At 34.5% G+C, this 144179-nt stretch overlaps 2 protein-coding genes and 1 long non-coding RNA gene across 3 annotated transcripts; 1 reads left to right on the top strand and 2 right to left on the bottom strand.

Annotated features, from left to right (window-relative positions):
* Window positions 1–36950: 36950 nt before the first annotated feature.
* Window positions 36951–46362, bottom strand: LOC116422506. The gene is made up of 2 exons (XR_004233203.1): window positions 44270–46362; window positions 36951–37328 (listed from the first exon to the last, which is right to left on the bottom strand). It is a non-coding gene; the product is annotated as an uncharacterized LOC116422506 (long non-coding RNA).
* Window positions 46363–49620: 3258 nt separating this feature from the next.
* Window positions 49621–96138, bottom strand: AASDHPPT (aminoadipate-semialdehyde dehydrogenase-phosphopantetheinyl transferase). Its single transcript, XM_003764265.4, has 6 exons — window positions 95879–96138; window positions 92605–92830; window positions 58759–58880; window positions 58117–58275; window positions 51647–51724; window positions 49621–50500 (listed from the first exon to the last, which is right to left on the bottom strand). The coding sequence occupies exons 1-6, from the start codon at window positions 96059–96061 to the stop codon at window positions 50333–50335; spliced, it is 936 nt and encodes a 311-aa protein (XP_003764313.2). The 5' UTR covers window positions 96062–96138; the 3' UTR covers window positions 49621–50332.
* A 91-nt stretch (window positions 96139–96229) lies between these two features.
* Window positions 96230–111068, top strand: KBTBD3 (kelch repeat and BTB domain containing 3). The gene is made up of 3 exons (XM_003764269.4): window positions 96230–96466; window positions 105069–105313; window positions 109071–111068. Exons 2-3 carry the CDS (start codon window positions 105093–105095, stop codon window positions 110674–110676), a joined length of 1827 nt encoding a protein of 608 aa, XP_003764317.1. The 5' UTR covers window positions 96230–96466; window positions 105069–105092; the 3' UTR covers window positions 110677–111068.
* The last annotated feature ends 33111 nt before the right edge of the window (window positions 111069–144179 follow it).

The following is a 144179-nucleotide window of genomic DNA, read 5'->3' as shown; positions in this document are numbered from 1 at the left end:
GTATTTGATACAGAGATATGAGATGCAGCATTATGCTGATATTCTTTCATGTAATGTAAACTCTTTAAGAGCAGATGGTTAGGATATTGCTCCCATCACATCCTCCAAGTCCTCAGGTTGAGGTCCTCATTCCAGACTTAACTAAAAGAATGGAGGTCACAAAACATGAGTTCCCTCTCCCCTTATCTTCCTCTCGAAATCTCTTGAAATAATCCCTACACTTTCCTTCTTTACTCCAATTTTTTTTACGTGCTAGTCCCTATCCTTAAATAAACATTTTTTTAATTCCCCACATTTTATCTTCCCCTCTAACAATATTTCTGTCTCTATCTTCTTTTTCTCAGTCAATTTCTAGAGAAAAAAGCTATCTATACTTATTGTATTCATTTCCTCTTTATTTCTTTTTCTTGTGAACACTTTAAAATCTGGCTTCTAATTAGATCTCATGGATTTAATTATCACCTCTATTTAACATACTCTCAAATTTGTTTATCTAGCCCTAGTCTTTCTCCTAAACCTTGGTATCTCACCATAAAGTGCCCATAAAACTTTCAAACAGACCATCCTGAATATGCCTAAAAAAATATATTTCTTAAAAAAAAAAAAAAGTTAACTATATTTTCCCCACCCAAACCACTCTTCTGAACTATTTTTGTCAAGAATACCATTATTCCAGTCTCCCATATTCGCAATCTTGACATTATCCTCAAATCTTCATTCTCACTCCACAAATCCAATCAATTGACAAATCTTGGCACTTCTACTTCTATGATATCTCTTGAATCTGTCCCTTTTCTCTGTTCTTTTTGAATTTCTTTACCCTTCTTCCCTTTCCTCTACCCTATCTTCTGCATAGCTGCCAAAGTGATTTTCCTTAAATGTGGGTTTTACTGTGTCACTCCTCTATACAATAAACAACAGCTGGTCTCTATTGCATCTATGATAAAATAGAAATATATTTGTTCAGTTTTTAATGAATTTTAAAACATGATTTCAATTTACTTTTCTAGTCTCATTATATTATTTCTCTTCGTTAATTCTACAGTCTAGACAAGGTGGAAATCTTTCTGTTCCTCACATACAGATGTCCTATTTCTATGCATTTGCCAAGCTCATCCTTAATACTTAATGCTTTCCTTAATATTTCCACCCCATAGAATCCCTTAAAGCTCATAAAAGTCCTCAAGACTAAGCTTAAAACTATTTTCTAAATTAAATTTTACTTAAACCCTCATGATTTCTAGTTCCTTCCCTCCCTAAACTGTTTTACATTTATTCTAAGTCTGGTGATAATAGAGTTTTTTTCATGTACTGGTTGAACTAGATGGCTTCTGAGGACCCATCCAGCCCTCAAGTTATATGATGCTGATTCTATCTCTTTCTGATATGCTTATACACATATATTTATCTATCTATACACACATATAATTATATAGGTATACATATACATATAAAGATATATATATATAGATATATATCTTTATATGTAGAGACACAGAGAGAGAATGAGAGATACCTCTAGACATATGGAAAGAGAGAGAAGAGAGAAAAAGAAAGAAGAAAAAGCAAAAGGGAAAGAGAACAAGAGATAAAATGTGTCATACACAAAATAGAATCAAAATAAATATAAAATTAGTTAACCAAAAAAAAAAAAAAAGGCAATGAGTAGGAAGACACTGGAAACTGGAGGAAATAACAAGGTAATGCTTGAGTGAACCTTGAAAGACATCTAATGAAAAAAAAAAAAAAAGAAAGAAAGACATTTAATGAGTTTGAAGCATTTCAAAGACATGGCCATAGAGAGGGGAAAAAATTTTATATTGAACTTAATACAAAATAAAATTAACATTTTTAGATTATTAGTAGAATTGGCACTGAATTGATGATGATGATCTGGGTCTTTAGAAAAATTTTCTTTGACCTCATTATGGTTCATCACAGTGAGAACACAGTTGTGAATAATAGTGACACGGTGCTTTCCTACTAGTAGCAAGCACATTGTCATGAGCCTGTCATTTTGGTAGGTATACAAGCTTATTAAATAAATTTGGTTTAATTGTGGAGCCTATTCCATGAGACTCTTTCACTGCTGCTATTCTAGAAAAATGTGTATCCAGCTCTGACTTTGGAAGACTAGATTTCATTTGTTGGCCATATTTCACTGAGGGCTGAAATGTGGTACCTTCTGAGTTCTCTCACAAGAACTGTTCAACATTCAGATCTTCTGGATTTTGTATTATCTATGAGCATGCTCATATTGCATGTATCATTGGGGAATGGAATCATTTTTGCAGAAGTTTTTGCACATTTTTGTGTGTGTGTATGTTTTAATTGCAAAGTGGAATCCCTACATGGCAAGGTAAACAGGATAGAGTTAGGTAAACAGATAATTTTAGGCACATTTTCTAGCCCCTTCCTCATACTAGAAGGTCAGCAGTGAGGTTCTATAATGGCTGCTTAGACACCTCAGGGGCTGGCAAATTCCACTGCTGTTTTTAGTGAAATAATGACTTTATTTATGACCTAAGCTGTCTATGTGTATGGCGGTGACTATTGTTCTCAATATATCTGTATCTGTTGCTTCATCACTTGCCTGTCACCACAAGACTTTGAAATAGGTAAAAATGGTAAAGTAGTAAAGTGATATATTTTGATTTGTGGATAAATTGGATTAAAGTGAGACAGAGTTGCACAAAGTCTTTCAACTCACTCTTCCAGAGTCATCATAGTCTGGTGATAGGACAGAGTCAAGATGACTAGTAATGGCTCTAGATGCAGTGGATGACTTTGGTGTCTGATGTCTAATCAACTGCACAGAACCTGCTTCAGCTGCCTCCATGGTTGTTGGAACAAATTGTTCTCATCTACCCATTCCAGCAAGGGCAATCTTCACATGCTTGGGTCAATCAGCTACTTAACTCCCTGAAGGATCTGAGAACCCTCAGTTTCCCTCAACATGGTTGAACCTGTCTGCCAGAAGAGTTCCAGAATGGGCTGCTGTAATGTTCTTTTCTAAAAATATAATGTTCTCTGGGAGCAGGTTTCTTGGGAGGCTTCTGGAGGCAGCCTTCGTTTCCATTCAGAGGAATCACCCCAAATGCAGCCAGGAGTTAAAGTCCAAATCCTTTATTTTCTCTTTCCAAGTCTTATCTCTTTTCCTAGGGCCCGGTTAGCTTTCTTAAAGGCTTCTCTCTCTCGGTTCCAAAAGCTTAAGCTGCCTTCTCTGGCTTCTGAATCTCCCGGAATCTAAAGGTTTCTACTTCAGTCTCCAGCCAGTACAAAGGTAGAAGATGGAATGAATCTGTCTCCTCCTCCAAGACCTTGTAGTGGGCTTCTGTTCTAGTGTGCTTATCCTTTAGTGGACTTGTCCTTTCTGGCCCTGAGACCTCCTCCTTATATATGCTCTCTTAAAGGCATTAATCTTGTGGAATTATAATAAGTACTAAGTACATGTAAATTAGAGAATCATTATCTCATCAATTCTACTGACTTGGCACCTTGTAAGAATCTTAACATCTCCTGCTTTCTTTTGATTTAGAACATGCATGTCCATAAGTCTTAGAAATAGTCCAAAAGGAATCTATTGTCCATTAGTTCATATGCCAGGAATCCAATAATTCCTGCAAGCTTTGAAGTCCTGCAATAGTCTCATCAACAATTTTTCATCTCAAGGATTCCAATATTCCTGCTAGTTTTCAAGTCCTGCAACAGTCTTATCTTGTGTTAGGGAATCCAATGATTCCTGCAGATTTTGTTCTTAGATCTTCTTTGTTTTGAGGTTTTTCTCTTTTTCTGTCTCTCTCCAGATGCTTGGTGCTACTCATCTGATTCCTTCTCCATCTGTAGAAATACAAACAAACCCTTTCTCCCATAAAGAGTGCAAACCTTTTTCAAATCCTTTTCTCCAAATTAAAAGGAGTGTATCTTCTTCTTTTTTGACCTGAAGAGTCAAGCTCTTCAATCACAGGGTATGTATTTATTTTTAAATCATATATATCCTGTTCTTCTCTCTTAGCCTTAACCAATGCCTTTTGTAATCTGGTCATAGGCTGCTTCATAGGTGCTGCTGATTGTGTCACTGTCTCTCCCCCTCCTCCTTCTCCCTCCACCCATGAAGGATTAATTGAGGGAGATAGGTCGGGGATGGGAAATGCTCCTGTTGTGAAGTGTCATACTCAGAATTGTACTTAACTCCATTCTTATCTGATTCTTCATCCTTTTCATGTAGTTTATTTAGATCCTCCTCCTGATCTTTCGTATTTTTCCTTATTCTATAATTTATATAATTTCCTAAAGCCAGTTGTATTAAATTATATGTATTAAGTGTGTCTTTGGAAATTGAATCAGGTCCATTTTCATTGTAGAATTGACATAGTTGCTCTCCTACTAATTTCCACTCCTCTAGATCCAATTCTTTTTCCATAGAGAACCAAGGAGATGTGTACTGTACAGTTTCTAAAAGTTCAGTGATCTGCTCCCAAATTATAATCAAACCTTGGTTTTTCATAAGTCTGACAATGCTCTCTACACATTTTTCTTGAATTGGAAAAGAAGGCTGTTTTCTAAACATCTGTCCCATTTCATCTGAAGCACTAGTTTAGCCCTTTAACAAAGTTTCCTTGTCTGTTTTTGTACTCACCCTAATTTCTGGGTTGAGGATACTTTTCCACTGAAATCAGGATCAGAGGCTTTTCCACTGAAATAAGATCGTGTCTGCCCCACATTGGGCACCAAAATGTAATGTTCTTCTCTGAAATGTATTGTTCTCTGGGAGCAGGTTTCTTGGGGGCTTCTGGAGGCAGCCTTTGTTTCAGTTCAGTGTAATAATCACCCCAAATGCTAAGTGAAATGAGCAGAACTAGGAGATCATTATATACTTCAACAACAATACTGTATGAAGATGTATTCTGATGGAAGTGGATTTCTTTGACAAAGAGATCTAACTCAGTTCCAACTGATCAATGATGGACAGAAGCAGCTACACCCAAAGAAAGAACACTGGGAAATGAATGTAAACTGTTTGCATTTTTGTTTTTCTTCCTGGGTTATTTCTACCTTCTGAATCCAATTCTCCCTGTGCAACAAGAGACCTGTTTGATTCTGCACACATATATTGTATCTAGGATATACTGCAACATATTCAACATATATAGGACTGCTTGCCATCTAGGGGACGGGGTGGAGGGAGAGAGGGGAAAAATCGGAACAGAAGTGAGTGCAAGGGATAAAGTTGTAAAAAAGTTACCCTGACATGGGTTCTGTCAATAAAAAGTTATCATAATGAAAAAAATAATTATAATAAAAAAAAACCACTAAAAAAATAAATAAATAAACTCCTTATTCCATAAAAATTACTGGGCAAACTAAAAAAAACAGTTTGGCAGAAAGTAGGTTTAAATCAACACCTTAAAATATATTATATAATCCATTTGAAATGGATAGTTGAACTTAATATTAAAGATTATGTTTAAAAATAGAAGAGAACTAGATTATATACCTTTTACGATTATGAACAAGAGATATGAACCAAACAATAGATAGACAATTACAAAAGATAAAATAACTTTGATTACTTGAAACTGAAAATATTTTGCCTAGACAAAACTTTTACATCAAATTTCCCTATTTATGGTTTGTTATTAAAGATTAATTATACACATATATGTGTCTATGCACATCATACACATACACATATATACACATTTGAATAATAACCATTTCTCAGTAGATGTCATAAAAGAATATACTTTTCAAAAGAAAAATTGAAAAATATTTACAGCCACATGAAAGAATGCTCTGCATCAATAACAATAATGATAATGATAATAAGAGAAATAAAAACTCAAAACAATCCCAAAGTTTCATCTCACAACTTGCAAATTGGCAAAAATTAGATGATAAAAAGTGGCAATAGGCAATAGTACAATCATTTTGGAAAGCAATTTGGAGTTATGCAAATAAAGTGTTGCAATTTTCCCTACCCTTTGAACCAGAGACTTCATTACCAGACTTTTACCCCAGGGAAATCATTGATGAGAAAAAAGTAGTCCCTCTATACACCAAAATATTTATAGCTGCACTTTTTGTGATAGCCAAGAATTGGAAACAAAACAGATGTCCATCATTTAGGGAATGACTAAACAAATTATGGTACATTAACATAATGAAATATAATTATGCTCCAAAAAATGATGTGTGATGAATATAGAGAAGTATGTGGAAATCTATATGAAATGACACAGAGCAAAGTAAGCAGAGCCAAGAAAATAATGCAAATGGAAAAAATAACAACCAAAAAACAAAAAGTAAATATAACAAAACTATAAAGATGAAGCAGGCCTCCATTAAAGAAATGTGAGAGAAATGTTACACATTGCACCTTTTCAGACTTTTCCAATGTATTAATCATTGCTGACTTTTCACCTCAAAAAAATTTCTATTTATTGTACGAGATAGCTCTCTTGAAGGGAACAGATGAAGAATACTTGGAATATTTATAAACATATAAGATTCAGAAGATACTAATAAAAACATTTTTAAAAATACTATGTTTATATACCTGTTTGTTGGAAGACTGGCAATTTCTGTTTTTTTTTTTTTGTCTTTTTTGTCACTCTGATGGGTAAAAGATAGAACCTCAGAACTGCTTTAAATTGTATGTCTCATTAATATTTTAGAATATTTTTATATGTTTGTGGATTGCTTGATTTTTTTTCCTTTGAACATTTACTCATATCCTTTGACTAATTATCAGATGGAGAATAATGGATTTTAAGAGATTAACAGGAGAAGAAAGTGCATTGTATAGACACATAAAAACATAGACTTTGGAAACAGAAAGCAAAATATGAGTAACAGCAAAAAAAAAAAAAAAATCAAACTGGTTGGACTGCTGAATGTGAAAAAAATGTAATACTTTAAGTGTTGGTGAAACTATAATTTGTTTCTATTGTTATAGAAAGCAATTTGGAACTATGCCCAAAAAGCTATTTAACTGTGCTTTTGACTCAGTGACATCACTGCCACGTTTACATCCCAGAGATCAAAGAAAGAAAAAAGAAATGATCTATTTGTTTATTTATTGTAATTCTTTTTGTGATAGCAAAGATTTGAAAACTGGGGCAATGTTCATCAATTCAGAAATGGATGAACAAATTATAATATATTAATGCAATGGAATAATAGTATGCCATGAGAGAATTGAGATGATTAGAACAACAAATAGTTAATTGTAAAGTGCTTAGCAAAGTACTTGGAACATAGTAAGCCCTATGTAAATGTTAGCTGTTATTATTGCTCTTATTTATTAGCTAGTTAGTAAAGGGGGAGCACAATAACAACGGAAGATCATCTCAAATTAGTATACACTCCTTCAGAAGATCTTATTTTTTCCCTCACTTGAGGTCTTCTAGTAGAAAATATTTACTACTATACAATACTCAAATTTGTATTGGACTGAATGGAATTTGATATCCCTTAAAACACTTTGATTCTGTGAATATCTCTCAATAAAAGATAGAGGACCATTTTCTTGTATTTAGCATTGAAATGCTTGAATCTGTCACTACGATATCCATAATTTGAGCAAAGGCTTTTCTACTTTTCTTTAAAATAGATTTTACTGGCATGTCTTATTTTGAAATTATTTACATTTTCCCCTGTCTTCCTCCTTCTCCCCTCATCCCCCCAAAGCTCTCTCTTATGGCAAAACCCAAAAGAGAGAAAGAGAGAAAATAAGCAAAATCAATCAAAACATTGTAAAAATATATTATGTACATTGTTATGTAGCTGTGGAAGAACCTTGTCTCTATCTCTACAAAGGAATGTTATCTCTTTGTTGGGGTCGATCTTGTTTTACATAATTTTGCAACATTCAACATTATTGTTTTGTGGTTATTCTTTCCATTATATTGCAGTCATTTTGCATATTGTCTTTTTGGGTCTGCTTATGTCATTTTGTTGAACTTTGCTTTCAGTTCTTTGCTATCATAAAGATTACCATAAATGGAACTTTTCTTTCTGTTACTTCCTTGTGATAGATATCTAGCAGTGAGATGACCTTTCTACTCTTAAGTGGCAGCCAAGTACATAAATTTCTTCTTTCTAACCCCTAAGGGTTCTGCCTTGAAGGCCATTTCTTCAATATGTTTATTGAATATAATCAGTATGGTCCCCCCAAAAAATTGATTTGTAGGACCATTTTAGAAGTGTAGGCTAAAGAATAATATCACTTTTTTCATTGTCTTTGCCCCAATAATGAAGAGTTTTTGAATACTTGACAGAATAGGGCACAGTAAGACAGTCTAAGAAACATCCAGGAATAATATTAACCTTCTCATAAGGACAAATCTCTTTAGCCCATTTATCTCCATCCTCAACTTTACCTCCTTGGGCCTCAGCAAAAGGACGTACCATTTACCAGCCTGGTAATCATAGGTCCCAAGTTTCTTGTACATGAAGCACTGTGCTAGACACTAGACAAGAAGTTATATTAGTATATCTTCCTCCCTCCCTTATACATATATGCTATCTAATTAAAAGAAGAATTGGTATAATAGTGCTTGTACAACCTATTTTGTGCTATCAGTTTTAGAGCTAGAAGAGAACTTCAAGTGTTCCTAGTCCCAAATTACTCTTTTTTGTGACTATGAAAAATGGAGGCCTATATTGGTAAAGTGATTTGCCCAAGATTACATGATATTGAGCAAATTAAGATTCAAAATCAGGTTTTCTCATTGCAAAGCTGGTGTTGGTCCTATGGCACAACACTGCCTCCTCATAAAATTGTTATAAAGAAAAGGTGTTATAAACTGTAAAATATTCCCACAAAGTGAACTGTGATGTCTAATATTTCTTATGGCCCCATAGTTATTTGATTTCATAATTCAAAGTTATATAAAAATTATTTAGTTGATCATAGTGAAAAGTTATAAAAGGAAAGAAATAATCTTAGGACCTAAGAAAGTTACATATATTAAGTGTAGAATTTTTCAATTTCAGATAATATAGTTATTTCTCAGGAGTGCAGCTTACTAAAAAGATTTTGAAAATTATATCAGGTGTCATCTTAGAAGGATGGAATCTATAACCTTTCAAAATCATACTCAACTTGCTATGGCTCATTCAGTAATAAAATAAATGCAAAACTTTTAATTTAACTGTAAATCTCACTCTATAGTATAAACCTTAATATTTTCAGAGGTATTTTTCATTATCTTATATAAGGAAAAGCAGGTTCTTAGACACTAATGATCAATACCTGAATTATAGGGATAACATAGGACAGAGTTTAGCAGCTTGGGAGAGCCCCCAATCAAAAAGGAAATAATAACATCTCAAAGTTTCAGCAAAAAGCAACTTAATTCATAGAAAATACAAATTATCTCCCAATATTACCCCAATTTCTCTGTATAAATATTCATGCTTTACTGTTTTGACAATTGTTTAAAGATAACACATTTATTTTCTACCTTCATTCCCTTATCAAACCTTCCAACTCATTCCCCAGCACAGTACTTAGAAGAGTCATTTTGTAATAGTGAATATCCAATTCATTCACTCATTCATCTAACATTTATTCATTCAGCAATTATTCTTTAAAAATATCTACTACCCACCATGTACTGTTTTGATGACAAAATGTGAATCAAAGAAAAATAAAATTCACTAAATATCTTTAAGGAGTTTCTACTTTAGTATGATAAGGTAAATATACTGACAAGTATAATTCAAAATAGTACTTTAGATTTCAGGAGTTGAGATCACTGTCCATGTCAACTGATTCAGATTGGTAACTTGTCTGTAATTCTCTTAAAAAATCTGAGTTCCCCCTACCCCCAAGTTAAGTGGTTTATCCATAGTCATTCAGTTAGTATATGTCACAGGAAGAACCTAAAACTACATCTTCTTGACTCAAAACCCTCTAGTGAATAAAATTGTATGAATTATCATGTATTTAGATGACAGAGGAATCATTTTTGAAGTGTAATTGAGGGAAGGGATGTTACATAATAAAGGGAAAGCATTGAATTTGGAGTCAGGAGAAAAGTAGAATATTACAATCTTCTTGAAGTCTAGGATAGTTGTCCTTATATGCTCTGCATCTGACCTGTTGTCTTATAAATAATAATCATTTAATAAATGTTGGTTAATTTGAATTGAAGATGAGTCCCAACTTTAAGTTGAATTTAACTTTAACTAAAGTCACTTCATCCCTCAGAGTTGGTTCCCTAATTTACATACCGAAGGTTTAAATTAAATAACTTCTTAAGTTCTATCCAGCTCTAATGTGATATGGAAAGATAGTAGTATCAAAATTGAGTTAGATATCAAAGAATGAGTAGGATGGAAACTACTAGATAGCCAATTAGCAGTAGGGAGAAGACATTCCAAATTTCAAAAAGATGAGAATAAGCAATGATAGAATCATTAAAAATGGCGATTAATCAGTTTTGTTTAGAAAATAAACATGGAAGGAAATAGTGTGAGATAAGTCTGGAAGGACTTTCAGCTGAAGAACTATTTTTTCAATCAAAGAATTATATTGGCAGCACCAGAGTGTTCCCTAACCCACCAGAAAAAAAATCCCACAAAGTCCCTCTGCATCTAGAGAGAGAACTATGGAGATTGAATATGGATCAAAGCAGAGCATTTTCACTTGTTTGTTTGGTTGCATGTTTTTTCTTTCTCAGTTTTTTTTTTCCTTTTGATCAGACTTTTCTTGCACAGCGTAATGAATCTGGAAATATGTTTAGAAAAATTGAACATGCTAAATCTATATTGGATTATTTGCTGTCTTGGTGAGAAGGTAAGAGGAGAGAGAGAAATTTGGAACACAAGGTTTTGCAAAGGTAAATGTTGGAAATTATCTTTGCATGTATTTAGAAAAATAAAATACTACTAAAAATTAAAAATAGATAAATAAATGTGGACCTGTTAAGGACCATGTCTAGGTGAAGAGGCAGGTCAATTCTCCAAGAGCCTCCACAGCTGTGAATCATAACATCTGAAGGAGTTGCAAAGTAGTCTTTAGTGACACAGGTATTGCTTGTGGACTAGGAATGAAATAAATTGGAGGCAGGGGAAGAGGAGGGAGGTCAGACAATGCAACTGCCTCTCAGTCTCCTTGTAACACGTCATCATCCTCTCGCATGAAGAGATCCATTCTACAGGTCTGAGTTAGACCTCCAGCAGCCACTGGCAGGTGGCTCCCATAAAACAACATGTACCTCCCCCAAAAGAAATCCCACAAGAACAGCAAAAAAGTGTAGAAAGGCAGACTTTTTTGTTGCTGTTGTTCAACTCAGTAAGGTTGTATATTTACATAATCAAGAGGACCTCTCTCTGACCTTTGAACTATCACTCTAAGCCCTATATCCTGTGGATAACATCTCCAGGTCCATTTTCCTAAAGCAAAGTGAGGGAACAGGTTCTGAATATATTGTTTCAATTGGCCTCATTAGCATTCTACTTCAATTATCCAACAATCAGACCTTTTCTTGAGAGTCATATCCTTTCTAAATATATCCTTTGGAACTTTGCTCATTTCCCTCCTACTTCCATTTTTGTTTATCTACCCAACCCTGCCTTCCTCCTGCACAGATAAAAATGTATTATTTGAAATGTTATTTTTTTTCTTGAAACAATATAAATGGAAATATTTTTCAACAACACTATTGGTTTTCAACATGGCTAGATTCACCACATGCTTTTCCACTTAACTGGAAGAGAGCTTTGAACAAAATAATAACAAAAATGTAAACCAACCCCATTTATAAAGTAGCTGGATTAGACAAGTGGTTTGTTATAGCAAAAGGGAAAAAATGTATTTTGTTCATGTGTAAGGTCTATCCATTTGTTATTTTCTGGAAACTTTTTGGTTTCTTTGATCAGGAAAATTATAGTGCTAAAAAGTTATGTTTCAAAGCACTTCATCCTTCAAACTGTAATGATGATATTTTCCTCTTCTTCAAAAATTCTAGTGTGAAACATAGAATCAGAAACAATACAGATAGAAAAGTCCTATCCAATCATCTAACCAAACTCATTCTTCTTTTTAAATTTCTATTTCCCTCATTCTTTTCTCTTCTGTCCATTTTTATGCCCTTGCAAAGTCTTCTTTTATTTCTTTCTGCATCACCACTTGACTAGCTTTTAAATTGCTTTTGCCTAGAAATACTTCATCCTTTGCAGGGCCAGTCAGCCTATATCCCATGGCTCTTATTGATTCACTTGAAGGATTTTGACAGTGATCAAGTTTAGTAGTGACTGGCTTCTCTTTTGTTCTGGCTGGAGTTGGGTTTTTTTGGTTTGTTTGTTTTTTTGTTTTGTTTTTAATCTAAGAGAAATATACACTTTGAATAAACATCTCAGAGTTTGCAGAATAATTTGTCTTGAATTTTCAGGACCTCCAATTTGCATAGTTCTTGATCACTAGACAGTTGTCACTAGACTTTGCAACGTCTCTTAGTTATGATAATATGTATATCACTGTTTATAGCAAGCACCTATCTTAATTCAGTAAATATGAAAACATTCTAGTATCTTTTCTCCCTATAGAAAATTACAGCATTTTTAGACAGTTAACGTCAATAAAAATAAGACTTTAGAATTGAAAGGGAAATCCTTTAGTATTTATCTAGTTCAATACCCTAATTTAACAGAGGAGGAAACTTGGGATCTGAGTTAAATCACGTGATCATAGATTTAAAGATGAAAGGCACTTCAGAGGTAATCTAGTTCAATAATATTCCTCACCATCCATTTTAGAGTAGAGAGAAGTACTTTTTGGTGACCAAAATATTCAACAAAACAATCAGGCTTTGCTGTGAACAGACACACACAATGAAGACCACAATGTAGATCACTTGAGTGAAGAAAAATGACTCTTTAGTTTACCTAAATTAGTTATTGAAGTTTTTGATCAAAAAGACAAGGAAAACATCTCATTTCAGCCCTAAGTACCCTATCTAATTTTAGATGAACAAGATAGCTATTACTAGAAATGACCAGCAGGATGAATACAGAGAGGCTTGGAGAGACCTACATGAACTGATGCTAAGTGAAATGAGCAGAACCAGGAGACCATTATATACTTCAACAACGATACTATATGAAGATGTATTCTGATGGAAGTGGATTTCTTTGACAAAGAGACCTAATTCAGTTTCAAATGATCAATGATGGATAGAAGCAGCTACACCCAAAGAAAGAATACTGGGAAATGAATGTAAACTGTTTGCATTTTTGTTTTTCTTCCCAGGTTATTTTTACCTTCTGAATCCAATTCTCCTTGAGCAACAAGAGAACTGTTTAGTTCTGCACACATATATTGTATCTAGGATATACTGCGACATATTCAACATGTATAGGACTGCTTGCCATCTAGGGGAGAGGGTGGAGAGAGAGGGGGAAAATCGAAACAGAAGTGAGTGCAAGGGATAATGTTATAAAAAATTATCCTAGCATGGGCTCTGTCAATAAAAAGTTATTATAATAAAAAATAAAAATAAAAAAAGATAGCTATTACTAAAGAGTGAGACTAAGAGAGGTTCTGATTTTTGTCACTATAACCTAGCTGAATGAAGCTAAGATAGTTTTGATGACCTAAAAAAAGGAACCTAGAACAATTCTGCAGAAATTACTCATGTACTAACTATAGCACTTTCAGTTTAACCTATAGTACCAGCAAAGTGACAAGTCCAAGATAGCACAACCTTCTAAGTGAAGTCTGATCTGATTGCTTCAATGACTAGAATATTTCCTCTCAAACTATATTCCAACTAGTTTCCATCTATTCTAGTCATATTTATTGTATATTTTTGTCCTCATTGTTGCTATTTAGAATGTCAGTTCCATGAGAAAAGGCAAGATTTCATTTATGGTGTTTTTAATCCCAGTTTCTGACACATAGAAGCTGTTTAATAAATGTTTGTTGATTAATTGCCTAATAATTCCAAAAAAAATCAATTGTCCTGCAACATTAAAGATGTGAGTATTCCTTCTACATATATTCCCAAAACATTCCCAAAATTTTGGGCCCATCATGCTCATTGTTCTAAGTAATAATGTGTATATTTGTAGAAACCTTCCCCACATTGATAGAGAGAGAGTTTTATTGTAAAAATTGTTTCTGTGTTATAACTTGAAATGTCTCTGTTTTGAGCTAATTATGTTCTCTGGATGCCTAGAGAAAAAATAAATACCATAATAGATATAAGAGGGTCATAAACAATGCTTTTGCCTGTATATAGACCTACAAAATATCTTAAATCTGGGTAACTATGCTAGTGGCTCCATATATGAGAGGAAGGTGCTTTAGGCTCTCTATATTGATGAGGAACTGAGACCTATAGAGATTAAGTGACTTGACCAAAATCACATAATTGATAAATATCAGTGGCAGAATTTGAAAAATGATTCTCTGTTCTAGAATCAATGGTCTCTCTATCATATCACATTGTCTTTCTTGCCTACATTAGAGATTGTTTCATGTCTAAGAAGACTGATATATATATGCCAGTTCAATACTTTGATCAGTCATTTAATCAATGACAGCCAGGATAGGACCTTAGGACCTAAGACCCAGAGCTCAAAGAGCTCTCAAGAATTTAAGATGACCTCATTTCATAGTTGAGGAAACTGAGGGCTGGAAAGCTAAAGTGACTTTAAGTCCCAACTAATACTCTCACCTTCTACATGAAACTTTCCCAATTCTCAATTCCAATGTTTTCCCTCCATTAATTATTTCCTATTAATCCACCATATAACTTGTTTGTACACGTTTGTTAGATTGTGAACTCCTTAAGGGCAAGGACTGTCTTTTGATTTTTTTTGTATCCCCAGCTCCTTATACATAGTAGTTCCTTTTTAAAAAGTTTTACTGACTGATAATATTTAAAGTGCTTTGAAAATTTTAGTCATGTCATTGGAGGAGTCTATGAAAAAAAGGCTGCATTCAAATGTTATAGAATTAAATAAGGTTCCTAATAGAATGATAACAAGCATCTCTCTGTTGCCCACAACCTAAGTGAATAATAGGGTATGACAAGCTTTATTTATTTTCAACCAACACAACTCATTTTAGAGATTAATGAATCTCTCTTGCACTCTCTCCATCATCTCCTATCTTCTATCCATATCTCTCTATTGCCACCTTCTGGATCTTTTCCTCTCTTGTTGATATTAATCTTTCTGCACTCCCCAAACATATATTTTGTTTTCCTTTTCTTTCTCTCAGTTATTCCACCTTCTATTATGACTTTTTTCATATTTTTCATGACTTTTTCATTTTAACTATACATCATTTATCTTTCATCATTTAATATATTTCTTAGATGCATTTTATGTTTCCTATTCTTTAAAAAATATATCAAATTGAATATTTTATATGTCTTTTTAAAAAAATAAAAATACTTTTTACCTGTATATGTATATGTATACTTCCCACTCCCCCGTTTGTAGTCACTGGCCATTATTGTAAGAAAACTGGTTCTTTACTGCTAGAATATGTATGGAATCTCTACCCTTCACTGGAAGCTGCTATCATTAGAATGACTTATTAAAGTGAATATACTCTATCAGGTCAAGAATTCCATAATAAATACCATAAAATAATGAATTGGATGGGATCTTGAGAGATCCCATACAGTCTTCTGCCTGAAAAAAAAAATAAAATTAATGAATAAAGGAAGCATTTATTAAACACCATTTAGTAAAGCACAGGATGAATAAAAATGATAGCTAACATTTATATAATGCTTCTTCTGTGCCAGACACCTGCTAAGCAATTTAACATTATTATATCATTTGATCCTTACAACAACCTTGCAAAGTCAGAATTATTATTTCCATTTTTAAGTTGAGGAAATTGATATAAACAAGTTAAGTGACTTGCCCAGGGCCACACAGCTAGTAAGCATCTGAAACTGTTTTTGAACTCGGGAATTCCTGAATCTATCCACTGTGCCAATCTAGTTGTCAAGTGCTGGAACTACAAATAGGAAAGTAAGGTAGTCTTTCCACTCAAAGTGTTCACAACTAAAGGGGATAGAACACATATAAAATGTTTTAGCTGCAAATGTAACTGCAAGATGGAAAAAGCATATAGTGACAAAGGTCATTTCCACTGAAAATGGTATCAGTTCCTGATGCTGAAGTATTTAACAATACCGAAGTCTTTGGTAACAAGACATTTCTTTTCCATTTTTAAGAAGCCTTCACTATATCATCTGTAGGAGAAATTGTCAAGCTACCTCTCCGTAGGGGTGACTTTCCAAGATGATAGTGTTAAAAGTATTACTTTCCCAAAGGCTTTGTAGCTCAGGGTCTTGAGATGGCTCTGTCAGTGAGGAATTGTGATGACTGCGTATTTTAAAATCAGCTGGAGTCAGGAATTCAGGTTAGGGGAAAATCGTCAATCTTTATTCTCAGTGAAGAAAGATCGGAGGTGGAAAAGAATGGGCAACAGCAATGTGTGTATCTGAGTCAAGAAGCTAGCTAGACCAGAAGCCACAGGACCAGCAGCTACCAGCATAGAACCCAGGCCCAATCTCTCCCAGCCTCTCTTCCTGTCTCTCTGCCTCTACCCACCAAAATCTTCATTTCCTATACAACACATCAGGACTTGCACAGAGAGTGGGCGGGGGCCATTCTTTATCCAAGCATGTATATTAATAGAGTATAGTCCAATTACTATTTAGCCTCACGTGCTTGGGACCTCAGTGCATCAACTAAAGCCTCAGACCATTACAAGGAATGATAGTGATCAAGGTGGTTATTTGACTTGTGTAGTACATGCTACCATTTGTCTTCCCCTAGAAGTGCGCTGATATTTCATGCCTATCTAACCTGTGTGTAGTACTTGGTTAGCAGCATGATGTTGGCTTAGAGGGCTGGGCTGGAAAGACTAACCATTCAGAGAGTTAAGGCCACACCCAGAACTCCTTTGCCAATCTACTTGATAGTCAACAGTCGGTGAAGAGCAATGTGGACCTTTATTCATGATTATTTCATCTCTCAATGGTGGCTGCAGAGGCTGGAGTAGAAGCAGAACTGTTGGTTTAAGGGAATATTAATATTACTCTGGCTCTTCAAGATCCTAAGTTGTTTCTATCAAGATCTAATGGGAATTAGTGGTGGTTTGATTTTGCTGGAGCAGGCTTGGATGAAAGGAAAGGGAGAGGATTTGAGTTGAGCTCTTAGTTTCAGATGTGATGCACCTACCAGGTGCTATCTCTGACCAGCCTTCAGCCACTAATCATTTTATTCAATGGCTTTTGACATTTCACTCCTCCTAAATTGATCAAGGACATATTTGTCCCATTTATACCTTTGGTTGATTTATGGATTCTGTAACTCAATAAAATGCAAGTTCTCTGTGAAGATCGCGTATTTTAAAATCAGCAGGAGTCAGGAATTCAGGTTAGGGGAAAATCGTCAGTCTTTATTCTCAGTGAAGAAAGATCGGAGGTGGCAGAGAATCGGCGATAGCAATGTGTGCAGCTGAGTCAAAAAGCTAGCTGGATCAGCAGCCACACGACCAGCAGCTAGGAGAATCGAACCCAGGTCCAATCTCCCCCAGCTTCTCTTCCTGTCCCTCTCTCTGCCTCCACCCACCAAAATCGTCATTTCCTATACAACACATCAGGACTTGCAGGGAGAGTGGGCAGGGATCATTCTTTATCCAATCATGTATATTAATAGAGTATAGCCCAATTACTATTTAGCCTCACGTACTTGGGATCTCAGTGCATCAACTCAAACCTCAGCCCATTACATCTCCCGCTTTCTTTTATTTTAGAACACAGGTGGTCATGCCATCCCTGACTCCTCAGGGAGGTCAGAGCCCCAAGGGAGGTGATCACAGCCTCCCTAACTTCTCAGGAAGGAGGTGAAAGCACCAAAAGGAGGTGATCACAGCCTCCCTGACTTCTCAGGAAAGGCGGTGAAAGCACTAAAAAGGAGGTGATCACGCCCTCCCTGACATCTCAGGAAGGGAGATAAAAAGCACCAAAGGGAAGTGGGGGTTGCTAGCGGGTTTCTGGGCTGAAGGGTCTTATTATGCACAAACCGATCAGCATGGGAGGTATTACACAAGCATACTAATACTTGCAGAGGCTATTAGGGATGACTCTCCCCACAGTCAGTGCAGGCTCAATGTGGTATAACAAACATGAATTGTACATGCAAGTAGCAGAATAGCAAACAATATAAATCAACATGGTGTTGGAAAAGATCATCAGAAGTCCTAGAAGGAGGGTATGTAAACAACAGTCACACATACACCTTCTTACAACCTTATTCTCCCCAGTTGTAATTGCTTTCTCCCATCAGGTTGCTTCCTGGCTGATTGATTGTGTAATCCCTTTCTGCCATCATATGGCTTCCTGGCTGATTGGTCATATTGGGGTATTGGCCGTCTAGGCACTCTCTGGGTACACCATTGGCTGCCATCATGCCCCAAGTGTTTTTTGCCTGGGGCCCTGGGGCTGGGCCCCTCATCCCGTTTCCCTGAACCTGTCTACATTCTGAGGCCCAATGGAAGCCTCTGTTGCATTTTGGACATGGGGTGCTGGGACTTGTTCTCCAACCCTATTTTCTCATTCTGTCTGTATGCCAACATTGAGCTTTCAGATGCCCTACTTTACCACACTGAAAGCATTGACGTGTCTCTCTAGAAGTCCCTTGCCAGAAGGGACCCTGTCTACCCATGTTGGGATCTTGGGAAGTCTGCATCATAGTCTGGCTATGAAAGGCATTTGTGCCCACTGTGGCACAGCGTCTTATGAACTCCTCTAAAGGAGCATCCTTGACTCATGATCCTAGTATAATCCTTCTGCACACCTCATTAGCATTTTCCTTAGCAAGTTGCCTTATTAAACATCTGTTGATGAATTTTCCCCATTAGTTCTTGTGATAGCAGTCTGCAAACGTCCCAAAAAGTCAGCAAAGGGTTCATCTGGTCCTTGTGTTATTTTTGTGTGAAGGCCTCACCTTTGTCATTTTTATTGTGAATCGAAGCCCACGCTTTGATAGCATTAGCAGCAATTTGCTCATATGCTGCTACTGAATAATTAATCTGTGCTGTGACGTCTGCATATGGACCTATACCTTGTAGTAGGTCATAGGTGATCACAGCATGAACAGCATTTTGACTATAGCTTGTATCCTACAGAACTCACTATATTCAGAAAGCCACATGTAATTTTGTCCAGGTTCTAGGCAAACCCTTGCTATAGATTTCCAGTCATCAGAAGTCAAGATTTCAAAAGCCAAATTCTATAATAGCATCTTAACATAAGCTGATGTAGCCCCATAAAGAGTGCAAGCCTTTTTCAGATCTTTAATGATTTCTACATTAAAAGGGGCGTATCTTCGACTTTGTTGACCAGAGGCATTAAACTTGGAAATTACAGGAAACATAAGTGGCTGAAGCTCCCGGATGTCCACACCCTTTTCTTTGGCCTTCATTAAGCCCTCTTGCAGTCTACTCATAATTGGTGCTGTCACTGCCCCCCCCCCCACTGCCCCTCCCTCCATCCGGGAGGGTGGAGTTGGTGGAGGAGAGTCAATCACTTGCTCCTGAGGTGGGGCTGAAGCTGCCTCCTGAGGTGAAAAGTCACCACACCCTTGCTCACTTAAGTCTCCATGCCCTGTGGGGATATGGTCATTAATTTCTTCATTGTCTTCCTCCTTAATATCATGGCTACTTTGAGAAGGAGCAGAAGGAGCCACGGGTTTTTTCTTTCTTCTAGGGATAGGGTTTCTTAGTGCTAACTGAATTATATTGTATAAATAAAATGCCTCGATGGAAATTGAATGAGGACCATTTTCACTGTAATACGTGGACATCTCTTGTTCAACCAGGGACCAGTTATCTCAAGAGATCTGCTCCTCCTCTACGAGCCAAGGGGAGATGCAGTTTAATGTACCTACAAGTCTAGCTACCTGTTCCCAAGTTATAAGTAGCCCTTGTCTTTCTATCAGCTTAAGCATGCTTTCTATAGCACCACTCTTGGGTGGGGTTGGGGGTGGGGATGGAGAGTCTTTAGCTAGCATTTGTCCCATTTTAGCCAAAAAAAGATTACTGGTTTAGTTTTTAAGAAAATAAGTTCCTTGTTTGTTTATTAACAATACTCACCCAAGTTCCTGGTCACCGGAGACTTCTTCAGTCCTTGGTTCCCACCGTTGGGCGCCAAATGTGAAGATCGTGTATTTTAAAATCAGCAGGAGTCAGGAATTCAGGTTAGGGGAAAATCGTCATTCTTTATTCTCAGTGAAGAAAGATTGGAGGTGGAAGAGAATCGGCGATAGCAATGTGTGCAGCTGAGTCAAGAAGCTAGCTAGACCAGCAGCCACACGACCAGCAGCCAGGAGTATCGAACCCAGTTTCCATGGATGAACTGAATGGATGTCCATCAGTTGGAGAATGGCTGAATAAATTGTGGTATATGAATATTATGGAATATTACTGTTCTGTAAGAAATGACCAACAGGATGATTTCAGAAAGGCCTGGAGAAACTTACACGAACTAATGCTGAGTGAAACGAGCAGGACCAGGAGATCATTATATACTTCAACAACAATACTATATGATGACCAGTTCTGATGGATCTGGCCATCCTCAGCAATGAGATCAACCAAATCATTTCCAATGGAGCAGTAATGAACTGAACCAGCTATGCCCAGAGAAAGAACTCTGGGAGATGACTAAAAGCCATTACATTGAATTCCCAATCCCTATATTTATGCCCACCTGCATTTTTGATTTCCTTCACAAGCTAATTGTACAATATTTCAGAGTCTGATTCTTTTTGTACAGCAAAATAACGTTTTGGTCATGTATACTTATTGTGTATCTAATTTATATTTTAATGTACTTAACATCTACTGGTCATCCTGCCATCTGGGGTAGAGGGTGGGGGGGTAAGAGGTGAAAAATTGGAACAAGAGGTTTGGCAATTGTTAATGATGTAAAGTTACCCATGAATATATCCTGTAAATAAAAGGCTATTAAATAAAAAAAAAATAAAAAATAAAATAAAATAAGATGGTCTTAGGGGCAGAGCCAAGATGGCGGAGCCAAGACGGTGGAGAAGGGACACACGACTTTCTGATCTCTCTCATACTCTCACTACTAATTATTAAATTTAGCCTCAAAAATAGTGCGTGACTGGTAAAATCCACCAAGATTGGAAGTGTAACAATTTAGCAGCCAAAAATAATCGGGAGGATCACCAAAAAAGGTTTGTCCTGAGCAGCAGGAGTACACCAGCCCAAACAGGGATAGAACCAAAGGCTAGCATCCAGAGCGGACTGGGGGTGGGGGTAGTCTCTGGGTTGGAAAATTTACAGGGATGACTCTACTATAGGTTGACTGCTCTGCTTTTGTTGCAAAGCAGTAGACCAGCAGAGAAATTAAAGCCAAAGGTAGAGTGTACTCTAAAAAACACCAGAACTTAACAGGATCTGGCTATACTCACCCAAAACTGGAAGTGAATGAACCTGCACAGGCTTGATAAGGGCAGTTACAAATCTGCACAGCAGGGAGGGTGCAGCCCAGGGCAGCCTCTAATCTGCACAGTGTGGGGGCTAAGTCTGGGGAATAGAACTTCCCCAACAAGACTGTGCTTCCCTGGACAGAGACACTTCTGGTGCTGTGAGGGGTAGGGCAACTGCAAAAAACCCACAGCAGGCTTTTGGCTGTTGTGACACTTTCACTGCTCAGCCTCTAGCCTCAGGGCACTCGTTAATCCACACAGTGGGACTCTTAGCAGGGCACTTTTGCAGCTCATCCGTGCAGGCCTGGGTCACTTCCAGTGTGGAGCTTTTCCCAGAGCACTCCCGCAGCCCACTGCTCATTGCAGCCTATTGGCAGGATAGCTACTGTACATATACTTATCCCTGCTCTGCAGAGGAAGCTGGTAACCTCTTTGCCCTGAAGGCAGACCCTACAGGCTTTTTTTTAAATGAGTAAAAAAATCAAAAGGATGATCAATAGCTTCTATACAGAAAAAGGACAGGTTTTCAATCTCGAGAAGACTAATAGCAAACAGTCTCCAGACAAAACCCGCAAAGGGAGATGTAACCTGATCCCAATCGCACAAGGCTCTCCTAGAAGAAACTGTAAAAAATCTTAAAAGAGAGCTAGAAGAAAAATGGGGAAAGGAAAGAGAAGCTATGCAAGAGAGTAACAACTTCCTGAAATGTGAATTGGAAAAGGTAAAGAACTCCCAGGAAGTACAAGGAAACAGAATTAGTGAGTTGGAAAAGGTAAAGAATTCCCAGGAAAGTAGGATTTGTAAATTGGAAAAAGAAAATAACTCAGTAAAAAAAAAAAAAAATTAGGGAAATGGAAAAAAAAAATTCCATACAGCAAAACAACTCATTTAAAAACTCAATTGGACATGTACAAAAAGAAGTAAAAAAGCTAATGAAGAAAACAACTCATTAAAAATCAGAACTGAACAAATAGAAATGAATGACTCATTGAGATATCAAGAATCAGTCAATCAAAACCAAAACAAATGAAAAATTAGAAAAAATGTTAAATATCTACTTGGAAACACAACAGACCTGGAAAATAGATCTAGGAGAGATAATCTGAGAATTATTGGACTTCCTGAAAATTATGAGGAAAAAAAGAGCCTAGATATTCTTTTATGGAAATCATCAAAGAGAACTGTCCAAATGTAATAGAATCAGAAGGTAAAATAGGCATTGAAAAAATTCATTGAACACCTTCTGAAAAAGACCCTAAAATAAAAACTCCAAGGAATATTGTGACTAAATTTCAGAACTATTAGGCTAAGGAAAACATTACAAACAGCCAGAAAAAAAAACCAATTCAAATATTGAGGTGCCACAATAAGGATCTAGCTGTTTCCACATTAAAGGATTGAAGGGCCTGGAATTTGATATTCCGAAAGGCAAAAGAACTTGGAATGCAGCCAAGAATAAACTACCCAGCTAAGCTAAGAATTTTCTTTCATGGAAGAAGATGGGCATTTGATGAAACAGGGGAATTCCATTTGTTTCTAAGGAAAAAACCAGAACTAAACAAAAAATTTGATCTCCAACCATAGGACTCAAGAGAAGTAGAAAAAAGGTAAAAAAGAACTCTTGAGAACTGTATTTCTGTTGTGGATATACATAAAGAGTACATATATAATTTGATTTTACTGATATAACATAAAAGGAAAGGGAAATAGAAAGGGAAAGGGGATAATGTCAGGAAAAAGGGAAAAGGGAAGATAAAAAGAGGGAAACTACATCCCACGAAGAGGCAAAGCAAATCTATCCTACCTAAGGGAATTGAGAGAAGGGGAGGAGCATTGTATGAATCTTACTCTCATCAGAGTTGGTTCAGAGAGAAAATTATTGACATATTTGGTTTACAGAGAAACTTCTCTCACCTCATTAAAAAGTGGGAGAGGAAAAGGGAAAAGGAAAAGTGTAATAAGGGAATGGTACAAGAAAGGGGAAGGGATTCAAAGGGGGTGGGAAGGATCCTAAAGAGGGAGAGCTGTGTGACGTTTAATACTGAAAAAGGGGGTAAGGGGTAGGGAGAGGCAAGAAAAAGAAAAGCATAATCTGGCGATAACATGGCAGGAAATACAGCATTAGTCATTTGAACCATAAATGTGAATGGGATGAACCCTCCCATAAAGCAGAGGAGGATATCAGATTGGATCAAAAGTCAGAATCCTACAATATGTATTCTTTTCAGACCATGATGCAATAAAAACTACATTCAACAAAAAGTTAGGGGTAATTAGACCAAAAAGTAATTGGAAACTAAATAATCTCATCTTAAAGAATGATTGGGTGAAACAGCAAATTATAGACATAATTAATAATTTCACTCAAGATAATGACAACGATGAGACATCATGCCAAAATTTGTGGGATGCAGCCAAAGTGGTAATAAGGGGAAATTTTATATCTTTAGAGGCTTACTTGAATAAAATAGAGAAAGATAAGATCAATGAATTGGGCTTGCAACTTAAAAAGCTAGAAAAAGAGCAAATTAAAACCCCCCAATTAAATACTAAACTTGAAATTCAAATTTTTTTTTTATTTTAATAGCCTTTTATTTAAGCTACGCCCAGTGAAAGAACTCTGGGAGATGACTAAGAACTGTTACATTGAATTCCCAATCCCTATATTTTTGCCCACCTGCATTTTTTATTTCCTTCACAGGCTAATTGTACAATATTTCAGTCTGATTCTTTTTGTACAGCAAAATAGCAGTTTGGTCATGTATACTTATTGTGTATCTAATTTATATTTTAATATATTTAACATCTACTGGTCATCCTGCCATCTGAGGGAGGGGGTGGGGGGAAGGAGGGGAAAAATTGGAACAAGAGATTTAGCAATTGTCAATGCTGTAAAGTTACCGATACATATAACCTGTATTTACACTACAAAGAGGGCTGCCACAAACATTCGTACACATACAGATCCCTTTCCCTTCTTTATGATCTCTTTGGGATATAAACCCAGTAGTAGCACTGCTGGATCAAAGGGTATGCACAGTTTGATAACTTTTTAAGCATAGTTACAAATTACTCTCCAGAATGGTTGAATGTATTCACAATTCCACCAACAATGTATTAATGTCCCTGTTTTCCCACATCCCCTCCAACATTCCACATTGTCTTTGAAATTCTAAAATTAAAAGGAGAAAAAAAAATTATTGAAAGTAAAAAAAAAAAAGTATTGAATATCAAATTGAAAAGTTTTTGTACAAACAAAACTAATGCAAACAATATTAGAAGGGAAGCAATAAATTGGGAGAACACTTTTACAGTCAAAGGTTCTGATAAAGGCCTCATTTCCAAAATATAGAGAGAATATAATTTATAAGAAACCAAGCCATTCTCCAATTGATAAATGGTCAAAGGATATGAACAGACAATTCTCAGAAGAAGAAATTAAAACTATTTCTAGCCATATGAAAAGATGCTCCAATTTCATTATTAATCAAAGAAATGCAAATTAAGACAACTCTGAGATACCACTATATACCTGTCAGATTGGCTAGAATGACAGGGAAAGATCATGCAGAATGTTGGAGGGGATGTGGGAAAACAGGGACACTGAGACATACATTGTTGGTGGAATTGGGTATACATCCAGCCATTCTGGAGAGCAATTTGGAACGCTGCTCAAAAAGTTATCAAACTGTGCATACCCTTTGATCCAGCAGTATTTCTACTGGGCTTATACCCCAAATAGATACTAAAGAAGGGAAAGGGACCTTTATGTGAAGCATGTTTGTGGGAGCCCTGTTTGTAGTGGCCAGAAACTGGAAACTGAGTGGATATCCATCAACTGGAGAATGGCTGAATAAATTGTGGCAAATGAATATTATGGAATATTATTGTTCTGTAAGAAATGACCAGCAGAATGATTTCAGAAAGGCCTGGAGAAACTTACATGAACTGATGCTGAATGAAATGAGAAGGACCAGGAGACCATTATATACTTCAACAACAATACTATGTGATGATCAATTCTGATGGACGTGGCCCTCTTCAACAATGAGATGAACCAAATCAGTTCCAATAGAGCAGTAATGAATAGAACCAGCTACACCAGCGAATGAACTCTGGGAAATGACTATGAGCCACTATATAGAATTCCCAATCCCTCTATTTTTGTCCACATGCATTTTTTATTTTCTTCACAGGTTAATTATACACTATTTCAAAATCCTATTCTTTTTGTGCAGCAAAATAACTGTATGGACATGTATACATATATTGTATTTAACTTATACTTTAACATATTTAACATGTATTGGGTCAACCTGCCATCTGGGGGAGGGGGTGGGGAGGAGGAGAAAAGTTGGAAAAAAAGATTTTGCATTTGTCAATGCTGAAAAATTAGCCATGCGTATATCTTGTAAATAAAAAGCTATAATTTAAAAAAAAAAGATAAGATGGTCTCTTTCTCTCAAACCCATTATTTCCATTTCAGTAAATCAACATTTATTAAATACCTAAGATGAACCAATCAATCAATAAAGTTTTATTATAGACCTACTATATGCTTGGTAATGTGCTAAGTGGCATGGATATAAAAAGAGATAAAAAAGTCTCTGCCCTGACAGAATTTACTATCTAATGGAGGAAGCAAGATGTAAACAAATATATAAAAAGCAAGTTATTTATAGAGCAAATAAGAAATAATTAACAGTACTGGAATTAAGAGGTTGAGAAAAGCTTTCTGTAGAAGATGAAATTTTAACTGGAATTTTTTTAAAAAGTCAAAAAGGTCATTAGTCAGAGTTGGGGGAGAATGTTCCAGACATTAGGAACAGCCAAAGAACATGTCTCAAGCTGGGGCAGCTAGATGGAACAATGGATGTAGCACCAGCCCTGAAGTCAGGAGGACCTGAGTTCAAATCTAATCTCAGACATTTCACTTCCCAGCTGTGTGACCCTGGGCAAGTCACTTAACCCCATTGCCCACTTAACCCCAACCAAAAAAAGTCTCAAGCTGAGAAATAGAGTGTCTTGTTCATGGAACGACCAGGAAGCCAGTGTCTCTAGATTGAAAAGCACACATTGAAGAGAACTGAAAGATAGGAAGGAGATAGGTTATGAAGGATTTTGAATGTCAAATAGCATTTTATATTTGCTGTTACATATGATGAATGAAACAATCTCTGCTTTCAATAAACGTACATTCTAGTGGATAAGGATATATATAAATATACAATAAATATAATATTTATTTTATAATATAAATAATAAATACATTTATAAAATTTATTTATTATAAATAAATAATAAATAAATTATAAATAAATATATTTTTATTTATAAATAAATATAAACACATGTAAAGTACTTAACTACAAGGAAGTTTGGGGGAGAGGACACTAGCATGTGGGCAAGATCAGGAATGTTTTCATGAAGAAGGGAATACTTGAACTGCATCTGAAAGAAAAAGTGAGATGATTTTATGAGGTGGGATTAAGGAAGAAGTGCAGAGGTGGGACTAGGAAATAAGTGCACTCTTAAGTGCTAAAGAAGGCCAGTAAAAAATGGTACATAGATGGGAGATGGAGTGTTAAGTATGAGGCAAATTTTGTAGAATCAAGAATGGGAGTGATGTCCTGTAAAGCTGGAGAGATAAATTAAAGCTAGCTTGTGAAGGACTTTTAAATTTTTGTTCAAACTTCTTGTTTGTTGGTTTACTCATTTTTGTCCAGACTATTTCTTGAATTTTAATGTCTGTTTATTTGTTTGTTTTTTGGTAAAAGTGGGCTCTGCTTACCTGATGAGAGGAGCAAAACACTGTCCCAAGCTTCAGACTTTTTATGCTGCTGCTTTAAAAATTGGGTTCTGGTGTTCTGTAAGTTTTTAATACTGCCAATTTAAGTGAACCAAGGAGAGGTGTGAACACTGCTCTCTTGATCTGCTTTCGGCACCTAACTCAAAAAGAACTGTTGATACCTTGCAGATGCGAGCATTAACATTGTTCTCAGCCTTGGAAATGAGACTAGGGCCCGTACTGTAAGTGACCACAAGGATTCAGCTTTATCTTGCCCCTGGGACCTGGAACTGAGTATGGGCAATAAAGTTGACAAACATTACCAGGCATTACACCCAAATGTCAGCAAATATCCCTTATAATCGCTTTCTGACCAGTTATCTTTATCATCTCTGGGATGAGAATTTTATTTTTTTATTTTTTTATTTATTTTTTTATTTAATAGCCTTTTATTTACAGGATATATACATGGGTAACTTTACAGGATTAACAATTGCCAAACCTCTTGTTCCAATTTTTCACCTCTTACCCCTCCCCACCCCCTCCCCTAGATGGCAGGATGACCAGTAGATGTTAAATATATTAAAATATAACTTAGATACACAATAAGTATACATGACCAAAACATTATTTTGCTGTACAAAAAGAATCAGACACTGAATTATTGTACAATTAGCTTGTGAAGGAAATCAAAAATGCATGTGTGCATAAATATAGGGATTGGGAATTTAATGTAATGGTTTTTAGTCATCTCCCAGAGTTATTTTTCTGGGCATAGCTAGTTCAGTTCATTACTGCCATTAGAAATGATTTGGTTGATCTCGTTGCTGAGGATGGCCTGATCCATCAGAACTGGTCATCATCTAGTATTGTTGTTGAAGTATATAATGATCTCCTGGTCCTGCTCATTTCACTCAGCATCAGTTCGTGTAAAGTCTCTCCAGGCCTTTCTGAAATCATCCTGTTGGTCATTTCTTACAGAACAGTAATATTCCATAATTTTCATATACCACAATTTATTCAGCCATTCTCCAACTGATGGACATCCATTCAGTTAGGGATGAGAATTTTAAAGCTGCTCTGTTGTTGCATCCATCTCCAAGATGTACCACTGATGTTGTCATAGAGCGTTCTAAGCTGGTCTCTATCTTGATATCACAGACCTTTCCTTCCAACTTAAGTTATCTTAGCCTAGAAAAATGTCTCCCCTTGATCTTTTAAAATTTTTTGACTCTGATGCTCTAGAATTTGATTTAAGGCAATATTTTAAAGTTGTATGGAGTGAAATATTGGAAGAGTTGAATTGAGTTGTTGTCTCTACTATGCCAACTTCCTTTTTATTCCTACTGAAACTAAAGGATTTTTTGCTTCTGTATCCACAATCATTCCTTAGCATTTATTCAATTGCATTTCTGGAATTTAAAAAAAATAACTAAAAGAGAAAATTATAGACTAACTCAAGTAGTTATACAGTAACTCCCCTTATCCTGTCAATCAATTTAAAATCTAAATCCAAACTATTAGCTAAATAAGGAGATCAATAAAATTGCTACTGTGCAAGGGAAACAAAAAACAAAAACAAAAACAAAACAAGATTTTTTAAAAATATATATTCATTTTAGCTATAATAGGACACAAAGATATCAAATAGGGAAATCTATTTTTTTTGCAGGAGACTAAAGTCCCCTTCTGTTGTGAGCTTTCTGAAAGGATGGATCATTTTATTTTAAATTGACTCTTTACTCCATTAAATAAAAACTCTGTAGCCCATAGTAAGGTATAATTTAACCTGGGTTCTCATTAAACTGTCTCATAACATTTTAAATTGAAAAATTACTCTAGGAGAAATTAGAAAAAGTACACTTGGAAGAAAGATAGTGAAAAGAAAATGAAAACAGTCCCTATACTTTTTTTCAATAAGTCTGAAGAGTTATTCTAGTCCAAGACAGTGCATGAGAAAGGAACTTTCAAAGACCTTCAACATTCCCCTGCAAACAACTAGAAAAGCACCTCAGAACTGATCTACAAACAAGGAAACAACTTGCTCTGCCAGTAAGAAAGATTTGTCTCACTAGAGTAGGAGGGGAGCAAGAAAAGCAACAGCTTTACAGCAGGGGTCTGCAGCAAGATCTCAAGTTTGGGGCAATCTATCAACAAGCCCCCATCCTCTTGCAAACCAGCACCCCCCTGTGTAAGGGAGCAGTCTCTGCAGCTCAGCAATGTTCTACCACAGTGACAACACCCTTAGAGCAAGTCACCAGCCAGGCTTGGACCTATTACTGACCAATACTGAAGGCCCTCCTTAAGGCTGGTCAATCAATAGTGAGACCCCACACCTGGGGCCTTCCAGCAAAGAAATGTTGTTTCCATAGCAACCCAGAAGCAGGGCCACACCCATTGGGTAGATCAGCAGCAAAATCATTCCCTCAGGGTATACAAGTAGACTGGCTTTGTTTCCATAGCAACCCACTAGCTTCAGGTCAACTCCAGTCATTCTGATCTATATGTTGACACTGAATCCAGATAGCTTTGGAGAAAAAAAAATGGGACTGGCACAGACCCTCCCTCACTTAAATCCAATTCACTTGAATGTTATGGCATTACCTCTCTGATATCATGGTCCTTATCAAGAAAAAAGGAAAAACAACAATAAATCACAATAATGCAGAAACAGGGCCTCACTCCCCAGGCAGATGATCAATAAGAGCCCTCCTCCAGGGTAAGCCACCAAAAAACTCTGTAACAATAGCAACCTAGCAAAAAGGCCCCCAAACCTGAAGCAGACCAGCAGTTATACTTCACATACAGAGGAGATCAACTGGGAATCCCCAGTATAAGCTATAAAAGGAAGTTTACCTTCCAGAGAAAGAAAACAGCTCAGCCCTCACATCCAGTGAAAGTCATTAGTAAGACCCAGAATCCCCATAAAAAGAAGCTTCAGACACTGTAAGACCAGTGTCCAAGTCTCACATAAAAATACCAAGTCACCAAAAGTACCAAGTCATCAAAAAAAAAAAAAAAAAAAAAAAGGCAGGAAAATGAGCAAAAAACAAAAAACAACAACAAAAAAAGTTAGTTTGGTGATAGAGAGGGTCAAGCCATAAACTTAAAAGAGGACAATACTGTCAAAATGGCTATATGTGAAGCTTACCAAAAAAAGATTAATAATGTAATTTGGCATTATGTTCAAAAAGAATTTCTAGAATAGCTTAAAAGAATTTTTAAAAAGCAAATTAAGGAATAGAAGAAAAAGTGGGAAAAGAAATAAGAGCATTGCAAGAGAATCATGTAGAAAGAGTCAATAGATCCCTAAAAAATAGAATTAGCCAAATGAAAAAGGAAATATAAAAGCTCAATGAAAAAAAAAATGATTTCTTAATGACAATTGAACAAATGGAAACCAATAACTTTATAAGACATCGAAATACGATAAAACTAAATCAAAAAAGTAACAGCATTTTTCTTTATGATTCTGTATCTCCTTTTCTAGTTGGTTAAGTTTTTTTTTCATAATGTTATTTTTCTTGGATGGTTTTTTGTTGTTGTTGTTCTTTTTGTTCTTCCTCTGGGTCTCTCATTTGATTTTTTCATTCTTTTTTTTTTTAAGTTCTATAAATTCTCTCTAATCAGGGAGCCATTTAATGTTACTTTTGGGGGTAGAAACAAATATTAGTGTAAGCACCTCTAATCTTGGGGTTGGAGAATGGTGCCTCTTGCTTCACTTCAGCTGTTCCCTCTGATATGGAATCCCAAACCAAAACTCTACCCTCCTATAAATGTGGTCCCCATTGCTTCTGCCTTTACAGGGTATGATGGGCACTCAAAGAACCCATCTCTACAGCACAACTGGGCTTGGCATTCCTAAACAGCAGAAGTTCTCTCCATCTTTCCAGACTCAGATTCCAAGACAGTCTGTGAGGTGAAATTTTCTGTGCTTCTTCCTGGCTGAGGCTCCACCTAGCCCCTGGGCTCTCCACTTAATGTTTCTATGGAGCTAGCCTGGAAGTGTTTGTACTTCACACTGATTAATGCCAGACTCAGGTCTTCTTATGATCTTTTTTGGTTGTACCAGGAGGACCCCAGTTTGTCCCAAATTTTCTTGATTTCTCACCAGTCTATATTTGCCTTGGTGTAAATTTGCTCAGTTTGTGGGGGGAATCTAGAGAGCTTGAAATTTATTGACTTACTCTGCCATATTCCCAGAATTATTCCCCTTGTATTCTTACACATTTGATTTACTTCTATATATATTTTAGAAATGAGGCCTTTATCAGAAACACTGGATATAAAAATTACTTCCTAACTTTTCTTTCCTTCTAATCTTGGTTGCATTTGTTTTTTTTTTGTGCAAAATCTTTTAAATTTAATGTAATCAGAATTATTCTTTTTGCATTTCATAATGTTCTCTAGTTCTTCTTTGATCATAAATTCCTCCATTCTCCAAAGATCTAATAAGTAGACTATCCCTTGCTCTTCTAATTTGCTTATACTAGGACCTTTTATGTCTAAATTATGAAATCATTTCAACCTTATCTTGGTATAGGGTGTGAGATACTAATCTATGCCTAGTTTCTGCCATAGTATTTTCCAGTTTTCCCAACAATTTTTGTCAAATAGTGGGTTCTTAGCCCAGAAGCTAGTATCAACAGTAAATTGTTATAATCATTAATTACTGCATCTTATGTAGGTACACAATTTATTCCATCGATCTATCATTCTATTTCTTAGCCAGTATCATATAGTTTTGATGACTGTCACTTTATAGTATATAGTTTTGGTCTGATATGGCTAGGCCACTTTACTTTGCATTTCTTCCCCTTAGTTTCCTTGATATTCTTGACCTTGTGTTTTTCCAGCTGAGTTTTTTTCCTAGATCTATAAAATAATTTTTAGCAGTTTGAATGGTATGACACTGAAAAAGTAGATTAATTTACGTGGAACTGTCATTTTTATAATGTTAGCTTGGCCTACCCATGAACAATTGATATTGTTTTAATTGTTTAGATTTGATTTTGTGTTTTGTAATTGTGTTCATATAGTTCCTAATTTTTCTTGGCAAATAGACTCCCAAATATTTTATGTTGTCTTCATTTATTTTAAGTGGAATTTCTCTTTCTATCTCTTGTTGTAGGCTTTGTTGGTTATATATAAAAATGCTGATGTTATTTGTAGATTTGTTTTATATCCTGCAACTTTGCTAAAGTTGTTAATTGTTTCTAGTAGTTTTTAGTTAATGGTCTTGGATTCTCTAAATGTACTGTCATATCACCTGCAAAGAGTATTAGTTTTGCTTCCTCATTATCTACTCTAATTCCTTTGATTTTTCTTCTCTTATTGCTAAAGCTAAAATTTCTATTGCAATATTGAATAATAGTGGTGATAATGAATGAGCTTCCTTGTTTCATCCTCATCTTACTGAGAGTATTTCAAGGTTATTCCCATTACATACAATGCTTGCTGGTGGCTTTAGATAGATGCTACTTATCATTTTAAGGAAAACTCCATTTATTCCTATGCCCTCTTTTTAATATGAATAGGTGCTGTATTTTATCAAAGGCTTTTTCTACATCTACTGAAATAACGATATGATTGTTGTTAGTTTGGTTATTTTTATGATCAATTATTCTGATAGTTTTCCTGGTATTGAACCAGGCCTGCATTCATAATATAAAACCATAATATAAATCATAATAAAAACTTGGTCATAGCATATATACTGGTGATTAATTGCTATAATTTCTTTGCTAATGTTTTATTTAAGATTTTTGCATCAATATTCATTAGGAAATTTGTCTATAATTTTCTTTCTCTGTCTTGGCTCATCCTGGTTTAGGTATCAGCACCATATTTGTGTCATAAAAGGAATTTAGTAGGAGTCCTTCACTATTTTTACAAATTGTTTGTATAATATTATTATTAATTGTTCTATAAAGGTGTGAAAGAATTCACTTGTAAATCCATCTGCCCCTGAATATTTTTTTTGTTAGAGAGTTAATTAATGGCTTGTTCAGGTTCTTTTTTCTAAAAGGAGATTATTCAAGTATTATTTCTCTTCTATTATTCTGGGCAATTTATATTTTTATAAATATTCATTTCAATTAGATTGTCATATTTATTGGCATTCAGTTGAGCAAGATAGGTGTAATAATTTAGATCTGACTTTTATTTGTGTGAAAAGTCTTTTGTAATTGTGTTCATATAGTTCCTGGTTTGTCTTGGCAGATAAACTTCCAAATATTGTCTATTGTACTCATTGGTGGTAAGTTCACCTTTTTTATTTTTGATCCTGGTATTTTAGTTTTCTTCTTTTTTCTAATAAAAAACAGCCAAAGGTTCATCTATTTTGTTGTTGTTGTTTTTTTATAAAATCAACTCAGTTTTATTTATTAGTTTAGTACTTTTCTTACTTTCAGTTTTACTAATATCTTCTTTGATTTTCAGAATTTTAAATTTGGTTTTAAATTGGGAGAATGTTAATTTATTCTTTCTGTAGTTTTTGTAGTTGTTGCATAACCAATTCATTGATCTCTTCTCTATTTCATTCATATAAGTACTTAAAGATATAAAATATCCTATAAGAACTGCTTTGGCTGCATCTTCAAAGTTTTGGTATTTTGCCTCATTATTTTCATTCTCTTAGAGGAAATTATTGTTTCTATGATTTATTGTTTGACCCACGCCATTTTTCAGGATTAGAGAATTTAGTTTCCAATTAATTTTTAGTCTATTTTTCCATGGTCCTTTATTATACATAATTTTATTGCATTATGATCTGAAAAGAATACATTTAATATTTTTACCCTTCTGTATTTAATTTTAAGATGTTTATGCCCTAAAATATTGTCAATTTTTGTTCACTCAAGATTTCTGAACTCCTTGCTTCTCGACATGGGGAGATATATAAGACAACCTATCTAGATTTCTAATCCAGTATTTTCCAAACTCTGTTTTCCACAGTGCAGACAGGAATTCTGTTAAGAAATGCCACTGCTTAATATTTTACTTTAAAAGACTAATATACACAATATTTTTCTGTACAAAGATAAATTTAATTCTGTTTTAAGATTCCTCCACTAATTTTTATTATAAGGGTATTGCATGTCCTCAGTCTCTCTAGATCAGTATTTATAGGTTCCAGCAACATAATTCAAGAGTGGGTCATGGGCAATCTATTTTGAAGGATGGCATTCTGAATAATTCTATATACTCACTATGGTATTATAAAAGAATACAAAGACACAGAAAACGAGATGCTCAAGTTATCATTAGAGAAAGGGCATGAGCACAACAAAACAATCTATAATGCCTATGTATTCTTTAATTGATGGGGGTTATTGACTCTACAGAAGAGTTATAAATCAGTTTTCCTTGCTACTTTTTATCATTACAATATATACATTATTCTATATTCTTGAATGAACTGGAGAAAAACAAAGAACCAACAAGCAAACAAAAACTTTAAATGCTTACCAGTGCTAAGCACTGTGATAAGAACGGGCATAAAAATAAAAAATTAGATAGTCCCTGTCCTCTAGTAGTTTATATTTTAATGTGAAGAGGGCCAAAATACTTACAGGTGAATGATGGTAAAGAAATAGTATTTTGTTTTGAAAAGTTGTTGTGATAGACAAGGTAAACAAAAGATCTTTCTTGATTTCAGTTATAGGAGAGATTATTGTTTGACTCTAGGCAGCAGAATTATATGCACAGTTTCTCCTCTGAGTAGTGAAATGCCAAGAACCTAGCCATAAAGAGAAATTAATTCCTATATCTTTAACTATCCAAAGACTCTCTAGGCCTCATACTTAAGAGTTGTCTTTAAAAAAAAAAAAAATGGCTACTTAAATTAGGCTTTCTTAAACCCCTATATAAATTATCAGTGACGCTGGGAAATCCCTATAAAATGGCCATTTTTCAAGGTCTTTACCAAAGCTTCTCCTTGCTGCTGAACACAAGAGGTCCTCATTCATAAACACTATTTTTGCTTCTATATATTGATTCTCATTTTCCTGGTGCTACCAGGATTCATCCCAGGCCTTCTGTAGGCTACAGATAGTAAGTGGAACAATAGGGTAGTCCATTGACACACTGTTGCCAGAAACAAAGGACATTATTCCAGTTCTAAGACCAAGATATAGAAAAGGGAGTAAAGGACATGTGAGGGGCGAAATGGAAAATAGCCAGGGTGCAGAAATATCCTAGGGAGATCAAAGCTGAGTGGCTTAATGTTTCCTAGGTATGGTCTCTGAGGTTCATTTTTGGAGGGTAAACTAGCAGCACCAAGATGGAAAATGGCTGGAGCAAAGATGAGTATTCTTGGTTCCAGAGAGTTCAAAGTTGAATAGGTTAGTTTCTCTTGACTCTAGGTTTTCATTCATATCTTAACCTTAATTCTCTCCCAACTCTAATTTCAAATAAACAGCAAGTTTATTTTTCCCCAATTATATCACTAACTAGCTTTTCTTTCTCACCATTCCACAGGAAAAAAAAATTCCTAAAATAAGTCCTGAACCTGATCATCCATAATAATTTATCTGCTACTTCTGCTCCTGCCTTATTGTTTTACTGAAAATTCTAGGAAGTCTGAAAGACAATTTTGGTGAGATTAAGGCTCTCACAAAATAAATATGAGCAATGTATTACTTTCTTGAAATGTGATTACCCTACTCCTAAGCTCCACCTCTATCACACAAGTGAGAGAAATATCCATGACTCCATTGTTTCTTCATCCATTAGAAATCATAGGGCTGTTAAATCTTGAAGATAATAAGGAACTTTAGGAGTTAATGACTAGCTAGGGGATGAGGCTTAATTATTTTAAATGTACTGCCGCTGTAGTTATAAAACTAGCTATAAAGTTGGGAATACTGTAGATAGTGGATGCTACCTGTACCTTGGATAGTGTAGCTGACAAACTAATGTCAAGCTCTGATTTCTATATATTGATCTGGTCATGTCTTACTTTCAAGGTCCCTTGGAATCAGCTTTAGGATTTGATGGTGCCTGGCACATAGTACTTAATAAATACATGTTTATTAACTAGAATTGAAGCAATACCATATGATCAAAGAATGTTACAGAGAAAGAACTGAGTAGTCATCTATTTCAACCCCATCATTTTATGAACAACAAAACTAAAGTGCAGAGCAGTCAATAACTCACCCAAGCAAAATTATACAACTAGTAAGTAGTAGAGAGTTCAACCCAAATTTTCTGACTCTCAAATCAAATGTATTTTCCATTATAACATGATAGTTTCTCAAACCACCACCATCAGCATAATGTCTCCATGTCTCTTGTATGTATATATATATATATATACACACATCATGTTGCATAAATTGAATGCCTTTTAACTTTGCAAAAATATAGCTGGAGAAAGACCCAGTTATATTTGAATTTGTAAGAGAAGAACCAAGCATAGAAGGAAAGGCTTTTGAATTGTCCCTTTGTGAAGCTGTTGTATTTAAAGATAGGGAATGCTATTTTAGATTTAACATACCATCCTTAACCCCTTAAAAAGTTTTTTTTTTAAAAAGAGGCCAATATAATATGAAACAGACTAAATAATAATGCATGTACAAATACCTAATTTAATATTCTCCATTCTCCATCCACCAAGGTTTTATAGATAAAAAATTTGAGCACTAAAGAAAGTTACAAATAATTTCGCTTTTATTCTTTGCTTCTTCAAGTACATAAAGCACAAATCCAATCAGCATGCATTGTCTAGGTTCAGAATTATTCTTTGGGGCATAGTAAATGTTCCTACACATTTTATTTAAATTCTCCTGCACTCTGGAATTGACCTCATTAGTATTTATGAGATTTAATACTTCTATAAATTCTTATATTTCACAAACTGTCTTTCAGAACATCAAATCCTAGGATTCAAAGAGTAGACAACAAGGAAGTTACTTTGTCTTATTTCAGTGATACTTGAGAAAGAGAGAGTTGAACACTGAAATTCATTACTGGATGGCTGTCCAGCTCCCTGAATGTCACCTCTAATCAGCTTGCCAGGATGAGAGTGACAAATCTGTTGGATGAACAAAAACAGTGATATTTAAAGTCTCATTAAACCTTCTGTTTTAACCAGTATAAGACTGATGGAGAACATGAGAAAAGATAATTTGTATAACAGTGACAGGGGCCTTTCTGTATTTTCCCCTCTAAATTTATTCATCTGTTTAGATAATATGGGAAGCAAGATGTAACTATACTGAATTATTAGAAGCAACAGCTGTTAGGTGCCTCACAGGTGCTATTTATTATTCCTTTTTACAGATGAGAAAACTAACAAAGATAGTGGTTAAATACCTTGCCTAGGGTCACCCAGTTAGTTAGTATCTGAAGCTGAAACTGGATATAAGACTTCCTGACTAAAATCTGAAAGATCCCCTTAGTGAACAACTTAACTAACTAAGAGATACAGTCTTGGCTTTTGAATCAGAAGATCTGGGTTCATATTTGGCCTCAACTCATATTCTAGTTGGTCTTCATATGTCAAGTCTCTGCTGCACTTTGCTGCCAAAGTGATATTCCTGATACTCATGTCTGGCCATGTCACATACGTCCCCTTCAAATTTCAATGGCTCTCTTCCAGCCCTGAATTCAGGAGGACCTGAATTACTCAGACACTTAATATCTCTTAGCTGTGTGACTTTGAGCCCCCATTGCCTCAGCAAAAAAAAAAAAAAAAGAAAAAGAAATTAAACTTTCTTTTCACTAAGAATAAAGGAATCAGAGGAACACGGTGATTATTTGATGGATAAGCATAACTCTCCTGAATCGTTTGATGGCATAATAAGTAAAAGCAAAAGATTTTCTTAGAGAAATAAGTTATTTATCAATTTATCTTATTTTCTAAGTAAAATAGTATTTTACAAGTTCATAATTATAAAATAATTATGCTGATTTTATCAATAGCTAAGGATGTTGGACAAGGAATTTCACCTCTCTGGCTTTGTCTCCTAATTTGTAAAGGAAAAAAGGTTATACTAACAGGTCTTTAAGGTCTCTTTTAACCCTCTGAGTCAATTATAGATCTTTTTTTAAAATGTAATTTCCATGCAAGTGCATTTTCAGAAACAGCTCTTAGACGAATAACAAACAACCAAGTCAAGCTCATCTCTAATATAATGGGAATATCTTTAACCTCTGCTGCTGGGCACATATACAGCATAAATGAGGAATAAAGAATATGAAAGGCATGGGATTATTTTTAATATGAGAGGAAGGGAAGCAAATATTTTATATGACAGTTGAATTCAGCAAATATAGAATGTCCCAAAAGTTTTAGGTTATAAGCTATGATGAAAATTTAAGATTTTTGCCATATTTTGTATTATTTATTAAACAACTGCTATGTATAAAGCACCATCAATTTTTAAAAAGAGACTATTCTGTAAAAGAGTTGTAATCTATTAGTAGGAAGAGTCAGTACATCAGAAGTATGACTTCATTGAAGGGGGGAAGGGGAGTATAAAACAGAGGCCCAGGAAAAAATGCAATTAAAATTTTGAAAAAAGAGAGAAAATTTTTTAAAGGAAGTAGCCTCTGAGTTGGGTTCTGAAGGGAGAGAGAGATTCAGAGGGAATAGAATTCTAAGAATAGGGGATAGACAAAAAAAAAATGAGAACCAGGGGATAGGGACATTCATTTTGGCTGTAACATAGAGTACGTGAAAGTAATATAAGGCTGATATGATACAATAGAGTCAGGATCAGAAACAGGAGCTTATCCTTTGGGGGGGGTGTAAATGGGAAGTCAATGAAGATATAGAGGACTGATAGGATCTCAGCTATGTTTTAGTAAGGTTTTTCCTCACACAGCACTATGAAAGATGTATGAAAGGACAGGATAGAGAAATAGAGACTAGTTAGGAAGTTATAGTTTAGATGAGAAGAGATGATGGCCTGAACAATTGTGGTTGCCATGGGAAATAGGAGGTAATGGATGTGAAAACTATTGCAGAGGGAGAATCAAAAGAACTTTACAACTATCTTTATATCTGTTTCAAGTGATATTAAAGACATCGTAGACTATGAAAGCCTTAGTCTACTGACCATTTTTTTGTTTTATTTCAGAGGAGTACACACTGAAAATTGGTGAATAACATTTGGTTAAATAACATCATTCTGGAGATGAGAAAAATAAGATCCAAAATGTAAAATTCTTGTCCAAGGGAACACAAAAAAGGAAGTGGCAGGTTCAAGGATTTGAGCCAGGATCTTTTAACTTTTAATATGGTATGCTCTTTTCTTTGTATCTAAACTGCTATTGTGCTATTCTTTAATTGTTTTTAATTTGAAAGTTAACCTGGCAGCAGAAGGGAAGTATATAGGTCTAAGATTCAGAACATTCTTACATAGTTTTGCCAAATCCTGATCATGAGATTCTAAGCAAATGATTTAACTTACTTGAGCTTATATTTTCTAATTAGTAAAGTAAAATTAATGATGTTTATCGTACATGGTGAGTGTGAAGATCAAATAAATTATATGAAAACACTTGGAAAACTTAAATCAAATATCAATTTGTTTATAAGTATTTATTAAGTATTACATACCCACTTAGTTGGTTTTTTTTCCAACTAGACTTGTAATTTCATCAGAGTTCCAAGTAAATATTTCCTCTACCAATACAGGCTGGTACCTTCTCAGCATCTCAAAAGTCTTAAAGGGGTGCCAAAGCAGTGAGTAAAGTGTAAGAAAATAGGAAAGGTAAGAGGTGAGTTAAGAAGATATTTGAATACCAAATAGAGTATTTTGTACTTATTCTTGGAGGCAATAGGAAGCTATTGGTGGTGGGAAGAAGGGGAAAAGGCAGTTTCCAGTTTAACATGATCAGACCTAGACCTGCATTTTAGAAAGAACACTTTAGTGTACAAATGGAGAAAGGATTGAAGTGGGGAGAAGTTTGAGACAGGACAACCTACTAGCAGACTATTACAAAAAGCCAAGGCATGAGGTGGTGAAGGCCTGCACTAGGGTAATGCTAATGTCAAAGGAGAGAAGGTATTTGAGATTTTGAGAGATGTTGCAAAGACAAATCAACAAGCCTTAAATGTATATGGGGAGTGAGAGATAATGAGGAATCAAGAATAACTCCTGGATTAATCTGAGGGATTGGGAAGAAGATGCTGCCCTATACAATAATAGGGAACACAAAAGGTGGGGAGAGGAAAAGGTAATGAGTTCTCTTCTGAACATGATAAATTTAAGATGTCTATTGTATATCCACTCTGAGATGTCTAAAGGCAATTGGAGAAGCAAGACTGGATTTCAAGAGAGAAATTGGGGCCTGTAGATTTGAGAATCATCAACATGAAGATGGTAATTAAAGTTGTTTGTAAAATTGTTTTTCCTTCATTCTAAGAGAGGACTATAATATCAGGGAGATAATCCCTTGATATGCGAGTGATCTGGAATTAAGGGAGGGAGGGCTGTGCAAAGTCAGAAGCCTCACACTAAATAAAGTATGGGAGAAGGAAAAGGGAACAGAACCATAAAGAAGCTAGAAACTTTCAGACACCCTGAAGAAGTGGATGCAATAATAGAAAATAACTAACATTCATATAGTTCCTTCAAGTTTATGAAGTGCTTTTTATCTCCCTTGAATGTGTCCTTTGAGGTCAGGACTACAAGTTTTATAGAAGAGAAACCTGAACTGAGAGAGGTTAAGCAACATGTACAGGATCAGACACCAAGTATCTGAATATGGGTTTTCCTGACTCTAGGCCCATCATTCTATTCAATGTGTTATGCTGTCATAAATCTTCAACACAAGGAGGCTTCAGGCAAACCTGACATAGTACCAGTGGCTACAGCTATTTTTCCACCTTCTCCTGATGGATATTAAAACTGAATTTTCTAGTGCAATGTAAACTTAACATAATTATCTGTGACTTTGTGTGATTTTCAAGTCTTATTATTGCAAAGCATACTTCCTTGAAGCTAGTTTCGAAAATTTCAAAATGATTGATAGTCCCGGATTTTACTGATTTATGTGATTAAGAACCAAAGTCATAATGAGTATTCATAAACCTCTGTTAGGATTTGCAAAAGCAGAAACCAATGTGCTCTAAGGCAGAGTTCTATAGACTTGATTCTCAGTAAGTATAATGTAGCTATATCATCAAAGGAAGCATTTTGGCCTTGAAGTCTTATCACCTTGATCCAAGACCCAGTTCTGACCTTTACTGTGTGAGCCGGATCCACCTTATTTACCTATCTTTAAAAATGAAATGATATTTATATTACCCATTTTTCACAGTGTTATACAAAAAAAAGTGTCAGAAATCTTAAAGTGTTATATAAATTTAAGCTATTATTCTTAATAATTTTGATTTGATCATGTGTATCAGTAAAATATTTTATAAACCTAAATGCAAATACTAAATATTTGAAATGTTACCAGATAGAATAGAATATTTTAAAACTAATTAAATTTTAACTGAAGAAAATCTCTTAGGCAAACATTTTTATAGATTTAAAATAACACGAGGATAGTTATGGCCAAAAAACAAATGAATTAGTTTCTAGCCTAGAACTATTCTCCCATTGTCTGGCCCATCATGTCAATCAATCTGTAAGCATTTATCAAGTATCTATTGTGCATTAGATACTAGGGATACAACGATAGTAAACGAAAGTCTCTTCTCTCAAGAATCTTACATAATATCAGGAGAGACAAGAATATACAAGTTTATAAAAAATAAGCACAAAACAGATACAAGATAGTTATTATTAACAATAGCTAACATTTTATGTTGCACTTTTTAAAGCTTGAAAAGTGCTTACATACTTCATATCTGAAATATGAGATGGTTAGGGAAGAAAGGTACTTGAATTAATAGAATTAGGAAAGATTTTATATAGATGGTGTCGCTCAATGACCTAAAGGAAGCAAAGAATTCCATGAAACTAGATGAAGAGGGAATACAATCCAGATGTGTGGATAACTAATATAAAACCTAGAGATAGAGTGATAGGTATGAGAAACAGGAAGAAGGTTGGCTGGGCTGAATTGCAGAATATTTTAAACAGACTAATAGATGACCATTTAAAATTGTAAAATTTGTGAAACAGGAGAGTTTGGAGCCAAGATGACAAAGGACATTGCCTAAGCTCTCTCCAAGCTTCCCTACAATCAACATTAGGTCAAGTCTCTGAATGGATTTTGGAATGATAGAACCCTTGAAATTAATCTTTGATATTGGCTGTTACATTTTTTCTATCAAATTCACATGTAGTTCAAAGTCCTGAAAATCTGCAAATTGACTGAATGTCCATTTTTTTTTTGTTCAACATTATGCTTAATTTTACTGGAGTTAATATTTTTGGTCACAGGCCTTGTTCTTTTGATTACCAATATATATTATTCCAAGACCTGTGGTTTTTTACTGCAGCTGATTTCTGTACAATTCTAACAGTAGCTCCAGCATATGTTTTTTTTTTTCTTCTTGCAAAATTTTCTCTTTGATCTGGAAGTTTCAAAAATTGGCAATAATAGTCCTATGTGTTTTCCATATAGGTTCTCTTTGAAGTGGTGATTGGTAGATTTTTCTGTATTTCTATTTTCCTCTTATAATTTATCACTTCAGGACGATTTTCTTGTATTATTTTTTGCTTTTTTGTGTCAAAGTTTTTTGGGCTTTTTTTTTTAGTCACAGCTTTGGTCACAGTCCAATTATTCTTATATTTTCTTTTCTTGATCTGTTCTTCAGATCTATTGCTATTCTTGTCTTTCACATTCTCTTCTATTATTTCATTTTTTTATATTTAGTTTTGTTATTTCTTGATCTCATAGCTTCTCTGACTTCCCTTCGTCCAATTCTAATTTTCAAAGAATTATTTTCTTCTTTAATATTCTGTAATTGGTTTTGTTTTTTCATAATCTTGTTTTTCTTGGATTTTTAAAAATTGTTCCCTAATATCTCTTATTTGATTTTTGAAGTCTTCTTCAATTTCTTCTATAAATTCTTTCCAGGTAGTAGCCATTTAAGCCATTCTTTGGTGTAGAAGAGGCTTTTAATAAGGAATTAAAAATTGAGTGGATGTCCATCATTTGAGGAATGCATGAATAATTTATGGCTTATCAATATAATGAAATATAATTTTCCTTTAAGAAATGATGAGCAGGTTGATTTCAGAAAATTCTGGAAAAGATTTATATGAACTGATGCTGAGTGAAGTAAACAGAATCAGGAAAACATTGTACATAGTAGCACCAAGATTATGCAATGATCGACTATGATAGACACCTCAGCAATGTACTGAAGCAAATTAAACTTGATTAAAGTCATAGTGCTACTAAGTGTTTGAAGCCTCTGCTTTCTTTTGTCTTACATTCTAAGGCTAAAGGGGAAAGAGCATGCAAATTATTATATGTAGGATATATGCAACATAAATTAGAGATTAGGCCCTAAAATTAATGAAAACCAGAAAAGGCTTCTGTAGAAGGTGGGACTTTCTTTGGCTGAGATTTGAAGGAATCCAGGGAAAGTAAGAGACAAAAATAAGGAGGGAACAAGCTCCTAGAATGAAAGATAGCCAGTGAAAATGTCTCAAGTTGGGAGATGGAACATTGTATTCATGAAATAGCAAGGAAGCCAGTGTCTTTATATATCACAGAATATGTAGAATATGTTAGAAGTTTGAAAGATAGGGAGTGACTAGATTTTAAAATAAAAAGAAGAATTTATATTTGATTATGGGATTAATAGGGAGTTACTGAAATTTAATGGATAAGGGAACAGCATAATATTAGACCTAAACTATAGAAAAAATCAGTTTGATAGCTGAGGGAAGATGGACTGGAATGTGGAGATATCAATTAGCAGGCAACTGCAAATTGTCCAGGTATAAGTTGATGAGGTCTGCACTGCATCAGGGTGGAGGTAATGTCAGCGAAGAAAAGGAAAAACGTAAGAGAAATGTTACAAAGATAGTTGTAGAGGGTAAGATAAGGTCCCACCTTTTGCAGGAATTGTTTGGCCATGTTTCCTTTTCACTCAGGCTGTCTAGATGCTGTTTGGACCAGGCCTTCCTAGATTCTGATCAGGGCCTTTCTTCTGCTGTGGCCAAGTGTGCTCCCCATCAAAAGCAGGGGACTTGCTCACTTAAGTTTACCCAACTAGGTATTGTCAGAAGAACCTAAAGCAGATTCAGTTTTTTCTTGTCTTTTTTCCTACAGCTGAATAAAAGGGAGAAGCAGAGAGAATTAATGCTTTTCCTTCTTTTATCTCAGTAGTAAAATATGCTAAGTTTTTATTTTAGAATGTCTCTGCTCTCAAAAATCTCCCACCATAATTTCCTGAGATCTCACTAACTAAAACCACTTATTTTAACAAGCACACACCTGAAAAAAAAATCAAAAAGGAAAGAAAAACAAACAAAGAGGAAGGAAGGGCAGGTTTTTACCCCTCAGAGACTAAACATCACATCAATAAAAAAAAATACCACAGTAATTTTTAAGGTGTTCAAAGGGCAAAAAATACCAAATCTTTCCAATAAGACCTCTAAGTAGCGAAAGCATTTAGTTCACAGATACATTTTGCATGTTAAATACAAATAACTACACAAAAAGGAGTTTCCAAAATGCATCATGAAATAGTGAGAAGCTTATGGTAACAAAAGTAAAATTTATTCTATCATAAGCTATTTTTTTGTGTTAATTTCATCATCTATATGTACAGAGGGGAAAAGGAATACAGATTTTTTTCAAACTAAATAAGTTATGAGTCTTCTGTACTGATTGTTATTTAGGGGATAAAGACTGGATCTGTGATTTTATCATTCTGGGAACTACACCTTGAGAGTTGCTTAGAGACTAAGCTCTCTACTACTTAGAGAGGGCCTAAGCTCTCTACTACTTAGAGAGGGCCTAAGCTCTCTACTACTTAGAGAGGGCCTAAGCTCTCTACTACTTAGAGAGGGCCTAAGCTCTCTACTACTTAGAGAGGGCCTAAGCTCTCCACTTGAGTTTGAAAAAACTCAAGTAGAGATGGGGCAAAAAAGAAACATAAACAACTAAAACCCATACGTAAAAATTCTTATAGGTGCTACAGATTTAGAAAACCACATGTTAATATTATCTGTGTTTTAGTGTATTCTTATTTATTTTGTTAAATATTTCCCAATTACATTTGAAAGTAGTCCAGGATATGGTCCTAGTATGTGAACCACACTGGTGCCCAAGGGTAGGTAGTCTGTTTGAAATCTCTAGGCCAGAGCATGAAGAAGTTAAATCACTTAACTAGGATTACATGACCAACATGTATAAGATTTAAATCTATTCAAAAAGGACTTCCTATGCCTCTTGATTTGCTATTTAAAAAAAATAAAATTAGAAGTATTTGGGGGAAGAGGTGTCATAAGCACTATATATAAAGGAGAGAGATGCCCCATAAAATTTTATAGCAATCCGAAGGTTGTGGTATAGATAGAATTTCAAGTCACAAGAGAATTGGGGGATGTTGTAGGCTGGAAATACCTGTTATATGGGCAGGAGGAACATGAAAGTTTATTTTTTTTTTAATGAATAAGGAAAACTCTTGAACTGGTGATGCAGTTTCTAGGAATCTGACAGAAATATAAATATGCCCAGTTTGAGGGCTCCTGAATCTTCATGGGCCTATCAAAATCTGAAATACATGAGTAATTATGTAATACAAAATACATATGCATATAACACCACTTTGAGGTTTGTCCCAGTGAGGAAAAAAATGCCATGGAAAGGATGGACACTAAATCACAGTTATCAGTATGATTCTTGTCCTGCATTTGACAACTATATCATTAAAAATTAAGTAAATCTCCTTTTACTCGGGTTAGTCATTTACACCACTATACCAGCTGTATTTAAGAGAACTGTCATAAGCCTTTTAAGACAAGAAAGTAAAATTATTATGACTCTGAATGTTAATGGAAGAATTACAGAATGAATTGGAAAACATTCAAACAATTGCAGCATACAAAAACCATACTTGAAACATTAATAGCAATAATAATAAAACAACTTATATAGCATTTATTTACATGTCAGGAACTGTACTAAGTGCTTTATATTTATTATTTCATTTGATCCTCACAACTCTAGGAAGTAGGTGCTATTGCTATCTTCATTTTACAAATGAGGAAAGAGGCAAACAGATTAAGTGACTAATGGAGCAGTAGATCATGTTAGGTCTAGAGTCAAAAGGATCCGAGTTCAAATCCAGCCTCAGATCCTACTGGATTTTGAGACCTGGGCAAGTCATTTAACCTGGTTTACTTCAGTTCCCCATCTGTAAAATAAGCTAAAAGAAATGGCAAAACATTCTAGTATCTTTGTCAAGAAAAACCCAAATTAAGTCATGATGAGTCATACACTGCTGAAATAATTGAACAACAATATAACCAGGGTCACACGATTAATAAATATGTGAGACTGGATTCAAAATCAAGTCTTTCTGATGCTAAGCTTATCATTCTATCCCACCATGATGCTTAACTTCCCACAAAGACACATTCAGTGATCATAAACTGGGGAATGGCTGAATATGTTATGGCACATAAATTCAATAGTATACTATTGTTTTATAACAAATAATGAGCAAGTGAATTTCAGAAAAATCTGGGAAGAGTTACCTTCACTCACTGAACCTGAGTGAAGTGAGCAGAATCAGAATATTGTACACAGTAACAACAACATTGCGGTGATCAACTATGATAGACTTAGCTCCTCTCAGTAATATAGTGATCAAGATAATTCCAATAAACTTGTGATAGAAAATGGCATCCACACCCAGAGAAAGTATTATAAAGACTGAAGATTGAAGCATACTATTTTCACTTTTTTGTTTTTCCTTTCCCACGTTTTTTTTTCCTTTTGTTCTGATTTTTCTTTCACAACATGTCTGATATAGAAATACATTTAAAATGATTGTACATGTATAACCTACACCAGACTCCTTGCTATTTTGGGGAGGGGAGATGGTAGGGAAGGAAGAAGAAAAAACTGGAATTCAAAAATGAATGTTGAAAACTATCTTTACATATAATTAGAAAAAATAAAATATTAAGTGAAAAAAATTCAGAATAAAAATGGGACGTCAAAATAAAGTTTGTTATAATTCTACTAAATAAAAAAGGCAATGGTTAAAAATAATTGTTTCAGAAGGGAAAATAGCAAAAACAAATAGGGAAAATAGACAAAAAGAGAAACTATATTATGATTAAACTCAAGATGACAAAATGCTAGATGATGAAAAATTATACTACAAATATGTTCATCAGTTTTTCTATGACTGTTCATATTTCTAATGAGCTTTTTTCTTCAATTACTGAATAAGGGGAATGAATTCTTATAATTGAAAAGAATTTTATTTTTTAAAAATAAAAGTGCTATATAACGGCTACCAATCAATTTTCTACTAGATGTCTTGGATCTAGATTCCACATATGTATATGTATATTTATATACACATTAATATATATGTATATTTCTTTGCTGAAGCAGAAATTGCTTGTGAATTGGGAATGAAATAAATCGAGGCAAAAGGAGAGAGTCAGGGAATGCAACTGCCTCTCAGTCTCCTTGTATCATTTCCATCCTCTCACATGAAGGGATCTATTCTGCTGGTGAGAATTAGATCCCCAGCAGTCACTAGCATGTGGCTGCCATAATATACCTTCTCATTTCTCTTCTTTGGGTCAAGTGTGGTCATTATATGAAATTACAGTTCCTGAACAACCCATCTAAAATGATCAAAATACTAGATCAAATATACTCTAATACTAGATTGAAAAATAAAAAAAAAAATAGGTTAACATAACCGATTACGAAATATAAACAAATCTAGAAAAAAAATGAATGTAGTAGTCTCACAATTAATGAGCTACTCATTTCTCTTCACACCCCAAGAATAAAGAAGTACTATTCAACAAAAATTGTTAGGACAGCTGGCGATCTTTTAACCAGCACAGTACAATAACACTATAATAAATTATAAATCAGTAAAAGATACTAATATAAAAATAATGTCATATTCTTTTCAATAATGAGATTATTCTAGGTTATTCCAATAAACTTATGATAGAAAGTACCAATCACATCTAGAGAGAAAATTATAGAGACTGAATGTGGATCAAAGTACAGCACTTTCATCTTTTTTTGTTATTGTTTGTTTTTTTTCCCCTTTGGATTTAATTTTGCTTGAGAAGCATGACTAATATGAAAATATGTTTAAAAAAACTGCACATATTTAACATATATCTGATTGCTTCTGTCTTAGGGAGAGAGAAAAAAATTAAAACATATGGTTTTGCAAGGGTGAACATTAAAAACTATCTTTGCATATACTTGGAAAAATAAAAGACTATTAAAATTTTTAAATACCATAAATTTCATACTATAAAAAAGTAAAGAATAAGTTATCTGTCATAAATGTGAGGAAAAAAATCATACATAGAGAGGTGATGAGATAATACAAAATGTGATACTTTTTGCACAAATAGAATCAATGAAAGTATAAAAAACAGTTTGGGAAAGAAAAAAGATTGCATTAAAGATCTCTGATAAAAAATGTGTTATCAAAAGACAATAGACAATTTTTGAAATTAAAAGCCATTGTCTTGAGAAGATAAAGACTGATCTTGTATTATTTTCTTACTGATCAGATTTACAATTTTGTCCTGTAAAAGCTTTTGTCCTGTAACTATTTAAGTCATGATTCTTTGTCTCTAAACTCAGTTCTGAGTTCAGTTGGCTTGCAATGAATTAAGTTTTAAAATCCAGTCTCAAGGAATTTTGGAAACTTGAGGAATGTGTGTGAAAGAAAGGTAATTAGGCCTGATATCTTTACTCCACCAAACTATCCTACCTGCAAGGATGTTTGTTTTGCTGTCCAAAAATATGGGCTGTTATCTTGCATCTGGACTCAAACAATGAGCACTTCTTACATTCATAAGAGAAGGGGAATTACTGCTAATCCTCATTACCAAACTTCCAACTAAATCATGCTATTCCCTGCACCTTCATTCTGTGACCAATTGTGGTGCTCTTAAACCCATGATACCATCTACTCTGCTCTATTCTTTGTTCTGTATTCTCCAAAACTCTATAAAAAGGAAATTGTGCTTTTCCTTTGGGTCTTTGGCATAAATGAAGGACCCAATTATTGACAGATAGCATACCCCTGCTAATAATTGTTACCTTTCTCAGAGATCTACCTCAACTTAAACTTTTATTAAATGCCATTACAATTCCCTATAAGGATATGAACAATTTACAAAAAAAAAATGCAAACTTATCAAAAGTCATCTGAAAAAAATTTCAAAATCATGAAGAATTAGAAAAATACAACTTAAAATAATAAAAACCAGAAAAATGTAGAGTAGCTAACATAAACTAATAATAACTGGCAAGAAAATTATACTTTGAAGTTTTTGAAACTTTACATACAATATTTTATTTAACCTCCTAACAATCTTGTAAGGTTAAGTACTACAGAACGAAAAATACCATGACTAAATGAGCAGATGTATCAAGAAATTCTCTTAGGAATATATGAAAGATTGTCAACACCTCTTTTACTATGAAAATTATTTTGCTATTCTATCTGCTTTGCATGGTAATTAATAAGAGGATGCTTAACAGCAAATGATGACAACATTTACAAAAAGAGTAAATTTTTTATTTGTTCCAGTAGAAAATAGGACTATTTCATTTCCTTCTTTCCATCATTAGCAGAAAGCACTCTGACACATAATAGGTGCTTAATGAATACTTGTTTGCTTGCTTATTGACCAAAGTAACCTATTTTAAACAATTATACAAACTCATTTAGTTGCAGCACTGAACTTAAATTACTGCCCCATTTTGATATTAGTAATATCAAAAATCTATTTCTACATCACAATTACATTCATGGCTCCCTTTATACCTCTGAGAACTTGGTCCAACTGTGTGAAATGCCATTTGAGTTCTTTAATTATCTATTTTCTGGTGATCTTGAGATTTTTAAAAATCTTCATTTTCATTTTTGTTTCTTGAGCATTATCTTAAACTTCTGCTATTTCGAAGTGGCTCCTCTTGTTTGGAGCAAAAATTGTCCCAATAAGAAGGATCTTCCGGTGTCAAAGGAATAACAGATGCTACCAAGTCTTCAAATGTCAAAAAAGTGAACTGTGACATATTTAGCTCAGGATGGTCTTGAGAAAAAACCTAAAAATATGAAGATGTTTATGAAACACTATTTAAGTCCATGCTATCTTAAAATCTATTTTATGATTAAGAAATAACAAGACAAAATCAGAAGCTAAAAACATTAAATTCAACTTCATATACTGAGACTGTAGTAGAACTTCAAGAATTATTATATATCAAATATAAAAAATACAAAATGTGAAGATAAGGCAACAAAATTCATTTAATTACAAAAAGAGAGGAAATGCTTCTTTTAAGAAATTATTTATCCAATTTCCTGAACATTTATCTTAGAAATATCTGAGACACAGACCTAACAAATGGAATTCCAGATGGCCTTACTTTATTATGCAGTGAATATAAAGTCAAAGTTTAAAAATTGAGAGAAACAGGATGCTCAAATTAGGGCACCTTTGGGAGAAAATTTCTCATGTGATAACTTTTATTATGATGACAATGCTATTTTGTTATTGGACATTCCATCTTATCCCACTCTTTCTCCCTCTTCCCTTGTTAAAAAGATTATAAACTTCTTGAAGGAATGAATTGTATCATTTTTCATCATTGTACATGTAGCACTTGAATGCCAAAAGTGCTAAGGACATGTTTGTTTAATTGAGATGGATTGAACAGTATTAAAAAAATTATTAATGGAATGGAAAAGAGTAGCTGGGAAACTTAGTTCCGTAATTGCATTATATCAATACTCCTAAGTCTTCATTGCATTTAATATAGTAGTGTTTGTAATAATTTCAGAACTTGCATTCCCACATTCCCAATAAACATTTTATTATTTCTACTCAATATTAGATTTGCCCACTCTCCACCCAGTTTCTATTAAATGGCTATTATGATCAAAAGAGCCAAATCACTAGATTAGAATTCACATCTATAGGTATTAAAATGGTAATCACTCTAATAGATTAATTAGCATTTAAACAATAAACTACATATATTCAAATATGAATTACTTGATAAATATTCTACTTAAAATTATTGATTCAAGTTGATCAGAAGCATTAAAAATGAAACTTAATGGAAAAAAATCTATAATTGTATTATATACTCAACTTGATAGAAACCAATTATTTGTTCCTTAACAGAACAAAAATCAATGCTTACTGATGCTATTTAAAGTTGCATAAAAAGAATTTAATATCTTACTTGTGAATTCTGTGGTCTTAATCCATCTGGTTTCTTAAGAGCAACTGCAATATGATGATACTCATCCAATCTGCTTTCCTAGAAAAGGCAAATAAATACATCTTATTGCGGGTTTAAAGTTGTATATGCTTTTTAAAAATAGTATACTATACTATACTAATAATATTATTACTGATCACTGTAACTCATTTAACTATGGTAAAGCATACTACAATATGTAGACAAAATGGAAATTCAAAATCGTGATGTGTTTGGAATTTTTTAAATTTCTACACATTATACTGAAAAACAAAGGGCTTAAATTAAAAGCAGCAGATGTTGAGATTGTAAGAGGAAAAGACTATGAATAACGAAAGAAGATTGCTAAAAATGAAATAGAACTTTCAATTTAGAAAAGCTTTTGCTAAAGCATTCTTCTATAAAACTTTCATTTTAAATATAAAAATATTGTTTTAAAAAATACAAAGACTTTTTATGCTTCATCTTCCTTCTTTTCATTTAATATTTTCTTCTCTTTTACCATCTAATAATATCATGAAATGAGAAACAAAGGGAAAGAGGCTTAATAAGGAAAATTATATGGCTGTATATTTTTAAACAAAATTGAAAATTATCATATACTATGACAATGAAAAGTAAAAGTTCATAAAAGGCTATAAAGTAACTATTTAGTTTTACTGTTTAAAAAGTCAGGATAGACTATACTAAAAATAAAAATTATGTCTATAAATGAAAAGCAATAATTATTCAAATTGAGAGATATGCACAAAGTTGAGTTTTCAGATGCCTAGTTCATATGTAGGCATCAACAAACAAAAAAAGGCAAATGCTTTCAAATGTGGTTATATAATTAGTAATTAATATTAAATTGTCTAAATGTTGTATGACAATTATTGTTGCTAGAATATCTTTTGAACTGAGAATAGATATGAAATATTTCTGAAAAAAATTGGTTTTAGAAAACTTGGAATAAGGCAAGCAATCTTTCAAAAATTTTAACTAAAACAGTGTTTAAAAAAAAAAGTATAATGACAGAAATATTTGTTTTTGCTAGAAATACATGTGTAGAATTATTCAAACCAGCAATTCTTATATATCTACTACATATTTTATATAAAGCAATCGTTTAAAATAATTTCCAGCTTATCTTCACTATGTATACTGAAAATACCTCATCCAATTCATATAGTTTTCTTATCTCCATTGAGAGATAAGACACAATTATATTTTGATGTCCAAAATCAATTTCATCTTGTCAGAGGCATGATGAAATTTTAAAGAGCAAAAGCAGAGAGGATATCATTCAATGACTCTGTTATTAACCCAAGGAGGTCATATTCTACTTTGTTACAAGTTGCAATTTCCTAATGTTAACTGCTACTCCCACTGTCACTGTGCAAAAGGTTGAAATAAAAACATTAAGGCCTACATTTTCAAAGGTCTCTTCTTCCAATCGGGTGATTTTATGCCCATAAAAAGTTGTAGATACTAAAACTGAAACTGAAATTGACCTAAAATAATCTTACTTTGCCAGTTTAAGCTCATTTATTTTATCCAAACACCTCAACTAGTCTTGCAGGCAGCAAGGTTATTTTACTTTTTTGATGATGATGATTAAGATTTGTGTCCAAATAATCTTTTAAAATAATTTCAGATGCAAAAATATAGCTATCTAATATTCATCATTACTAAAAATATGAAACTGTGATGAGGACAAACAATCTTTATTGAACAAAACTAACTTTAATATGAAGATATAACTTTAAAAATAATTTCAGGAGAACAAACATTCCATTTTTATACTTTTCCCTCATAGATGATGTAGTTGATATTCATTTTAAGCCTCCTTTTTAAGATCCCCTTTCCACCTAAAGGCAAATCTTAAAAGTGTTTTTACTATAAATGAAATTCCATCAATAGCCTATGGAAAATGTAGCGGGTTCCTTTAGATATAATATTTCATCTGTTCATAACTCATATTTATACTATACTTTAAGGTTTGCATGGTATTTTCTTATAGAGTGGTGTTTTTAAAGCTCTAAATTCATTTTTCTGGTAAGTAATGGACAATTTCTGGAAATTCAAGAAATAGGAGATGCATATTTAAGATATGCAGGGGACAGAAGAGTAAGAATGTAATGTTTTCTCAAATTAAGCTATTTCAGATCCTAGAGGTGGTCTGGAAAAGAGTTTCATATGATGTAAACATTATAAAAAGGTCCTATGAGAACACTCCAATTCTGAAATATTTTTTCTGTTTAAAGTATTATATAGAATATTATGCACACACACACATTATCCTATTATAAAAAGCTCTTGTCATCCCATCTTCCCCCCCACTACTCTTTTTTTCCCCCTCTACACCTCCCCATAGTAACTCCAGAAATAGAGAAACTCAGACACTTTATAATCACTTGACAGAATAATACACCACTCAGTCCATAGAGTACACTGATGGAATATCATACTCACTTTAACAACCAAAATCAATGTAAACTTCTTTTGAATAAGTTTTCTCTTTTTTTAATCCCCAATGCCTAAAACAGAATCCTTAATAAATCTTTACTACTATTAATTCATCTTATAAAACACTAAACACCAATCATGTAATCCCAAGCACATAATAGTTCTATAACTATTCTGATTCTTATATCTCTTTGTCTTCTGTTCCTTTTGTATCAATTAGCCCTAAAAAAATGAGACATATTCAAAGGTTCAAATTCCTGGAATCCAACATGACAACATAAATTTTTATAGCTTTCTAAATTCTTTTTCTTTTGTTTTTTAAGTATTTCTTGCATTATTTCAAGAATATTCCATTTTTGCTAACCTAAAGATAAAGATGCATCCCCAGCCTTTCCACCGCCTCATTTAGCTTAATACTATTAACAATTTATATAGCACTTTTAGGTTTGTAATACACTTTACAAATATCATCTCCCAATATGAAGACTAATAAGTGTTTTTGTGGACATAGCCATCAATAAAAACACAAAGAGCAAAATATGGCCAAGATTATTATTCCTCTTCAATTCCTAGCTAAACAGACTGTCAATTCTTTAACTCTTAACTGTTGATTCTCATGAATACTTTACCATGGTCAGCAATTTGCTAATAATAAGCCTTTTCACAATACCAGGGACTGTCACAAAGAACTTATAAGCAAATCTCTTTTACACAGTGTGCTTCCTTTCTTTAGTTATTTAGAACTACTTTTTCAAGTGTATTTAGCCTTCAATTGGCATATTTCTATAAATAGCTTAATTAAAATAGCTGAACTTAGCTGTTGCCTGACTATTGTCTTGAATAGAAATCCACTTAAAACATTTTTCTTCTCTTCCTTTCTTTTTTTTTCTTCTCACTGCCAATTATATTTCAGACACTGTCAATGGCATTTTTCTTTTTCACTACACCCAGATTGTGACATTATGCTTTATACAGAATGGGTGATTAATAAATGTGTTCAATTTTATTGGACTAGGTAAAACAAAACAAAGCCTAATTTACTCTTCTCTAACAAGAAGTCTTAAATGCATATACTGAGAACCTAAGATAGTAAGAGAAAATTTGGTTCAATAATTCTTTAATTATACCAAGTCATAAAACAAAGAGATCTAAAGGTGCTCAACACTGTTATGGATAAAATCCTATGCAATCTCCAGTGGAAGGCTGGTCTAAAGATGATGACATATTCGCATTTACAGATGATGGAGTTTTAACTATACTGGTCAACCTCTGGAAAATGATATATCTCATTTTCCTATAACAGATGAACATACACTCAAAAAAGATCAGCCTAGCAATGCATATAGAAAAAAGTAAGCAGTTGAAAAATGCATATTGTGCGAATTATAATATGCAGTTAAAAGGACAATTGATTTAGTTACTCATCTTCAACAGGCTCTGCAGGACACTCTCTTGTGCTCAGAATTTAATAGGAAGAACTGAGTAGTTAAGTCACATTTGAAAAGTCATAGACCCACCCCAAACTTATATTTTATCATTACTGTTCTCCCAATAATGCAATGTGGTTGTAAATTATGAAACTCTAAAATATTAGAAGAATTAAAATTGCAAATTATCCAATTACATGGGTTAAATAAAATCTCTGAAGATTATTTACATAATAACTTCAGATGAGTCTTTTTAATGAGGAGGAAGGGAGAGAATCTAGAAATTTTTAAAACTTTTTCATGTAACTTGGGAAAATAAAAATATTAAATATGAAAAAAACAATTACATACAAGGAGTGATATAAAATCATCAAAGGGACTAGCAATCAAGAAGAAGTAAAATATATGTAAAGAAAGAAAAGCTTAATGACTGATTTCTCATATCTATATACACTTAGAGTAAACCCTCAAGTACAGTATATATATTCTGTTCAGATGATTTATAAAAGAACATGGGTAAGAAATACATCAGATGAGAACTTCTAATATGAGTTGCAATCTGCAATAGTGGAGAAGGAAACTACACTAAAGAGATCTCAGATTCATAAAAATATCTAAATAAGTACTTAGAGAATTACAATAGGAAGAGAAATGTAAACTTTAAAAAGTGTGAACTTCCTCCTTCAAGTGAGTTCCCTGACCTTGAGACACAGAAAACAATATAAGATGAAGCATGGAAAACATTCCTCCTCATGAGATTGTGGCATAAAAACATTTAAAAATTAGTGCCAATGGGGCAGGTAGGTGATGAAGTGCATACAGCACCAGTCCTGAAGTCAAGAGGACCCGAGTTCAAATCTGACCTCATACACTTAACACTTCCTACCTGTGTGACCCTGGACAAGTCACTTTACTCCAATTGTCTCAGCCAAAAAAAAAAAAAAAATTAGTGCCATTGTAAATATATATCTTTTTTTTTTTTTTACTATGGTTTTAGATACCAGAGATGAGATTTTAATCTATGTGTAAAACTCCTTTCTAAGGTCTTTTCTGAAAACTAAATTCTACTTTTATGATGTGAGACAAATGTTCTAAATGAAATTACTAACAATCAGAACCTGAATGTATATTTCTCCAAGAAATAAACTGCCAGTGAGCACATTTTCCCTGATATTTGTTATTCATATTGGTTGAAGATGTAATTGGCTTGACAACAAATTGTTCATTATAGAGTCTTTACTATTTTAACATTTTTGGATAATATATATTTTTGACATCATCTTCAACATCAACCTTTTGCTTCTAAAAATTAGGAAAATCAAATTGATTCTATTTTGTTATTGATTTCATTCTGTATCAATATCAACATTTTCTTAACTGCCTAAAGTCTTGTTTCATTTACCTCAGTGTTAAGGTTTGGAAAATCAACTTTCTTGTAAATCACTCAGTTTCTGAGTTAAGGGCTATTCTACTTTTGCCTCAAAGAAATCTGTTATCCTTGAAGAATTCAGACATATTCAAGGTAGTTTTGTCCACTTTCATTAACTATTCTTGCAGATGGACTCAAACAATGAAAACGCTTCTTACAATCGGATGACAGGATGGATAGAAAGGTTATTACTAGCTCCCATTCGTAATTTCCAGCCAACTGCATTTTTTCTCATACCTATATTGCTACAGACTCTGTAACCAATCATATTATTTTCCCATCTATAATGCTGTCTTTTATTCTGGATGCTCAAGAGAGCTCTCATTTGGCATGTTAGCTTTTCAGAGGTGCCTGAGACCCTGTTTAATAGCAAATCAGTTCTTTGTCAATAAAAGGTTCATGCGTGAAACTCTGGGCTTCAGTTTATCATGATTTATATCATAACAAAATAAACATTTCATTAACAACTAATTTATGAAAGGAACTAACCTCTGGAGGACAAAAAAGATAAAGTTATGACTTCTACACTAATTCAATTTAGTAAGGGAAAAGATAAAACCTATATAGAGATTGAAAATTGTCTTTCAAGGTAATCATACAAAAATATTCAAAAATGATTGAGGGGGAGAGAAATAACAAACCACTATGATCATAAGGAAAGCCTTCACGTAAAAGGTGACATTTGATCTAGATCTTGAAGGATAGTTAGAATTCTGATAAGCAGAGACTGTGAAGTAGGGACTTGCACAGATAAGGGCAATCTAGGCAGATGAAAAACTATAAACTATTTTAGGATTAATATTCAATCAGTAAGTCAAAAATCATAGCACATTCATTCCATGTCCTAGGAACAGTTTAGGGGGGAACAATAGTACAATTTGTTTGGGGAGTCACTGAGGGTGTTGAATTAAAGGAGTATGAGTGATTTAAGTAGAATGAGAAAGCAGAAAAAAACAGACTGAAAAAGATTAAGAATACAGTGATGGCAGTGAAAGTACTTAGTATAAACTTCCAAAAGTTGTAACGTGGTTATTTTTAAAAAGGGAAGTATAATATTCAAAATACATAGGGCAATTTAAATTTATATGTTCGTACTAAGAATGTGAAAGTTAAAAAAAAAATTGAGAAAAATAATCTGATTTCCTTACCTCAAAAGTCCATTCTTCTTCTTCTCCATCAAGTAGCATATTTGTTTCTCTATATACTTTGCCTACTTCCAGATGCAGGGGAGATATATTAAACTCGATTCTCTGTAGTTTAAATCCTATTCCAACCCCAATAGCTTTTAAGAAGCTTTCTTTTAGTGCCTAAAATATCAAAAAAATTGAGGTTAAAGCAAGTGGCAGACAAAATGCAATTTCAAACAATTAAAAACCAAACATGTTTGGTTCTAGGACTTCATATGACTATCTCCTAAATACAATATTGCAACAAAGTGTTTTCCAGATCTAATAGAAAGCAGAGAGTTAAATATGTTCTAGACCTCATTCATATGATTCATGAAAAAAAGTTATTTAAAAATGGTAACATACAATATACCATGTTTTATGTCTTTAATAATGCGAAATATTCATTCTTCAACAAAATACAGATCAAATGTTGTGGTACCAAATTCCATTACCATGAAATACTATATAAAATAATAATTTCAAAACTGTAACTGATACCCATTTAAATCAAGTAACGTTCAACTTCTGATAACCTGAAATACTTTTGCTTCCAGTTTTTATCTGAAATAATGAGTCTCTACTACATAAATTTTGATTATCAAATTCAGAATAAAAACATACCCAATGCCTATAAAATGTATCCAGCTGGGTCCATTCATCTTCAAAGGCTTTGATTGTCTTCCATTCTCTCTCTGTAAACTGTCTATTCATAATTCGAAAGAATTCTGGAATTGAGCTTCGGCCTGCCAATTGAGAAAATACAATATTACAGTTAACTGTTTTAACATTTGGGAAACATTTTCCAATATGACATCTAAACATATTAACATTGTGTCATATACTATTGTTCCCTATAATTTTATTACACAATAGCCTTTTTTTTTTTGAAATAGGTTCCTTTTTGCCTTTTTTCCACTACTCAAATATTCAAATGAAATAATGGAAGAAGACTGAAAAAAGGACCTTAATACATAAGTAAGACATTCTAAAATGATAAAATATACCAAAGACTAAAAGTTTATTTCCATCACAAAGATAATTATTATTAACTTAAGTCGCTGCTAGAATGACATTCCACTGAGGGGTTCTTAGAAGAGAAAACAATAAGACAAATGACAATACCTAAAATGCTTTCAATATTACTCAAAGGAAAAAGATAAAAGCTCTGGTAGCTAAAGAGTATTAGAGTGGCCATAAGGACATGAACCAAGAAGAATAATGTTATCTTCTCATTGCTTGTTTTTGGATATAATGGAGAACCCACAAAGGCTAGTTAAATATCAACACAACCATACACTTCCAATGACTCTTGTTATAAATATCCCAAACTTCTGGACAAGAAATGCCTTTAACGGGAACAGATGCTGTTTTGAACACTATTAACAACTGAAGGAAGAGGGCTCAGAAAAAAAAGATTTGAACAGTGAATATCTGATAGTGAAAAATAAAGCAAATGAGATGCAGGAAAAAAGGATATTAATGAATAAGTCCATTAATTCACAAAAGAAAATATGCAGAAAGAATTGTAATAACAGCTTCACCTATGTCTAGATATAAATATACAAATTAAAAGTATTAAATTAGATTATCAAAAAGCTTAATTCAAGGAGTTAAATGTCTAAGATTTGGTATGATATAATGTAGAACTAAAACATCTTAACATAAGAGTATACATAATTCAAAAAACATTAAGGTGAAATAGAGTTATAGAGTAAAAACATATATTTTGGAAGAGAGTATCTTAAGAATTCAGAGAAAATATGATTAGGTTAACAAAGTGTAAAATTATATAGAGGAATTGGACTCAGAAGGGTTCCAAATTTGTCATGAATTGATTTAGACATAAGGAATGATACTAGGAGAAAATTAGGAAAGCAAAGTATGGTTTGTCAGTTTAGAAGAAGGAAGGAATTTACGATCAAACAAGAAAGAACATTATGAAACGAAAATGGATAATTCTGATTATATTAAATTAAAAACTGTTTGCACAAACAAAACCAATTCAGCCAAAATTAGAAAGGAAACAGAAAGGTGAGAAATAATTTTAATAGCCTATTTAATAAAGGCCTCATTACTAAAATAAAGAATTAAACCAAATTTATAAGAATACAAATCATTCTCCAATTGATAAATGGTCAAAGAGCATGAACAGACAATTTTTAGATGAAGAAATTTAAGCCATCTATAGTAAAATGAAAAAATGTTCCAAATCACTACTGATTAAAGAAATACAAATTAAAATAACTCTGAGGGATAACCTTACACCTATAAGATTGGCTAAGATCACAGGAAAAGATAATGAAAAATGTTGGAAGGAATATGGGAAAACAGGAACATTAATGCATAGTTGGTAGAGTTATAAAATGATCCAGCCATTCTGCAGAGCAATTTGAAACTATATCCAAAGGACTGCATACCCTTTGATCCAACAGTGTCTCTACTGGGTCTATATCCCAAAGAAATCATAAAAAAGGGAAAAAGACCTATGTGAAAAATGTTTGTAGCTGTTTTTTTTGTGGTAACAAGGATCTGGAAATTGGATGTATGTCTGTCAATTGGGGAATGGCTGAATAAGTTATGGTATATGAATGTAATGGAATATTATTGTTCTATAATAAATGAACAGGTTGATTTCAGAATAGCTTGGAAAAACTTACATTCACTGATGCTGAGTGAAGTGAGCAGAACTAAGAAAACATTACACACCATAGCACCAAGATTATTTGATGATCAAGTATGATAGACTTAGCTTTTCTCAGCAATATAGTGATCCAAGATAATTCCAAAAGACGTGGGAAAGGAAATGCCTTCCACATCCAGAGAGCAAACTATGAAGACTGAATGTGGATCAAAACATACTATTTTCACCTTTTTTTTTGTTTGCTGTTTTCCTCATTTTCCCCTTCCTTTTGATTTTTCTTTCACAACACAACTAAGATAGGAATGTTTTAAATCATTGTACATGTGTAACCTATAAAACACTGCTTGCTATCTTGGGGAAGGGGGGAGATAAGGAGAGAGGGAAAAAATAATTAGAACTCAAAATCTTACAAAAATGAATGTCTATCATTACATGTAAACATGGGAAAATATAATCATATTGAAATTAAAAAAAAAACCTTGTGAATTATTGAAAAACAAAAGATTCCAAGGAAGAAGAAAATATAGAGTATCTAAAGAGCCCAATATGAATTGTGAATACATGAGTAACTATGGTTAAAGAGGAGAAAAGTAGAATGAAGAATAGGTAATAGGATGAATTCAAAGCTTTAGCATTCTATGGAGTAATACCATAAGAGTAGTATCAGGAATAATGAAGTGTTGCTTGAAGCCAAAATTCTATTATGGACATTAAAAAATCTTTATAAAATCTTCCCTCAGGTCATACTGTCCCATTTCAGTCATTCTCAACATTCACCAATCACTATTCATACCACTTTCCTCACCCTACACTGTCTGATTGTATTCCCCTTAAGATCTCCCCTTGCTCTAGACCCTTAATTTCCTACTCCACTTTAACATTCCATTATGGACTCTGGAATGCCTGGTCCATGGACAACAAAATTAATTTTCGTCTTAAATTTTTTCCTTGTTCACTGTCTTTTGACTCCCACAAATACATAGCTTCCTGGCTACCCTTTTTAGTAATGCCTGTTCTTTCATTCATTCCCTTCCATTTGATCTCCACTGCCAGTTTCCAATCCCCCCTATCTTCGGGATTCAGTAACCTTTACTCTTTAGAGGTTCACTCAATTCATATCTGCCAGTCAATCAACATTTTGGTAACTACTGCCCTTTCTTCCTCAATGAGTTCAACGCCAAGCTCAGTCTTTCTCTTTTTTGACTTCTACTCTCCCACTAGGGAACTTCAATATATATACTCCCTCAAACACTAACTTTACAATTCCTCAAATTACTAATGTCTCATGTTCTATTCCTTCACCTCAACTCAGCCACAAACAATAATAATGATGATGGTCATACCTTTAATCTTGCCTTCAACAAAAAGCACTCCACACTTCAATGTCTTCAAACTTTGAATGCTTTTATCTTGTCACAATCAAGTCATGACACCTCTCCCTCTGCCTCACAACTCCAAATTCAGTTGTTATTTCATATTAACATCTCCAATCTTTCAATCTCTCAAATCTCTCCCAGATTACTGCTGGGCACTAGCTACATACACTCTCATCTCTATTCGTCATCTTGACCCCTCATGAAAGCAGTTCCTCTCTCTACTAACTGCCTTCCTCTCTTGAGTTCCTTATTCCCTTGTCATATTGCTGATCTTGCCTGGTTGAGCTTCAGCCTTGAATCACTCACTCAAACCATATGATGTCTTTGTTCCTACAAATGTGTGCATGTGGAAAAAAATCATGTAACTGCCAGACTATGTTACATAAATTCAAGTGGGACCTCATTGCTGCAAGGCAATCCTTCTACAAACTCTAATTAAGTTATTATTCCATTTATCACATTGGTCCATTCAAACTTTTTCATTCTGTAAATTTCCCACAGCTCCTCCTTCACAACTAACTCAGCAGAGAATTTTGCTTCATATTTTACTGAAAAAATTGAAGTCATTTGTCAGGAACTCTTCCTCCTCATCTCACACTGCACAGATGCCTTCTGTCACTATCTCCTCCTTCATCTTTATCTCGTATGAAAAGGTGGTCCTTTTCTTTGCTAAATCTAAACCTCTCAACTTATTCCATTCCATTCTGTCTTCAGCAAATTGGTCCCTCAATTATCACTACTTTCTCACTTATCTTCAAGCTCTCTGTTAACTAAGTGCATTCTTCCTGATTCCAAACATAGCCATTTCTCCTCTAACTTCAAAAAATTTTAATCTTCAAAAAAAGCTCTGATTTCTAAAATATATAAAGAAATTTATAAGAATACAAGTCACTCCCCAACTGATAAATGGTCAAAGGATATGAACAGACAATCTACAGATGATGACATTAAATCCATCAACAGTCATATGGAAAAATGCTCTAAAGCATTATTGATTAAGAGAGATGCAAATTAAAACAACTTTGAGGTACCACACCACACCTCTCAAAGTAGCTAAGATGACAGAAAAAGATAATGATAAATGTTGGAGGGGATATGGGAAAACTGAGATACTAATGCATTGTTGGTGGAGTTGTAAAATGATCCAACCATTCTGAAGTCAATCTGGTACTATGCCTAAAGAGATATAAAACTGTACATACCTTTTGACCCAGCAGTGCTACTAATGGGTCTGTATCCCAAGGAAATCATAAAGAAGGGGAAAGAATTAACATGTGCAAAAATGTTTATAGCAGCTCTCTTCTTGGTAGCAAAAAGTTGGAAAATGAGTAGATGTCCATCAATTGGGGAATGGCTGAATAAGTTGTGGTATATGAAAATAATGGAATATTATTGTTCTATAAAAAATGACGAACAAGCTGATTTTAGAAAGGCCTGAAAAGATTTACATGAACTGATGGTGAGTGAAACAAGCAGAGCCAGGAATATATTGTACATAACAGTAAGAATGTGTGATGGTTAACTATGAAAGGCTTGGTTCTTCTCAGTGGTTCAGAGATCCAAAACAATCCAAATAGACTGGATAGAAAATACCATCTGCATCCAGAAAAAAGAACTACAGAGATTGAATGTAAACCAACACATGCTATGGTAATTTCTTTTTTCTGTGGTTTTTTCTTTTACTCTGCTTTTTCTCTCTCAACATGATTTATAAAGCAATGTGTATTAAAAAGGAATGTTTTTCATGGATAACATATATTGGATTGCTTACCATTTAAGGGAGGAGGTGGGGACAAAGAAGGGAAAATTTGAAACACAAGGCTATGCAAGGGTCAATGTTAAAAAAATTATCAGTGCATATGTTGTGAAAATAAAAAGCTTTAAAATAAATAAATAAATAAATTTTTGAATTGTTTTTTTAAAAAGAAAAAAAACCCTGCTTTCATCCATCTATTCCCCACTATCTTCTCTTATCTCTCCTACCTTTTGATACTAACCTCCTTAAGATAAGTGAAAAATTCATTTTCTTTCTTTCTATTCTTTTATTAATTTTCTACAGTCTGGTTACCAACCTCATCATTTAATCAAAACTGCTCTTCACAAGACCAATCTAAGGGATTTTTCTCAATCCTCATCCTTTTTGACCTCTCCGCATGCTCTGACACTGGCAATTGCCATCTCCTCAGTGATATATATTCTCTCAGTTCCTTCTATGTGGAATAGTAGAGACCACTAAAACACAGTCAGAGGATGAGTGTAGGAAAAAATGTATTTCTCTCTCATGGGAAAGAGAGCACCGTCTCTGACACATGAAGAGTGGTTTTGGAGAGAGACATATCTAAGCAAAGAACATTTTCTCCCCTCCTTAACCCCTGGGGCTCCTTTCCCCATTGGGTGGGGTTTCTAAAAATGAAGGTAAGAAAGCCTAAAGCAATCAAATAGTTAACAGAGTTGGGTGTTTCCCACTCAATCTAGCCTTTCTGCCCCCACAGAAGCTTCCATTCTAGAAAAGGAAGATAATAGTCGAAAGTTAGGGACAAAGAATAAAAGATTCTTTTCAAACCTCACATCAGTCCCTGTGTCTAAGAAGCTTACATTATTACATTCTTTTGGGCCCTTTTTACATTCTTTTCTACCCCTGACCTCCAGGAGGATTTCAATTTTCTAATTTGTTTCCTTTCTCCAATTTAATTTTTATAACTATGGGAATAAAACAAATGCATTTCTTACACTTCTACCTATTAGGTCACTCTGCAGGCCAGTCTTTTCTTCTCTATCTATACTATTTCACATGGTGATATGATCAACTCACATGTATTCAATTCATCTCTATGCTGAAGAATCTCAAATTTATTTATCTACCCCTAACATTTCTGCTGACCTCCTTACAGAGCAAAGAATAGGCTTATTTACACTAAGAAAATAAATTTCTTAGCCAGCAAACTCCTGATAGGAATTAGCAAAGGTCCATTTACATGCCTTCAGTTTTATTGGGTTTGTCCTGGCCCCAAGCTAAGGAGCAGTTTGGCTGAGATTTTCAATTGAATGAGCTTACTTTCGGGAGTTTCCCTTAAGAATGGATGTGGCCCGTCCCAGAGGCCAGGGAGGGTTTGAGACTCAGGACAACCCTTCCCCCAGGGTTTATATCAGGGCCTTTCTAACTCTTTCCCTGCAGATTAAAGGGGACACAATTTACATCAGAATCATTGACAGATTATTAGAACAGAAGCACTCTAAAGTTAAGGGACCTTAAAATTATTGCTGTATTTTTTGCCTGTATACATTTTGTGAATTCTTTCATAAAGTCTGCCACTGGCCAAAGGGATCCTACTGCTGTTAGGGGAATCTCTCAACCCTCAATTCTCACACCTCAACAATGCTAGCTTTAAAATCAGTGATCATAAGGTCAGTCCTGAGCAAAAGAATTCCAAACCTAGTGAATTAAAAAAACTCATTCAATTCTATTCAAATTCCAGCTCAAGCTGAAACTCAGCTTGTAGATGACCCAACTTGGAACTCCACCTACTAGCCCCCTTCAGCTTACAGCCAAAGCTCCTATTATAAAAGAGCCAATCTAAAATCCTCTCTTTGCAGAGGTTCTAGCTATGCCATGCTATGTCAAGGAAGCCTCAGCCAGCTAGAATAATATTCTCTTCCAGTGCTACCCTCTCTTTATCTTCACCCTAATGAGACTTTATGCCTCTCTGTTAGGATTTCTAACCTACACACCAAGTACAAACCAATCATTATATCACTGGGAAACCATTATTTGTTGTAGGAGTAAATCAATGCTAAATTAGATTTATCCACTGTCTCCTCAATTCCATTTAGTATCTTGCTTCAAGTCCTGGCCCATAATATCTCCTTGTAGGATTTATTTTTTTTTTAATTTAATAGCCTTTTATTTACAGGATATATGCATGGGTAACTTTACAGCATTAACAATTGCCAAACCTCTTGTTCCAATTTTTCACCTCTTACCCCCCCACCCCCTCCCCTAGATGGCAGGATGATCAGTAGATGTTAAATATATTAAAATATAAATTAGATACACAATAAGTACTCCTTATAGGATTTAAATAAATCATACTGAACCATACTAAATTAGATAACTATTGTCTCTATCAATTCCACTGACTTAGTACCTTGTAAGAATCCTTTGTTTCAAGTTCAAAGTTCTGTCCCATAACATCTCTCACTTTATTTTGTTTTAGAACATAGGTGGTCATGACCTCCCTGACTTCTCAGGGAAGTGAGAACCCCAAAAAAGGAGTTGATCACACCTTCCCTGACTCCTCAAAAAAGGGGTGAAAGCACCATAAAAGGAGGTGATCATGCCCTTCCTGACGTCTCAGGAAGGGAGATGAAAACACCAAAGGAAATGGGAAATCAAATCAGATTAGCAGGTTTCTGAAGGGTCTCACTCTTAAAACAGATATACATAAATCCATCAATATGGGAGATATTACACATAATTACATAAATTACATAAGCACATAGTACCACATAAGCACCATAGTATCTAGTAGTGATATAACAAATAATACTGGACCATGCTAAATTAAATAACTATTGTCTCTATCAATTCCACTGACTTAGTACCTTGTAAGAATCCTTTGTTTCAAGTTTAGAGTTCTGGCCCAACACATTCTGAGGAATGAAATGGAGAAGATCCTTTAAAATCATTTGGGATGCTTTCCTAAAAGAGCAGAAGGGGACTCTGGGCAAGATAGGAGGAGTCAAGGAAGGATTAGCAAAAAGTTGCTATTTACGTAGTTTGTTTTTTTCTTTTACTTTTCTTTAAAAATGGGGTAAATTCCTGGAATTTTCTCCAATGTTTCAGGAATTTTTCTTGCCATATTAAAGCAACTATTGCCTTTCTAAACTATTATAATAAACAGATATTTTATCTGCGTAAGAGTTGGGAAGATAACCTTAGCCTCTGTTTAAGTTGGGATCCTTCTGACTCAGTTTCCCAGTTCTGTTTCTTTGTTTCTCACCTGACTATTCCTTAGTCTGGCTATGAAGTAGAATTGTTACTGCATGATTGGTTGTTAAACAAAACTAAGGATGCTTTATCAGGCTGAAGCCTGAAGAACCTGTTTTGACACTATCATAATCATGTTCCTGCTTTATCCCCTTTTAGCACATTTCTATAATCAGAACAAATGGTCAGTAGAAGTCATGAACCCAGTACAAGTATCCCAGGGGACAATGATTTTCTACCTTAGATCTTAAAGATGCTTTCTTTTGCATACCTTTGTATAAAGATTCACAATTTCTTTTTGCCTTGAAGGGGCAAATTCAGGGATATGTAATCCCCACCAATTAACATGGGCAGTCTTGTCTATAACATGAAGGTGACTCAGGGCTTCTGTGACAATCCCCACATATTTGGACAGGCCCTGGCTATCCAGTATACAGATGAGATCTTAATCTGCAGCCCTACCTGAGAGGCTTCTCTGGCTGCAGCTATAAAACCCCTAACTTCCAGCTCCCCTTCCCCACTCAGGGCTATGAAGTTTCTTTGTTTAAAGGCTCACATTGTCAATCAGTCTGTTAAGTGTTTGGGTCATAAATTAACTCCCACCCCATTTGCTCACAACTGAAAAGCAACCTTATCAGCTCCGGAACCTTCCTCAAAGAAATAACTGTGTACTTTCCTGGGCACAGCTGGATTTTATACTTAACTTTAGTTATTGCCAACCCCCTATAGGATTCTATTCAAGGCCCTGGCACAATTCCCCTCAAATGGGAGCCCTAATCAAGGGTTTTAGACCCTGATAATCTCTGGCGCAGCCTTAGCCCTACTTAAAGCCTGTGCATTGATGGAAGGTGGGGCCAGATTCTAAGGATCCCAACTCAGTCCCTGGGACCCTATTCCTTACTTCATAAAGAAACTTGGTGTCTTTAGGGTGACCCTCCTGCCTTAGAACTAGCTGCCACAGCTCTTCTAATGGGGGAAGCCTCTAAGCTCACCCTAGACCAACCATTGGAGGTTCTAACACCTCACCAGGTTCAGAGCATTTTGCCCCCAGAGTTTTAGAACTGGGCAAAGGAATGAGAGTGAACATCTATACTGACTCCAAATTATGTCTTTTATGTTATAAAACACAACATATGGAAATTATATGGAAAGAAATGGGACTTTTGACAGCAAAAATAAATAATTCTCCACTAAGTATGCAGGGGAAATTCTACAATTATTGCAAGCTGTCCATGAACCTAGAGAGGTTTCTGTTATGTTTTGTAAAGACACCAGAAAGGGGATTTACTTCAGGCCAAGGTTAACAGGCCTGCAGATTCAGCTGCCCATGCTGCTGCCTGTTTGCCCCTGACCATGGCACCTTTAATTCCCCAACTCCTACATTCTCATGTAGCTTCCAGGAACAAGCCCTTTCTAAAGGGGCTATACCCTCTCTCTTTCTGAGTTGTTTCAAACCCCCTCAGACCAACTTCTAATCCTAGAGGCCTGTCAGTGGAAACTTTTCTTTGGCCTACACCAAGCCACTCGCTTGGGAAAAAATGTTCTCCAGTCCCTTGTGATTTTCACAAGCTAGGAGAAACAATTAAACAGATCTGTCAGATCTGCCTAGTTTGTGTCCAAGTAAATCCTGAAAGGGCTGTTAACCCCCCTCTCCTGAAGACCATCTGGAGGAGGGGTATATACCCAGGGTAGGACTGACAGACTTTACACATACACCCACTCTGAGGGGCTTGAAACTGCTTTTGGTTTTTGTTGAAACCTGTACTAATTGGGTAAAAATGTAGTGTTTCTCTTTTCTATAATATAATCGTTCTCTGGGAGGAGGTTTCTTGGGGGGGCTTCTGGAGGCAGCCTTTGTTTCAGTTCAAAGTAATAATCACCCCAAATGCAGCCAGCTGTTAAAGTAGTTCTTTATTGTCTCTTCCAAAATAGCCCAGTTAGCTTTCTTTGGTTCCAAGAGCTCTCGTTGCTAGTCTTTTGCCTCTGTCAGCTTCTGCCTCTAGCCCAACTCCGACTCCTGGCTTCTCAATCCCCTCAACTAACTTCTCACTCTGTCAGTCTCCCGTATTGACTCCACTGACTCAGCTCCTTTTTATGCTCTTTTAGAGGTATAAACTCAAAGGTTGACTCCTCCTCCGAGAGTGGGATTATAGGAGGTATAACTTGTGAATTTCTTGGACTTGTGAACTCTAATGTGTGAGCTGTAATGTGTAAACTCTCTTAAAGCTGTGAGCTCTAATATGTGAACCAATTACCTAAGCATTGTTTCTATCAACTCTAGTGAGTTAACTAAAATTTAATGTTCTTCTCTTCTCTAAAATATGATCATTCTCTGGGTACAGATTTCTTGGGGAGCTTCTGGAGGCAGCCTTTGTTTCAGTTCAGAGTAATAGTCACTTTAAATGCATCCAGGAATTAAAATTCAGTACTTTATTGTCTCTTCCAAAATAGCCCAGTTAGTTTTCCTTGGTTCCGTGAGATCTTATTGCTGGTCCTTTGCCTCTCCCTCTGCCAGCTTGAGACTCTCCTCTTCCGAATCCCCAGTTCTGCCCAACTGCAGTCTCTAGCTTCTCAATCTCCTCAACTGACCCCTGCTTTCTCCATATCCTGAAGTCTCCTCCTCTTCCTGGAGGCTTCTAGTTTATATAAGCTCTCTAAAGGTGTGAACTCTAATGTGTGAACCAATTACCTAAGCATTGTTTCTATCAACTCTAGTGAGTTAACACCTTGTTTCAAGTTCTGGCTCATAACATAAAAGCCTTCCCTTGTAAGACTGAAAAGGCTCAGAGGTTTTTGCTAAAGAAGATCAAACTCATTTAAGATTAACTACTATCTCCATTTTGCATGTTATCCTCTCTGCCCAATGTTTAACGCCTTTTAAACATTATGGTATTTGTACCCTAGGCCACCTGAGCACTCCTTTCACTGTGTATAATGCCATTATTCTATCCATTATCCCTTCTCCTTAAGGAGACAAAAGCAGGGATTTGGGGGAAATGTTCTTTGGTATTTACCCTAGGAAAAGCTGTGTGTAAGTGAGACATTCCTGATAGTCTCATCCATCCCCCAAGTCTTCCCCTGGTTGGGGTTCCTGGTTACTGTCCCTAGTAACCCCCAAATAAATTCCAATTTTAATTATCTTTTTTTGTTCATATTTGGCCCCTGTGGTTTTATAACCTTCTTGTGAGATTTATTACCTCCAGGATCCAAGTGAGGAACTGCCAACTACTTGTTCACCTTTATTATCATTGGCAAACTGATTCCTACACTTAGCAGCCCACTGAATGCTGCTGCCTCCATCTTCAAGCCCTGTGCCTTCCCTCCTCAGTTTGGACCCCATTAGGCAAGAACAGTTCTACACCTCTTATTAACATGAAGCAGCTCCAGAAGATGAGATCTTTGTCCCTTTGTCCCAAATGAATTTGAGGTTCAAATTGAGTAGAGAAAAATGAAGTATAACTTCTAGGGGAAACAGCAGTAAGGAGGTCCTCCCAAACTTAAAGTGCTTCTATTCTAACAATCTGTCATTGATAAAGTCTTCTGGGTTTAGAATTGGTGATCCCGAGATCCCCCGATCTTAGAGTGCTTTTATTCTAACAATCTGTCTGTCAATGATTGTAAAAGTCTTTTAGGCCTAGGAATATAATAATAATTCTTCCCTTAGACTTTAGGGAAAATATATTAGTGCTCCTGAGACCCTCTAACTTTTGAGTGCTATTGTTCTGAGAATCTTGTCTGTCAAAGATTCTAAAGTTTTCTGGCCTTAGGATAGCACTGGATCTGCTGGTCAGTAATAACCAAATTCCTGAGACCACTCCTCAGTTCTACCTATAGGCCACAAATTAGTATATCAGTGACATGAAGTACTGGGTAAATCTGTCTCCCTTCTCTTGGTTTTTTTGCTAAATTCTTTTGGAACTTAGCCTACTTCAATTGGTATTACAATTACAATTAACTTTTCCCCTTGACATGGATATGAGTTCAAGACTACAATTCTTTTGAAACACCTCACAACACAGGTCTATCTATGACCCCAAACTTTTGGGGTCCCTTTCCAACCTCAACAGCTTCTTTTTACTATTGCATTGTAGTCATACTATTTCATAAAACAGCTTCTAATAAAACATGATTTGTAAAGATTAAGTGTCAAGTACAGGAATTTCTGTACTTTTATTTTTACTATATAATACAAGAAAAAAACTTATGGGTATAAACTGTTAAAAAAAAAAAAGAAAGAAAGAAAGAAAGAAAATTTTGCCTTTGCTATAGCTAAGTTTCCTAAACAATATAAGAGACTTAGAATTTAACTTTATTGTTCTAAATACATTTCCTTATGTGAACTCTTCTCTAGGTAGTAATTTTAAAAATTATTAATCAAATCACAAATACACTAAAGGCATACCCAAATAATTTGCAAACATCTTCATTATAAATTTCCTTTCCCTAAAGCTTAAAACAAATTTCCTATAAGCTTTTGTAGTGTTAAACAATTCTCCAAATGTTTAAACTGGGATGAGATCACTAAGGTGAGTCCCTAAATATTGTTTGCTAGACCTCCTCTCTATATTAGAGGAGTAGTATAGTTTGTCTTTAGAAACCCAATGAAACCAACTTTAGCTACTCATATTTGCCTTTCTAAAAAGAACATATATGTCACACTTCAATTTAGCTTAAATTTTTATAACTATAAGAATGTAAGTTTCTAAAGGGAAAAAACATTTATTTTGTGCCAGTGTCCCAGCACATAACCCAGTGCCTGACATATAGCAAACATTTAAAAGTTTATTGATTGCATGATATAATCTCCACTTAATGAGGGAGTGTCAATATGAATGTTTAACTCATTTCTTCAGTAGTAAATCAATTGTTTGTTGTATAGGACTAAAGGAAAGATGAAGGGAAGAGGAAAGGATGCCCATCAATTGAGGAATGGCTAAATAAGTTGTGGTATATGATTGTGATTGAATACTAATGTACTATAAGAAATGAAAAATAAAATGCTTTTAGGAAAACCTGGAAAGACTTGTATGAAGTGATGCAAAATGAAGTAAGCAGAATCAGAACACTGTACATAGTAACAGGAGCATTGTATGAAGATCAACTGTGAAAGGTTTAGCCATTCTAAGTAATACTTCTAAGACAATTCTGAATGATGATATCATGATGATAAAAGCTATCTACCGCCAGAGAAAGAACAGAGAGGGTCAGAATGCAGAACAAGGCAAATCCATTTTTACTTTATTTCTCTTCTTTTTGTTGCTGTTTTGGTCTGTATTTTCTTTCACAATATAACTAATATGGAAATATAATTTGCATGACTACATACATATCACCCATACAAAACTGTTTTCCCTTACAATGAGGGGGAAGGATAAAAATGAGATAATTGGAATTCAAAATTTTTAAAAATGAGTATTAAAAAATTTTACATGTAATTGGAAAAAATAAAGTACTTTTTAAAAAAGGTGTTACAAAAGTGAAATCAACAAGCTTTGCCAGGAGATTGGATATGGCAGATATATTACCTTTTAAGATGTCTTCTGGAAATTCAATTCAAGATTCTGAAAAGCAGTTAGAGTTGTGAGTTTAAGGGTTAGCAGAGAGTCTAGGGCAGGTAAGATACATTTGAGAATCATCAACATACAGATGGTAATTAAATCCAAGAGAGCTGATGAAATCATCAAGTGAAGTAATACAGAGAGAGAGGAGAAAAGAGCTCAAGATAGAATCCCAAGGGACACTTCTGAAAGACCAAATAAAGAAGAACAGAAGGAATTATCAGACAGGTAGGAAAAGAATTAGGAGTGAGTGATGTCCCAAAATAATAGAAGAGAATATCAAGGAAGAAAGAGTAATCAAGAGTATAAAAGTTTACAGAAAAATTAAAAGAATGAGGACTGAGAAAAGATCAGCTACCCTCACTCACTTAAATCCAGTTCGGTTACATCTCGTGTAATCATCTCCCTGATGTTATGTTCCTCTTCCAAAATGAAGGACAAACAACAACCTCTGAATAGAGCTGCCCCAGTAGGGACCCAATCAGTTGGCAACATAGCTTTTTCTTTCTTTCTCTCTTCCTCCTTCCCTTAACAGGGTTTCCTACCCTTATCTGCTGGTGCTCTGCCCAAAGGAATGTTTAAAAAAAAAAAAAAAAGTGATTGCTGAAACTTCCCTAGATACAGGTTAAATTTCCTTCTTAAGGACCCAGCCTAAAATCCAAATCACTTTGATTCTCATTGACTAGCCAACAATAATCCCAGGCCAAGCCCTAATTGGTCATAGTTTGGGCCCTTACAGACCCATCACAAATGTGAATAGCAATTGTTTCTGTTGTAACCAGAAATCCTGAGGATATTCCCCTCTAAGTCTGATTTTTTATTTTAATTTTTATTAGATAAAAGAGGCCATTCTTTGCCTCATTTCTTTATCTTAATCACTAAATGGGCATTGCCTCAGTCAAATTGAAACTTGGTAAAAAATCAGGCCTTTAATTTAAAAAAAAAAAAAACCTGCTTAAAAGACCCAGGTCTCCCACATCTTTGAGAGCCATCTCCAGGTATCTGTGTATCTCATCACTGGACACAGGTGGTTCTGGAGGAGAAAGTAAGGCTGGTGACTTTGTACAATTACCACCTTTACTTAATTCCAAAGCACATGTCATGGCATCACCTCCCTGTGATATCAAAATCTCCTTCAAGAATGAAGAACAGGGGCAGCTAGGTAGTATAGTGGATAGAGCACCAGCCCTGGTCAGGAAGACCTGAGTTCAAATCTGTCTTCAGACACTTCCTAGTTGTGTGACCCTGGACAAGTCACTTAACTCCAGCCTCAGGGGGAAAAAAAAATGAAGGATAAACAAGTAACTTTGGAGAAAGCAGTTTTGATAGAATTATAAATTCAAAAACAATATTTAAAGAGGTAGAAAATGAAAGGAGAAAAAGAGAGCTAATATTGTAAACAGCCTCTTTGAGAAGCTACAAAGGGTACAAGAGATAAAGGACCATAGTTAGAAGGGAAAGGATTAAGTGATGGGTTTCAGAAAGGGTTAAACATGAACAGGCTTTTAAGCACCAGAGAATGAGCCAATAGGAAGAGATTAAAAATAAGTGAAAGAATGGGGATAACAAAAGGGTAGGCTCTTAAGAGAAGATGGGACAGAATGGAATCATTTGCACAAGTAGAATAGTTAGCTTTGGTAATATATGTGATAAACTGAAGACCTCTCATAAGAATGTGACTTCTACCTATACCCTAATTGTGACTTGAGACTTTGCAATAATAAGTTGAGATATATCTAAAAAGCTGCAGGTGTTTGATTGTCATGGATGAACATTCCCCTCCTGTTTCCCACCACCTCTTAATTAGCATTTATTTAAAATTTTCTTTTAAAGGCAATTTTTTTGTTTGTTTCTTTTGTTTCTGGGATAGATTTAAATGTTTAGAATGTAAGCCCTAAATCCCAGAGACCATGAAAGAAAAGGTTAAATGTGAGGGCTTCTGGTCAATATAATCTTGTGTTTTGCCGTTTGCATTTTTCACTCCTTTACTGACATCTTGTCTGTTGGGAGTTGCCCTTTCTCACCAGATCATAATAAACCCTCTTTTGCTTTTCTTACTCTGAGAGTTTCTGATTTTAATTTGGGTTCACTTATCCACATAGTTAGGTATAAAGCTACTCCATTCTGTGAGACAGGAATGGAGGAGATGGTGACAGAAGGCATGTGAGAGGATGAAAAAGAATAGGTGAGAAGACGATGTTCCCAACTTTGCTGACCACAAATGAAGAAAGGAAGAAAATACTGGAACATGTATGAGGCCTACAGGGTTTAAAAGAAAGCACTCTGCAAGCATGAATCATAAAACAAAACTACCCCCTACAGTTCCATAATGATAAAATGTGAAAAAGCATGGGATGGAAGTCAAGAAAACTAGATTATAGTCCTAGCTCAGTTATTAAGTAGTCATGTAATCTTGGGTAAGTCATAAAAGTTTCCTAGATCATATTTTCTAAATCTCTAAAATAAAATACTAGTAATAAGATTATCATCTCAGATCTCTTGTTAACCTAATAAATACTATGATTGTGATTCAAGAGTCCTTAGGAAGTTCTAAAAAAAATGAAAATTTGAAAATATAATCATAAATGACGCTAATGAAAAAGGAAGGGGGGTCTAATTTCTAATTTGTAAAATGAAGACGTTAAACTGGATCATAACATCATAGATCTAGTTTGTTAAGAAGAATTCAGATCTAATCAAATCATCTAATTTTACTGTAGCCCAGAGAGGCTAAATGATTATTGAACCTAAAGCTAATGCTCTTTCCATAATAAATCCCTTTCAGCCCTGTCATTTGATTATGACCAAGAGATAAAAATCTGTAGCTATATTATAATTTAAGTGGGGAAAACAAAGCCTTATTTTTTCAATGTGGCCCAACAAATCAAATAATCATAGCTCAAAAACTGGGAGGGGCCTAAAAAGCTACATAATTAAATACTATCATGTTACAGATCATTAAGCGATGCACAGATAGTGTGCGTCTTTGGGACAATTAGAACACATATTCTCTATTTCCAGAGATAGGGCTTTTTCCCCTGTGTCACTTGATATATCAATGTAGTGAAATTATTATGCAATATTAAAAATAAGAAATAAAAAGAAACAAGGTAGTTTTTATGTGAATTACATAAAATTCAAAAGAACTGTAATATATCCATTGATTATAATATAAAAACAGAAAAGAATATGAGAGAACACTACAATGAAATTATTTTATCAATATTTATATTATGTCTAAAGTAAAATAGTATACTTTGTGACTATTAGGTTCTAATATAGCTTTGTATTTAGCTTACAAAATATTTATATATACATGTGTGAATGTAACTATCTGCACACATAAACATACATAAATGCATATATATATATGTATTCATGCTTGTGTATATGTGTGTACAAAAGTATGTGGACACAAATATCTGTAGCACATACGCATACATAAATATAAATGCACAAATATATAAATGCACATATATATGTATATAATATATGCATACATATACATAAACAAATGTGTACACATGCACAAAAACATAACTAAATTGCATCAATATGAGAAATGCAAAGATTATTCAACATTGGGGGAATGGTTTAATAATATTTTTTGAAACCTAAAACCACCTTTTATGAATAAATTTTAAAAACTTTACTAAGTAAAACATTTAGTTATGCTCAAAACTTATAATGCATATGCATTTAATAGTATCTTTCTAAAACCAAAAGCAAGCATCATATTCTGAGAGCAAATATTTTCACAAAAATATGGGAATAAAACAAGAATACCTAACCTCCCAAATATTAGTTGATATAATACTGGAAATGCTTTTAATAGAAATGAGAGAAATTAAAAATATAAAGACATAAAAAAATAAAAGTATCACTATCTACTGACAGTATAATGCTATACTGAGAAAATCCTAGGGAATCAGAAAAGATACCAAGTCAACTAATAGCTTCAGCAAAGTTTCAGGATTAAAAAAATAATAATAATAAACCTTCAAAAATCAACTGAATTTCCATATTATAACAATAAGAAAATCCAAGAGTCAACAATAAAAAGGCAAATTCCATTCCAAATAATTACACAATGCATAAACTATCTGGGGACCAATCTAGTAAAACATACAAAAGACTTGCATGAATTCAATTGCAAAGTGCTCCTTTAAGAAATAATTAAGTTACAACTTAAATGGCTAGAGAAATATTTTGTATTAATTGCTGGGCCATGCTAATAAAATAAAAATGATAATACTATCAAAGTCAATTCACATAATAATTTAATAATGAATAATAATTCATATAATAATCAAATTATACAAGGGAAATTATGATAAAATAACAAAACTCATTTGGAATAATAGATCTAGACTATCAAGGGCAATAATGAAAAGATGTAAGGACAATGTAATGACTTCCAAATCTCATATTATTTTATTAAGTACCAGTCATCACAACTATTTGTTACTAACTAAAGAAAAAGTGAAAAAGGTAGATCAATGGACTAACTAGTTCAGGCAAAGGAGAATCAGAAGCAATGGAACTCATTAACACAATATACACTAAACTAAAAACAAATTTCCTATCTAATAAAGCAGAATAATAATTTGAAAAACAAATTTGGAATTATGCAAATAAAGTTAGTAAAATGCCCATATTCTTTGAGTTAGAGATTCCACTGGTAAGACATATACCCTACAGAAGCAAATGACAATGAGAAAGTATCCTTATCAAAATATTTATAGCAGAAGTTTTTGTGATAGCAAAGAACTTGAAAAAAACAGATGCTCATTGAGTGGGATGTCATTATGCCAGAAGAAATGATGAATGTGATGAATAAAGAGAAGTATAGAAAGAAGATACATGAGATGATGTATAGTGAAGTAAATACAATCAGAAAAATAATATACACAATGAAGAAAACAATGTAAATAAAAAAAAAACTATACACACATACAAAATCAAAAGTCAGTACAGCAAAACTACATAGAACAAACATGGTTCAAAAGAAGAGACATAAGAATACATTCTCATCTTTTTCCTTCATAAAGTTGAGAAGTCTATAAGAGTATTAAATGTGAGGAAATGAAAAGAGGCTGATAGGTAAAAAGGAGGAAAAGAAAAGAAGAGGAGAAAGGAAAAAGGGAAAGGGAGAATAAGAGAGGGAGAAAAAAACGGGGCAAAAGACTTGTAGATTACACTGAAGTCTCACACCTAAATATCATTAACATTTTCTTTGAAAAAAGATTCAGTAGAGGGCTTATATCCCAAAGAGATTTTAAAGAAGGGAAAGGGACCTATATGTGCTAGAATGTTTGTGGCAGCCCTTTTTGTAGTGGCCAGAAACTGGAAATTGAGTAGATGTCCATTAATTGGAGAATGGCTGAATAAATTGTGGTATATGAATATTATTGTTCTATAAGAAATGACCAGCAGGATGATTTCAGAAAGGCCTGGAGAGACTTACATGAACTGATGCTGAGTGAAATGAGCAGGATCAGGAGATGATTATATACTTCAACAACAATACTATATGATGATCAATTCTGATGGACGTGGCCCTCCCTCTTTAACAATGAGATGAACCAAATCAGTTCCAATAGAGCAGTAATGAATTGAACCAGCTACACCCAGTAAAAGAAGTCTGGAAGATGACTATGAACCACTAATAGAATTCCCAATCCCTCTATTTTTGTCCGCCTGCATTTTTTATTTCCTTCACAGGCTAATTGTACAATATTTCAAAGTCCAATTCTTTCTGTACAGCAAAATAACTGTTTGGATATGTATGCATATATTGTATTTAACTTATACTTTAACATATTTAACATATATTGGTCAACCTGCCATCTGGGGGAAGGGGTGGAGGGAAGGGGGGGAAAAGTTGGAACAAAAGCTTTTGCAACTGTCAATGCTGAAAAATTACCCATGCATATATCTTATAAATAAAAAAGAAAAGAAAAGAAAAGAAAAAAACTCAGTAGATACTGTATTTAGAGAGAAGAAAATAACAATATAAAAATTAAAATAAATTCCCAGTTTTAAAAGACGGGAAGAAATTTGTTATTAATGTACAAGTTATATCTGAGTTGGCTGTCTACATGAAGTCAGACCATCAATTAATTATCTAAGTATGATAAGGATCAATAAAATAATAATAATAATAAATCAGAAAAAATAGAATGTGCTGTTAAAGCAATCCATCCTGAATTATTTAAGCAATTGAAAAATCAAAAAAGGGTGGGGAGGATTTAAAGTCAAAGAAGTTAGTTTGCCATTCACTACTTGGGTGACTTTGGACTAGCTTCTCTAAGTCAAATCTGTAAAGTGAGTACACTGGATTGATCAGCCTTCTAAAGTCCCTTTCAACTCGAAATTCTATGATACTAAAGTTTTTAACCTGAATGTCTGGGGAAAAAAAAATAGTGCTATCCCTTGCACAAATAGGAAGACAAGAGAACCTTGCTTTTTATTTCAGTAACTGGTAATGACAAACTCAGTTTAAGACATGCTGAATTTCATATGCTAGAAATACAGAGCTGGGATTTACATAAGAGGCATAAAGAGGCTCAAACAAAAGTCAAGAATATTGTTAGCTATATTATCATTTTTATTTGTTAGAATTTTCAAATTATTACTTCATATACTTCAAGAAACCATTTGATTTACTCTAAAAACAACTGGGGAAATCAAAGCAAATTTTTCAAAATATATGCATATTAATAAAAACTGACATCATAGCACAATCATTAGAAAGCCCTCAAATAATTATATATCAATTAAATTATTACAGCATCTTCACATACTTTGTACTTACTCAATAACATAAAAGATTAAACAATTACATGCAATAATAAAAGTAATAAAACAGGAGGGTTTTTGGTTGTTTTTTTTTTTTCTAAAGGGGCTAGCTTTGCAGGTAAACTTAAAGAGCAACAGCACCACACTGTGGAAGATCCGGTGGGGAAAAAAAAATCCTTGTAGGAGTGAAAAAAACATGAGCAATAGCAATGATATAATTTCAACACTATAAAAAAAGGAATTAAGTCATCTGAAAGAATAGTAAGTACAACTTCTTATTTACTTGATTCTACCACTTTTTTCTTCACAAAACAAAAAAACAAAAAATACCCACTAAAATACAGAAATTCTGTATCTCCAAATTTTTATTTACTGACTTTTCCAATTTGTCCCTTAAATATTGTACTAATCACCGCTATCTTAATGAATGTTATATTAATGACTTAATGACTTAATAACAAATAAAAAATTTTGACTGTCATACCAATTTATAGAAATGAAACTTCTATCTTACAATCTTTTAGCATTTCTCTTCTTTTAGAGTTATCTTTTCTCTTTCGAGCTCCAGATACACATCACTAATTGCATTAATGGACATTTTAACCTAGTTAGAAAATTCACAAGTTCAATCTGTCATTGATTTCCTTTGAACAGGGGACTCGGGATAAGAACTGAAGTTGTGATTTCATTAGGACAAGTACTTGATAGAAAAGAAACTTACTATTAATGTAAGACAGCACTCTCTCAGCAACTTATCTTGAGACTGCATGACTCTGAGATTACGTGACTTAACCTAATGTTACACAGACAATATGTTTACGAGGTAGAATTTGAAAGACGGTTCACTAAATACTACTCTCCTTCTCTCTCTCTCTCTCTCTCTATATATATATATACATATATATAGTATTCCAACAGTCTCAGGATTGTCTTACCCTATTAAAGCTTAAAACTGCAATAAAATACAAATTCCTTAAGAGGAACTGTTGCCCTTGTATCTCGAGTACCTGAGACACAGTAGGGACTGTTTGCTACTGCTGAAGCTTTTCCAGCGTATTAGGAGCAAGTAAACTGTGTTTTCCAATGCTTTCTGTAAACAGCTACCAAAATAATTTTACTAAAATATGAGTCTGACCACACCATGAACCATCTCAAAAAGTGCTAGTAATTTCCTACTGCCTCTAGAATAAATTTAAAACCCTTCTCAGTTTGGATCCAGCCTCCCTTTCTAGATTTACTTTACAAAAGACTTCTACCATGCATTGTCTTCTAACCACACACTAGCCTGCTGTTTCCTAAATCCATCATTTTGCCCTGTGGCTCAGCATCATTTTTTCTCAAGCTTAGAATGTATTTAATCCTTTCCTTGCTATTGCCTTTTGGAAACTGATTTTCCCTTCTATGAGCCAAAGAGGATCTTAATTCCCAAATGAGAGAAAGCCAAAAAAAGAACAAAAAAATTTATAGGTCAAAATCACTAATGAATATTAATAAAATAATATTCAACAAATCCTACCAAAATGCTACATTAGGTTAAAAAATTATTCAGATTCATTACATTAAGAAAATGCAGATATAAATTAAAATGGAAAATTTAAATGTAATGAATCACATTAAAAATAAGTATTTGAGTCTCACATGGTTATTTTAACAGATATAGAAAAGAACTTCAACAAGATAGCTAAATGTCATTATTATTATTCAACATTGTATTGGAAATGTTAGCTTTAGTAATAAGAAAAGAAGAAGGAATTGGAGTTAGAGCTAATAAAGAAACAAAACCATCTTCTTTGCAGATATGATGGTATATTTAGAGAATCCTGGAGAATCTATTGAAAAACTACTAGAAACAATTAACAACTTTAGAAAAGTTATAAAATATAAAATGATCTCATATAAATAAATTGGCATGTTAGCAACAAAGTCCCAAAAGCAAGAGAGACAGAGAAATACCACTTAAAATAACTCTAAATAACAATATAAAATATTTGGGAGTCTACTTAACAAGACAAAGCCAGGAACACAATTACAAAACATTTTGCACACAAATAAAATTAGACCTAAGCAACTGGAAGAACATTGATTGCTCATGGGTGTGCTGAGCTAACATAATACAGTATAAATTACAATGCTACCTAAATTAATCTACTTACTCAGTGCCATACCAATCAAATTACCAAAAAATTACTTTATAGAGCTAGAAAAAATAATAAAATGCATCTGGAAGAACAAAATATCAAAAATTTAAAGGTAATTAATGGGAAAAAATGCAAAGGAAGGTAACCTAATCCACACCAAACCTAAAACTGTATCATAAAGCAGTGGTCATCAAAACTATTTGGTACTGACTAAGAAATAGAGTAATGCATCAATGAAATGGGTTAGGTATACAAGACACAATAATCAATGACTATAGTAATCGAGTGTGTGATAAACTCAATGACTCCAGCTTCTGGGATAAGAACTTGCTATATGATAACATTTCTGGGGAAATTGGAAAATGGTATGTCAGAAACTAGGTACTGACTTAACATTTAACATCTTCTACCAAGATAAAGCTGAAATAGGTTAGTGATTTAGACATAAATGGTGACACTACAAGTAAATGAGGAAAGCAAGGGATAGTCTATCTCTAAGAACTGTGGAGAAGTAAGGATTTTATGGCCAAAGAAGAACTAGAAAATATTATGAAACGTAAAATGGATAATTTCAATTACGCTAAATTTAAAAGTTTTTACACAAACAAAGCCAATGCAATCAAGATTAGAAGGGAAGCAGCAATTTGGAGAAAAAAATTTTACAGCCAGAGTTTCTGATAAAGGTCTCATTTCCAGATATATTGGAGTTAAGTGGCTTGCCCAGGGTCAAACAGCTAGGAAGTATTAAGTGTCTGAGATCAAATTTGAACTCAGGTCCTCCTGAATTCAGTGCTGGTGCTCTAATCCACTGTGTCACCTAGCTGTCCCAAAGCCTCATTTCTAAAATCCCTCCATTGATAACTGGTCAAAGGATATTAACAGACAATTTTCAGATGAAGAAATTAAAATTCTAAATATATGAAAAAATACTCTAAATCACTATTGATTAAATAAATGCAAATTAAGACAACTGAGGAACTATCTCACACCTTTCAGATTGCCTAAGATAACAGGGAAAGATAAAAATAAATTTTGGAGGGCATGTGGGAAAACTGAAAAACTAATGCATTGTTGGTGGAGTTGTGAATTGATCTAACCATTCTACAGAGCAATTTGGAACTATGTTCAAAGGGCTATTAAACTGTGCATACAATTTGATTCAGCAGTCTTACTACCAGATCTGTATCACGGATCCATATGTGCAAAAATGTTCTTTCTGTGGTGGCAAATATTTGGAAATTGAGTGGATATTATTAACTGGGGAATGGTTGAATAAGTTATGGTATATGTATGTTATGGAGTATTATTGTTCTATAAGAAATGATGAGTAGGCTAATTTCAGAAAAGCCTGGAAAGCTCAATATGAACTGAGGCTGAGTGAAGTGAAAAGAACCAAAAGAATATATTATTACAATGATGATCAACTGTAATGGACTTGCGTCTTCTAAATAATGCAGTGATTCAAAGCAATTCCAATAGATTTGGGATGGAAAATGCCGATCACATCCAAAAAGAGAACTATGAAAACCGAAATGTGAATGGAAGCAAAGTATTTTAACTTTCTGTTTTTTTTCTTTCCCATGTTTTTTCCCCCTTTTGGTTTGATTTTTCTTGCACAACATCAGAAATATGTAAAAAGCCTACATCAGCTTGCTGTTTTATGGAAGGGTGAGATAAGAGAGGGAAGGGGAAAAAATTTAGAACACAAAGTTTTACAAAAATGAATGTTAAAAACTACATAATGAAGTGGAAGGACACCCCTCAGGAGTGTGAGAAATATAATCTTGAAACTTTGTAGTTAGAAGTTTGTTATTAGCTCTTCACACCCTAATGTAGATGGTATTTTTACACCCCCAGATGTGCTGCCCTAAAAAACCTAAGACCTTGACAACTTGATAAACATAAAGAAATACTATCTTATTACCTGTCTGGAAATGGCACCCTTAGTGTGATAATCTTTGCCTCCTGTCTAGGATGAAATTCCTTTAGTATGACAAATGTATTAGGGAATTTTTATATTTCATTCTATAAATATGTCTCTGAAATTTCTTGATACTGACTCCCTTGTTCTGGTGGGGTTTAGTCACTAGCTAGCAATAAACACTCTTAAATTTACATTATTTTGGGTGTCCTATATTTTCTCTCATCTGGGCACTTCAATAGTAATTGTAAAAGCAAAATACTATTGGGGAAAAAACATAGCTAAATGTATTAAAATATTTAAAACAATAGAAAAAATAAAATATTTTCCTGAATATGATAAACAATATCCTTCCAAAATTAATAACCAATCATTATTTTTACCTGAACTCTCCCATAAATTCACCACCAAACAATTATAAGGTAAAGTCTCAAAATTACTTTTTGAGTGGCATAATCAGCAGAGGGATGGGGATGAAACAATTTTCTATGCCAAGGCAATTCAAGTCAGCAGAAAAGCTCTATCTCACTAGGGCAAAAAGATAGTGCATTAAAATACAAGTTACATCCAAGCAAGTCAATAGCAGGCCAGTGGCAAGACCTCATGGCCCTAGCAAGGGTAAAGTTTGAGGACTCACAGCTCTAGAAGAGGCAAGCAGAAGGTACCAAGCCCCCAGCACAAGAAGTTTGTGACAAAATACCTTTCCCAACCTAGAAGCAGAGCATAATTTCAATATAAAATTAAAAATCATGAAAAAAGTGGGGGAAAAGGAAAGTGTAGGATAGAACCTGATCATAGTAAATTACTTTGGTGACAAGGAAGATTAAAACACAAACTCTGAAAAAGACAACAATGTTAAAATGACTCCATGTGAAGTCTCAAAGAAAAATAAGTGGTCTCCAGCCCAAAACTCCTAAAATATCTCAAAAAGGATTTTAAAAATCAAATAAGAGAGGTAAAAAGAAAATTAGGGGAAAAAAGGATAAATCATGAAAAAAGAGGTAACAGCTTAGTAAAAGAAAAACACACACACACATAAAAAGGAAAAATGTACAAAAATTAACTGAATAAAAAGATCTTAAAAAGTAGAAGTGGCCAAATCAAAAAGAAAGCACAACTTGCTGAAAAAAATAATTCCCTATAAATAAGAACTGGACAAATGAAAGCAAATAGTTTCATGAGCTATGAAGACTCAATAAAACACAATGAAAAGAACTAAAAAATTAGAAAAAATGTTAAATAGCTCATTGTAAAAACAACTGATCTAGAAAACAGATTAAAGAAAGAAAATGTAAGAATTATTGGACTATTTGAAATCATGATCAAAAAAAGAACCTAGACATCATGTTTTGAGAATTTGTCAAGGAAAACTGTACTGATATTTGAAAACTAAAGAGTAAAATTTGAATTCAAAAGAATCCACCAATCACCTTCTGAAAGAATCACAAAAAGAAAACTCCCAGAAATATTATACATAAATTACAGAGTTCCTAGATCAAGGAGAAAATAATGCAAGCAAATATCTTGCTCAAATGCCATAAAGAGACATTCAAGATTACACAGGATTTCTATATTAAAGAATTAGAAGTCTTAGAATATGATATTCTAGAAGTCAGGGGAGCTAGGATTACAACCAAAAATCACCAATGAATGATAATGAATAAAATTACAACCAGCAAAACTGATTATGATACTTCAGGGAACAATATGGACATTGAAATTGAGAACTTTCAAGCATTCCAGATGAAAAGACCAGAGGTGACCAGAAAATCTGATTTTTCAAATACAAGACTCAAGAGAAGCCTAAAAAGTTAAACAGGAAAGAGAAATCATAAGGGATTCAATAAGGTTAAATCTAAAGATTATTCTTATAACTCTTAAAAACTTTATCAATATTAGGACAATGAGAATTATACTTAAAGAAGAAATAGATATAAGATAACTTTGTTGGGCCAATATCAAAAAATAGCAATAATAACAGATAAGGAAAGAGACTGTACTGCAAGAAAAGGGAAAGGAGAAATGGAATAGGGTAAATTGTCTCACATGAAGAGGTACAAAAGAGCTATAACACTGAAGATAAAGATGGCATGGGGGTAGTGGACAACAATTGAACCTTAGTCTCATAAGAATTACTTAGAAAAGGATTATATACTCACTGAGATGAATATAGAAATCCATCTTATTGCACAGAGAAATAGGATGGAAGAGGGGACTGAGAGAAGGTAGAGCAGTTTAGGGGAGGCAGTAGTCATCAGAAATACATTGGTGAGGAGGAACAAGGTGAAAGGAAGTCAAGAAAGCAGGATAAAAAGGGGGGAAATAAGATGGAGGGAAGTAAGTGGAAATGTGAATGTGATGGACTCATTCATAAAACTGAAATGGATTACAAAGAGCTTAGAAACCAGAATCCAACAATAAGTTGTCTATGAAAACACATCTAAAGCAGATAGACACACAAAGAATAGAGGTAAGAGGTTGGAGCAGAATATATTATACTTCAGCCAAAATAAAAAAAAAAAAAAAGAAGTCATAAGCATGATCTCAGGCAAAACAAAAGCAAAGAGAAATCTAATTAAAAAAGGAAACTACATCTTACTAAAAGATATCATAGACAATGAAATAATATCAATACTAAACATATATGTATCAAACAGTATAGTATCCAAATTTTAAAATAAGTCATATGAGTTCTAAAAAGGAAGAGTAAAATAATAGAGTGGGGAACCTCAACTTTCTCATTCAGAACTAGATAAAACTAATCAAAAAATAAAGAACAGAGAAGGTAAAAAGGTGAATAGAATTTTATTAAAAAAATAGATATGATAGAGCTCTGGCAAAAAATGAATGAGGATGGAAAGGAATACGCTTTTTTCTTAGCAGTTCCATGGCACCTACACATACACACAATTACAATGTAATAGAACATAAAAGCCTCACAATCAAATGAATAATGGTGGAAATATTAAATACATCCTTTTCAGAACATAATGCAATAAAAATCATATTCAATAAATGGCAAAGAAAAGGTAGATTAAAAATTAATTGGAAATTAAATAATATCATCCTGAAAAATGAGTGAATCAAAGAAAAAAATCATACAAACAGTAATTGCATTAAAGGGAATGACATAAATAAAACTTCATATCAAAATTTATGGATAACACCAAAGCAGGACTTAATGGAAAAAATTCTCTAAACACTTACATCAATAAAATAAGAGAAAGAACAAGTCAACAAACTAGATATGCAAGTAAAACATAGAAAAACCATAAAATAAAAATCCTCAACAAAATACCAAATTGCAGAGCTTGAAAAACAAAATAAAAATTAATTAAACTAATATAACTAGAAGCTGGTATTATGAAAAATACAACAGAAGAGGTTAATTTGATTTTTAAAAGGAAAGAAGAAAACCAAATTATTAATACTGAAATTGAAATTCATGAATTCACCATGAATGAAAAGAAAATGTAAAAAATTATTAGGAGCTACCTTGCCCAATTATGTGACAATAAACTAACAATTTAAACAGAATGCATATTTACAGAAATGTAAACTGATCAGATTAACAGAACCAGAAATAGAATACTTAAAGAACTCCAACTTAGAAAAAGAAATTGAACAAGACAGCAAATGAATACCCTAAGAAAAATCTCCATAGCCAGATGTTTTCACAAGTGAATTCTACCAAACATTTAAAGAATGGTTAATTCCAGTACTATATAAACTATTTGGAAAAATAGGTGAAGAAGGAGTTCTTTTATGACACAAATATGGTTCTGATACCTAAGACAGGAAGAACTAAAACAGAGAAAGTAAACTATGGAGCAATTTCCCTAATCAATATTGATGGAAAACTCTTAAATAAAATATTAGCAAGGAGATTACAACAATATATTACAAGGATTATATACTATGATCATGAGGGATTTATACCAAGAATGCAGGACTGGTTCAATATTAGGAAAAGAGAATCAACATAATTTATCAACATAAAAATAATAAAACCAATAGAAATAACAGAATTATCTCAATAGACGCTATAAAAAGCCATGGGAATAAGTGGAATGTTCCTTAAAATGATTAGTAGCATCTATCTAAAATGATCAGCAGGCATTATTCATGTATGTGGACAAGCTAGAAGCCTTTCCAATAAAATCGAGGTGAAGTAAGAATGCCTATCATCACCATTATTCAATATTGTATTAGAAATGCTAGTTCTAACAATTAGAGAAGAAAAAGAAATTGAAGGAATTAGGATAGGCAATGAGTAAAGAAAACTATTATTCTTTGCAGATGATATTGTATAATTAGGGAATCCTAAAGAATCATTAAAAAATTAAGAACTAAAAAAAAAAAAAAAATTAAGAACTTTAACAAAGTTGCAGGATATAAAATAAATAAATCATCAGCATTTTAATATATTACCAACAAAATCAAGCAACAAGAGATAGAAAAAAAAATTCCATTTAAAATAACTGTGGACAACATAAAATACTAGGGGGTCAATGTGCCAAGACAACTCAGGAACTATATGAATTAAGTTATTTATTCAAACACCCATCAAAATACAAAAAAACAAAAAACAAAAAAAAAAACCTTATACAGCTAGAAAAAGATAATATCAAAATTCATCTAGAAGAACAAAAGATCAAGAATAACAAGGCAATCAATGAAAAATAAATGAAGGAAAGTGGCCTAGCTATCTCAATCAATATGATAAAGCAGTAATCCTCAAAATAATTTGGTATTGGCTAAAAAATAGTGATGGATCAGTGGAATGGATTGAATATAACACATAAAGTTGTAAATGACTGTAATAATCTACTGTTTGATAAACCCAAAGACTCTAGCTTTTGAAACAAGAATTCACTATTTAACAAAAACTATTGGGAAAACTGGAAAATAGTTATTGAAGAATCTAGGTATAAAGAGCTTACAACTGCTTCTTTAACCAAGATAAGGTCAACATAAATAAATGATTTAGAAATAAAAGGTGATATAATAAGCAAATTAGGGGAACAGAGAATAGTTTTACCTGTCAAATAGATCTGTGGATAAAGGAAAAATTTAGACCTAAACACAAGATAGAGTATTATAAAATATAAAATGGATAATTTTACTAAATTAAATTTAAAAATTTTTACACAAATAAAACCAATGACCAAGAATAGAAAGAAAACAGAAAACTTGGGAAGGGGAGGGAGGAGAATGCGTAACAATTAGCTCTGATAAAGATTTCATTTTTCAAATATATAGATAACTGAGTCAAATATATATGAAAGCAAATCATTCCCCAATTGATAAATGGTCAAAGAATATGAACTGGCAATTTTCAGAAGTCATAAAAAAAAAAAATCCCCAAATCACTATTGATTAGAGAACTACACATTAAAACACTGAAGCACTACCTTAAACACCTATCAGATTGCCTAAAAAAAATAAATAAATATTGGAGGGGATGTGGAAAAAAATGGGACTCTACTGCACTGTTAATAGAGTTGTGAAGTAATCACTCTGGAGAATGACTTAGAACTATGCCTAAAGAATACCACTACTAAAACTATCTCAAAGAGATCCAAAAAGAGAAAAGGACTTATTTTTACAAAAATATTTATTGCAGCTCTTTTTGTAATGGCAAAGAACCGGAAATTGAAAGGATATTCAACCATCAATTAGGAACTGGCTGAACAAGTCATGGAATATAATTGTTGTGGCACACTACGGTGCTGTAAGAAATAACAAGCAGCATGATTTTAGAAAAATCTGGAAAGGCAAATTGATACAAAGTAAAATGAGCAAGAAAACAACGTATATAACAATGTATATAAAAATAGCAATATTATATGATAATTAGAATAAGAAAAAAGAAGAAAGAGCAGGAGGGGGAGGATACAGACAAACTAGTTGAAAAGCATAAAGAATTAGACAAGAATGGAGTTAAGTACAATTCTGATGAAATTAAGGAGTGTAGTGCTTCACCGCAGGAGTCAACAGAGCATTCCCCAACCCCTGACCTACCCCCCTCAATTAAACCTTCATGGGTAGAGGGAGAAGGAGGAAGGGAAGGGGCAGTGACACAATCAGCACTACACAGGAAGCAGCCCTATGACAAAATTACAAAAGGCACTGGTTAAGGCTAAAAACGAAGGACAGGATATGTCTGATTTGATAAATGCATACTCTGTGATTGAAGAATTTGAATCTTCAGGTCAACAAAGGAGAAGATACACTCCTTTTCATCTGGAAAAAAATTAAGGATTTGAAAAAGGGTTGGACTCTTTATGGGGCTACATCATCTTATGTTAAGATGCTACTAGAGAATTTGGCTTATGAAATCTTAACCCCTAGTGATTGGAAATCCATAGCAAGGATATGTTTAGAACCTGGACAAAACTTGTTGTGGCTTTTGGAGTATAGTGAACTACATAGGATACAAGCCCAACGCAATAAGCAAACTGGAGTTAATATGCAAATCACCTTTGACCAACTAGAAGGTAAAGGTCAGTATGCAGACACTATAGCACAGAATAGTTTACCCTTTGATAGCACATAAGCAAATTGCTGCTGCTGCTATAAAAGCTTGGGGCTCCCTCCCAGGAAAAGGTGAAGGGGAAGCCTTCACAAAAATAGAGCAAGGTCCCAATGAACCTTTTGCTGATTTTGTGGGACATTTGCAAACAGCTGTCCCGAGAACCATTGGAGAAAATGCAGCTACAAGAATTATGATAAGACAACTGGCTAAGGAAAATGCCAATGAGGTTTGTAGAAGAATTATATGGGGACTACACAAAGATGCTCTTTTAGAGGAGATCATAAGAGGCTGTACCACAGTGGGCACAAATGCTTATTATATCCAGGCTGTGATGCAAAATATGGGAAGACAGGGTCCCTCTTGGCAAGGGACTTCCAGAGAAACTGGTCAATGCTTTCAGTGTGGAAAAATAGGACAACTGAGAGCTCAATGCAAGCATAGAGATAGAGTGAGAAGATAGGGTGAGAGAAGATCCTATGTCCAAAATGCAACAGAGGCTTCCACTAGGCTTCAGAATGTAGATTGACCCAGGGAAATGAGAGGCAGGGCCCAGCTCCAAGGCATCCAGGGCATGATGGCAACCGAGGTTACACCCAGAGAGTCTTTAGAAATTCAATATTAAGACATGATCAATCAGCCAAAAAGCAATCAGATGGCAGAAAGGGATTTACAATTGGAGAGAATATAGGCTTTTTAACCCAACAGAAGAACAGTGTCCAGTGCAAAAAACTCCAATGTAATTGCCAGGTGATAAGGAGAGAAAGTGCTGAATAGAAGGGACTAGACAGGTTAACTGCTTGGGAGAAAGAGTTTGCTTATATCTCTACAGATGGAGAAAGAATCAGATGGGTGCCAACAAGCTGTATTCGCCTTGTCCATGGGAGAGAGACAGAAAAAAGAGAAAAACCTCAAAACAAATGAGAAGACCTAAGAAACATCTGACACTGAAAGAACATGGCTGATAATGAGATTGTCACAGAACTTCAAAACCAACAGGAATCACTGGATTCACTGAGATGAAAAATTATTGACAAGACTATTAACAGGACTTCAAAACTTGCAGGAATCATTGGATTCCCTAAACATAAAGTAATGGACAATAGATTCCTTTGGGACTATTTCTAAGATTTATGGACATGTATAATTCCTCAGGTTGATTCATGTTATTTGTTACATCACTACTAGCCTGTGCTATGTTACTATGTGCTTATGTAATTTATGTAATTATGTGTAATACCTCCCATGTTGATATTATATATATTTGTTTCAAATGAGACCCTTCAGAAATCTGCTAATCTGATTTGATTCCCCATTTCCTTTGGTGTTTTCATCTCCCTTCCTGAGAAGTCAGGGAGGGCGTGATCACCTCTTTTTTCAATGTTTTCACCCCTTTTTTGAGGAGTCAGGGAAGGCGTGATCACCTCCTTTTTGGGGGGGTTCTCACCTCCTTGAGAAATCAGGGAAAGTGACCACCTTATGTTCTAAAACAAAAGAAAGATGGAGATGTTATGGGACAGAACTCTGAACTTGAAACAAGGATGTTTACAAGACACTAAGTGGAATTGATAAAAACAATGGTTATCTAGTTTAGCATGGATAATTGATAGTTCTCTAGTTCAGCATGATTGATTTAATCTTACAATAAATAACAGTTTCCTAGTGATATAATGATTGGTTTATACTCAGAGTAGGGCATATAAGCTAGGAGCCTCAGCTAGATAGATGGAGAGCTAGGGAAGACAAGCGGATGAAGCACAAGCCCTTGGACTCAGACAGAGTCATCCCATCTCACATCCTGTGGTGGCAGGCTTTCCTCCTTAGTTTCTCCACTGAAACCAAGACTCCAGAAGGCCTTTAAGAAAGCTAATAGGGCCCCAGGAAAGGAGACAAGACTTTAAATGAGATAATAAAGGATTTGGATTTTAACACCTGGCTACTCTTGTGGTGATTACTGAAGTGAAAGGAAGGCTGCTGTCAGAGACCCTAAGAAAACCAAACAGAAAACATTACAGAAAAGAAGGTGGGTTGGTAAGAGTCTAAAGGTGAAAAATACTCAGATGTGTTCTACTGGTACTCATAAAATGTCAAAAGAATTAGAAAGAGCTCCAACAAAAAATCTAGAAGATATGTATAAGATATATAAAGCATACTGACACCAATAAGATCACAAATCAAATAAATAAAATAAGTTCTTGTTTAAACTTAGTAAGGGAAAGAAATAAATACTGAAATCAAAGGTCATCAAAGCTAAGGAAGAAATGTGTATCCCTACAAATATACTTTTTCTTCTTTTTACTCTTCAGAGAAACAATAATCACTTTTTCAGAACTGTTCTTCCAGAATTTATTTTCTACTATATCAAAATTTTTAAAGACTGGGAAGCAAAGGAACATTTTTACAGACTTAAAATAACTATCCTAAACTTACTCCAAGATCCCTTAGCTGTTAGAATTAAGGAATCTGAAAGAACTAGATAAGTAAATTATACTACAGAAATAGAATATTACCTGGTAAAGTTGTCTTCATGATATCAATTCCAACTTGTAGCTTAGGCTCAGCAGCAAGAACTGCATAGTCTCCTTGATGTGAGATATTAAAGTTGAAATCTGGATGAATATTAAATGAGTCATTTACAAGTACTGGCTTCCCTTTTGAAGTTCTCTTCAAGTGTATATTATTCCAAGGGATGGTCAATTTTTCTGCAATCAATTTCCTCATCATCAATCGACCCACCTATGAATTTAATGATATTTAAAATAGGTATATAATATTTTAACATATTAAACACGTATGGGACTACCTGCCATCTAGGGGAGGGGGTGGAGGGAAGGAGGGGAAAAGTTGAAACAGAAGTTTTTGCAAGGTTCAGTGTTGAAAAATTACCCATACATATGTTTTGTATATAAAAAGATATAATAAAAAGAAAGGTATATAATAATATTCACTGAAAATTACATCAAATGCCCCCATGTCAAACACTAGACAAAACATTGGGCCTGGAGTCAGGAAGACCTAAGTTCAAAACACTTAATTGCCATGCAATCCTCGGCAAACCATTTACCCTCTGCTTGACTCAGTTTCCTTATCTATAAAATAAGATTAATAATAGCAGCTAATATCACAAATTTGTTATGAGGATAAAATTAGATAATATTTATATAGCATTTTGCCAACTTTAACATGTTAAATAACTGCTATTATAATCATTAGAAAATATCTCACATTACTGACAATAAGCATAATAATGAATTTTGTGAGCTAACTTCCACAATGCTCTTCTTATTTGCTATCCCTGAACTGTTTGTGATAACAAGCTCTTAGTATCTTTTGCTTTCATTTTAGTTACTTATTTTTAAATAACCAAAAATATTTATTCATATATCTGAAATATAAGTAAAAAACTAGGTAATTAAAAGTAACAAAGGAGAATTATTTTGAAGACATTATTATATTAAAATTACCTTATTTTTTACTTTGTCTTAAATTTTTTCAATTTTAAAATAAGTGATTCCCATTAGAAATGTGGTCTCTCTGCAATACAGTTAGGGAAAATATGATATTAAAATTAATTTTAAATTGTCAAACCTAAAAAGAGAAAAATCTTAAAGAAATAAGCCAATCAGGAAAATATACCAATTACCACAACAATATTAACTCAGTTATACTGCACCTACAGAAAGAGCTTTGGGTTTGATGCTACCCTAGGATACAGAACAAGTTGATTTCTTTTTTATGAAACATTGCACTGCTCTATAATAATTTTCATTGATCATTTTCAATACTAAACTGTTTTCTGGATAGATCTCTTTTTAAATTGAAAAATTTTTTGTGACTTTTACAAATTAATTTTATTACAACATACTTTCTGCCAAGAGCTAGCACAAAGAAAGTCATTAAACAATGGAAAATTATTTATCAGTAAACAAAATGTGAAAACCACATTATAGCTGCCATAAAATCAATTAGAACTTTTTTTATACAATAAACATTTTTTTAAATGATACATGAATATACTGCAAAATAAATTTTACAGATTTTAAATCCAAGCATTTCAGTCATCCAGTTAGGACTAATATTTCAAGGGTTAGCCATACACAGGAAGAAAAAAAAAAAGGCCTGGAATAACATCTGCAATAAATAGTAATCATATGATGATTTAATACAATGTTAAAATGCTGAACTTCTTATGAAAACCAATAGAAATACTAACAGAGTAAGATAAAAAACATATTCAATATTACCTTTACATATCCTTTACAAAGTATTATGGATTTAGAAAATGAAAGGGGGATCATTTGGTTAAATAAATTCATTTTACAGATTAAGGAACTGAGACCCAGAGAGTTTTAGAAATTTGTCCAAGGTCACACAGGCAATTAGACAAATGAGACAGAATTCAAATCTAAGTCTTCTGGTTCTAAATATAGCATACTTAGGACAGCACCATGTATAGTTGGAAAAACACTATCTTTAAAAAATTCATTATTAATTTTACTTCACTATAAGGCATCGTCCATTATTTTTCCCTTTCACACATCAGATAGGTTTATTAAGCATCGTTGCTACATATTAAGGATATTCAGACAAAAAGAAAATCATCAATTTTCCCATCATCTACCATCAATTGATTCCCAATGTTTTCAACTTCCACATCATCTCTTTTGTATGTCTTTTCTTTTTCTCAGTCACCATCCTCATTCAAGACCTCATTACCTCTTCTTGGGATTAATTCAACAGCCTTCAAATTGATGTCCCCATCTTGGAATCTGTCCCCTTTGATGATAAAACTCCTGGAGGACAGGAATATCTCTTGCCTCTTACTATATGCCCAACACTTAGCACAGTGCTAAGAGCATAACAGGCTCTTAAAAATTATTTACCGATTGATTTTCCTACCCTCCACGGAGACCTAGTAGGACTAGTTGCTGTGCAAGGCAGAGAGGATAACATTTTAAACACCCTTTTAAGTTACCCGTTTGACTTCCTAGGGACCCTATCTCCTTATCTATTTGCTTTTTCATCTTATATGCATCCTTCTTTCCCCGTCCCCTTAACATAAACTCCAGAAAGAGATCATTTTCTTTCTATCTAAGCAATGCTTAATGAACCCGTGTCTAATTGAATTGAAGCTCAGCCAGTTCTATCCAAGCTGGAAAGCGTTAATTAAAGCCCTTAAAGAAATGAGATCTCCAAGAACTTACAAGTTTTAGGCGTTTAGCCTAGAGACGTATCCATCAAGTGATGTTTTGTTTTGTTTTGTGTTTTTTGTTTTGTCTTGTTTTGGGGGGAGACACAACATTAGACAATGAGACTAAAAACTACAGAACTCGGTGACAGCGGTAACAGGAGGTATGCTACCTTTCCGGGGCACGGGCTGGAACTGTCCGAGCCAATGGACGCTGAAACAACCCGGGCCTTCTTTGAATCAAGAGACAACAGAAAAAAGAGGAGAGGAAAAGCACCGAGTTGATGCTACCCTAGGGTAGTCCCCTGTCCACGACTTCCTTATCTCTGAAAGGGTTCTGCACTGGGCTGGTCTCTACCAGCATTAAATCCAAGGGGCTGGGCAGGCTGCAAGTGTTTAACCAATGGCTTTGGGGTGAAAGACAGGCAGCCTCCCGAGCTGGCTGACTGCAGGGACACTCAGCAGTTTGGCATCCTCCGGACGGCCCCAGGCCCCGTACACCGGAGACAATCCGGGGAGGGAAGAAAGGGGATGCTAGCTTGGGGGACACCGCGCCCGACACCGACTCTAGCTAAAGTGCAAAGATCCGTCGGTACCATGGCTGCCTTGGCGTCCCGGCTAAAGACGAACTGGCCAATGCGATCCTTCTCCTCGGGCTGCACTGCACGAGCCGCCAAGAGCCACTCGGCCCGGCTGGGGCGCCAGGCGGCGCACGGAAAAGCCCAACGCACTCCTTCCATGGGGAGAAAAGACCACCCAGTCCGCGCCCGAGAAACCATAGGCGGCCCGGGACACGCGCGCACCGACGTGCACACGCACGACCCCACAATGACGTAAAGACGGTGCTTATTATGCCCCGCCTCAACCTCTCCCCGGAGGAGCGTAGCCTGCGGGGGCGTGACGTCAACTCGAACGCCTACTCTTGCCCGCCTCCAAAGGAAAACAGCTGTGAGCGGGGGGTGGAGCCACGAGGAAACAGTTGCTGCTCTGCAGTAACTTCGGAGGGTCTGGAGAAGGGCTGTGCTGCAGGGACCGCGGTTCAGTTATGGAGGTGGGATGAAGCCAAGGGAATTGCACCACTCCTGAACTAGGACAGGCAAGATTGACAGCCAGCTATGCCAATAGCAGTGGAGCCTCTAGGAGTTAGGGCGGGCCCAGCTGGAGACCTGAGACTGCAGATGCAGGTGAGTGATGAACCATGGTGCCTGAGAGGGGCAAGAGCGGGCTGGAGGGAAGCCGAGTGGGCCTCGGAGCCCCCACGGGAGGGGGAAGCCGGCTTTGGCCCACGGCCTCTTTGGGAAGGGGACTTTTCGGCCTCTGCGGAGGGGCCTGGCCGCTGCCTCGGGCTACGCCTCCATTCTGCGATGGGCGCCTCCACCCACCCGAGGGCCCCTTTGGCTTTCTAGCAAATCCTTATCGCGTAGAGGCGCCACACCGGCCGAGAGAGTGGTCCTTCCCGCTCGGCGGCGGAGGCGGCCGCCCTGGGGTGCAAGAGATCCCTGGGAAAATGCTGGGATGGAGGGGGCCTTAGCCCCTTCCTCTGAGTTGCTGATATTCCTAAGACCCCTTTTCCTCTGAAGAGGCAAACGTTTAGCCATGAACTTCCCCGCCTGATTTGACGCTGGGGGCCGCTTGACTTTAATTGAGCTTTCCACCCTGACACAGGAGCTGTCAACTTAAGGAGCCTTTCCTTGCATCAGAAGCTGCAGTTTTAAATAGCATTATGCCTTCGACCTTTATGCAAAAGGCCATGCAAGAATCATCCCTTCGAACCTTATATCAGTGTCTTTTCCATAGAATTTCTTTGCGTGAGATAAATTCCTCCTTAAGTTCATAAACTTCCAAAAAAAAAAAAATCTTTTTCTAGAAACTGGTTGTAATTTCTTTTGGCAAACAACGATTGCTATGTGTCATTTTATTTTTTTTTCCTCTTGTCCATTTCCTTCTAAATGACTTTTTTTTTATTTTCTACTTAGTCATGCCTTTTATGTATTTGTTGTAAACTTAAAATTCTTTTGAAAGCTTTTTCAAAGTTTTTGTTTCTTGTAAATTAAAGGGCTGTGAAATGAATTACTGATGTGGTGGTAGACATTTATGCAGATTTTATTATTGTAAAAAACTCTGAAGGCTGTCTTGTACCACCTCTTCCCCCCTCTTTCTCTTTCACTCAGTCACTCAAGTTAGTAGTAGGTTAGAAGTAACACTTAAATCTTAACTCCTTCCTCTACTTCTTCATTACATATATGTATGTATACAGAAATGTGTATGTACATACATATATCAAATAAAACCTTTTTGTGTATGAAGCACTTTTATAGGCACAGAGAAGGCTATAAAGACATATGATATAATCCTCAAGTAATAAAAGGTTTCCTGTAAACACAGAAAGTAAGACACAGGATCGAGGCTAAAAATATATTAACATATTAACGGGTTAATGTCAACTTAAATATTTTAAAATTTTGATATGTTAATGTGTAAAAACAGTTTATAATCTGTTTTTCCTTTATATGTGAAGAGGCAACCAGATGGCGCAGTGGATATTAAGCACAGGACCTGGAATCAAGAGGACCTTAATTCTCTGGACTCTATGGAGTTCAAGTCCAGTTTCTGATACTTAACTTGCTGTATGCCTGAGCAAGTTATTTAACATCCACACACACACAAAGTGAAAAAATGGTTTTTAAATCAAAGCTTCTTAAAACTATGGGTCATGACCAACTGACTGTGGAAGTTAGGAAATTTTTATTATCAGTAAATGTTTGGTTTGTATACTTATTTTATTTATGTATATACCCCAAAGTAAAAATTTCAGGGAAAAAAGAGATCATGAGTAGAAAAAGTTTAAGAAATTGTACTCCAAATGAGAAAAGGAGCTGGCTAAATTAACTCTAAGGAAAGTCAGTTGGGTGAGTGATTATCTCTCCTCAATTTTCAACTTCTCTTTACCTATTGGCTCTTTCCCTCTTGCTTATATACATATCCAATTTTCTCCATCCTTAAGAAATCTTTACTTTATTCTTCCTACTCCTCAAGCTCTATTGTTCTATCTCTTTCCTTTCATACATAAATTCCTAGAAAGGAAAAAGCTGTTTGCCTGTACTTTCTCACCTCCCACTCATTTGTCAACCCTTTGCTATCTGGCTTGTTTGTTTCCTACTCCCTCACTAAAACTGCTTTCTTAAAGGTCACCAATATTCTCCTGATTGCTAAATTCAATTGCTTATCACTCCTTTTTTAAAAAATGAATCTTCTAGACCTTTCCAGAGTTAAACACTGAACACCTTTTTATAGATTCTCTCTCTTCCCTGAGTTTTCAAGACACTCTTCTGTCAGTTCTATTCTTAACTTTAAGATAATTTTTTCTTTGTCATCTTTTTAGATATAGAATCCATTTCTCATTATGGCAAGCTCCAAGGATTTGTCCTGGACCTTCTTGTCTTCTCTTTCTATATGTTTTCTCAGGGATCTTATCAGGTTCCATGTATCTATTATCTCTACAATTATCTACTTATAATTATCTTTATCATCTCTACAGCTTTCTTTATTATCATCTCCAGCATATCAAGCCCCCATTTTTCTGCTGAGTTCCAATCACACATTTCCAATTCCCTACACTAATGATTTTTAAATGAGAGCTTACCTTTCCCCAAAACCTATCCTCCTCTATACTTATCTATTTATGTTAATAGCACCACCATTCTTCTAGTCACTCAAGTTTGAGTCAGTTTGACTGAAATTATCTTTGATTTTTCACTTTCTTTTCCCTTATCCTAATCAGTGGCCAGATTACATCTCCCTAGAATCTCTCACATCTGTCCCCTTTTTATATCTATACTATCTATATCTATATACTATCTTTATATCTATACTAGACTATCTATACTAAATCACCCCAGTCCAGACTCCCATCACTTCCCTAAACTTTCTCTTCCCCCTCCTCCAATTTCTCCTCCCCTCCAATCCATCCTCCATCTAGATGCCAAATATTTCTATAATACAAGTCAGACTATGTCACTTCCCTGTAAAGGAACTTTCAATGGCTCTACATTGCCTTCGAGATAAAATAGGAGCTCCTTTGGCATTTTAAAAATCCTTTTCTATATCTCCCCAGCTTATTTGTTTTGGCTGCTTATACATTATTTTTCTTCACAAACTCCATGACTAGAATGCTGCCCTTCCTAACATGTTTGAAATTCCTAGCTCTTTTCAAGGCTTAACTCATGTTATTTATTTCCTTTCCTTTATTATTTGTAGTTTACTAAAGTAGCATGTTGAATTTTATTTTATAAAGAATAATTTATATTTCCTATCACCTAAGAAGATGAAGTATTCAAAAAAATTGTTTAATTTGGATACAAAAAAACCCAAAAAACACTAAATGTTAGACCTGGAAAAGACATTAGAGATTAGATAATCTAATTCTGTCATTTTATGGATGATTTAATATGAGGCTCTTAAAGGTTAAAGAAACTTGATCTGCTAGAATGAAAGGCCTTAAAGTAAGAATGATTACTACTGTGTAGAGGCAGAAATTGGACTTACACGTTCCAAAGTTACAGGGAAGAAAAAAAAAAGATGTTTTTTGATAATTATGATTATTCAAAAATCCCATTTGGTTTATGTAGATCTTATATTTCTTAAGTCAGGTAAAGATGTGACAATTTTCTTTTTTTTTTTTTTTTAAATTTAATAGCCTTTTATTTACAGGTTATATGTATGGGTAACTTTACAGCATTAACAATTGCCAAACCTCTTGTTCCAATTTTTCCCCTCTTACCCCCACCCCCTCCCCCAGATGGCAGGATGACCAGTAGATGTTAAATATATTAAAATATAAATTAGATACACAATAAGTATACATGACCAAACGTTATTTTGCTGTACAAAAGAGATCAGACTCTGAAATATTGTACAATTAGCTTGTGAAGGATATCAAAAATGCAGGTGGGCATAAATATAGGGATTGGGAATTTAATGTAATGGTTTTTAGTCATCACCCAGAGTTCTTTCTCTGGGCATAGCTGGTTCAGTTCATTATTGCTCCATTGGAAATGATTTGGTTGATGGATGGCCAGGTCCATCAGAACTGGTCATCATATAGTATTGTTGTTGAAGTATATAATGATCTCCTGGTCCTGCTCATTTCACTCAGCATCAGTTCATGTAAGTCTCTCCAGGCCTTTCTGAAATCATCCTGTTGGTCATTTCTTAGAACAATATATTCCATAATATTCATATACCACAATTTATTCAGCCATTCTCCAACTGATGGGCATCCACTCAGTTTCCAGTTTCTAGCCACTATAAAGAGGGCTGCCACAAACATTCGTGCACATACAGGTCCCTTTCCCTTCTTTATGATCTCTTTGGGATATAAGCCCAGTAGTAACACTGCTGGATCAAAGGGTATGCACAGTTTGATAACTTTTTGAGCATAGTTCCAAACTACTCTCCAGAATGGTTGGATTCATTCACAACTCCACCATCAATGTCCCAGTTTTCCCGCATCCCCTCCAACAATCATCATTATTTTTTCCTGTCATCTTAGCCAATCTGACAGGTGTGTAGTGGTAAGATGTGACAATTTTCAAAGATTACAGTAAGAATAAAAACTGGTAGATTTAACAAACTGGCAAGGCTTAAAGTAAAGTTCTAATAAAGAATTCAGGACAAATCTAATGAAGTCTAAGAGAGAACAGCCTTTGCAACTAATGAAGCCACCTACTAAGGTGCAGAGAGTTTGAGGTGGGTGTCAGAGTGGGGAGAGCCCATACAGATAAAATCACTAATTATTAGTGTACTGAATTATTTTCCTAAAAAGAGTTGATTTTTTTAGGGGGAAAAAATATGGATCTCTAGTAATATGTTTTCTATATTTTTTTTTATCATTAATGATTTTTTTTTCTGTATTTTGTTGAAAGTTACTTATATATACCCATTGTATGACATAGTAAATGCCCTTGTCTTATACTACTCACAGACTTGGAGAAAATAAGTTTGTCTTTAATTACTGTGACTCAGAAGTTAGAATTCTCTAACAACCAAAATAATCACATGGCATAATTAAAATATTTTAACATTTATAAAAGTAGACATTAATAAGGATATAATTTGCCTTATATTCCCATGTTGTTGTCCTTAAGATTGCACTTCTTTCTGTTAGAGATGTCCTTGAAATATCCCCAAATGGATAGAGGGAATGATGTAGAAAAAAAGGCCTACCAGCTCTGTCTGGGCAACAATAGTTCAGTTTTAAATTTACTGTGGGTATATGGACTTTGAGCAATATAATGCTTATAAGCTCCATGAGGTCAAGGATTGAATCTTATACTTTTTTTCTGGTTCCTTTCATGCTTTAAACACAGCAGGCATACTTTTTAGACTAAACCTGTTGAGAAGTTACTGCTTAGATCAAGCGATCAGGAACCATGTATCTATCAAAGGCTAAAGGAAGAACAAAAATTATCAGTATATAAAAAGCTATTCAATTTGGTTTATTGAAGATACAATTCATTTCATCACTTTACTCAGCAAAAACAGAACATTAAATATTAGTTATATGTTATAGTTAATTGAGGTAGAAGGAAGAGAAATAAGAGTATAGAAGGGTAAGGAGAAAGTGAGAAAATGGAATAGAGATAAAATAGGGAATAGAAGAGACTCAAAAGCAAAAGTATCTTTTTTTAAAAGTACTTGATCTTGTTCCATAATCCTATACATTTCTCATTTGATCATCACAATAATCTTGTGAGGTATCTGGTACAAACAGTTGCATCCCTTCTTACAGATGAAGATGCTCTAGCTCAGAATTTAGCTATTGGCTAAAGAACACATGCCTAGTAAATTTATGTATGAGTCCAAATATGTTTTGTACTATGAATTCTTAACCTGGGATCCATAAACTTCTTTTGCATTTAATATGCATATTTCAATATAGTGTACTTTTTAAACTTTTGTATTATATGCATTTAAAACATTCTGAGAAGGGGTCTAAAGGCTTCACCAGGCTGTTAATGGGCTATCTGATCCAAAAAACCTTAAAGACTTCAGCTCTGCACTCTTGTCAAACAGAACCACATTGTTGGCTGGACACAGCCTATGTGTTCTCACTTCGTACTTTGCTCTTCTTATCTCTGTGTCTCCTAACATGACATAGCCACTCTGAATATAGTATCCTCAGAATAAGAATATTGGACTCTATAGTCCTTTTCATTCCAGCAATTTCTGTGAATTCTTGATTGGTTGATTGGCCATGTTCATGATTTAAGTTTTAGAGGAAAAGAGCAGTATGATTATTGTGAATAATGCTATATGAAGTTGGAGACTTGGGTTCAGATCCTGCTTCTGACATTTACCAGCTGTGAGATCATGGCCTTGTCACTTAACTTTTCAGCATCTTTTGTTAATTCAATAGATTCAATGCAGTAGATTTTTATTGAACACCTATTATGTGCCAGACACTGTGCTAAGAACTGGGCAATTGGGTAAGAACAGCAGAATTCACCACACGATATAGTGATGAAGACCAAATCAGATAATATATATAAAGCATATTGTATTCTTAATTGTTACCTAGCCTATATTGATTATCACAAAAGTATCACCCAAAAATCAGACTTCTTCCTTATCACCATCAATGTACAGCCCTATCACCCTAACTAGTCATGCAAAACATAGCCCCACACTAGCCACATTCCAAAAAAAAAAAAAAAAACAAAGAAAAGAAAAAAACAAAAACAAGGAAAATAAAGTGAAAAAAGTATGTTTCAATCTGCCTTCAGAATTCACATTTCTTTCTGTGGAAGTGGATAGCATCATGAGTCCTTTCGAATTGTCTTAAGGGCAGCGAGGTGCCCCTATGGATAGAACACCAGCCCTGAAATCAGAAGATCTTGAGTTCAAATCTGTTTTCAGACACTTAACACTTCCTAGCTGTATGATCTTGAGCAAGTCACTTATCCCCAATTGCTTCAGAGAAAGAAAAAAAAAAAAGAATTGTCTTAGATAATGATCAGAGAAACTAAGTCTTTCACAGTCAGTCATTGTTACAGTATTGCTGATAATCACTATGATGTTTTCCTGATTCTGCTCACTTCATTTTCTATTAATTTGATAAGGTTAGTGGCAATAAGGCAGCTGTTAAAAATCCCCATTTTTGGTTGGCAGCAGGTTTAAACTGAAAGAATTCACTTATCCAGAATTATCAATTGCAAAATGTTGGCTAGAAACCAGTTTGCCAAGAGACTGACTTGTATAGCGCCAGAGTCCTTTTAGGGAAATGGAATTTCATGCTGAGGGAATGCCTTCTCAGCGTGCAGAAAGTCCTAACAGCTGAGCAACCTACTTTAGGCCTTCTGCAAAGAATGAATCCAGATACTTCCCTTTTTAAGGAGTCTTGGGGCTTCAGGAGCCAAGGTTCCCAGGCTTAGGTGCTTATCAGTTTCTAGCCCAGTCAGTATTAGTGATCCTCTAATCATATAAATCTACCTAGATTTGACCTGGATTATATTATAGAATTAGTAAAAGGAAGATTTCTCATTTCTTCTTTGAGTTTCCACCTATATTTGGGAAATTTCCTATATCTGCATGACCTGTATGCATCTCATAAGAGTTGGATAATTGTCTTTTTTGTGTTCACATATGTTATAGCTGTGCAATAAGATAACAGTTCATAGCAGGAATAATAGCAAGAAGCATAAGAAAAGCATTTAATAACAAAATTGGAAGAAAATAAAAGCCTACTTCATCTCATTATTTCCCTTCCCCAATACTATCTCAATGATTGTAGGTATGGAGAAAGAAGGGAAAGGAAAGAATATTGGATTCAGAACTCACCAAGATTGTCTTAGTAATCACTCAGAGGAAAGAGAAGAAAACCCTGGGATTCAGAACCCATTGGTCTCCCCCAATTGAGATGATTAATCTGCCTCAATCATTCTCACACATTCTTTATATGATCTTGTCTTCACCACATTGCTGCAGGTCCTTCATTGGTCCAGATCCACTCACCATTAACACAGTCCTCCAGAATATGTCCCAGCTCCTCTTTTGCTATGCCTAATGGAGACCAGTGAATGGAGGATGATATCAAGGAATATTTTAAGAGAGAAAAAGGAAGATAGAATAAATAGTAAATAATAGTTATCACATTTAAAGTGATTTTCAAACAGCTCATTTTACCTTTACAATAATCCTGGAAGGTGGGTCCTGTTATTTTTCCCAATTTGCAGAGGAGGAAAACTGACGTGGAAGATTAGGTGATTTAACCTTTTTAATTATACAGCTAGCAAGTATCACAGACTGTGTTTGAATTCAGATAATCTTCCTGACTCCAGGCACAGCACTCCATACACTGTGTCACCTTGTTTCCTATGTGTATTCTATACATTTTGAAACTACTTCTTCAAGAAAAATGTGTGTGTATGTGTATATATATATATATATATATATATATATATATATCCCTAACCTTTTAAAAGAAGCTCTGTAATCTGTATATTCAATTTTCATTACTAAAGTAATGCTAAAATGGTATATATGTGCATGCTATTCCTTTGACATGACATTGGATATGAACATTGATTTTTATTGATATGTTAATATTTTAGGGAAAAAAAGTAAAAATCACAAAGTTTTACTAGTAAATATTTTAACTAGTAATATGCTCATCAGCTTTCATTTGTAGTAAGGAGCACTTTTCATACAATAAAAATAAATAACTTTTAAAGTTACGGTATTTTCTCATGAAAATTAATCAGGTTTTTTTTTTTTTTTTCTTTTTAGTTCTAGGCACAGTTTACATTAGCCATGGACTTCTCACAGAATTCCCTTAGATGGGTCATGTGTAATGGAATTCCACCTGATAAGAAAAGCAGCTGTCTTGTGGCTGAAGAACATGGGCAACAAATTTTAAATGTACTACAGAATTTTAGAGAGAAGAATGTCTTTTATGATTTTAAGATAATTGTAAAAGATGAAATAATCCCATGCCATCGTTGTGTATTAGCAGCATGCAGTGACTTTTTCAGGTAAACAGTTTTCTTGTGGTTCAATTTCAAATTCTGAATAATGTGATAATTTGTATTAGGAAGTCAGTGTTTCATAAATGTTTTAAATATATCCTCTATTCATCTTAAGGTGATGTATTCCTTGATAATTTTTGTTCCTTGGGGGAAAAAAAACATTCACATAAAATCATTGTGACATTTGCCTTCTTTCCCCCACCCCCACCCCGAGGCAATTAGAGTTAAATGACTTACCCAGGAAGTCTGAGACCAGATTTGAACTCGGATCCTCCTGACTTTAAGGCTGGTGCTCTATTCACTGCACCAACTAACTGCCTCAACATTTAGCTACCTTTAATAGATTAGAAGTACAGGACTATCTTTATTAAAGGTGATTATGTCTTTTTAATTCCTAAAGGTGAAATTCTGCCAGCTGCCAAGAGATACTATTAGAGGATATGTAAATCTAACAAATAGGCTCTCCTTAGGCATTGATAAATGAGCAAAATAAGAAAACACACAATCTACTTTATCCCTTCTCCATCAAAATAAAATCTTACTGAAATTATAGTGTATCATTTATATATCTCGGAATATGGAAGCAACCTTGAGCTCTCATTTATTTCGTCTGCTATGAATTAAAATTCATATCTTTATTTTGGCAATTTCATTTTCTTTTCTTTTTTAATCTTCAAGTTAGTTAATAATTTGTTGATTTTGTTAAGCTTTAAAAAAAAAATAAGCTCTTGGGATAGCTAAGTGACGCCAGCCCTGAAGTCAAGAGGGCCTAAATTCAAATCTGGTCTCAGACACTTAACTCTTCTAGTTGTGTGACTCTGGGCTAGTCACTTAATCCCAATTTCCTCAACCAAAAAAAAAAAAGTTTTTGAATTTTTTTCAGTTATAATAATTTTCTAGTTTTTCTGTACCTCTTCAAATTTCCAAGAATTCTTTCATTAGCTACATACAAGAGAAATGTATAAAAGAGCTTTGAGGAGTAGTAGATCAAGAGCTGGCCTGTTTAGCCCAGAAGATTTAAGTTTAAGTCCTGGCTTGATATCTACTGGCTTTGTGATTCTGGGAAAGTCACTTAACCTGTACGTGTCCTAAGCAGCTCTCTAAGGCTATAAATTAACGAAAAGGTACCAACCCACACTGGCTTAGAGAATTTGAATAACAGTTCCAGTCTAGTCCTGTTCACCAACTACATATCCATATGTACATATACATATAAGAAAAGGTATATATATATCTCCTTTCAGATCAGTGATAGGTCTCTGTTTCCCTTTGTAATTGTAATTGTAAATCTAATTTCCCTGAAACATTCTTCCTAATCTAAAGGCACTTTATTCTTTATTTTGCTTGTTTTATACTTTGTTTTCCTAGTTTATATGGGAGTATGATGCCTAATCATCTCCCCCCCATCCAAATCTTTCTCTTAGTGATATTTATTTGTAACACCCATTTGTAAAATGCGTTGTTTTAATTCTACCTTTTTTCTTACTCCTAACCCCTTTATAGATTTAGAATCTGCTCTCTAAACTTTGGTTTATCACTCCATGTGGAGTCTCATGACTGATTATAGGGGTGATACAATTATGATTTATTATCGATAAATGTTTGGTTTTTATGCCTATTTCATATACTCACAGTCATGTAAAAATTTCTCAGTTGAAAAGAGATTGCAAATTTAAAAAGTTTAAGAAGCCCTGCTCTGGAATGCTATTTTGACAGGGACATATAATTTTAGTCCAGAGAACTAATTCTGTTCCACCTTGTAGAAATTGATTTTCCTGAGCATGCAAACTCTGCCTTCATAAACCCACCCCCGCAGAAATCCTTGCAAGAACCTTTTTCTCACTCACACCTCTATGTTCTTTCTCAACTGCTGCATCCAATCAGCTTTCAAACCTTTTGTTTCCACTTCTGCACATCTCCCCAGTTCTTTTTCCCACTTATACCATCAGAAAACAGGCCCTTTAATACCAATACTATCTACCTGATTTCTTGAAAAAGTTCTTTTCACTAAACTTCCTACCTCTAATTTCTTTCTACTTCAATCTATCTTTAATACTAAAGCCAGAATTATCTTTTCCAAAGATTTTGTCATGTTACTCCTGGGCTCAACCTCTTTTAAGATCTTCTCTATTGCCTACTGAATAAAGTTTAAGCAATCACATGTGGCATCTATAATCTTGTCTTTACCTTTCCAGCTTTGTTAAATATTCCTACCTTCTTTTCTACATTCTAGTCAAAAAGTAAACACCTATACATCCCAAATATACCCTTTTTATGCCCTCAAGACAACTCTTTCCACTGAATAGATCCAACTTTTGACTCCTCCTTCTGTGTGATCTGCATTGTGATGTTCTACTACTCTCTCACTACTCCAAAGGAGAGGGGAGAAACTAAAAGCTTCTCATCCGTCTTTCCTCTCAAAGGCTACCTTAATCATTGCATACACACATACATTTTCTTTTCTACTCATTGAAGAGCCTCTGTTTTTTTCCACCAGTAGTGAGAGCAATTTATTAATGTATGTTCTCCCTGAAACAGTAATTTACATCTTTCACATACTCTTTTTTTTCTGCTACATCTACTACTTATTAAATTCTCTTTGCCTTTTCATTCTCTCAGATAATGTACAACTTTTTTTTTAAGAAAATCAAAGAACAAACAACTTCTTCCACATTAGACTGAAACAAACACCTAATTTCTTAGTATTTCATTAATTTATAAAGATTTTATCTTTATACTGTTTGGCCACTTTATATATTGAATACCTTGATTACCTCCATCCCCAGAAAAAGACACTCTTCCATGTCCTATGCCCAAGTACAAAGATTTTAACTGTAAAAGGCCAAAAAGTTAGGTCTGTAATGTAACAGGTAACCTAGGGGAATCTCTCATTGTATGACCTTTATTTTATTATGGAAGCAAGATACTAAGGTGTAATTACCCTCAAGGATGTAAGATGTTATAGTGGAAAGGGTGCTGGTTTTATAATCAGAGATTCTGAATTCAAATCCTAGATCATCTTTTAAACTATGGGACACTAAGAAAACTACTTCATCTTTCTGGTCTCAATTTCCTCATTTCTTAAATGAGGGAGTTGGATTAGATGATATCTATGGTTGCCTTCTGCTCTAGATATATGATTCCATGTAACCATTTTAAATCTGATTCCTATTTCCCATTATTGTCCTTATAGTACTTAAAGAAAACTATCTTCTCCATGAACATACCTTATGAAAAAAACTTACATCTAGTATGGGTACACAGTGGTCTAAAATCTAAAATGCCATCAATCCATTAGGACATGAATTCAACTAATATGGACAAATCCTACTCCCATTTTTCAACTCATTTTCCCTGGGGGGGGAAATTGAAGAGAAAACCTGAGGAGATTTATAAGTATTAGAGCAAAAAAAGTCAAAATCAGATCTCCTAACTAAAATGTAATTTCCCACCCCCTATACTATATGCCTCTCAACATGCATCCTACTAAATGGTCCTGAGTTACAGAAGTGAAAAAATTCAACTTATACTTACACATACCCATATACACACACCCACATGCATGCAAACATGTACACATGTATCTACTTATATGTATAATTGGATAATTTAATCAAACAGTAAATATGTATTAAAGACATATTATATGCCAGTATGTTTAAAAATATGCTCCTTATGATTTTAAAATTTTAATTTTAGATCAATATAAAGTCAAAAAGGAAAATATTTACTATTCATATATTATTTACTTTTGTTTTTACAGGGCTATGTTTGAAGTAAACATGAAAGAAAGAGATGATGGGAGTGTTACCATTAGTAATTTGTCCCCCAAAGCAGTGAAAGCTTTTCTTGATTATGCCTATACTGGAAAAACAGAAATAACAAATGACAACGTAGAAATGTTCTTCCAGTTGTCATCATTTCTTCAAGTTTCATTCCTTTCCAAAGCTTGCAGTGATTTTTTAATAAAAAGTATTGATCTTGTCAATTGTTTACAGTTGTTGTCAATATCAGATAGCTATGGTGCTTCCCATTTGTTTGACCATGCACTCAAATTTGTACAGCATCACTTTTCTCTGTTACTCAAATCCACCGACTTCTTAGAGATTAATTTTGGAGTATTACAAAAATGTTTGGAAGCAGATGAATTAAATGTTCCTGAAGAAGAATCTGTGTTGAAAGCAGTTCTTAACTGGACCAAACATAACCTGGAATCAAGGCAAAAACATCTGCCTCATTTGATGCAAAAGATACGCTTATATCAGTTGTCTGAGGAGACTCTTCAGGACTGCCTGATTTCTGAAGATCATTTACTCAAAAGCACCAAGTGCTTTGATATAATCAGAGATGCAATTAAATGTGTGCAACATTCCAGTGGACTCTATCCAGATGCACGTCCATCCACAACTGAAAAATATATATTTGTTCACAAAACTGAAGAAACAGGAGAAAATCAGCACACATTTTGCTATAATATCAAAACAGATAAATGGAAAGTGCTGCCGCAGACTCACATGATTGACTTGCCAGGGTCTAGTCTATCTAGTTATGGAGAAAAAATATTTATGACAGGTGGTTGCAAAGGGAAATGTTGCAGAACTGTTCGACTTCATATTGCTGAGTCATATCATGATGCCACTGATCAGACTTGGTGCTACTGTCCAGTCAAGAATAACTTCTTCTTAGTATCAGCAATGAAAAAGCCAAGAACCATGCACACTTCAGTTGTGGCTCTCAATAAATTGTTTGTAATAGGTGGTAAGACTAGAGGAGCTCGGGACATTAAAAGCTTGTTGGATGTAGACTCTTATAATCCTCTTTCCGAAGAGTGGTTATCTGTAAGCCAGTTACCCAGAGGCATATACTATCCAGAAGCAAGTGCATGCCAAAATGTGATTTATGTTCTTGGATCTGAAGTAGAGATTACTGATGCCTTTAACCCATCTCTTGATTGCTTTTTTAAATATAATGCCACAATTGACCAGTGGTCTGAATTAGTAGCAGAATTTGGTCAGTTTTTTCATGCAACATTGATCAAAGCAGTGCCAGTAAATTCCACATTGTACATATGTGACCTTTCTACGTATAAGGTTTATAGTTTTTGCCCAGACACTTGTGTTTGGAAGGGAGAAGGATCTTTTGAATGTGCAGGATTTAATGCAGGTGCAGTGGGAATTGAAGACAAAATTTACATATTAGGTGGTGATTATGCTCCAGATGAAATTACAGATGAAGTGCAGGTCTACCACAGCAACAGATCCGAGTGGGAAGAAGTGTCACCAATGCCAAAGGCATTAACTGAATTTTACTGTCAAGTGATTCAATTTAATAAGTACAGGGACCCCTGGTTTTCTACCTATTTGGATTAACAGTATGTAGTAGAATCCCTTTCTAAAATTATTTCAGTCAAAAGACAAATACAGTAAACTTTATCTGGCATGACTGGGGAAAGGCTTGTACTTACTAATCAAAAAGTATGATTAACTGAGAACTACCACATAAATTCTTAAAGATTGATTATATTTAAATACACACATGTATTTATACATATGTATATCTCATACGTATTATATACATATCTACCAATTCTTTAATAATGTAGAAAATGGGAAAGAATTTAATACCAAAACATCAAGTATGGCCACAGACAATCTACTTTGTTATAAAGGTGTTGGCAAACAGGATCAACTCAGGAAATTAAGATCTTTGAGGTATTTTTAAAAACCACTAAAACAATGCTGAGGATAATTTAATCTTACTCTGAAGATAAACAAGTCTTCTAGAAAGACTTTTATATGCACTAAAGTCTTCAGCTTGGATAATTCAATGATTTAAGTACCTAATCCACTGAACTTTATTCAAAGTAAAATAAAACCAAAGCTTATTGACCTTGGCTATTAGAAGAAGAAAGGCTGTCAATATACTTTTTAAAATAGGGAAAACTTACACAAATCTATTATGTAAAGTGGAAAAAGAAAGAAGTCCAAAATAGGTGGGATTTCTTAAATTCATATCTTTTCCTTTAGAAAAAGCAAGGAGGCTCTGGAAAGTCCCAGGAGAGTAAAGGAAGTTATTTTGAATGTTTGTAAGGAAACAATTATGTATATTTTTTCTTTTGACACCAGTGCTTGCTTTGGGAGACTGTTTGAGCTATCATGCTTTTCCCCTATCTGTGCTGTTAATAAAGAGATCTGGTCAGTGATAAAGAAAAACAGGTAATAGAATGTTAACTATATAAATATTTTAATTTGCAAAGATTATATATATATATATATATATATATGGTTCTATGGTTGTTATGTATTTGATTTGTACATAAGATCATAAATCTAGAACTGGCAAGAACCTTAGAGGCCATCAAGTTCATCTCCCTCATTTTATAGATGAAGCCAAGAAAAAAATAAAAGTTATTTGCCCAAAGTCACGTATATATAGTCAATGGAAATTTATTTCATTATTTATTTTGCCATAGCTTGTGAAACCTTATCCTTTTTATTTTCTTTAGTATGAACTTAAACATGGATGAACATGTTGCATATGACTCAAACTTTAAATTCTTTTATTTTTCTTATAAGAAGCCAAGCAAAGCTGAATGGCAAGAAAAGTTTACTAATAATAATTGATTTTTTATAATGCTTTAAAATTTGCAAAGGCTTTACATATATTATCTCATCTTAGTCTCACAGAAACCATGTAATATACTTAAGTAGCACAGATTTTTTTTTTTTTTTTTTGACAAATTTGGAAACAGGCTCAGGAAGATTAAATGACTAGCCTATCATCATGAATGGAGTAATGTCAGACAGGCTTCAAACTCAGATCTTCTACTTAAATTCAGTCCTTTTCTAGATCCAGTATTTTACTCACTAAGGCACACCCTTGATATTTAGTTTGCCTAGTTTCTCTCAAAAGTTTAGGTGAAATTATTTTAATTGTCACTCAGTTAAGGTAATCAGAAATTTTACCTCTGTTTACTTTGGTTGGAAAGTAAATATCAAATGTAGCCTAGAAAAAAATTGAAATCTCTTATTATTCCCCTATTAATCAAGAAGAGACATCTTTAAAATGAAGTACAATACTGTATAAATGAGGTATATATTTGAGATGTTCCATAAGTTGAATGGATGAATGAAGTTTATTCTTTTAAAAAAAAGCACTTCGATGATTATTGTTAGCCTTTTTAATAGTAATCCCAAAGTGTTATATATTTCTTTGCCTTCATATGTGTTGTCTTATGCTCTGAATATGTTATCATTTATTGATTACTTGAGGAACAGTCTGCTATAGAGCATAGAGGACCAGCATTGGAGTCCAGATGACCTGCATTCAGTCTTCTGACAGGCTAGTTTATGTGACACTGGGCAAAACACTTAATCCCTCACTGCTCTAGACAACTCTTAAAACAGACTAAAAGTTCCTACCACTTGTTGATCTGTATTGGCAGAGGGAATTTCTGCTCTGGGAAATTTCCTATTCACTGAAGTTACAGGTCCATTTTTAAAAAACAATTGTTGGTTCAGTGTTATCATTCTAAATTGTACTGTAATGGAGTGACATCTGGATGGGTTAGTGATGTGTGTGATAGTGCTCTCTCCTTCCTTGCTTTGTTTTCTCAAACTTTAATTGTGCTTCAGGTCACCATATCCTTTCAGTGTCTAGTCTTCTGCCCCTAGTTAATAAAAGTTTGGTTTAATTTTGTCTACAATTCTAAGCTATGAACTCTGATCTAAGGATAGTTCTATACATTTTCTGTGGAGAAAAGTGCATGGCTTTCTAACAGTTATTTTTCCTTTAAGGTAATTTTCCCAGCTATACCCTACATGAATGAGAGTTCCTCTCTGGATAAGTAAGACATTTCTTCAAATTACAAATACCCAAATTTGAACTTTATTAAGAAGTTTCATGTCTTGAAGTGTAACTATGTACCTTATGAACTTGTGAATGTAATTATTTATGCTAAAAACAAAGCATGTTAAGTTGGCATTAGTAAAACCATATAATACTTTTTTATGAGTTAAGAAAAAGAACTGAATGTTTTGGCATTTACCTTATATATACATGTTTTATAAGTATGCTTATACTGGAATATTGGAATTTATTAAAACTGATATTTTTACTATACCACATAAATTTATGCAAAGCATTTGTTTGCTATGTGATATATTCATTTTTATATGTGCCCAATCTGAACAAAACTCTTAGTAAAAAAAAAAAAATCTGATATTTGGAGTTTTCTGAATATAGAATTTATTGTCAAGTGGTTTTTTAAAATGTCTTTTAAAGGCAAATCAGATTTAATGCTTTTATTGTATTTCTTAGTTGATGGCACATTTCTCTGGCAGATGACTTCCAGTTAAATGATCTGACATAAGAAAAGATTATGCATAGTGTCCAGAACTATAACTAGAAATTTTTCACCTAAGGCAAAAACAGCTCTGGGAAAGGTTGTACTAAAAGGAAAATTGTCTAGTAATTTTCACCCCTGAAAGTGAGAAAAATTCATAGTTGGACCATGCCATTTTCTTCCTCCAAATAATAACTAAGAAATTTGATGGAATCACACACTTTTTACTACTATTGTAAAGTCAGCAACAACATCATATTTAAGTACTCTAGATTAAGTTGACTTAATTAAATACCTTTCTTCAAACATAAATTAATCATTTGAACTACTACAAATCCAGTGCAATCTATAACTTGTTTTCATTATAAATCCTAAAGCAATTTTAACCACATGATAACATTTGACACACATCTGGAATACTTATTTCCAAAGAACCTTACTTAATGATAAAACAGTAGAATCTGAAAGTTAGGTCATTGAGATCATCTATTCCAACTCCTTCATAATATAAAAGTATCCTTTACAGCCTCTTTGACCAGTAATTATCTAGTCTCTACCTTAAGTTTTTTCCTTATTATGGAATTGAAATCTGTCTCACTATAACTCTCCTTCCCTGATCCTAGTTTTTCATTCATTGTCTATGGAGTTAAAATTCAATTCTTCTACATGACAACTCTTGATTTTAAAACAGCCAAATCAGATAGAGGACTAGCTTTGAAGACTTCCTTTTCACACATTTTTTCTTCAAGTCTTTCTTTTAACACATTCTAGCTATGTCATCATTTAACCTCTCCAGGTACACAGGGCACTGATCTATATTGGTATTGGTTTCCATTCTGGGATTTCTCTTTACCAATTATATCCATAAACAAAAAATACACCCCCTCTTTGGCTTTCCTTTCTAGGCTAAACAAGCAGAATTTCTTATATTATTCATCAACATGCTATTGCCAGCCATAGTTGTCGTCCTCTGGATCAACTCCAATTTATCCATGACTTTCTTAAAATGCAGCACCCACTAACAATATCAACTTTTTCATATGATCTCTTTTTATAAAGAATGACTGTTAAGCTTTTGGTTTTAATTCAGTCTTTCTGTTTCCACATAGCCTGTATTCCAATGGTCTTCTCTGTCTTAAATCATGTAGTGATGTGTATTCTAACTTAACTATAATCTTTGGAAGGACATGCATCTGCAAATTTTTTAGCTGCTTCTTAAGAAACTAAATATCTTAACATCAAATATATGAAATATAGATTGTACATCTTCCCAATGGATATAATTACTGATGCTTGACTACAGCTGCATTCCGTATAAGTGTCATATTATCTTACGTCATCAAGTACAAAGTAATGTACTTTGCTTTCTGACCTCATACAAAGTTTAGAAAATACAGGAGTTGCTATATGTGTTATAAACAATCAGAGTTTAATGGTAGATCAAGTAACTATAATAATTTTACTGAAAACACAACGTATACTCATTTTCTTATATAAAGGAAATGAAATAGAATAATCAAATGCACAGATGAGGAACTGAATGATTTTGAGTTTCACCTTCTCCTCCTATGGTAAAGCTGTTAATGAATAATGAAATGGAGAAAAGGTAAATAAGACTAAGTAGAAAAAAGGCATAGCCTAGAACTCTGCTTTCTGAAAAAATAATCTGTGGGAAATAAGGAGTTGAGATTAGTAGAATCAAGATCTTGCACCTGAGCCTTTAATTTACAATTTTTTTGTCTTATTCCCATTCCTTCTGCTTTTTTTAAAATTTATTTATTTACAATTTTTTTTTTACAACATTATCCATTGCACTCACTTCTGTTCCAATTTTTCCCCTTCCTCCCTCCCTCCACCCCCTCCCCTAGATGGCAAGCAGTCCTATATATATTGAATGTGTCATAGTATATCCTAGATACAATATATGTGTGCAGAACCAAACAGTTTTCTTGTTGCACAGGGAGAATTGGATTCGGAAGATAAAAATAACTCGGGAAGAAAAACAAAAATACAAACAGTTTACATTCATTTTCCAGTGTTTTTTCTTTGGGTGTAGCTGCTTCTGTCCATCATTAATCAATTGAAACTGAATTAGATCTCTTTGTCAAAGAAATCCACTTCCATCAGAGTACATCTTCATATAGTATCGTTGTTGACATATATAATGATCTCTTGGTTCTGCTCATTTCACTTAGCATCAGTTCATGTAAGTCTCTCCAAGCCTCTCTGTATTCATCCTGCTGGTCATTTCTTACAGAACAATAATATTCCATAACATTCATATACCACAATTTACCCAACCATTCTCCAATTGATGGGCATCCATTTTCCAGTTTCTAGCCACTACAAACAGGGCTGCCACAAACATTTTGGCACATATAGGTCCCTTTCCCTTCTTTAGTATCTCCTTGGGGTATAAGCCCAGTATTGGCACTGCTGGATCAAAGGGTATGCACAGTTTGATAATTTTTTGGGCATAATTCCAGATTGCTCTCCAGAATGGTTGGATTTGTTCACAATTCCACCAACGATGTATCAGTGTCCCAGTTTTCCTGCATGCCCTCCAACAATCATCATTATTTTTTCCTGTCATCTTAGCCAATCTGACAGGTGTGTAGTGATATCTCAGAGTTGTCTTTTAATTTCTTTCGATTAATAATGAAAATTTTTTCATATAAGTGGTAATAGTTTCAATTTATCGCTGAAAATTGTCTATTCATTCCTTTGACCATTTGTCAATTGGAGAATGGCTTGGTTTCTTATAAATTAGAGTCAATTTTCTATTATTTTGGAAAATGAGGCCTTTTCAGAATTTTAATGTGAAGATGTTTTTCCAGTTTTTATTTCCTTCAATTTGTTTGCATTAGTTTTGTTTGTAAGAAGTTTTTTAATTGATTAATTTTTTTCTTTTTGGATAATAATGGTTTGTTATTTTGTCAAAATTTTTCCTTCCAAAATTGAGAAAATATCCCATGTGTCCAATTTATTTATAATTTTGTTTTTGTTAAATATGGACCCTTTTGATTTATTTTGGTATACAGTGTTAAGGGGTCCAGCTATTTGCCATACTAATTTCCAGTTATCCCGGCAGTTTTTTTTTAAATAATAATTTTATCAAAAAGGATTTTGGGTTTGTCAAAACTAGATTGTTATAAAGGTTGTTTTGTTTTGTCAATTAATCTGTTCCCTGATAATTAATTTTTTTAGCTAAAATGGTTTTGGTGATGTGTTTTATAATATAGTTTTTAGATGGTAGTTAGGATTTTTTGATTTTTTTTTTTTTTTTTTTTAGATTTGACCTTTTTATATGAATTTTTGTTGTTTTTTTTAGATTTAAAATATTTTCTTGGAAGTTGATTGGTATAGACAAATAAAAGATTTAGTTTAGAAGTATTGCTTTTTTTTTTCACTGGCCCAAGAGACTTAATTTTTTCCAATTATTTAAGTTGATTTTTTTTGTGTGGAAAGTTTTTTGTTTTTGTTTAATAATTTGACTTTCCTTGGAGATAGAGCCCAAAATTTTATGTTGGAAGTTTTTTTGGAATTTCTTTGTATTCTTGCTGTTGGTTTTTGTTGGTGATTAAAAATTGAGGATTTTTTTTTTATAACCCAAATTTTGTAAAAGAGAATTTTTCAAAGTTTTTAGTAGAATTTTTGGGGTTTTTCATATAATCATATCATCGAAAGAGTGATAGTTTGGTTTCATTTATTCTGATTCCTTTAATTCTTTTCGACTTTTTGTGAGGCTATGTTTCTATTCAATATTGAATAAAATGGTAATAGGGGCAACCTTTGATTACCCAGATCTTACTGGGAAAGGGCGTTTTTCCCCATTGACATGATGTTCTGATTTTTTAAATGTATGGTCCTGACTTTTTAAGGAAAAGTCCATTTATTCCTATACCTCAAGTGTTTTTTTAGGAATGGAGGTTGATTTTATAAATGCTTTTTCTGCACTATTGAGATGATCATATGGTTTTTTGTTAGTTTAATGAATAGTCAATTATGCTAATAGTTTTCCTTATTAAACCAGCCCATTCCTGGTATAAATCCTACTTGGTCATGTGTATTATCCGGGATGATTTTCTTAATCTTTTTCATATTTTATTTGATTTTAGATTAAATTCATTAAGATTGGTCTTAATTTTTTTTCTGTTTTCATTTACCTGGTTTAGGGTATTACCATGTCTGTTTTCAATTCTATTTTTTTCAAATAGTTTATATAGATTGAGTTAATTGTTTTTAAATTGTGGGTAGAATTCACTTAAACCATCTGGTCCTGGGGATTTTTTTTCAGGGAGTTGGTTAATAGTTGTTTATTTCTTTTTAAGATGGGACTGTTTAGGATATTTACTTTTCCTTTGTTAATCTGGGCAAGCTTATTTTTAAGGTATTCTTCCATTTAGTTGTCAAATTTTAATAAAGTTGGGAAAAAGTAATTCCTATTTATTGCTCTAATTTCCTCTTTTGTTATTAGTTCTCCTTTTCATTTTGACTAAAAAAATTTTCCTTTTCCTTTTTTAACGATTTTAATTTTATCTGTTTTGTTGGTTTTTTCATAGAACCAACTCTTGTTTTAAATTGTTCAGTAGTTTTTTTTACATTCAATTTTATTAAATTCTCCTTTTATTTTTAGAATTTCGTGTTAGTGTTTGATTGGGGGTTTTAAAAATTGTTCTTTTCTAGCATTTTTAGTTGAAAACCCAATTATTAATCTTTTTTTCTGTTTTATGGTAGGCCTCAGGAGATATGAAATTTTCTTTTACTGCTTTTGTATCCACAATTTTATGATGTCTCATTATTGCTTTTTTTGGGGAAGTTATTAATTATGTTATAATTTGCCTTTTTCATCCAATTTTTTAGTATGAGATTACTTAGTTTCCAATTATTTTTTGGTCTATTTCTGGTTTTTGGTGAATGTAATTTTATTGCATTTGGGTTGAAAAGGAGAATTTATATTTCTGCCTTACTGCCTTTGAGTTTGAGGTTTTAGTCCTAATATATGGTCTATTTTGTCAGGTTCAAATGCAAAAGAAAGTTACCCTTTTCTGTTCCATTTCGTTTTCTCCAGAGACTATCATATCTAACCTTTTCTAGAATTCTATTTACTTTTGACTTCTTTTCTTATTTATTTTGTGGTTTGATTTATCTAATTTGAGAGTGCAAGGTTGAGATCTCCTCTATTATAGTTTTTGTTATTTCTTCTTTGAGTTTCTTAATTTCTCTTTTAAGAATTTAGATGCTACACCACTTGGTGCATATATATGTTTAATATTGATATTGTTTCATTATCTATGCTACCCTGTAGCAAGATATAGTGCCCTTCCTTATCTCTTTTAATTATATCAATTTTTGCTTTTGCTTGATCTGAGATCAGGATGACTACCCCTGCTTTTTTGACTTCACCTGAAGCATAGTAGATTTTGCTCCAACCTTTTACTTTTACTCTGCATGTATCCCCCAAACCTTTAATTTCCAATCAATAAGGTTTGGTTATGTATAATTGTCACAATTTTTTTTCCCAGTTTGGGGAGGGGAGAAGAAAGAAAAAAATTGTTATTGAAAAATGTAAATAAGTTCAGAAAAAATTTTTAAACAATTTTTAAAATTTTAAAATCAGATCAATGGTTTATATTATCACTTGAAACTTTAAATTCTTATGCAAAGGAACTCTCTTATTTTAAAATTCAGATTAAAGATTTTAGTAAACACAGATTAATATCCTAAAAAAATTCAACGCCAAAGACCTTTTGTGACATCCTTGTAACAAATCTTATTTTGACATAATCTAATTTCTCTGGATATTAGATTATTAGGTCAAATCAGAAAGATAATACTTTTATGTTTTCATTCTTCAAATATATATTAATATTTCTTAGCAATAGATGTTTTTTTTTTATACAAAGTATTACTGAGAAGTTTATAATTATATATATAGGCCACTTAAATTAACTGAAGCAGGAGGCTTTGAATTGAGCCCAATTGCCATTCAATTTCAGTTTATAGGTCACCTAACTTTGTTGTTTCACAGATACCAACAGAACCTCAAACCCTGAGGGGCCTATTGTTTGCATGTCATTGGCTGCTAGAGGGACCAGATTGTAATGTATAAACAGCTGACTTCACATAAATGAGAAAAATAACTCAAAATACAAGTTCTGTTGATTATAAATACTATCTTTTTGATGTTTAAACAAGAGATCTTAGATCCTAAAATTATTGATTTTCTAAGGCATAGAGAAGTTAAATCACTTGCCTAGGATCACACAGATAATAAATGTTTGAGGTAAGTTTGAACATAGGTCTTCTTGACTACAAATCTTTTGCCTGGTCTATAATTATACCATACTGCTTCTCTAAATGCAAAATGCACATTCACAATCTGCATGTCATAACTGTAACTGAATGCAGGCTTTTGTATATTATACATTACATAAACTTTCATGTATATAATGCAACTTCTTTCCATATAAAAAGGAAACTATTTTGATATATGGCAGAATTTTAATTTTAGATTGTTACTTTGTTATAATTTATATGTATAGAAGCATGTGTCCTATTTTTTGATACAATTTAAAATTTAAATTCTACAAAGTTTATCAAGGATATAATGGATTGCAATCTTACACATAAATAAAATCAGTTTTAGAGGCTTCTTATTTGTTATTTGAAATGGATTATTTTATTATTTAAATCAATGATCTCCAAAATGAAGCCCTCATCCCTACTTTGTCATGTCATGATCCCAAAGGGTAAACCTTTAGAGAATGGAAAGATATCTTCCTAAAAATATCCAATTGTTGGGTTTGTTTCCAACATAATTATACCATCCCCTTCACCTATTAAAATACTTCCCAATTTTGCTCCTTCTAGCATCTGGCCACCTCTGGGGCTGATTGTGCAAGCTACAAATCTCTCTCATTGTGCTTGTTTTACAACCTGGACATGAAGAGCATCTGTACAAGCACTCTTGGGAAAATCTTACACATACATACACATACTCCATATTCTGTATTCCAGAGTAGTGGCTGATGAAAAAGAGTCCTTCCCCTTACCCCCATTTTGTTTTTGTTGGGACAGAGTGACCTACACAAGTGAACATTCATGAACAGATTGTGAATTTTTTTTTTGGCAGATTCTCTTCACATTATTTTTCTCCCTAAACCCCATTTCTGTCAAAAACAACACTATTTCTTCTAGTAATCCCAGTTATCAATTCCCTTGTTATCTTTGACTCCTTCCTCTCTGTTGGCCACCTTCTCCTCTCATATACTTTCCTATATGGGTTCCTGAATATGATATAAGCACATTACCTATTAAAAAAATCCTCTCACATCTAAACTCTTTAAAGAGTTACAAATTGTTTCTAACCTGTATCAAAATCTCCCCAGTAAAGATTTTAAATGGATTTTGAACTTAGTTGAAATTATGAAAGTACATCATTTGATTAGAACAACTAATTAAGATCAAGGAAGATAGACATTTACTAGATGGAGTTCAACAAAAACCTTTGATAGATAGGTTTTTTAAAAGAGTATAATGATTTGTGAGCCAATGAAAATTGGTTTGAATGGTATGGTTTCAGATCTCAAGGGTACTTGTATGTACTAAGGCTGATAAACCAAAAGACTAGACATTATTTCTTTGCCCCAGCCTTTTTCTAGATGGCACAGTGGCACAATTAGGTTCCCTATGTTCTTGCTCCATATTCTTTACTTATTAAACAGATTTTAAAATGGGTAGCTAGGTGGCATGGTGGATAGAGTACCAACCATGGAATCAGGAAGACCTGAGTTCAAATCCACCTCAGACATTTGACATTATATGTGTGACCTAATTGCCTTTCCCCAAAAAAATTAAAAATAAAAATAAACCCTCATTCCTCAGTCCTAAATACACTATTATCTTCCCCTAGTAATAATAGGGCAGTCAGTTATTGGTGATATGTTGATTCTTTGTCTGAACCCCAACATAAGTAAGAAGCCTGAGAAGAGCTGGATCTACAACTGGAGGAGTAAAACTGTTACATGACCCAAAAGCTGCTTTTCAGTCAAGGACAAACCATCTCTCTAAACTCTCCCATCTGCTACACACACACACACACACACACACACACACACACACACACACACCCATAAACTATTTCCTACTCTGTTGATCATTTAAACTCTCCTCGACTACATGATTGAATAAATATAGCCAAGGATGCATTCCTTACATTGATGAGGTGCCTTCTGAGGTTCTCACAACCATTAAAACCACATATCAAAATGAAATTAATTTAGAACCAAACTTTCAAATCACTATATGTTCTAAAATCAAGATTTTGAAAACAATGAAACATAATCAAGTTTACCTTACTAAAAGTAATTGGTGGGGTAGTAGATAAAACAATGGACTTGGAATCAGAAAGAGCTAAATTCAAATCTTACCTCAGATACTAGCTGTGTGACCATGGGCTAGTTTTTTCATTGTTCTCAGCCTCAGTTTCTTCAACTAAAATCTGGATAATAATAGCACCTCCTTCACAGGGTTGTTTTGAAGATCAAAGACATATGTAAACTGCTACATTGAAGCAGTTATTGTTATTAACAGCCCAAAAAAGTGTAGTATTAATAAATATTTTTAAATGGTTCATCTTTAGATCATTTTAATTTCCATTTTTAAGTTTTATAATTATGTAATAACATATAACATGACTCCTGCATTATACAGTTTATAAATATATAGACATGCATGCACTGGAGATATATGCCATAAATATTTTAGCAATATAGAGGTACAATATAAAAAAAATTAAAAATCAATAGGCCATTAGCTAATATAACTAAGTTTATATAAATAAGGCAATAGTCTTCTAAATCTTCTATAAAAAGATCCGATCTGATCCTTAGAAGTTTTTTTTTCTTTTTATATTTTATATATACAGATGTATCACTTATGCTTTTTCATGCTTTATACCTCACTCTTGGTACATGAGTAGCCCATCTCTTTTCCAGTTCTTAATGACATTTTTGATCAACCAATCAATCAACAAACATTTATTAACCATTACTTTGTGCTAGGCGCTCAGGTATGAGCTAGATTGTAAGGGTGAGGAAACTTTTTTCTGCCAAGGACCATTTAGATTGTAAGATCATTATACAGACCATACAGAATTATCAATTTATAGAACTCAAGCAATGGGAAGTTTTTGTATTTAGCCTTCAGCTCATCACTACCTGTGATTTATTTAGCAAATAATTTCAGTGGCCTTATACAGCCTGCAATACAATTCCCTACCTTTGGGCTAGAGGTACAAAGACAGAATGAAATAATTTCTGGTTTCAAGGAAGTTATATCCTAGAAGGAAAATGAACATAAAAATATGACACAAAGGCCATCCCATGAAGTAGGCTGAGTGTTTTTTTCTTGCCTGTGGTTGACCATAAAGAACCTTTTGGTGCCCATATTAGATCATTTCTCAGTCAACTATCTTTCTTGCCCCCCCCCCCCAAAAAAAATGTTTTTTGAGATAAGCCCTTTTAGTAGCTGCTGAGCAAGAAGAACTGATGATTCAGTGTATATTTAAAAGTGAATGTCCTGATCAACACCTTATCCCTCCCTACAAAGGCAATTAAGTGGTGCTGGAATTGAGTGCTGGGCCTGGACTCAGGAAGATCTGAATTCAAATTTGCCCTTAGTCACTTAAAAGCTATTTGATCCTGAGTAAACCTTTATTGGTCCCAGTTCCTCAACTATAAAATGGGAATGATATCAACTATCTCCAGGTTGATGTTAGGATCAAATGAGAGTACTATAATGTGATTAGCACAATACCTGGGAAGCCAGTTGGCACAGTGAGTCTTTACGTACTCAGGAAGACTCATCTTCATATGTTCAAATATGAACTCAGAGGCTATCTATGTCACCCTGGGCAAGTCATTTATCCCAGTTTGTCTCACTTTCCTCATGAGTAATATGATCTGAAAATGTAAATGGCAAACCATTCCAATATCTTTGCCAAAAATAAATAAATAAAACTCTCTGGGGGTATGAGGAGTTAGACCCAATTGAAATTATTAAACAATTACAATAATAAGATAGCACAGTGCCTGCCATATAATAGTTGTTTAATGACTATTTCTTTTCTTCTTGTTATAAATCATTTTAGGATTGTTTCAAGTCACTTCCCATGATGTGATAGGGTTAGGGTGAATGGGTTACACCATTCCAGTCAAGGCAACTGTGAGAAGATATCTAAAGCACATGTCATTCAGAGACAAGTCTAGGATAGAGGCTACTACTTTTGTATTTTTTTTTTTCCTGATCTAAGGCAAATTAGGCTCTAATCCAAGATGGACCCATCAAGTTTGGTGACCTTGTGAATTCCAACGGTCAGAAAAGTCACAGGTACAAACAGATCAGAGGTGACCGGAAGCAAATAAAGGAGTCTCTAGCAACTTCAATATTCTTAGATAAGACAAACACCCAGAAGATTACACCCAAACCTTGCCTATTTGGAAAGAAGACATAGACTCTGGGAGTTATTTGGACAGTGCAAAACTGAGATGATATGTAAAAATCTAATCAGTATCCTGTAAACCCATTTTTATTTTTTGAAGAAATTTAATGTCAGTATCCTAAAAGAGTGTAATAATTAAAGTTACCCAATTCTTGTCTAATTCTGTTAATTCATGTTGTGACTCTTTTGTTGTCTATTAGCATTTCTTTTGTTGTCTATTAGCATTTCTTTTGTATGTAAATTTAAAAAATACTTATCCCATTATAATGTACACTAAGTACCTTTTTTATTGTCCATGTTTGGGGAATTCTTAGATATGAATCATAATCAAAGCTATTAGTAAACTATTATCAGAGTAATTATTTAGTAAGCCAAAGAGTGTGTGAAAAGTGAGCTATACCTCTTTCGTTAAAGGGAGTTGGTATAAAATCTTGCACACATTAAGCACTTAATAAATGCTGGTTGACTGACAGAGGCTAGGCTCCCTTCAGAACTGAACTCAATACCACAAGAATAGATCGAGAGCTAAGAGGGTCCTCTCTAGGGCCAACAGAGGTTCCCTGATGTTTGACATATATAAGTACACACAAAATAAATACAAAGTGATGGGAGGAAGGGAACAGAGACAAAAATATTTACATCACATAATCACTGATAAAATTCAGAAATCCAATGCAAAAAATTGATACAAATAAATAACCATAAATTATTCCCCATAAGTTCATACCAAAATATATGAAACTTTTTGAAAAGAACTGGAAACTATCAATGACATCATAAGAAAACATTCTCAAAATTACAAATTAAAACACTAAACTTTTACGTCATACTCAGAAAACTGGCAAAAATGATCCAAAAAAATGGAAATAATGTTGGAGAGACTATGAGAAGACAGGCATATTAATAAAGTATTAGTAGAGATCTGAATTAATTGAATCATTGTTTAAAATGATATGGAATTATGGGAGAAATATAATTAAATTATCCATACCCTTCCATTCAGCAATCCCATATTGGGCATACATCTTGTAGAGGCTAAAGACAGAAATAAAAAAAATTCAGAACAGCACTTTTTCTGGTAGCAAGAAATCAGAAACAAAATGAATACCTATAAATTGGATTAAATCGTAAGCAGAAAAACTGTGGTATAAGGGTGTGCTGGTATCTTATTGTTCGGGGGAAAGATAAATTTAAGAAATTCAAAGAAACATGGTAAGATTTGTATAAACTGGTAAAATAAGTAGAACTAGAACAACAATATGACAAAAATTAAAAGGACACTAAAGGAAAATGAATTCTGAGTAACTATAATAACCAATTTCGGTTCTAGAGAACAGATAAAAAATTATAGCTCCCTTAGTAAAGCAACATGAAACTACAGGAAACAAATGTTGCATATGTTGTCAGACACAACCATTACAGAAATTATTTTTGTTTTTTTTTTCTTTGTTGCAATTTGAGGGGTAGAATATACAGTATGAAATGACTATGTATGCAGTAAAAGCAAAAGAACCAATATAACTTTTTTTTTTTTCTTTTAAATCAACCCTAGGAAATGAAATTGCTGTTCAACACACACTTCTGGGAAAGTCACCTTATCTGTATATGGCCAATAAAAATGGCTTTTGTTCTATATATCAACACAATAAATTCTAAGTGCATGAACAATCTATTTTTTTCTAAAGTATAAAAAAAGGAAGAAAATGAAATATTTATTTCAACTCTGATGAGAAAGGAAATTTTTAATCACTTAAATGAATAGCAGTCATTAGGAAAAATCAATGATTTATCAATGGTGTTCCCTTCTAACTTCTATTCACTAGCTCTAATTATTCTATCCCCATACAACAAATGTGACTCCTTTTCCACATGTTCTTGCAAAACTGAGTTGCAATCATGATGACTAATTCCCAATTGCCATTTCCCAACCTCAAGTTTTCTCTTATCAGAATAAATACCTCCAATTCTTCCAAATAATTCTCATATTGATGAGCTCTTGAAGGGTTTGTTGTGCAGAAAGAAACCAAAGAATTGATCTCTGAGGCAAACAGGGAGAAGGCACTCATAGAGATCAGTTTAGCTTCATAGTCCCACCACTCTCTGGGGAGGTCCCAGTCAGAAATCCAAGTTATATCAAACTCCTGAAACCCACCCTCTGTAGGAATCTTGGACAATCTCACATTACCTTGTCCATCAGAAATCCCAGTCATATGCCTGAGGTTAAACTCTTCCTATAAATGTATTTATGACCCATTCCATGTTCACTGTCTTCCTTTGGCTCAGTCCACCACACCACTCTGCCTCATCGTGTCTTTCTCTTTACTTTTTCTCAATGCCACATGATATCTCTCCTAATACCACCATGTTCTAAATCCCATTTCTCCTCTTTTTAACTAACTCTCTTAGTATATTAAGTTCCTTTTGTTGTGCCACAATTCTCTTTTGTTCTACCCCAGTTTTCCTAATTGTCCTGTCTCAGTTTCCCTAAATTGTTCTGCCTCAGTTTCCTTAATTGTTCTGCCTCAATCCCTTAGTTACAAACCCACCCACTCTCTGGTTCATTAAAACTGGTATAACTTAGAGGTTATAAATTGTCAACATGTAAATTCAAAAAGGGGTAGTCCAGACTTTCTGTCTCTAGCCAGACACTTTCTTAACTCCCAGTGTGTTAGAAATTATGGTCCTATCCCCCACAACCTGTCAGAACCAGATTAATGGTTTCTGCATGGAGATTCCCACTCACCAGAGTTTGGACTCCACCCCCTGCCTTTGTTTAGTTACTTTGTATAAATATGTCATTGAGAACTCACATTGGCTACTGAATGCTGGATTCTTTGAGACGATAGTCTCGTTCAGCCCTGGGACCAAACTATGGATTGATTTGGTCTCAGTAAATCTCTCCCTTTCAAATAAAATATTAAAAATTCTCTAATCTCTATCTTGCCTCAGTTTCTCTAGCATTACACTTTAAGGATTTAGCATGCCAGCTAAGGGCTTGCCCCAACCTCATGGGATACTCCCATTCTACTGAGTAATTGTGAGTTCACTAGGAATTGTCTTTCATATGTATCTCCCACTCTAGTTCATATTTACCATTTCTAGTATCTATTGTATCCCTTCATTTTGTCTGTAATCTATTCCCCTAAATAAATCTACCTTATGTTAAAGAGAATGGTCAGTATGAATTCTTCACATGACCAAATCCCAACTTTTGGTGCTTACCATCATCTGGTGTCTACATCAGCCACATCAATATAACATAATTTTAAGCCATCCCACCATCTGGATTTCTCTTTTCTAAACATACTGAAATTTATCACTCACTATTCCTCTAAAAATAGTAGCCAGAGCAGAAAACAATATTAAAGTAAAACAATCACTTATTTGGGAAATTTAAGGACTTGGGTTTGAATACCAGCTCTATTATTTACTCTCCTTACTCTACTACAGCTAAGCTTTTCTGTGCCACTTTTTGCTTCTGTGAAATGATCGATTGGTTTAGCTGATCTGTAAGAACCCTTTCAGTCCTACATCCTAATATTTGAAAAGGTGATTTGACCAGGAAGAGAATAATGGCATGATTACTTTCCTTACTCTTCACATTATCCCTTTATTGACAGGATTTGAGGTCACAAGAAACATGAGATAGTAGACAGCCAAATTCAGAATCAAACATATGTAAGTTCTAATCCTGTGGTCTGACACATAATTGAATATGTCAATCTAATGGTATCAAACTCAAATAGAAGCTCTATAGGCTACATGTCACATCATATGCTTGTGTGAAGTAGAGAGATAAGGTGGAGAACTTACAGAAATGTATTCCTTTTCTGTATTTTATTTTCATTATTTCTATGTTTACATTTTGACCTGTATAATATGTGCAGGCTCATATTTACTTGAGCCTTGGCCAGCTATAAACATATTTACTTAACCAGAAATGATGACATTTATCCTTGTTCAATGTTTTCAATATTTAGATTATTAAATGCCACCAGCTCAGTAATCTGAAGTTTGAAATCTGACTGATGAGTCCTCTCAGAACCAGGGAAACAAAGCATTCCATTCTAATCTGCCTTTGGCACCAATGTTTAACATTCAATTAGAGGAGAGGGCACTTATTTCTCAATGCTCCCCAACTTCTGATGTAATCCTTTATAACAAGACCTATAAAAGCTATATATCTTTACTAATTCTTTAGCCTTCCTACTGAGAGCTTTCTCTTTCTTATCTCGGGTTGGTATGTCTCATCCTCTGGAGGTTTCAATAAACAATTTTTCTGCCTTCTATTGAGTGATCTCCAAGTAGTCATTTTGGGTAAGGGTCTTCTACATCCCTCACATGTTAATATTATCATGTTCTATTATTTTTATTTATTTTATCAAATGTTTCCCAATTACATTTGATTTATTTGGGATCATTCAAGAAACCACCTATTAGATATCTGTTTAATCTTTCAATTCTCTTAGGCAACTCTCTAAGTTTATAAACTCAAACTAAGTTTATAAACTGCAGAATTGGTAGGAGCACTCTGGTTCATTCATCCTCCACTCAGCTTGCAAAGTAATCTTCCTAAAGAGCAAGTCTGAATATTTCATCCTCCAACTCAATGAACTCTAGTGATTCCATATTACCTCAAAGATCAAATATAAAATCCTCTATTTGACACGGTAAACCTTTCAACCAGGCCCCTTTCTATCTTTCTGGTCTTCTTATACACCTTATACCTTACTCCTTATTTTTACACCTTAACCCCACATACCTTGTAATCTAGTCACACTGGCCTCCTTGCTGCTCCTCACACACTACATTTCATCTCCTGACTTTAGGCATGGCTGACCCAATGCTTGGAATGTTCTCTTCATAAGATAACTGACTTATAGTGATCCTGAAGCTTCCTAAAACACCATCTTGATCTTGTGCAGTTGATTCATTGAAGCTAATGTGGATCTTTATATTCATCAAATAAAATATAAACTTTTAAGAATAGGAGCTATTTTGTCTCTGTATTCTCAGTTTCTAGCCTGGCACATGGTAGACCATCAATAAATACTTGTTAAATTGCTCTGTATCACTATTAAATTTCAAATAAGCTTGACCCCTTATCATAACCTGTTCAGATCCAGTCTATTAATAATCTCTCCCATTTTTGTGATATAGAGATTTATAAGAGTATTACCTATGTCTTCATCCAAATCTTTGATAGAATATTGAACAAAATAGGGATTTGTAGCATTTACTGCTAGAGTCCTCCCTCTACATTGGGACTGGTCTGTTTATCCACATATTTTTGTGGCCAAGTAATCAATTGATAATCTGCTAAAAATTGGTAGAAAGCCTGCCATCTGGAGAAGGGGGTGGGGGGAAGAAGGAGAAAAGTTGGGACAGAAGGTTTTGCAAAGGTCAATGCTGAAAAATTACCCATGCATATATCTTTTAAATAAACAGCTATAATTAAAAAAAAAATGGTAGAAAGAAGAGCTATCTACACTCAGCCATTTCCCACCAGGCTTCATTCCTCTGTATTTTCCCATCATTTCTCATGCTAGGTATTATTCTCTCCGTCGATGAGATTAGATTCAGGGAACCAAAATGATGACATTAGGGTTCCTGATGGTCAGGGAGTTAAATGATGAGGTTCAGCATAAATTAAGGAGTTTTGATAACCCCCTTTCTGGCGACTCAGAGGTCCTTCATAAATGCAAACCCGAAAAGCAAAACTGATAAAAAATTTATTATTGGCATTGGGAAGTCAGCCTTTTGCAATGCATGAATAAAAGGAGTGCTGGCAGAGAAGTAAAGTTTCTAGTAGAGAAATCCCGACAAAGAGGTATAAAGTGTTAGGTGAGAGTTAAGAGAGGGTAAAGTTGAAAGAGAATATCATTCCACTGGGCAGAGTTTGTTGCTATGCCAGGAAGAGAGAGAGTTTCCTTGTTATGGCATATTAGGTTCTCTGTGAGGAGTAAATAAAATTGGCTCTTTTTATAATAGAAGCCTTAGCTACAAGGTCAGGGTAGTTCTTGATGGGGGCTGGGTTTCAGCTTGAGCTGGAATTGAATAGAATTAAATGAGTCTTTTTCTCCTTCAAGGAGCTTTGGAGTTTTGGGGTGCCCTCTCACCCCCACTCCATTTCAGCTTCCTTCTATGTATTGTTCTTATTCAGTCATTTTAGTCATGTCCAATTCTTCATGATCCCACTTGGGATTTTCTTTGCAAAGATACTGTATTGATTTATTACTTCCTTCTCCAGTTTATTTTACAGATGAGAAACAGAGGCAATCAGGATTAAGTGACTTGTCCAATGTCACACAGCTAGTGTATAGTGCCAAATTCTAAGTACCTATTTCAGGTCTTACACTCTATTCACTCTACCAATTATCTTCCCTCAGAGGATAAGCTCCTTGAAGGACAGAAACTGTATCATTTTTGCTTGTATTTATTTATATTCCCAGGGCTTGTCATCTGCTATATGTCATAGTGAATTTATTATTTATTTATTTATTAGGTAATTTATTACTTATTTATTAAGTGCTTACTATGTAGTTTATTAGTGCTTACTAGGTAAATTTACTGAAATTTACTCTCATTCTACTCCTTTCCAGTAAGCCTGATCATCGTAACTTGCTATTCATGTGACATGGTCATCTGTTCACAATCTAAAATAATTAGAAGCAACATTATAGTCTAGTCAAAGTACTTTGTCTTATACAGCTGATTTCATTGTCATCATCTTCATTATAATAGTATTTGACTTGAATATGTTTTTCTAGATAATGGAATAACTTCAATATTCCTAATGTATGAAGGGACAAGATGTATTTGTAAAGTGCTTTGGGGTTTTTGTAAGAAAGGTACTCTATAAATATAAAGTAATAAGTATTCAGGCTACATGATGCTGAACCATTCTATACAATGTACATTAATTAAAGTCTGCAATGCATTATAAAATGCTTTCAGTGTACCCTAATAATTCATGAATATAGTCACTTTACACTAATTAAACATGGTATTTTAAATGCTTTCATAATACTTAAATCACACTAAAACTAAGATAACTAATTTAATGATACTCATGAAAAATGTCAATTGCATTCTGTGAGAATTATTTGTAAATATTTGGAAATAAAATGTAGGTGTAGGTGAGACTTCAATGCATTTCATTGACTTAAGAGGCTTTTGCTTTTGTTTTTTGCATTTCTTTTAAATTCAGAAATTGTTTAACTCAAGTTTGATTGGGCACTTAATTACCTTGCCCTTAAAACTGGCCAAAGATTTTTTTTTTTTTAAATCAAGAGAAACCTTTCCCTATGGGCTTTTCAAATTTAAAAATCTAATTAGCTTTAATGTTTTCCTCTTAAAGATTAACTAAACTTTTGTGTGTGTGTGTGTGAAACATGAAATAGAAATCAAATTATCTAAAGTGCTTTTAAAACTATCTTTTAACAATTCAGGAAATGTTTTATTCCTTTTATGATTCATTCTGTATTTGCTGAGTACCTACTGTGTGCAAGACACATATTGAAATCTGAGTAGGTTAATCCTTTTGCAAATAGTTGCTCATATTTTATCCACTATTGAAAAAACAGGACATAGTACTTCAGTCTTTCTCCACTTCATTATATGTTGCCATTTGTTTTGCATGAACAAATTAAGGTGCATTCTTATTTCCAATTAACCTTTTCAAAGCAAAGTACCAGCATAATAATAACCAACATTTATATCATGATTTTAAGATTTGTGTATACACTATCTCACTGGGTCCTGACAACAGTAGTGTACTATATTTATTGTTACTTCCATTTATAGAGGAAAAAAACTGAGACTAAATTTAAATGAGTTGCTCAGAGTTATTTAACTAATAAGTGTCAAGAAATAGGATTCAGTTCTTCAGGCTCCAAGTCCCTAGCACTGGTCACTAGCACTGTCTCCTTAATTAGTGTAATGTTAGAGAAACTGAGGCAGGATAGAGATTAGCGAGTTTTTAAAATTTTATTAATTGGAGAGCATAATTGACTGGACAGGACTCTCATCTCAAAGTATCCAGCGATATAAGGTATATAAGGATTTGGGATTCTCCCATTCATTGGAGAATCCCAAATCCTTATATACCTTTTTTACAAAGAAAGAAGGGGACAGAAGTGGGAATTTTCTTCATAGATCCATTTGGTTCTGTCAGGATGGGGGGAGGCTAGAAATTCTTGCTAAAAGCCAGAGTCAGGATATCTGAATAAACAGAAGTAAAGATGTCAATGAGATATCCGGGATAGTCTTATCTTTTGGAATATTTTAGAGGGATGGTGTCATAAATTCTTGAGGACAGAAGGAGTTAGGAATCAGGAAGTCTGATCTCCCCCTTATCTTGAGTCTCACATTGACAGTTTATAACCTTAGAGCAAATGGTCCTCAGTCTTAATGGACCAGAAGGGGATTTTACAACTAAGGGAATTGAAGCAGAACAGTTAAGGAAAATGAGATTCTTAATAAGTTGCACAAAGTCAATTACTATATTAAACAAATCTATAGCATCCAATATAAACTAACAATCGCTCCAATTTTGTGGCATCTCATTTTCTTCAGTTTATAGAATTATATGATCTGAGTCAGCCATCTATTAGAGATCTTACTGAACTAGATGAAGTGAGATCTTTCAAGACAGTTGTAAAAATCGAGTAAGGCTTCATCTACTTCAGAGTTTGAGTAGGCCTGAAGGACTCTGAGCATTGATCCAAGGGCATACCTAATTCCCCTTCCTGCTATCCCTCCATGACATCATTTTCTCCCTACTTCAATCAAATATGGGCAACTATATACTTATTGGTCAAGTTCAATTTTTCGGGTAGTTCCTGAGTTTAGAATGTAAGATCCTCAGCCAATAAGGATGAGGGTCAGTGGTGTGAGGGGGTATTTGTGTTAGGGATTAAAAGTGTTAACCATGCCCCAGAAGGTGCTTCCTCCCTTTGATTGTCTGTTGGACAGGTGGGACGCCCTTCTTGCGAAAATATATAATAAACTTTGCTTTCCTTCTAGAGATCTCTCCAGCTTTTTTATTAAATGGAGACTCCTCACCATTTCTGAACCACATTACCTAGTGTCCGCATCTAGTTGTTGACCTTGACATATACTCCCCCAATATTCCCCTTTTCAACTATTATTCTTGTCTTGGAAACAGTAATCAAATTAATTATACCATCAACATTAATATATATGACAATCAATTGCCTTATGGTTTGACTTAATCTTTGCTACTTTCCAGACCAAAAGTACTCTTTTTTTAGCTACTACTTCCCTGTATGTAAAGCTCCATGAGACTACATACTACATTGCTTTTATATTTGTAACAATTGCTGACACATAGTATGCCCTTAATAAATAAATATATGCTGATGGATTATGGATGATGAATTTATACATTATAGATGTATGGAAACTACATTCACCCAGTCAAAATAATTATTGAAAACCTACTTTTAAAAATTAATCTTTGATGCATACCCTTTGATCCAGCAGTATTTCTACTGGGCTTATACCCCAAAGAGATACTAAAGAAGGGAAAGGGACCTGTATGTGCCAAAATGTTTGTGGCAGCCCTGTTTGTAGTGGCTAGAAACTGGAAAATGAATGGATGCCCATCAATTGGAGAATGGTTGAGTAAACTGTGGTATATGAATGTTATGGAATATTATTGTTCTATAAGAAATGACCAGCAGGATGAATACAGAGAGGATTGGTAGGACTTACATGAACTGATGCTGAGTGAAATGAGCAGAACCAGGAGATCATTATATATCTCAATAACGATACTGCATGAGGATGTATTCTGATGGAAGTGGATTTCTTTGACAAAGAGAAGATCTAACTCAGTTTCAATTGATCAAGGATGGACAGAAGCAGCTACACCCAAAGAAAGAACACTGGGAAATAAATGTAAACTGCTTGCATTTTTGTTTTTCTTCCCAGATTATTTTTACCTTCTGAATCCAATTCTTCCTGTGCAACAAGAGAGCTGTTCGGGTCTGCATACATATATTGTATCTAGGATACACTGTGACATATTTAACTTGTATAGGACTGCTTGCCATCTGGGGGAGGGGGTAAAAGGAGGGAGGGGAAAAGTCAGAACAGAAGTGAGTGCAAGAGATAATGTAAAAAAATTACCCAGGCGTGGGCTCTATCAATAAAAAGTTATAATAAAAAATTTTAAAAAAATAATAATCTTTGAGTCTGTTAAACCACATCCTTCCATGCTTCAGAATGAAGCTGAAATTTTGTTTATATTTCTGATGATTGGAGGCAATGGTGTCAGAGGCTATAAAATTATCCCTTTGGGCTATTGGCCAAATTTCTTATTTTCTTCAGACCTCTTAAAAATTACAAGATAGAATTTTAGAGTTTGAAGAGATCTGTGTAAGATTTTATAAACGAGTAGAATACAAAAATCATTTTATATACTAAATTGGTGTTGCTTTTGGATTGTTATGCCACAGTTCTCTTTTATTGTCCTGACTCAATTTCCCTAATTATCCTGATTCAGTTTCCCTAAATTGTCCTGCCTCAGTTTATAATTGTTCTGCATAATCCTGCAAAACCACCCCTCCCTCTTAATCAGAATACTTGATAAGAATAAAAGATCTTATGTTTTAGAATATCAGAATGCCTCTCCCAATCCCAAGCTATTAAAATGTCAGATACCATCTTATCAAGATACCTCTCCCCATCTCTGAGGTGCCTCCCCTTATTATGTCATCCCCCTCTCCAAAGCCTCATCCCACTCTGTCAGAGTCCGTTCCCACTCTTAGCACCCTGACTCTGCCCCTAGCTGAGTCTACCTCCTGTGTCTGAGCCTCGTGCATATATGTCATTGAGAACTCACATTGTTTGCTGGATTCTTGGAGATGATAGTCTCATTCAGCCCTGGAACCAAACCATGGATCCACTTGGTCCCAGTAAATCTCTCCCTTTAAATAAATTATTAAATACTCTCTAATCTCTATCTTGCCTCCGTTCCTCCAGCATTACAGATATCATAAATCTTTCCTTAGCAAGGACATCAAGCTGAGGTGGTTTCTAGGTGGTTTTGGTTTTCTTACTATGGCAGTGTATTTATATTGGTCAATTATGTATTCTTTCCTAATATTTTCTATAGTACCAATCTCTGTAATCTCTTTTCTCCTTCTTGCTTTTTTTCTGTTTAAAATCCTCTTTGTTAGATGTAAGCAAAATGTTTTACTGTTCACCATCTTTCCTGTATTTTAAGTGATGCTTCCAAAATCTAAAGCCCATTCTCAAAGGCTATGTTCTTTTCATTTTCCAAATTTGTTTTTGTCTTCTGAATTTCTCGTGAATTTAACAGTATTGATGAAAACACCACCAAAATACTCAAAATCTGTTTCTTTGTCTCTCCCTCTCTGTTTGTCTCTCTTTCTTTCTCCCTCTCCCTCTTTATCTGTCTCTCATCCTCCCTGTGCCCCACCCCCTCTCCTTTTTCCTGTCTCTCTCTTCTTTTCCCCCTCTCCCTTTCTCTCTTTCCCATCCTCCCTCCCTCTTTCTCCCTTCCCTCCCCATCTCCCATTACCCCCTATCTCTTCCCTCCCTCTCTCCCTTCCCCTCACCCTTCCTTTTTTCTTTCCCCCTCTCTCCCTTTCCTTCCCTTTCTCTCTCCCTATCCCTCTTCCTCTCCCTCTCCCTCCCCTCCTTCTCAGTTTGTCTCTTTCTGTCTCTCCCTCCTTCCCTATCCCCTCACCCCATAGGACTTCATAGTATTAGTAATGGTTTCTGAATTTTTACCAGTATTATCCTTTGTGCTCACACTAATCCAAAAAAAAAAAAAAAAAAAGGGTTGTGATTGTTAAGTCTAAATACAGTAGACAATTCTATTATTTCAGGGCAACAAATCACTGTCTTGATACCCTTCAGCAAAATTTCACTAACTACAGCTTGTCTCTTTTTTCCTTCAACATTATAGGACATTTTTCTACCATCTGTCCTTACAGCATAAGAAGCAGTTTTTCCCAGATATACTAGGTAACACACACATGTGTGAGAAGACTGCAGAACTGCTTTCCATCCCAAGTTCCCATATTCCCATGTATCCCACAGAAGAACTCTTATTTTCATTTAGATCATAAATATTTATGAATCACCTATGACTTAAATTCATAGCTAACAAATTTAATTAGGTTAGTAAAAGAGATAGAGATAAGTACAGAACTCATAATTCTAGTGGTATAGGTAATTCTCAGGTGAAGGAACTCCCATTGTCAGTGCAGGTCAACACCTTCTCTATAAATTACAGTCTTAAAGAATGCCTGGGCCTTGGAGAAGTTAAGTAAAGTGATCAGGTTCACACAGCTAGTATGTGTCAGGGACAGGATTTAAATCTAGGTATTTCTAAATCTTCCTATTCAATAATTGCTTCATCCTTAAAGACCTTTTTAGAAGTCCATTGGCTTCTCTTCTAACAAGATTTGTTGTCTTTGGAGAAGAGATCATAAAAAAGATTAAACAAATGGAAGAGATAAACAAATAGAAGAGGGATTAGTTAGAAAGTTAGGTAAAAAGTTATTTCTGTGTAATGATAAAAGCACTAGCCTAGGAGTTAATACCATTTTATCTGCAAAATCACCTCAACTAAACCATTAGCATTATGTGCACTGTGGTATGGAAATGGAAAGCAATATAGGTTGAGGGCAAAGACTAATTACCATCATAATATGTCTCCTGAAGTCAGCTGCCCACAAGCCTCTTTTATTTTCTTGGCACTTTCTTATGGGACAGCCAATTATAGCCAGAATACTTAAAGTAGTAGACACTTTAAACAAATGATGCATAGAAATTTTAGGCTCTGAATATGTTCCAATTTATGTTATATATGGTCCTGGTTTCTTTTTTATTCAGAATGAGATTATGAGCAATGTATTTCCTTTATCCGCAAAGTGCTATTTTTGATATTTCTGATATTTTAATATTTCTCATTTGTATATAGTCAGAAGAAGAGCAGTAATAACAAAATGTGATCCAGAGCAGTGGAACTGATCCCTGAGAAATAGTTTATATTTATTTAGTGCTTTAAAGTTTACCAAGAAAATACTTTACATTATTTCATTTGACCTTTACCATAATCCTGTGAAATATGCGCTATTAATATTTCCTTTTGCAAATGAGGAAACAGGTTAAAAGAGGTTACATGACTTGCCAGTGTCACTCGGGTAGTCAGTATATGAAGCTGGACTTTAATTAAAGCCTTTCTGACACAAAACTCAGTGCTCTATCTACTTGGAGAAAGTGATGTCTAAGGAGGACCTACCCTCCTTAGACATCACTTTCTCCAAATTCTAAGGACATGTCAATGCCAGTGGCAAATGGATTCTGAAATTAGGGGTCATGAACTCTGACACTAAGGCTTCTTTTAGAGTGTTCTATGAATTAATGGAGACAAAGTAAAATAATTAAATTTGTTGGCTTATATAATATACTTTATAATTGGGGATGGGGGGAAATCCTTTAAATATAGACTTTCCCTCCTGCTATAATCATTTGTTTTACATGAAATGGCATTAAGTTCACAATATTTTGACACATATTCTTCATCATGAAACTATACTGATCACATTGGACATTAAGCATATCCTGTTGTTGTTGTTGTTGTTGTTGGTTTTTTTAAGGCTATTTTAAAAATCTACTCTTGATTATAGTCCCTAAGTTTTCAATGGGAATTAAATCAAGCAATTTCCCAAGTCTTTGAACTGTGTTTATCCACACTTTTAGATAAATGTCTTAACTTTCTCTGATGTGCAGCATGGCTGTGCTGCAGTTTTATATATCCATCTGGGAATCTCTATAATTGTGGAATAATTCTGCTTCTTGGAATTTGAATCTGTTGATTAGAGTTCATCTTTTCCTTAATGGATATTGAAGTGGGTTGGGGTCCCTTTAAGAAACTATTTCCTATTGATCTGTGATTCCTTTCAGATTCTCAGCCCCTCCTGGCTGAGGCATATCCTCCCCAGACAAGTTGTCTTTCCAGGATGCCCGAGACTTTGATTCAATTATAAATACTAGTCAAAAAGTATCCCTTTGAATTCCAATAACAGATCCAGGCTCTCCCAGCCCCCACTGGGTCTGAACCAACTTGGGCTGTCCCAGCCCCAACTAAGACACTCAGTATAAAAGAGCTAAACTAAAATCCTCTCTTTGCAGAGGTTCCAAACATACCAGCTATGCCATGCTTGGTATGCCAAGGAGCCTCTGTCCACTGGAATATTCTTTTCCAGTGCCACCCTCTCTTTACCCTCATTATTTCCCTAACCAGACTTTATGCCTCTCTAACAGGATTTCTAACCTTCCCAATAATAAATTATCAATCTAGATTTTCGGATCTGTAAATTCCTTTACAGAAAACCTCTGCACTGCCAGAAGGGAGTCCCCCAAACTCCCTACCCTTGTACTGAATCCCAAGGGGTTGCAGGGAAGCCAAACCTCTCCATTTGGTTCCCTGACCTTGAAAAACTAGACATCATTTGACAATCAAACAGAACCCCAGAACTCTCAATACTCAGAACCTCGTTGGGTTTTGACTTGTTGAAGCAATATTCTCCCAGGGAGAATATCTGCATTTTCTGGCAAAAGACCTCCTTTTGTCACACTCTACTTTTAGAAATAGTAGGACCAGGAAATCTGGAATTGTGGACAAGGTAAAAGACCTTTTTCTCTTTCCCTATTCTGTAGCAGACACTCAAGCCACTCAGGTCAGGCCTGGATCATTGTTAGAGTTCTATGCTTATGCACAATTCTTTTTCAGTGGATGCCCTATGCGAATTGCTGTGAACTGACAAAAGGCCTTTTTTTGTCTCACTCTCTGTCTCTATAGACATTCAGATATATGAGAGATGCTGCAAGAATTTGGAAAAACTAAAAGCTTTTACCTGTCCACAATCTAGAAACACCTCTGCCTCTAAAAATCCTTCCTTGCCAGGAGATCATTATATACTGCAACAACAATACTGTATGATGATAAATTCTGATGGGACGTGACTCTCTTCAACAATAAGATGAAACAAATCAATTCCAATAGAACAGTAATGAACTGAACCAGCTACACCCAACGAAAGAACTCTGGAAAATGAGCATGAACCACTATATAGAATTCCCAATCCCTCTATTTTTGTCCACCTGCATTTTTGATTTCCTTCCCAGGTTAAGTGTACACTATTTCAAAGTCTGATTCTTTTTGTACAGCAAAATAACTGTATGGACATGTATACATATATTGTATTAATATGTACTTTAACATATTTAACATATATTGATTAACTTGCCATCTGGGGGAGAGGGTGGGGAGGAGAGGAAAAATTGGAACAAAAGGTTTTGCAATTGTCAATGCTGAAAAATTACCCATGCATATATCTTGTAAATAAAAAGCTATAATTAAAAAATAATAATAATAAAAATCCTTCCTTGAGCTGAGATACTTGGCTTGAGGAAACTTCCTATGTCCAGCCCCTCCAGAGACAAAGGACCTTCTTTTGCAACTTAAGGTACTCCTAAAGGCTTTTTTCTCTCACCAGAAAGCCCTGCCCTCAGGCAGAAACTCAGAGACAGGAGAGGAAGTGTCTCTTTAACACCCCCTCCCCCAGACCAAGGAGACACATGGCCTTTCTGGGGACCCCCCCCCCCCCCGGGGTCTAAGGCCAGCACTTTCTTTAATTTGTCTTGGGGAGATAACGGGAAAAACTTAAAAGAAGCCATATTTGAGTCCTCCCACTCCATTGTTACATACACTGGGGTCTGTAATGATCAGGCTGTAGCCACTAGGAGAAAGGTCACTGAATTAAAGCGAGCTTGGAGACATGTCTCATCCTTTGGCTGCTATTTCTGGGAACTATAGGGGTTCAGCAGTCTCTCCTTCAGGTCTTGCTCCTCCAGCAAGATTTGAGGGTTTGGACGAGCTCTTCCTCCCTCAAGTTCCAACGTGGAATCAACAGCAGAGCCCTCTCTATTCTGGAAGCTCCGGGTAAGGGGTAAGTTCTCCCTCACTCTTCCTGGGCACCTCTGGTGTTTCCTCCTCCTCCCCCATAGAGTGGGGATCATAGAGGACCTCAAGGCCTTTTTCAGACTTCTCCAGTATGGCTTGGTTACTTGTCATTTAAATGCTCCTATCCTGTTTCCTTATTGAGGTACTGTACAGTGGGGAGATTGGGGACTCAATCTTATCTTTTCAAATTTCCAGAAAAGTTTTCCACCAACTTTTTTTTAAAATTTATTATAGCTTTTTATTTACAATTATATGCATGGGTAATTTTACACCATTGATAATTGCCAAACCTTTTGTTCCAATTTTTTCCCTTCTTCCCCCCACCCCCTCCCCCAGATGGCAGGTTGACCAATACATGTTAAATATGTTAAAGTAGAAATTAAATACAATATTAGTATATATGTCCAAACAGTTATTTTGCTGTTCAAAAAGAATCGGACTTTGAAATAGTGTACTATTAGCCTGTGAAGGAAATCAAAACTGCAGGCAGACAAAGGTAGAGGGATTGGGAATTCTATGTAATGGTTCAATCATCACCCAGAGTTCTTTCTCTGGGTGTAGCTGGTTCAATTCATTACTGCTCTATTGGAGCTGATTTGGTTCATCTCATTGTTGAAGAGGGCCATGTTCATCAGAAGTGATCATCATACAGTATTGTTGTTGAAGTGTATAATGATCTCCTGGTCCTGCTCGTTTCACTCAACATCAGTTCGTGTAAGTCTCTCCAGGCCTTTCTGAAATCATCCTGTTGCTCAATTCTTACGGAACAATAATATTCCATAACATTCATATACCACAATTTATTCAGCCATTCTCCAATTGATGGGCATCTATTCAATTTCCAGTTTCTGGCCACAAGGGCTGCCGTCCCTTTCCCTTCTTTAAGATCTCTTTGGGGTATAAGCCCAGTAGTAACACTGCTGGATCAAAGGGTATGCAGAATTTGATAACTTTTTGAGCAGCGTTCCAAATTGCTCTCCAGAATGGCTGGATGTATTCACAATTCCATCAATAATGTATGTGTCCCAGTTTTCCCACATCCCCACCAACATTGCACATTATCTTTCCCTGTCATTCTAGCCAATCTGACAGGTGTGTAGCGGTATCTCAGAGTTGTCTTAATTTGCATTTCTCTGATTAATAATGACTTGGAGCATCATGGCTAGAAATAGTTTTAATTTCTTCGTCTGAGAATTGTCTGTTCATATCCTTTGACCATTTATCAACTGGAGAATGGCTTGATTTCTTATAGAGTCAATTCTCTATATATTTTGGAAATGAGGCCTTTATCAGAACCTTTGACTGGAAAAATGTTTTCCTAGTTTATTGCTTCCCTTCTAATGTTGTCTGCATTAGTTTTGTTTGTACAAAAACTTCAATTTGATATAATCAAAATTTTCTATTTTGTGATCAATAATGATCTCTAGTTCTTTTTTGGTCATAGGTCCTTTTCTCCAGGTCTGAGAGGTAAACTATCCTATGTTCCTCTAATTTGTTTATAATCTCATTCTTTATGCCTAGGTCACAAACCCATTTTGACCTTATCTTGGTGTATGTTAAATTCCACCAACTTTTAAAAGAGAAGTTTACTGTCAATCTGGAAAAGCGAGCCACGCCCCTCCCAAACCCTTTGCCTAGCTCTTAAAGGAGCCGCAGCTTCCAGCTCTCTCAGGAAGCATGTTTGTCTCATACATTTTAAAACAGGACTTGGTTTCCCTGATTTGGTCATCCTGCCTTAGAGATGTGCTTCCTGTCACAGCTCTTTAACTGAAGAAGACTCAAAATTATGTTTTTGTATGCTCATGTGGCTGTCTAGAAAGACAGGGATTCCAAACTGCTCTCAGTTCTCGCCCCCAACTCCCCCAGCCTCAGGACACTTGCTTAAAGTACCACTTCCTCAGCTCGTGGAGAGATGAATAGCCTAGCTGTGGAAAGCAAGCTATGTCCTTTCTTTCACTTTCCTACCCAACTTTACAGGTGAGAACTTTTTGCTCCTAATTTTCTCATTCCCAAGAACTTTTGCTCTTAGCAAATTCTCTCCCATTTTTCTGGATTGGCATTCTATGCCCCTGCCAACAATTAAAGTTTTCTTTTCTAAGCCTCAACCCTGGCCAGGTTGAAGCTTCAGGAAAGACCTTTGGAATGATGATTGGGGAATAAAATTCCAAAACAATTTAATTAAATTGTTAAGAGAGTGAAAGTAGCTTCTTTCTTTCTTTTCTCATTCCCTGACTGCCGCAGGAAATAAGGAGTTAGAGGAAAGAGACTGAAACTATTTGAAAACTCCTTAACTACTTTCAATTTGGTGCCTCTTAAAAAGGAAAAAAAGAAAGGCCTTTCATGCTCCCTTTTCTCTAGCTTGCAGAATTCCCTTGTGGGATTCCTGTGGTGTCTCTCTCTAGATTTATTCTCTATTCTATAGCTACTATTTTGTTGCTCTCCTTCTCTAGAGAAGGACGAGGGGCTATAGAATCTGGATACTGTCTAGAGTCAGGCAAGGAGCTATTGAATGGAGAACTCTAAAGCTTTTTTTTTTCCCCCTAGAAGTCAAGAATTTCAGTCTTTCTAGTGATGGCTGATTTCCCATTTGGTGAACGTTCACGAGAGTTTTTTTTCCAGTAAGCCACCATATCACCCTTCTATAGTGGGGAAGGGGGAGGCGGGGAGGAGGAACAGCTCAAATTCCCCAGGGCACACACATGGAGTTGTCTGGAGCCTTGTGTTCATGCAGATTTGTCTCTCTGAGGATGCTTGGACACACAAATAACCCTCTTACTGAGGAGAGTTTTTGTCACATCTTTCTGTCTCTCTGGGGACACCTAAAGCAGTCGAGAGCTATAGAAGTGGGAAAGTTTGGGCCTTGGGACCTGTTTCTCTTATCCCTAAAGACTCTCCTTTAGGCTGTCTTTCAATGCAGAGACACTGGGCTTGAAAAATACCTCAACTCCTCAAAATTTGAACACTGATTACATTAGCTGAAAGGGATCCAATCTCCCTCCATCCATCAATAGCTCAGTGGGCTTTTAAAAGTGCCATCTTTTTTTCCAATTCCTGGGACTGATACTGACACTTCTGCCCTCAGGCAGAAGCAGCTAGCTGAAACACGCCCAGTGGAAGTGTGTCTTTCAAAACTGAAAACCCCCAGCCTAAGGAGAAACCTGGGAACCCAGCCCCCCGACTTTTTCAGGGGTCCAAGGCCAATATACAAAACTGGAGGAGCCCATTTTGAGCCCTTGATGTTTCTCCCACTCTGCTGTTATAAACAACTGTTGATGTTGTTTTTTTTAACTCTCACCAGAACTAAACCATCTTGGTGATTTTTCTGGTGAGATTGAGGAACCAATTCTCTATTTAAAAAAAAAAAAAAAAAAAAAAAGGCAGCCCACAGAAGGGACCTGATGCATTTCCTGCAAAATGGCCCCATTCCTAAATGTCCTCATTTCCACCCTGGAGGACACCCCACTTTTAATCTGCTCCTGAGATCTGTTTTCTCTAGACTTCAGACTTTGGATTCTCAACTGCCCTTCAGCCAGGAAAACATGGGACAACTGACTGGAACAAACACCCCTTAGATGCCCTGCTGCCATTTTTCAGACCTCACACCTCATGTCTCACCTCCTGGCATGAAACCCCGCAAAATTTCTACAACCCTTGACAGCTTGAAGCAGCTAAATGAAGTTGAAATCTTTGTCATTTTTCCCTTAAATGAATTTAAGTTTTAACTGCTTGTGGGTTTAACTGCAACCATGAAGCAGGTTGTAGTCCCTTTAAGAAACTGTATTTCCTAATGATCTGTGATTCCTTTCAGATTCTCAGTCCGGTCCTGGCTGAGGCATATTCTCCTCAGACAAGTTGTCTTTCCAGGATACCAGAACCTTTGATTCAATTACAAATCCTGGTCAAAAAGTATTGAATTCCAATAGGAGATCCAGGCTCTCCCAGTCCCCAGTGGGTTTGAGCCAATTGAGCCAAGATCCGGGCTGTCCCAGCCCCC

The sequence above is a fragment of the Sarcophilus harrisii genome, chromosome 3 (genome assembly GCF_902635505.1).
Source record: "Sarcophilus harrisii chromosome 3, mSarHar1.11, whole genome shotgun sequence".
Classification (NCBI taxonomy): domain Eukaryota; kingdom Metazoa; phylum Chordata; class Mammalia; order Dasyuromorphia; family Dasyuridae; genus Sarcophilus; species Sarcophilus harrisii.
This window is presented reverse-complemented; position numbering and strand designations above follow the sequence as displayed.

Excerpts from the sequence above, each read along its gene's own strand:
- AASDHPPT (XM_003764265.4), bottom strand. The coding sequence starts at position 96,061 with ATGGTTTCTCGGGCGCGGACTGGGTGGTCTTTTCTCCCCATGGAAGGA. Across the intron at positions 51,725-58,116 it reads AAGAAGAATGGACTTTTGAG|GAAAGCAGATTGGATGAGTA; the intron begins GTAAGGAAATCA and ends TGCCTTTTCTAG. Across the intron at positions 50,501-51,646 it reads TAAGACCACAGAATTCACAA|GTTTTTTCTCAAGACCATCC; the intron begins GTAAGATATTAA and ends TCATATTTTTAG.
- KBTBD3 (XM_003764269.4), top strand. The coding sequence starts at position 105,093 with ATGGACTTCTCACAGAATTCCCTTAGATGGGTCATGTGTAATGGAATT. Across the intron at positions 105,314-109,070 it reads GCATGCAGTGACTTTTTCAG|GGCTATGTTTGAAGTAAACA; the intron begins GTAAACAGTTTT and ends TTGTTTTTACAG.